Here is a 144,179-nt window from a genome sequence, read left to right as displayed (position 1 = left end):
GACAGAGAGAGAGAGAGGCAGACACAGGCAGAGGGAGAAACAGGCTCCATGCAGGGAGCCTGATGTGGGACTTGATCCCGGGTCTGCAGGATCAGGCCCTGGACTGAAGGTGGCACTAAACCACTGAGCCACCCGGGCTGCCCCAAAATCATGAGTTTTAACTAAAATCAAGACATTTAACTAACTGAGCCAATCAGGTGCCTCATTCAGCCTTTAAAACGAAAGAAATCCTATCATATTCTAGATGGAAGAACCTTGTAGACATTATGCTAAGTGAAGTAAACCAGTCAAAAAAAAAAAAAACCAACAACAACAACAACAACACTGTATGATTCTACTTATATGAGGTATCTAGAGTAATGAAATTCATAGAAACATAAAGTAGAATGCAGTTACCAGGGAATGGAGAGAGGGAGAAAATGGGAGTTAAGTACAGTTTCAGACTTGTAAAAAGAAAAGTTCTGAGTATGCCTGGGTGGCTCAGTGGTTGAGTGTCTGCTTTTGGCCCAGGGCATGATCCCAAGGTCCTGGAATAGAGTCCCACATCAGGCTCACCTCACCCCAGGAAGCCTGCTTCTCCCTCTGCCTATGTCTCAGTCTCTGTGTGCCTCTCATGAATAAATAAAATCTTAAAAAATAAAAAAAAAAGATGAAAAGTTCTGGTAATCTGTTTACAACCATATGTACTTAACACTACTGAACTACACACTTAAAAATAGTTAAGGTAGATTTTATGTTATGTAGTTTTTATCACAATAAAAAAAAGGTAAGAGAACAACTTAAAAATAACCAAATTAGGAAAAAAGTACAAAAGACTAGAAATTAGAATTTCCAAATCCCTTTCGCTTTTTTAAGTTTATTTATTTGAGAGAGACAAACACAGCAAAAGAGCACACAAACGGAGAAGCAGGATCCCTGCAGAGCAGGGAGCCAAACTCAGGGCTTGATCCCAGAAACCTGGGATCATGACCTGAGCCAAAGGCAGATGCCTAACCTACTGAGCCACCAAGGCACCTTCATCATAAGATGTAATAAGATAAATATTATAATGAACTAGGGGGAAAGGGAGAGTCCTACTTCTCTCCCTTAATAGCCTATGATCCTAGGGTCAGTCTTACTTTCCTCACTTCTAAATTAGAGAGTAATAATAATACTTTCACAGGACTGTTAAGAACATTAGATGAGACAGAAGCATGTGGGAAGTCTATAAATTCACATAAACAAAAGTATCACTCAAATAACAAATTCCTCAGAAAGTATTTTCAAACATAAGATGTTATACTTTAAAATACTAAGGAGGGCAGCCTGGGTGGCTCAGCGGTTTAGTGCCACCTGCAGCCCAGGGCTTGATCCTGGAGACCCGGGATGGAGTTCAGCATCAGGCTCCCTGCATGGAGCCTGCTTCTCCTCTGCCTGTGTCTCTGCCCCTCTCTCTGTGTCTCTCATAAATAAATAAATAAAATCATAAATAAAAAATAAATAGAATAAAATAAAATAAAATAAAATAAAATACTAAAGAAAAGGGCACTCTCTCACTCTCATTCTCTCTTGCTCTCACTCTTTCAAATAAATAAATAATACCTGTTTTAAAAAAAGGAAAAGACAAAAGAGGAAAAAAAGCTGTTGACTTTGACATCATAAAACTAGTAGTCAACAGTTTATCAAGAGGTCTATCTTATTTCTTAATTTTTCAATTTTAGACATTTTTGCTGTCTTACTACTAGAGAAGATTAAGATTTAGTTATTATACCAGACATGCTTCCACAACTTCTCTCTCACATACATGCTCCAATTTCTATCAGTTTGGAGTTAAATCAATATTCAGATTACATCAGTATGGCTATGTAAACATTTTTTTCAAGGTATCTTGTATACTCTAATTACATTTCCTTGCTTCTACTTCTTTAAATATTTTCTCATTATTTTCATATACCTGGTTTTCTTTGAAAATTGACCTCAAACTCCTGAAAAGCTCTTATAAAAGGCCTTCAAAAACAACTGACGGGATCCCTGGGTGGCTCAGCGGTTTGGCGCCTGCCTTTGGCCCAGGGCGCAATCCTGGAGTCCCAGGATCAGGTCCCACGTGGGGCTCCCAGCATGGAGCCTGCTTCTCCCTCCTCCTGTGTCTCTGCCTCTCTCTCTCACTCTCTCTCTCTCTCTCTCTCTCTCGGTCTATCATAAATAAATAAGTCTTAAAAAAAAAAAAAAAAAAAAAACTGACACCAGGGCTGCCTGGCTGGCTCAGTTGGTAGAGCATGTGACTCGATCTCAGGGTCCTGAGTTTGAGCCCCAGTTGTGGCATAGTTTATTTAAAATAAAACAAACAAACAAACAAAAAAAACAATTGATACTCATTTTCCCTTAGGGAGACATCCTTTTTGAAACAGCTAACCTTCTGCAGCAATTCAGACTGGTTTGTCTTGTCTAAGTTTGTTCACTTTGATACAAGGAATTCCTTTCACTCCTTTCCTGGGCTGAATCTCATTTATAACAGCCAAAATCCTTTTCTTTCTCGATTCTCTTTTAGAGAATCATTTCTATAAATTTCTAAAATAGGGTATATGGGGCAAAAAAATTAAGACTTTTCAATTCTAAAATTCTAATAACTGAATGATAGATTGTCTAAATATAAAATTCTAGAATGAAAATAATTGTTTCTTAAGGGTTTTTAAGGGGGGGGGGGTGCCTGGCTGGCTCAGCTGGTGGAGCATGCAACTCTTAATCCCACGGTGGTGAGTTTGAGCGCCATGTTAGGTATACAGATTACTTAAAAAAAAAAAAAAAAAGTTTTGAAGGAATCTTTGTTTCCTAGCAGAAGGTGTTGTTTTATGTTTTAAAAGATTTATTCATTTTAGAGAGAGAGAGGGCACACACAGAGAGGAGGATAGATGGAGAGATGGAGAGACAAGGAGAAAAGAATAACTGATCCCAGACTTCATGCCGAGTGTGGAGAACAACGTAGGGCTCAATCCCACAAACCCAAGATCATAACCTGAGTTGAAACCAAAAATTGGGGGGGGGGGGGGGGGAATCCCTGGGTGCATCAGCGGTTTAGTACCTGCCTTGGGCCCAGGGCATGATCCTGGAGTTCCAGGATTGAGTCCCACATTGGGTTCCCCGCAGGGGGCCTGCTTCTCCCTCTGCCTGTGTCTCTGCCTGCCTCTCTCCCTCTCTCCCTCTCTGTCTCTCATGAATAAATAAATAAAATCTTTAAAAAAAAAAAAAGTTGGACACCTGACCAACTGACTATGCCACCCAGCCGCCCCTAGGGTGTTGCTATATAGAATACTTCTCTATATGTGACCTGTTTTTTTCCTCCGTGGTAGTGTTTAATCCAGGTGTTCTCAAATTCCGAAATGATGTGCCATAGGAAGTCTTTTCTACCCATTCTTCTGGCATTCATTCGGAAGGCCTATTTTAACCTAGATATTTACATCATTTAATTCATATATTCCATATTTATCATTTATGTGACAATTTTCTCCCCTTGGTTTTCTCTTTTTGTTCAACTCACATTACTCGGGTGTTGTACCTATTGGATGATCCTCTACTTTTCTTATCTTTTCCCACATTTTCCCCTATCCCTTTGATTCATTCTATTCTAAAAGACACTTTTACTAGATTTTTAATATATGAATCAAAGTTTTAATTCCTTTTTACTCTGAATAATCCATTTTACAGTTTTTTATTCCTGTTTCACTGGTGTAGTACCTCCTGCCATCTATCTGTAAAATCACTTTAAATTTTCTTCTGTTTTCAGCACTGTCTCTCTTCTGAGTGTTTTTTGACTATTTGTTTTGGTCTCTCAAGTAGAGTGATCTAACTGCTGTTCAAGTGTGAGGCATCACACAAAATCAGAAGCTAAAGCTTCAAAATTGGTGAACTTCAGTGCAGGATGGCATTCTACTGAGGGGGAATTCACTAAATGTCAGTGCTTTATTTCATTTCCCTGGTGTTAAGTTTTCCCAAAGAAGAATGTTTCAACTTAAAAATGTATAAAGAAGGCAACAAGCATTCTGGGAGCAAAGAAAACAGGACTAGAGATCTTACCACTCAATATGTAAACTTTCATTCAATTTCCCTTTTTCATCAAGATCCTTCATCCTGTCCCAACTCCCACCAGCTGTGTCAAAACTTCTCTGGTTCCACCCTTTTCAAATAATAAACATTCAGGTTTTTGTTGGCTGAACTATATGGAGAAGTAAAATCTAGAGTCTACACTACTCCAGACTTCAACTAATCCTAAAATTTTTAGCTCCAAGCAGCACTCTCATCTTCAGAGACACTTGATAACCAAGATTCCTGAGCCCTTCTGGAGTTTTGTGGGAAGATCCCTCTTATTTCTTAGGAATTTCCCTCTCTGCAGGCACAGAATGAATGCAGAAAAATGAAAACCTAAGTTTACCAGTTAAATCAGTCCATCTCTTTCTTCCAAAAACGTTAATTCTCATGTTGATACTTCCTCTTGTCTTTTGTCCTTTAGGGTTTACACGATTTTGTTTTTATGTTATCTTATTTTTTTATTTTACTGAAATTAGGTTTAAAATTATGCTGAACCCCATTCATGCAGTATTTTTTAATAAATTTCTAACCAATATAATTTCCTCCTGTAATAATAGTCATTCAATAGATATTTAGTGAGCAACTTCCATGTGTCAGATACTACTGTTCTAAGCACTGGAAATTTAACTGGGAACAAAACAAAGTCCTGACTCTCAAAGAGCTGACATTTTAATTTAAGAATATAGACATTTCTTTAAAAAAAAAAAAAGTCTACAATATGTACATGATACTAAGTGCTAAGAACAAAAAAAAAAAAAAAAAAGGAAAGGATGATATAATAAGAAAGTCAAATTATACAAATATGTAGAGCAAGAAAATTCCAGGCAGCAGAAAAAGCACATTCTGAGACAACAGCTTGTTTAGCATAGTCACAGAAACATAGATAAGCAAGAAGAGTACTACGGCTGGATTTACTTAAATATCCCTCAATCTGGTTTGAGTCCTCCCTAATATTTAGCTTTACTGAATACATCATCATCAACCTCATGTAATGCCCATTTTCATTTAGCGTAAAGCTTTAAATTAACATATTCTGACCTACCAATAACACTTGTAGAATTTTCTCATAAAGAAATACTGAGGAATCCAGAGGCAACCTATTGGAAGTATTAGACTAACAAAGCTGCTATACAACTGAGAAATACACAAAAAAGTGACATTTTTCTAGTTAGAAATAATTCTTTTTAAAGCCCATTTTAGAGAATTAATCATGAACAAGCATGTTCATTGCAGCATTTTTTCTAGGAAAATAACCACCTGTTGGTTCACTATCCAGCCCAGCCTCAACCACTCCCAATAAAAATACTAATTTCTCATAATGAGCTATTTGTCACAACCAGTTGTCAGTCTTAGATTTCTACGAAGCTTCCATTTCCTTCTTAAAATTCTTTACATTTCCAAGAAGTAAATCTATTATGATATCAACCACCGAATCCTCTCCACCTCATTTGTAATGTTGCCTTTCACCCCCCCCTCCCCCTGCCAAAGTATTATTTGCTTTGTATCTCTACTATAGAACTCCTGTAATGGCTAAAATACTTAATCATCACTGGTCCACCTCTTCCCTTGGTCACAATGGATAAAGTATCTCTGCCCCTAACAAAGATCATACCCTGAACTCATGATTTGATCATTTCTCCCACCCATCTTCTCTGGAATAGTGTCTCTTAAATTATCTTTACTCTCCCGTTATCAGTTTCTCTCAGTGTCTTAAATCACTTCCACTAGCATTGTCATATAAATGGTTTTCTTCTATTTAAAAATTTATAACATATATACTACAATTTAGCTTAAATGCAAGCAAAGAACGGGTAATCAGTCATAAACTATGTTAAGGGTTTGGATTTTGTTCTAAGGACAAAGGCAATGAAGTTGAATTGAAACTTGTTATTTCTACTTCTGTAGCCTCCATTTACTCTTCAATTCGGTTTCTTCATCACTCTCTAAAATTTGCCAAGGTCACAATCTTCTTGTTTATAAGTCCAATTGAACATTTCCTAATTCATCTTTCTGATTTACTCTTTAAATAGCATCCAACAGTAATGACTTTTTACTTGAAAGGTTCTCTTTTCTTGCCTTCCCTGACATATTTCACCTAGCTTTCCTCCTACCATTCTGAATAATTTTTTTATATTTTATATTTATTTTTAATTTAAATTCAATTAAGAATTTCTTTTTCTTCTCAACAATCTTGTAAGAATTGGTAGCACCCGAGATTTTGTCCTCAGCTCTCTCCTTTTTTCAATCAACACTCTCCTTGGGCTAATAGTGTTCTTCCACTTGATATATTTTCTTCACTTGACTTCCAAGTCACATCATCACCTCTCCTACTTCACAATCACTCTTCTTCGTGAGTGAAGAGGCATGAGAGCTAGCCTACTGAGGCATCTGATCTTTCTTTCAAGGTCATCTACCCTTCTCTATCTCCATTAACTCCCAATCTCACATGGTTTTAAATATTAATTATATGCTAAGTCCCAAATTCTATCTCCAGCCCTCTTCAAGATCCATATATCCCACTGCTACTTTTATCATCTGCACATAGAGACAACTCAAATTACAAATTGTCCCTAAGTGAACTTCTGATATCTCCCCAAAAACGTGCTCCATCCACTGCCTTCCATGTCTGCTGAAAGGAAATCCCTCCTTTCAGATGCTCAGCCCAAAAATCTTGGGAGTCACCCCTGACTCTTCTTTCTCTTACAAACAACCACTCTGTTATGGAATCTTTCATATAGATTCAGCATACCACTCCTTATAATTATCATTCAAACCACTCATCTCTCATCTAGACTATTACAGTCTTCTATAACCTTCTATAGGTCTCACGCTTCTCCCCTTTGGTTGCACCCTACCCCTACTGCCCTGTCCCCAGTCCATTCTTAGCACAGCAGATACCACTCTTTCTAAAACATAAAAAAGACTATGTCATTCCACTGTTCCATCTCACAGAGTAAGAGTCAATGTCCTTGCAATAGGCCATGGCCCCTCTCCTACTATATATACCTTTTGACCTCATCTTTTTTTACTTTACCCTCACTCAGCCCCAACCACGCTGACATCTTGTCTTCTCTAAAACAGACCATACTCTCTAGCCTCAGAGCCTTTAAACTGGTTGTTTCCTCCACCCAGGGTGATCCTCTCCCAGATCTCCTCCTTTGTTGTTATGTCACCTCTTGGGGAGTCTGACTCTTGATTTGGGCTCAGGTCATAATCTCAGCCTGGTGTCAGGCTCTGTACTCAGTGGGCAGTCTGCTTGAGATTCTCTCTCTCCCCCTCCCCACCCCTACTCCCACTTGTACCCTTTCTCTCAAATAAATAAATAAATCTAGAAAGAAACAAATTAACTCACCTTCTCAATAAGACCTACCTGGGCAATCCTATTTAAAATTGTCACTTGCTCCCATCCCCAGCACACATGATCCCTTTTCCCATATTTGATCCCCTTTACCTTCATTTTTTTTTCTTTTATCCATGATATTGTACTCTAACATAATAATTTACTTATTTAGTATACCCTAACATAGGAATCAACTACCCCCTTTCTATTCACAGTACTACTGCTATAGTTTAAGTAATCATTATCTCCCCACTAGACCAGTATTTTTTCAACCTGCAGACTGCTTCAGACCAGCTTTCTCTCCTTTTTTGCATGTGAAAAATAAAACAGAATTGTTATCAGAGTACTTCACACACACAGTAAGGTACATTCTTTTGTGACATTTGCTGTGATTATACACACACACACACACACACACACACAAATTCAATTATTGCATCCTAAGTTGCCTGGCATACTGAAGACATTACTTGTGAAAGAATGAATGAAAGCATGTCATCATATACTGCTATCATTTCAATTACTAGCTATTTGGGATAATACTGAGACACTATTGACTGAACAAGTATTTTGTTGAATGTCAGCCATTTTTAAGAATGGGAAAAAGAAAACTGACAAGATTAAATAATCTGTCCACGGTTACATGGTAAGGAACAGACACAGCATTCAAATCTCTTTTCTTTCTTTTTTTTTTTTATTTTAAAGATTTTATTTATTTATTCATAGAGAGAGAGAGAGAGAGGGCAGAGTCACAGGCAGAGGGAGAAGCAGGCTCCATGAAGGGAGGCCTGACGTGGGACTTGATCCCGGGTCTCCAGGATCACACCCCGGGCTGCAGGAGGCGCTAAACCGCTGCGCCGTGGTTGCCCTCTTTTTTTTTTTTTTTTTCCCCAAACCTCTTCTAACACCAAAACTCTCCCTGCTCTCTACTAATTTCTGCAGCCAACAAATTCTATTTTGGTTGAAGTTTGGTTTTGTTTTGTTTCCCAGTTCAGCTCCTTTCCACTTCAAGTCCTTAGTGTACCCAGTTTCTTCCATTTGGAATACTCTGCTACCCTTCTAGCTCATCCCCACTTAGAAACCTCAACCTAGCTAAAGCCTACTCATTCTTCTGTATGAAGTTTAAACATTACTTCTTGAAAAGTATTCCCATACACTCCATATTAGTTACATTCCTTCCATGATGCTTCCACAGCATTCTTTTTCTCCAAAGAAGAAATTACATTTGTGATGTAATAACCTTCTGTAATAACCTTCTTTACTTGTTTGATATCATCACTTTGTAATCTTAACTACAAGTTTCCTGAGAGTAAGGACCAGATCTACCAATACACAGGGATACAGCACACCCAGAGGCCTAATACTACACACTCAATTCACTGAATAATAGATGCTATTATAGTCCTTAGTTCCCCCAAACTAAATACTAACATATCATTTTCATAACCAAATAAGAAATGGTATAATAAAGTACTTGAGCTTTAGAGTCAGACAGAAGTGAATTAAACATCTGGCCCAGAAACTAATTAGGGAACACTGAGCAAAACAGTTAACCTCTCTAAGCCTCATTCACAAAATAATCACAAATACCTTGCCATAAAGGTTGACTTCTTTTCATTCACACTGCTATTACTACAGTTTTTTTAAAGATTTTATTTATTTATTCATAAAAGACACACAGAGAGAGGCAGAGACACAGGCAGAGGGAGAAGCAGTCTCCCCACAGGGAGCCCCATGTGGGACTTGATCCCAGAATCACACCCTGGGCCGAAGGCAGGTGCTCAGCCGCTAAGCCACCCCAGCGTCCTGCTATTACTACAATTTAGGTTATTTACCATCTCCGCTCTTTAAAAAAAAAAAAAAAAGTTCATTTATTTATTTAAACAATCTCTACACCATACACGGGGCTCTAACTCACAACCTGGAGATCAAGAGCCGCATGTTTTACTTACTCAGTCAGCCAGGCACCCCTATTTTATAATACCTCTTGAGTAATGTTTTTCAAATTTCAGACTGCTACAAATCAGCTTCTCTTCTTTTTAATGGAAAAATATAGAATTGAAAACAATATATCAAGGGATCCCTGGGTGGCGCAGCGGTTTGGCGCCTGCCTTTGGCCCAGGGCGCGATCCTGGAGATCCGGGATCGAATCCCACGTCAGGCTCCCGGTGCATGGAGCCTGCTTCTCCCTCTGCCTGTGTCTCTGTCTCTCTCTCTCTCACTGTGTGCCTATCATGAATAAATAAAAATTAAAAAAAAAAAAAAAAAAAGAAAACAATATATCAAAGTTCATGCATGCAAAAGGGCTTACCGTTGAAATATATACAGAATACAACTGCTGTTTATTGGGTTGCAAAATTTACATGTACAACCTATTATGGGTCCTAGTCAAAAAATTTAAAAACATTGCTACACTACTGCTACGGATGTATTAATATTGGTGTAATATTAAATTCAGCAGAACAGAGGTAGTGCCTTTGTTCACTACTGTGTTCCTAGAACCTAAAACAGTGTCTAGTATGTAAGAGCACATTAAATCTGTTGAAAAAGTGAGTGACAAATCTGGTCCCCACTTAACTTTTCAAACATACTAATCCTATAGTATTCCTCCTCATTGCAGTTTACAGAGCCCAATATAATTTTCATGTCTGAACCCTGGCTTACTCTATTCTCTTAGACTAACAAAACTTTCCTCCTTTTCTCAACTCACAAATCAATCAATGCCTTTTTACTATATTTCACTTTTTTTTTACATTTCATTTTCTTATAAAATCATATTAGAGGGCTAAAGTCCACAAGAATGAAATATGATGAAGTGACTATGTAGTACACTAAAAAATACAATGCTATATCACATTCAACTTTTAGTTCAGTTACAGCATACTTTAAACATTTCACTAACAATTTAGCATGCCACCTTAAAATTTAAAAGGTCTTTTGGAGGCTCACTTAACCAACACTTAACTAAAAGTGGGAAGTCTAATTAAATACCTTCCCTTTTAACTCTCTATAGGTACCCAAAACCATACTATACACTCTTTTGATAAACGGAGCAACACAAAAAAATCTAAAGTCATCACTAAGGACTAAAAAGTCAGCAATCTGAGTATTGCAAATCAACTAGCTTCACAATCTGCAAGTTACTCTGTCCCTCCTCCACAGATAAGCCAATATGAAGACACAAGTTGGTAAGAAGAGACTATCATAACCACCGGTTTTGGCAACTGTTTTCAGAGGCTAAGTAGAATGTTCACAGATTGACCTTTTTCAATTTTCCACATATTAGACACCGAGTATGTTCCAGAAACTCAACTTTATATACATATATTTACATAAATATCTGCATCACCTCCAAGTCTTTGGGGGGAAAAAAAATCACCACTTGACTGGAACTAGTACTTTCTTTCTCCATTGAATATTTTTCACACACACACACCTTATGTTTTATGCAGATTACTTATTAACATACTACAAAAAGTTCCATTCTTTCTCTTTATTTTTTTAAGATTTAAAAATAATCTCTAGGGATCCCTGGGTGGCGCAGCGGTTTGGCGCCTGCCTTTGGCCCAGGGCGCGATCCTGGAGATCCGGGATCGAATCCCACGTCAGGCTCCCGGTACATGGAGCCTGCTTCTCCCTCTGCCTGTGTCTCTGCCTCTCTCTCTCTCTCTCTCTCTCTGTGACTATCATAAATAAATAAAAATGTAAAAATAAATAAATAAATAAATAAAAAATAAAAAATAAAAGCTACGTAGCAGAAAATGAATTAAAAATAAATAAATAAATAAATAAAAAATAAAAATAATCTCTAGGGCAGCCCGGGTGGCTCAGCGGTTTAGCGCCGCCTGCAGCCCAGGGCGTGATCCTGGAGACCCTGGATGGAGTCCCACGTCGGGCTCTCCGTATGATGCCTGCTTCTCCCTCTGCCTGTGTCTCTGCCTCTCTCTCTCTGTCTCTATGAATAAATAAATAAAATAAAAATCTAAAAAAAAAATTAAATAAAATAAAAATAATCTCTACAGCTAATGTGGGGCTCAAACTCATAACCCAGAGATCAAAAGTCACGTGCTCTCTTGATTAATCCTGCCAGGCGCCTCTGTTCTTTCTCTTTAAGACGCGTGTGCACACACACCTTTTATCATTTGATTTATAAAATTCTTTTTCTTACTCAACTATAGGTAAGCAAATAAAAATATTACCAAATACTCTGACACTAAAAAAAATTGTGCTTTCTAATTCTCACTTCAAATATCTCACACCACTTACTAACTACCTATCTTTGCTCAACCCCTAATTATTCCAGAGTTCACAATCCAGGAACTAGAGTTCTTTAGCAGAACTCCTTTCGTTCACGTTATCCCTACCAGAAGCTGAACAGTAGAAAGTTCCAACTTTTGCAACTCTAGAATAAGGTGATAAATGGGACAGAGAAAGGAGGGGGGGGGGGGGCTTGTTTTTTTTTTAATCCAGTTAAGCTCTCAGAGAAACCAAAATACTTAGGTTCCCCAACATGAGCTTCATACTTCCCTGTATAAAATTTGCTTTAAGCTTCCAACCTTTCCAGCTGTAAAAAACAAAAAAAAAAAGTTTAAAGTATTTCTTTTTTTTTTTTTTTTGAGATTTATTTTTATTTATGATAGACAGAGAGAGAGAGAGAGACACAGGCAGAGGGAGAAGCAGGCTCCATGCAGGGAGCCCGACGCGGGACTCGATCCCGGGACCCCAGGATTGTGCCCCGGGCCAAAGGCAGGCGCAAAACCGCTGAGCCACCCAGGGATCCCAAGTTTAAAGTATTTCTGAACAGACTGGATCAGTTGCCAAATAACCTAAAGTCCTTCAAGGGAAGGCAACATAAACATCCAACTAAAAAGTAACAATATAATCCGCATAAAACCATACGGTATTACATGATCATCCATAACGCATGAAGAGCAGTACTACTTATTAAAGATGTGATTTCAGAGCGAGACAAACGCCAGTGTTGGCCTCTGATTGAAAACAGGCTCCTTTTAAGAGATCCTACCGGGACCTTTAATGTCTGTTTTTCTCGATTCTATCCTACGCTGCCAAAAGCCCTGGGCGACGCTGGCGGTGCTGTGACTCAGGGTCGCAACAGCGCGGCTGGGGCGGTCGGAACGCGGAACGCGCCACTACAAGGCGCCTCCAAGCTCTTACGAACAGAATCTGAATTCTCGCAGTCGTCTGCCGGCTACTATGGGGCCCCCTCCACTTCCAGTCGTCCCAGCACGCGGCCTTCCGGCTCCTGGCGAAGCTAGGGCTTCCCACGTAACCCCAACGCGCTCCCGAAGCCCAGGTGGAGGCCCACAGACACCCGCCCTTTATAAGGCGCACCCGTCAGAGAAACGTTTGGTCTAACTAAGAAAGGAAGCCTCGCCCTGCTCCACCCAACAGGTGGGAAGGAGAAAGGAAGGGACAGCTGGAAGCCGAGACCAGGCCAGGCCAGGCCTCAAGCGGGGCGGGGGCGGGGGCGGGAGCCGGAGGCCGCAACCCCAGCGCGGCCCGAAATCCGGCAGGCCCCTTCCTGCCCCGCAAACCACCCCCTCCAGCCAGTTCCAAGACGCCCGCCCCAGCCCACCTGACGACGGATGCCACTCAATGCCATGAGCCGCAGTCTGGGCCAACCGAGCCGAAGATGGCACTTCCCCCGTCTCCGTCCCGCAGCAGCCGCCACCAGCACCACGACCGCCTCGTCGGGAGCGCTTCGCGCATGCGCCGCTGGCCCGGGCGGCGAAGGAGTCACGTGGTGGCGCTGCGCTCGGGCCTCGCCCTCCGCGGGATCCTGGGCCCCGGCCCCGCCCCCGGCCCCGCCCTCGGCCCCGCCCCCGGCCCCGCCCTCGGCCCCGCCCCGGGCCCGCGGTGCCGCTGCCCGCCGTTTGCTCCGCTCCGCGGCGACTTTCTAAGCGAAAAGACAAGTGTTTAGGGCCTCTTACATCCTCGATCTTAACCGTAGACGGCGCCTCACCCCCCTCAGAGAAAACTATCGTGGTCTTATGGAGCAAACCGAAGGTTTTCCCAACGACTGCCCAGGTCTTACCCCTCCACCTGAACATGAGCAAAAATTCATCCTTAAATCTCCATTCTTCGGGATGATACAGATCTTGGGTCCTCCCAGGTTTCCTCAAGAGGAAACATCAAAAACAAACAAAAGAGAGGAAACCGTAGTGGAAACAAATGAGGGGCTTGGGGACGTGATCATTTAAAGAATATATAGGGACGCCCCGGTGGCTCAGCGGTTTAGCGCCTGCCTTCTTCAGCCCAGGGCGTGACCCTGGAGACCCGGGATCGAGTCCCCTGTCCCGCCCCCTGTGCTCTCTCTGTGTCTCTCATGAATAAATAAAATCTTTAAAAATAAATAAAAGAATATATAAAATGAGTGAAGGCTTCTTGCATTGACAGACTTAGCCATCCTCTTCAGTTACATTCCCATCTTCATTTTTTTTTTTAAGATTTTATTTATTTGTTCATGAGAGACACACAGACAGAGGCAGAGACACAGGCAGAGGGAGAAAGTAGACTCCCTGTGGGGATCCTGATGTGGGACTCCATCCCAGGACCCTAGGATCATCACGACCTGATCCAAAGGCAGACACACTCAACCACTGAGCCACCCAGGCGGCCTACTTACCGTCTTTTCTAAACTTACAGCAGAATCAGATTTCAGCATATTGTGGAGGCCAATTATAATGTCAAACCTGTACAGTGGGATTTATGTAGGAAGACAGTTGAAACTTTACAAATTTATGTTGACAAAAATATGAAGAATACATGAGAAATTTCATTGAGTGCTAGACTGAGGAGGAAATGATTTTAGGTTAGACTATATATATGCAATATGTATATTTGTAATATTACATATTAACATATACATATATATGTATGTATAAATTCAATATGCTAGCTTAAATAGCCAGGAATGGTACTGTTTGTTCTATAGGAGTGTTAGCATGAACTACTGATGAACAACTTTCCACTCATCTATAACTATGTATCCTAGGAGTGCCAGGTACACTCCCTTCACCAAGATTTAAGAAACACACCGGTGAAGGGACAGCATCTTTGGAAAGTACTACAACTTATGATGGTTCAACTTAATTTTTCGACTTCAAAGTGGTACAAGAGTGATTAAGCACACACAGCCACTCAATCATGAGGGTAAACAACCAACCTAAAACCATTCTGTACCCATACACCCATTCTGTTTTTTCATTTTCAGTATGGTATTCAATAAATTTCATGATATATTTAACACTTTATTATAAAACAGGCTTTGTGTTAGATGATTTTCCCCAGCTATAGGCTGGTGTAAGTTTCCTGAGCATGTTAAAGTTAGTCTAGGCTAAGCTATGATGTTTGATAGGTTAGGTGTATTAAACACATTTCCAACTTACATTTTCAACTCACAATGGATTTATTAGGACATATCCCCATCATAAGTCAAGGAAGATTATATAGTGGTTATTCTCTGTGGCTAGAGGATGCTAGAGTAGTCTTCTGTTGATATAGGTGCCATGATTTCAATGGTGATACAAAGGTTCCTAGATGGCAGAGAACTCAATTATTAGTGGCAAAGAAGTATGATAAGGATAATAGGGAGCAGAGCTTTGTGGTAATTGAATGGTCTGACCAGTAGGGACATTTAGCAATATCTAATTGATCAAAACAGATGATTAAAATACTAAGGTCTTGGTTGTTTTATAATTTTAAAAACCCTCTAGTGAGGAGAGTCACAGGGCAGCCCTGGTGGTCCAATGGTTTAGTGCTGCCTTCAGCCCAGGGCTTGATCCTGGAGACCTGAGATTGAGTCCCGCGTCAGGCTCCCTGTGTGGAGCCTGCTTCTCCCTCTGCCTGTGTCTCTGCCTCTCTCTCTCTCTCTCTGTCTGTCTCTCATGAATAAATAAAAATAAAATATATATAAAAAAAGTGTCACAACTTTCACCCCTTGAAATAAGAGAAGGGTGGGGCGCCTGGGTGGCTTAGATTTAGGTGATTCTCTCCCCTCAGCTCAGGTCATGGTCCCAGGGTCCGAGGATGGAGCCCCCCATTTAGCTGACTCTGTTCAGTGGAGAGCCAGCTTCTCCCTCTGCCCTCCCCCCACTCCCTGCTGCTTCTCCTTCTGCCCTACCCCCTTTACTGTGCTTGTGCTACCTCAAATAAGTAAATAAAATCTAAAAAAAAAAAAAAAGAAAAGAAAAAAGAAAAGGGCAAGTAATCTTTTTTTTTTACATGTTCCATATTGTGTATTATTTCTTTTTTTTTTATTTATTTTTTATTGGTGTTCAATTTACTAACATACAGAATAACCCCCAGTGCCCGTCACCCATTCACCCCCACCCCCCGCCCTCCTCCCCTTCCACCACCCCTAGTTCGTTTCCCAGAGTTAGCAGTCTTTACGTTCTGTCTCCCTTTCTGATATTTCCCACACATTTCTTCTCCCTTCCCTTATATTCCCTTTCACTATTATTTATATTCCCCAAATGAATGAGAACATATAATGTTTGTCCTTCACCGACTGACTTACTTCACTCAGCATAATACCCTCCAGTTCCATCCACGTTGAAGCAAATGGTGGGTATTTGTCATTTCTAATGGCTGAGTAATATTCCATTGTATACATAAACCACATCTTCTTTATCCATTCATCTTTCGTTGGACACCGAGGCTCCTTCCACAGTTTGGCTATCGTGGCCATTGATGCTATAAACATCGGGGTGCAGGTGTCCCGGCGTTTCACTGCATCTGTATCTTTGGGGTAAATCCCCAACGGTGCAATTGCTGGGTCGTAGGGCAGGTATATTTTTAACTCTTTGAGGAACCTCCACACAGTTTTCCAGAGTGGCTGCACCAGTTCACATTCCCACCAACAGTGTAAGAGGGTTCCCTTTTCTCCACATCCTCTCCAACATTTGTTGTTTCCTGCCTTGTTAATTTGCCCCATTCTCACCGGTGTGAGGTGGTATCTCATTGTGGTTTTGATTTGTATTTCCCTGATGGCAAGTGATGCAGAGCATTTTCTCATATGCATGTTGCCCATGTCTATGTCTTCCTCTGTGAGATTTCTCTTCATGTCTTTTGCCCATTTCATGATTGGATTGTTTGTTTCTTTGGTGTTGAGTTTAATAAGTTCTTTATAGATCTTGGAAACTAGCCCTTTATCTGATATGTCATTTGCAAATATCTTCTCCCATTCTGTAGGTTGTCTTTGAGTTTTGTTGACTGTATCCTTTGCTGTGCAAAAGCTTCTTATCTTGATGAAGTCCCAATAGTTCATTTTTGCTTTTGTTTCTTTTGCCTTCGTGGATGTATCTTGCAAGAAGTTACTGTGGCCGAGTTCAAAAAGGGTGTTGCCTGTGTTCTCCTCTAGGATTTTGATGGAATCTTGTCTCACATTTAGATCTTTCATCCATTTTGAGTTTATCTTTGTGTATGGTGCAAGAGAGTGGTCGAGTTTCATTCTTCTGCATGTGGATGTCCAATTTTCCCAGCACCATTTATTGAAGAGACTGTCTTTCTTCCAATGGATAGTCTTTCCTCCTTTATCGAATATCAGTTGCCCATAAAGTTCAGGGTCCACTTCTGGATTCTCTATTCTGTTCCACTGATCTATGTGTCTGTTTTTGTGCCAGTACCACACTGTCTTGATGACCACAGCTTTGTAGTACAACCTGAAATCTGGCATTGTGATGCCCCCAGATATGGTTTTCTTTTTTAAAATTCCCCTGGCTATTCGGGGTCTTTTCTGATTCCACACAAATCTTAAAATAATTTGTTCTAACTCTCTGAAGAAAGTCCATGGTATTTTGATAGGGATTGCATTAAACGTGTATATTGCCCTGGGTAACATTGACATTTTCACAATATTAATTCTGCCAATCCATGAGCATGGAATATTTTTCCATCTCTTTGTGTCTTCCTCAATTTCTTTCAGAAGTGTCCTATAGTTTTGAGGGTATAGATCCTTTACATCTTTGGTTAGGTTTATTCCTAGGTATCTTATGCTTTTGGGTGCAATTGTAAATGGGATTGACTCCTTAATTTCTCTTTCTTCAGTCTCATTGTTAGTGTATAGAAATGCCACTGATTTCTGGGCATTGATTTTGTATCCTGCCACGCTACCAAATTGCTGTATGAGTTCTAGCAATCTTGGGGTGGAGACTTTTGGGTTTTCTATGTAGAGTATCATGTCATCGGCAAAGAGGGAGAGTTTGACTTCTTCTTTGCCAATTTGAATGCCTTTAATGTCTTTTTGTTGTCTGATTGCTGAGGCTAGGACTTCCAGTACTATGTTGAACAGCAGTGGTGAGAGTGGACATCCCTGTCTTGTTCCTGATCTTAGGGGAAAGGCTCCCAGTGCTTCCTCATTGAGAATGATATTTGCTGTGTGCTTTTCATAGATGGCTTTTAAGATGTCGAGGAATGTTCCCTCTATCCCTACACTCTGAAGAGTTTTAATCAGAAATGGATGCTGTATTTTGTCAAATGCTTTCTCTGCATCTAATGAGAGGATCATATGGTTCTTGGTTTGTCTCTCGCTGATATGATGAATCACATTGGTTGTTTTACGGGTGTTGAACCAGCCTTGTGCCCCAGGGATAAATCCTACTTGGTCATGGTGAATAATTTTCTTAATGTATTGTTGGATCCTATTGGCCAGTATCTTGTTGAGAATTTTTGCATCCATGTTCATCAGGGATATTGGTCTGTAATTCTCCTTTTTGGTGGGGTCTTTGTCTGGTTTTGGAATTAAGGTGATGCTGGCCTCATAGAACGAATTTGGAAGTACTCCATCTCTTTCTATCTTTCCAAACAGCTTTAGGAGAATAGGTATGGTTTCTTCTTTAAACGTTTGATACAATTCCCCTGGGAAGCCATCTGGCCCTGGACTCTTGTGTCTTGGGAGGTTTTTGATGACTGCTTTAATTTCCTCCCTGGTTACTGGCCTGTTAAGGTTTTCTATTTCTTCCTGTTCCAGATTTGGTAGTTTGTGGCTTTCCAGGAATGCGTCCATTTCTTCTAGATTGCCTAATTTATTGCCGTATAGCTGTTCATAATATGTTTTTAAAATCGTTTGTATTTCCTTGGTGTTGGTAGTGATCTCTCCTTTCTCATTCATGATTTTATGAATTTGAGTCTTCTCTCTCTTCTTTTTAATAAGGCTGGCTAATGGTTTATCTATCTTATTAATTCTTTCAAAGAACCAACTCCTGGTTCTGTTGATCTGTTCCACAGTTCTTCTGGTCTCGATTTCGTTGAGTTCTGCTCGAATCTTTATTAACTCCCTTCTTCTCTTGGGTGTAGGATCTATTTGCTGTTTTTTCTCTAGCTCCTTTATGTGTAAGGTTAGCTTTTGTATTTGAGTTCTTTCCAGTTTTTGAATGGATGCTTGTATTGCGATGTATTTCCCCCTTAGGACTGCTTTTGCTGCATCCCAAAGATTTTGAACGGTTGTATCTTCATTCTCATTAGTTTCCATGAATCTTTTTAATTCTTCCTTAATTTGCTGGTTGACCCTTTCATCTTTTAGCAGGATGGTCCTTAACCTCCACGTGTTTGAGGTCCTTCCAAACTTCTTGTTGTGATTTAGTTCTAATTTCAAGGCATTATGGTCTGAGAATATGCAGGGGACGATCCCAATCTTTTGGTATCGGTTCAGACCCGATTTGTGACCCAATATGTGGTCTATTCTGGAGAAAGTTCCATGTGCACTTGAGAAGAATGTGTATTCAGTTGAGTTTGGATGTAAAGTTCTGTAGATATCTGTGAAATCCATCTGGTCCAGTGTATCATTTAAAGCTCTCGTTTCTTTGGAGATGTTGTGCTTAGAAAACCTATCGAGTATAGAAAGAGCTAGATTGAAGTCACCAAGTATAAGTGTATTATTATCTAAGTATTTCTTCACTTTGGTTAATAATTGATTTATATATTTGGCAGCTCCCACATTCGGGGCATATATATTGAGGATTGTTAAGTCCTCTTGTTGAATAGATCCTTTAAGTACGAGATAGTGTCCCTCTTCATCTCTCACTACAGTCTTTGGGGTAAATTTTAGTTTATCTGATATAAGGATGGCTACCCCTGCTTTCTTTTGAGGACCATTCGAATGGTAAATGGTCCTCCAACCTTTTATTTTCAGGCTGTAGGTGTCCTTCTGTCTAAAATGAGTCTCTTGTAGACAGCAAATAGATGGGTCCTGCTTTTTTATCCAGTCTGAAACCCTGCGCCTTTTGATGGGGTCATTAAGCCCGTTCACGTTCAGAGTTACTATTGAGAGATATGAGTTTAGTGTCATCATGATATCTATTCAGTCCTTGTTTTTGTGGAATGTTCCACTGAACTTCTTCTTAAAGGGGAATTTTAAGGGTCCCCCTTAAAATTTCTTGCAGAGCTGGTTTGGAGGTCACATATTCTTTTAGTTGTTGCCTGTCTTGGAAGCTCTTTATCTCTCCTTCCATTTTGAATGAGAGCCTTGCTGGATATATTATTCTTGGTTGCATGTTCTTCTCATTTAGGACCCTGAATATATCCTGCCAGCCCTTTCTGGCCTGCCAGGTCTCTGTGGAGAGGTCTGCTGTTACCCTAATACTCCTCCCCATAAAAGTCAGGGATTTCTTGTCTCTTGCTGCTTTAAGGATCTTCTCTTTATCTTTGGAATTTGCAAGCTTCACTATTAAATGTCGAGGTGTTGAACGGTTTTTATTGATTTAGAGGGGGGTCTCTCTATTTCCTGGATCTGAATGCCTATTTCCCTTCCCAGATTAGGAAAGTTTTCAGCTAGAATTTGTTCAAATACATATTCTGGCCCTCTGTCCCTTTCAGCACCCTCGGGAACACCAATTAAACGTAGGTTTTTCTTCCTCAGGCTGTCGTTTATTTCCCTTATTCTATCTTCATGGTCTTTTAATTGTTTGTCTCTTTTTTCCTCAGTTTCCCTCTTTGCTATCAACTTGTCTTCTATGTCACTCACTCGTTCTTCCACCTCGTTCACCCTCGTCGTTAGGACTTCTAGTTTGGATTGCATCTCATTCAATTGATTTTTAATTTCTGCCTGATTAGCTCTAAATTCTGCAGTCATGAAGTCTCTTGAGTCCTTTATGCTTTTTTCTAGAGCCACCAGTAGCTGTATAATAGTGCTTCTGAATTGGCTTTCTGACATTGAATTGTAATCCAGATTTTGTAACTCTGTGGGAGAGAGGACTGTTTCTGATTCTTTCTTTTGAGGTGAGGTTTTCCTTCTAGTCATTTTGCTCAGTGCAGAGTGGCCAAAAGCAAGTTGTATTGGGAAAAAGAGAAAAAGAGAGGAGAGAAAGAAGGAAAGAAAAGAGAAAGAGAAAAAAAGGGAAGAAAAAAAAAACACGAAAAAAAAAAGAAGAAAAAGAAAGGAGAAAAAAAGGGGGTGGGGAAGGAAACAAATCAAAAAGCAAACAAAACAAAACAAAACAAAAACAAAACAAAACAAACAAACAAACAAACAAACAAAAAGAACCACGGGGGAGTATCTTCTGATTCTGTGTACTTTAAGTCCCTTGGCTTCTCCTGGAAGTTGTCAGTCTAGCTGGTGTTCTGGGGGAGGGGCCTGCTGTGCTGATTTTCAGGTGTTAGCAGTTGGGGGAGCTGCTGTGCCCCTGCCTGGTGCAGGGCTCGGTGGGGGTTGTTTACCCCGTGAGGCCGCAGGAGGAACAGCCCCAGTGGCGGGGCAGCTCTGGAAACCTGGATTCAGCTCCGGCAGGAACTCCGTCTGCAGGGCCTGGAGGCTCCGGGCGGGGCCGCTGATCTGCTCAGCTCGGGCAGGAGCGTCCTCGCTGTCCTGGGCCCTCCCGGCCTCTGCCTGTCCCGGGGGAGGCGGGATCCTGGGCTGTGTCCCGGCGCCCTGTGCTCCGGGGCCTGGGCTGTTGGATTCGCGCTCCCGCCCCGCAGCCCCCTCCGCGGAGCCGCCGCCCGAGCCCCTCTGAGCTGCTCCTGGAACCGCGCAGCCCCCTCCGCACGGAGCCTCTTCCTCTGCCCGAGCCCCTCCGAGCTGCTCCCGCCCCGCAGCCCCCTCCGCGGAGCCGCCCCCGAGCCCCCCGAGCTGCTCCGGGTCCCGCCGTGCGCTGCAGCCCTTAGGGAGCTCGGCGCACTCTCCCGGGCGCAGGTGTCTGTTAGTGTCCCCGGGAGCCCGAGGGCATCCCCGCCCTCCTGGGTCCTGCTCCACCTCCCCGCGAGCCCCTCTCCGCCCGGGAAGGTCGGTGCAGCTCCTGCTCCTCCGGGACGGGGCTCTCCTGTCCTGGGGACACTCGCCCCGGCCTCAGCCCGGCTCCTCGCGGGCCCCTCCCCCTTGGAGGCCTTTTGTTTCTTTCTTTCTTTTTTCCCGTCTTCTCTTCATAGAAGCCGGAACTCTTCTCACTGTTGCATTCCAGCTGGTCTCTCTTTAAATCTCAGGCCGAATTCATAGATTTTCAGGATAATTTGAAGGTTTTCTAGGTAATTTGGTGGAGACAGGTGATTTGGAGACCCTACTCTTCCACCATCTTGCTTCCTCCCCAAGGGCAAGTAATCTTTAAGAATTCTACAGTAATATTGTTTTGAAAAACCCTCCTATTCCCTTAAAGAGATCTATGGCTACTTATCAAGGTAATTTCATACAGGGGAAAAACATGAGCTTTTCAGAATTTACTGAACACTGGATCTGAACTAGTATCAGTTCCCAGGGGTATAAAGTGCTATTGTGGTTCATCAGACAAAATGGGGGCTTACAGAATATGGTAGATCCTGTAGGTTGAGTCAGTCATATTTATTCTCACTATAATCTCATTATCTTCCTCTACTACTGAGACTAAGAAAAAAAATGAAATACTCAGTTCCCTAGTTTCCCTTGAATCCAAGAATAGTCAATGAGATGTACCTAGAAGTACATAAAAAGGGCCTCCTTTCCTAAATAAAAAAGCAGAACCTCTGGAGAAAATCACCAGTGGTATAAACTTCATTAATATTTGACCCTTCTATCCTCCAAACCTAAGTGTGTCAGCAATTCAGTTGATCCTCTTTCAGATCAATTTTTTTAGTTCTCACTGCTTCTACTATAGTTTAGATCTTTACTATCTAGAGTCTGGCTCTGGGCGGATCTCTACACTCCTTCCTATTGAAACTTGATATAATTTTATAATCTTTTTCAACACATTGCACAGGCTGATATTGTCATTAGACTGGAACATTTGATAAAATCCATTAGTCCCTTTGGGTCAGAGTTTTATTTTTTAAAGATTTATTTATTTATTCAGAGAGAGCGAGAGAGGGGCAGGGACAGGCAGAGGGAGAAGCAGGCTCCGTGCAGGAAGCCCGACATGGGATTCGATCCTAGGACCTTGGTGATCACGCTGAGCCAAGGTTAGATGCTCAACCACTGAGTCACCCAGGCATCCCCCACCAGATTATTCTATCTTCATTTTACATAATGTTGTCCCATTACATGTATTTTTAAAAAAAGATATTTATTTGTAGCACGTGCATGAGTGGGGGTTGGGGGGTGCAGAGAGGAGAGAGAATCTCAAGCAGGCTCCACATCTTGTTTGATCTTAGCACCCTGAGATGATGATGGAAGTCAAAACCAAGAGTTGGATGCTTAACCAACTGAGCTACCCAAGCACTTATATTACATGTATTTTTTAATTGACTACTTTGCTTAAATCTGTAAATCACTTTAATGCCTAAATTTAAGCCTATGTTTATCCATTGTTCTGCCCAGAGTTTAACTGTGAAGTGAGAATTTAGGTTCTCTTTTACAGTACATGCTATGACACCACAAATCAATAATATAGTGCTTAATTGATTTTGCCTGTTTGACATATTCAATCCTCTAACTAGCAATGAAGTAAGTAGCTTAACTTATCCTAGCACTAAAGATTTGTGCTTGTTTTTTTTTTTTTTTTCATTTGCTCTTGGGAATAAATTACCTTTGTAGAAAATTTGAGATTTACAAATGTTTTCGTATACATAATCCCATTTTAATTTTGGATCCCACAGTAACTCAGAACATACGTAACGTTTGGTAAGTAATAATAAAATTAGGTTCCAGTGACACCTAGGTGGTTCAGTGGTTGAGTGTCTGCCTTCGGCTCCAGGTGTCATCCCAGAGTCTCCTGTTGGGAGTCCCACATCGGGCTCCCCATGGGCAGCCTGCTTCTCCCTCTGCCTATGTCTCTGCCTCTCTTTCTCTGTGTCTGTCATGAATAAATAAAAATCTTAAAAATAAACAAACGAGGTTCCAAATCAATGCTTTCTAAATCAGTGTTAAGCTCTTTATAGTAACTTGCTTCCCTTTGTCATCTCCTTTCTAGTTATTTTCACTTCCCTTAGTACTAATATTCATTCTTTTTTTGCCATATTCTTTCTCACATTACCTTTTCTTCAGATTCTCTTCAGACTTTCACTTATTGTAATTTAAATTATATTACATAAGCAATACATGTTGCTCATTTCTGAAAAAATAGAAACTGCCTAATAGTAAACTAAAAAAATTAACTTCTTTACTCATAGTTTACTATAGTTTAACATGTTGTTAGAGGTATATAATTCCAGTTCTATTTTCTGTGTGCATATATGTTAGAGAAACTGTATTTATTTTGAGGTCAGGCTTTTTTTTTTTTTTTGACACACTATGGATATTGTCCTGTGATTATTTAACATTTTCAACGACTATATGATATAGATTCCACTGGTTATTTATGCCATTTAAATTTTTTTAGTTTTTAGTTGCACTGATGATGGGGATAAACTTTTTTATTATTATTGCTTGTACAAAGAATTCCTTCATTCCAATTTATTCAGTCTTTCGGCTCCTTTAGTTCTTTCAATCAGTGATCAGTCCCCCAAATTCTTTGTTGACTTCTGGATTGATAACAATTCTTGATAACAGAGTGCTAGATTTCTGAGTGTTCAATATCAATAAGTTACTAAAATAGAGGAAATCTTTAAGGCTTGGGACTCTGTTACACAATGAGTATTTTCTATGTAAAGTCCTCATATTAGTAGTAGTGATTATATTTATTGTATTTTTATTTTTAAGATTTTATTGATTTTTTTTTTTTTGAGAGAGAGAAAGATTGTGCACGTATGAGCAGGGGGGAGGGGCTGAGGGAGAGGAAAAAGGAGACTTCCTGCTGAGCAGGGAAGCCCAACACAGGGCTCAATCCCAGGACCCTGCTATCATGACCTGAGAAGAAGGCCTACCTGACTGAGCCACCCAGGCGCCCCTTTACTGTACTTTTTCAATGGAAAATTCGTAGTATACATATTTTTTGTAAAAGGGATAATTAAGCTTATACATAAAGTAATGGTCTTTTGCCTTTGAAATTTAAAATTTACCTTCAATATATCCAACAATCAATCAATGCGAATTTAGTAGGCACATTTACAATGACACAAGGACAATGGTCAAAATTAACAATACTTGGAATCTGTGACTATTGTTTCAATGGTGTATACCACTGAGAGCTAAAGCAAAATTTAATGATGATTTCAGATTTACAACTGACATCAAGAGTCTAAACCAGGTGCTGACAAACTATGCCAGAGATCTATTTTTGTTTGATTTGAACTAAGAATGTTTTTTACATTTTTAAAGGGCTTTAAAAAAAATAAAAACAAAAAACAAAAAAAATATATTACAATCTCCTTGCCAAAAATATTTACTTTTTGGTCCTTTACAGAAGGTTTGTCAACTTCAGACCTAAACTATAGAAACATAAAATACACTTAGAAGAAAAGATAAAGCATTTTTAAAAAGCATATATGTAACTATGAATATATATATAACAATACCTACAAACAGAAAAGGTAACCAAGTCTTTACTTTCCATGGTAACCAAGTCTTTACTTTCCATTCAGCTTAGCTTCGAATTGTTGTAAAACCCCTTTTATTCCCTCAGCAGTCATGGAGTAATACAAAGAATCACAATTTAAAAGGCAGCCAAATACATTAGAAAACCAGTCAATGACATAAGAAGTAAAAAAGAACAAGGATAGTTCACAATTGTAATAAAGTGATCACCGAGTAATCTACGACAGAAGCACAGAATTTTAGAACAAGAGAGAACCTTAAAAATCACCTAATCCAGCCCTCACATTTTAGAAATGAGAAAACTGGACCTAGACCTGGCAAGTGACTTGACCAAGGTCACACGGATCATTTCCTCTAAAGCTGGAATTATAACCCAGGTCTATTGTTAGGTCAATAGAAATAGGTCAGTATTATTATCAATTATACCAAGTGAAAGTAATAAGTCAATATTAAAATATATATTTTTTAATTTTAACATATCTGGAAGGTGGAAAAATAGGACACCTCTCACACATCTACAGAAATAAATCCTTTTATTTTTATAACATCCTTTTCTTTTTCAGATGCATACAGTACTTATAGCCCAAGAATTCTGAGAAAAGCTATAGAAGACCTGGCACTATTTTTGAGAATTACACAACTGGGCAGCAAAATAACACCTTTATAAATGTTGGGACATATAGAAATAAAATTTAGTGTTTGCACACAAAAATAGGGAAGTTACATTCAACACGTTTTCTTTAACGTGCATTTAAAATGTTTTAAGTGTTTTCTAAAACTTTGGTCATCATGCTTCATTATAACTTGTTAAATTTCACAATTATGTAGATGATTTAACCCAAATGGTAAGCAAATATATCACATTAACACAGCAGCAAAAGCAAGCTAATACTGCACAATCATATTAGCGAACTGATTTTAGAAATACATGTTTTTCACAAATAGCACACAAAAGTTAGTTTGTATTAACATAGTTCAATGACTTTTCTTTCACTTCATTAAATAAGGCTGAGTAATGAGACATAGCAGAACATGATTACATAATAAAAAGTATATTTTTAATTACAAATCTAATTGTACATACGGGGCAATGAATTGTGATTTCTATAGAATAGTGCAAATGAGCAGGACTTTCCTCAAAAATAATATAATTGGATTCATTCTATGTGCCTCAGATTTCATGAATATTAGGGTTATATTAATTACTTTAGGTTTTTACGTGATGGGTGCAAATGGTAGGGTTGATAGAAGGCAGATGTGTACTCACTGGCTGCAAATACAAATAACCATTGCCTTAATTTACTAGATGAAGTGCAGGCACTGAAAATGTAACTTTAAAAAAGTTCCATTTGTCATTATGTAAACAATTTTCTTCATATTATATTTCAAAGATGCATAATTCATTTCATACCGTCATATCAAGCAATTCTTCTAAACTCTTTTTGATATGTGGTGGTTGAGATGCAGCCTGATTTAATAGATTCTGGCCCATTTGTGCAAAAAGTGCTTTTGATAATTTAGCTGTGGCTGTTCGTATATTTCCTCCAGCTCCAGGCAAAGAGCCACTATTTGTCATGTTCCCTAAGAGATGCCATAAAACAACCAACACTTTCTGTTCGGTGGCATGGGGCTTCCTTTGATAAAGTTCCATAACAATATCTGAAATGTAAAAATAAATAGTGATGTTTAAAAAAAATTCAAGTTTTGTTAATTAAAAAGGATACAAAATATACTAAACTTCTTCTCTATACCATTTGTTCTAAAATGTCAGGCATTTTAAAGAAAAGTAAGGTCAGAAACTTTCCTTCTAAAAATTGGTATCTTTAAATATTAGAATTTCATATATGTCAACTTAATTCAGGCAAAAGTAGTAAGGACAGGAATTAGATCCAAAACTCATCTCATGTAGTTACATAAAATAAAAACATATATATATATTTTTAACTCACTGATCTTTTATAAAACACATCATTTGAAATAGTTTTCTAAGAGCACTAAACTGATTTTAATGTCTTTTTATTTTTCCTGTATTATTTCTACTGACAAGAAGACGAAATAAATACTGGAAAAAAAAGGTTAAAAACTTTTATAAAAGTTTTTTTTTGTTAAGTCTTAAAAGTTTCTCATATGGATCATTATGCAATTTATTTCTACACTGTGAGTAATGATACTGAATTTGGTAGTTATCCCAAAATTAAATTGAAATGCCTATCAGCTTATCCTTAGTTAATAAAATTTCTTTAGAAATAGCAATTAAAAAATACTTACCAGCAAGCTTTTCAGTCATATCCTGTTTTGCTTTTCCATTTAAAAACTGAGCTTTTGTGCAAAATGGCTGTAGAAGCAAGTAATTGTCTAAAAAAAAAAGAATACAGATATATAAAGAATTATGAGATCTTAGTTTCCATTACATAGCACTGAAAGGAAAATATATTCATGCAAAGATTTTAAATTTATGCAATCGCTACCTAATATCATCTATAAAACCTTAATAAAATAATATAGCAAATATATAAAAATATCTCACAGAGTATTAAAAGAGATATCATATGGTATAAAAAAGCAAAAGAATTGCCCATCTTCCAGGCATCTTATTCCAAAAAATATTACATAGGTTTATCAAAAACAAACAAAAAGGGCAGCCCCGGTGGCGCAGCGGTTTAGCGCCGCCTGCAGCCCACGGTGTGATCCTGGAGACCCGGGATCAAGTCCCACATCAGGCTCCTTGCATGGAGCCTGCTTCTCCCTCTGCCTCTCTCTCTCTCTCTCTCTCTCTCTGTGTTTCTCATGAATAAATAAACAAATAAATCTTTAAAAACAAACAAAAAAAAGCCCCCAAAAAACAGAAAAAAAGGGTTTTCTGGGAGTAGTTTTTATCTTTACTGATTTTTTCAAAGTTTTGATTTTGTAATAATCATAGATTCACAGGAAATTGCAAAGATAGTACAAAAAAGGTCCTGTGTATCTTTCACCAAAGGTTACATCTTATATGGTTATAGTACACATCAAACAAGGAATCTGACATCAATACAATACATGTACAAAGTTCTAAGCTGCATCATTCACCTTCTTTATTAATTTTTTTTTTTTTTTAGAGTAAGGTCTACACACAATGTGGGGCTTGAACTCATGACCCTGAGATCAAAAGTCACATGCTCTAACAAATGAGCCAGCTAGATGCCCCTACATGTGTATGGTTCTGTCATTTTATCACATGTGTAGATTTGTGTAATGATCACTGCAATTAACATACAGAACTATTCTATCCCATAAAGATCTCTCTAGTGTTCTCTTTATTGTCATATCCAATCCCTGCTTCCACCCCTAAACCCTGATAGCCACTAATCTGAGATAATATTTTGAGATGGAATCCTACGCATGTGACCTTTTGGGACTGTCTTTTTTCACTGAGTATAATGCCCTTTAGATTCATCCAAATTGTTGTGTGAATCCATCATACTACTTTATTATTTAAATACTTTTCTATGGTGTGGATGCATCACAAATTTTTTCACTATTAACCCACTGAATTACATTTAAGTTGTCTGCTATTTTTGGCTATTGCAAATAAAGCTGTTATGAATAGTGTATAGATTTTTGGATGAAAGTGAGTTTTCATTTCTCTGGAATAAATGCCTAAGGATGCAACTGATGGGTTATATGATAAGTGTAGTTTAGCTTTTCTATGAAATTGCCAAACTCTTTTCTAGAGTGGCTACACCATTTTATTTACATTCTCACTAGCAATGTAGCAGATATTTAGTTTCTCTGAAATCTTGTTAGCATTTGGTGTTATCCCGCTTTTTAATTTTAGCTGTCCTAATACTGTTATAAACTGAATGTCTGTGTCCTCCAAAATCCATATGTTGAAACCCAATCCCCAATGTTACGGTATTTGGAGGTGAGAGGCCTTTGGGAGGTGATTAGGTAATGAAGGTGGAACCCTCATGAATGGGATTGGTGCTCTTATTAAAGATGCCCCAGAAAGCTTCCATGTCCCTTCCATCGTGTGAAGACAAAAACAGAAGATGGGGCCATCTAGGAACCAGGAAGTAGGCCCTCACCAGACACTAAAACCATTGGCATCTTGACCTCAAACTTTCCTGCCTCAGAACTGTGAGAAGTAAATGTTTGTTTTCACACCATCCAGTCTGTAGTAGTTTGTTATAGCAGTCAGCAGACTAACATACTTGTGTAGTGATCATGATCTTAACTTGCATTTTATATTTCCCTAATGACTCAGGATGTTGAACAGCTTTTCATGTATCTATTCACCACCCATATATTCTCTTCAGTGAAATGTTTCTTCATGTCCTTTGTCCATTTTCTAACTGGATTGTTTGTTTTAATGTTCCATTTTGAGAGTTTTTTATATACTATGAGTTCTTCCCAGATATGTGGTATGCAAATACTTTCTTCCAATCAGTAGTTTGTCTCTTTATGTACTTACTAGGGTCTTTTGCAGAGCAAACATTTTTAATTTTGCTGAGGTCTAATTTGTCACCTTTTATGGATCATGCTTTTACTGTCATCCATCATGTGTCATGCTAACAACTCTTCACCAAGCCCTCAGGTCCTAAGGATTTCTGCCTATGTTATCCTTAAAAGTTCTACAGTTAAGTTTTACATTTAAATCTGATCCATTTAAAGTGAATTTTGCATCAGATGTGAGACTGAGGTAGACAAAAGGAACTAAAAAGTCAAAAACAAGGGGAGATAAAGTCAATTTAATAGTAAAGCATTTTATCTCTAAAAATAATTTAAAATACTACTGAGACTATTACAACATTAAATGACAAAATATTGACTATCTATGATTTCAACATTATAAAAAAATATCACATGTAAAATCAGAAAATACAAAATTCAAAATAATTTGAGTGCCAAAGTAAAGATTTCTTACCTACATGCTGACTCAGTGCCTGAATAACATTTGTGGCAGCAGCATAGATGCCTGGATTCTTAGAATTCAGATTGTTATCTACTATTGCTGGAATTAGCATGTTGATTATAGGAGATAAGTTATCTCTAAGCAAAGGAATCATTTTGTGCATTGTTTCTAGAGCCACCAGATTTACTTTACTATTGGAATCATGAAGTCGAGATTTAAAAGCATCAAAGATCTGAAAGTAAATTGGTAAATTAAAGTGAAGTAATGTTTATAATCATTTAAATTCTTTTTGGCATTCTTTAGTATTTATCCTGTTAATATACTGTTAAAAACATACACACAACATTTTATTTAACCTGAACTTAGATAATAGGAATTTTATAAAATAAAAAAATATATAAATATGTACATTTTAATATAATTTTACATACAAAATTAATAATATATAACAAATATAAAAGTTTGGATGCTAAATTTAAGTCTCAAAACTACTTATAGGAAAGAGACAAGTCTTCAAAAATCACCCAAAAAGACATACTAATAAATTAAGGTTGAGAAATTTGGCTTAGTAGGAAGATGACTGGCTTACTGTAAATGTGACAAAAATGCTATTTTTTGGAAGGTACAAAGTTAGCCAACTCTAAGAACTCAAGAAAAGTTTCTATTTTTATCCCTATTCATAACAAAATTAGACATGTAAGTTTTACCACAGAGAGCTGATTTAGTTTCAGTTTAAGTGAGTGTCTTATGAGAATTTTATATGCAATTTCAGAGTTAAATTTTTATTATTACCTATTAATACCTGACTACTTTATTTTTTTTTTAAGATTTTATTTATTTATTCATGAGAGACACAGAGGGAGAGAGAGAGAGAGGCAGAGACACAAGGCAGAGGGAGAAGCAGGCTCCATGCAGAGAGTCTGACGTGGGACCCAATCCCGAGTCTCTCCAGGATCATACCCTGGGCTGAAGGCGGCGCTAAACCACTGAGCCACCTGGGCTGCCCTTAATACCTGATTACTTTAACAATTATTCTTTGCTCTTTAGAATTCTTAACTTTCATAAGCTTAAGGTATCTTAAGGGAATGGTAAGCAAATATTTATAAGCTTAAGGTATATTAAGGGAATGGTAAGCAAATATTTAGTCACATCAAGTGAGTGAAGAGCTAATCTGTGAGGCTAAGATATATACATATACATCTTTCACATAATATATATAAATAAAATTTTTCATGGTACAAATAGGCTTCCCAAAAGATTTATATTTACTCAACAGATATCAGAATATGTAACTTTCTGGTGCCCATGGCATGATAATATGGTATTTTTCTTCTGAAAATTAAGACACAGCACTACTGGAATTAGTAGTAATGGGGGATGCCTGGGTAGCTCAGTGGTTGAGCATCTACCTTCTCAGGGCGTGATCCTGGGGTTCTGGAATGGAGTCCCACATTGGGCTCCCTGTGAGAAGTCTGCTTCTCCCTCTATGTCTCTGCCTCTCTCATGAATAAATAAATAAAATCTTTAAAAAAAAAAAAAAGAGTAGTTATGGTACTTTGGCCAAGTTTAATGAACATAAATACAAATTTAAAATGGAATTTAGTTAATAAATTACTAATGGAACTAACTGAACTAACTCTGAAGAAGCATAAATCATCTACACTCATTTATTACTACCCCTTTTCTATTTCTTGGTATCTTCCTAAAGGGTTGGTATATAATGTATACAAGATTTCTAATCTTGGGACGCCTGGGTGGTTCAGTGGTTGCGCGTCTGCCTTCAGCTCAGGCCGTGATCCTCGGGTCCCGCATTGGGCTTCCTGAATGGAGGCTACTTCTTCCTTTGCCTGTGTCTCTGCCTCTCTCTGTTTCTCTCTCTGTGGCTCTCAGGCATAAATAAATAAAATCTTAAAAACAAACAACCCTCCCCCCCATGATTTCTAATCTACACATAAAAACTTTAATATCTATTCTTAAATAATATGAGAGCTCTTAAATGCCCTGGTTCTTAAAATATTTATTGATTCACTCAACATATAGTCACTGAATGTCAGGTCCCAAGAGCTCTGAGAATACAGAGCTTTCAAGAAGTTACCACCTAGTGGGAGAATTTAGATAAATAAGCAGCTATTTTCTTATTTTTCCCCAATTACTTTGAATTGGTCTAGAATGTTTTTAATACAGCAAAACCTAAGCAATCCATTCTTCTCACTAAGTTTAACATTTTAAAATAATATATGTAAGGTACTAAGATTTAGGGCAATTTTTTATACAAATGAGCTGTTAGCCACATATTGAGAATGAAAATTAATTTTTATAGTTCATTACCTTCACAATGTTTCCAACAACAAGCTCTTGATTGTTTTCAGTATCTGATAAAAGCTGCTTAATCCCATTAATACGATCACGGAAGTCTTTTGCATTTAATAAACTGGTTATGACTTTAATATATTCAGCACTTTCTAAGGAATTGCGGGGAACTGATTTTCTGGTGATGTCACGGACTTCAGTTACTTCTCTAAAGTCAAAGAAAGGTAAATTTAATTTCATTATTAAATTCCAATAAGAAATATAAACATAATGAACAGTTCTTAATACACATTTATTTTTCAATAATTCACAAAGTGATCTAACCGTTAGCCAAATAGCTGTGTTGGTGGCCCCTAAAATCTCCTGAGTTTCGTGATTTACTAGAAGGACTCATAGGATTCAGCACGTAGTTCTTACTCACAGCTAAGATTTATTACAACAGAAGGATACAAAGCAAAATCAGGAAGGGGAAAAAGTGCAAGGGTCAAAGTCTGGCTAAAACTAGATATAAGCTTCCAGGGGTCCTTTCCCAGTGGAGTCATACAGAACAAACTTAATTACTCCAGCAGCAACCCATGACAACACATGGGAAATGTTGTCTACCAATGAACCTTATTAGAGACTCACTGCTCAGGGTTTTTACTGGGCGTTGGTCATGGTTGGTCCTCTGCCTAGGATATACTGAAATTTCAGGCTCCCAGAAGCAAAGCTGGTCTTCCAGCATAAAACATATTGTTTACTCAAATTATTGTGGTACAGTAAACTACTCTTACTAGTTAAAGAACAGTGGCAATCCTCCTTAAATCCTAGTTCCTGGATGCCAACCAAGGGCTAACATTGTAAGTAGGACTTTCTAAAAATAGTAGTCTCAGGCTTGCTATGTTAACTCAAAATATCCATTTGATTTTGCATGAGAAAACTAGAATCTTGACACTAGCAGGATTTGCTATTCCAATGACTTACTATTACTAGTATATGTTTTTTATTGCTATAAAGGGGTGACTCAATACAGCAGAGGAATGATACCTTTGAAACTAAAGTGTCACGCAAATTGACAGATCTTAAAGACAATGGTAAGAATTGCCAGTTACCATTTTTCTGACTACTATTATTAAAAATGGCACTAAAGTTGTCTTAAGAGCAGTGATTAACGAATGATGCAGTATCATCCTAAAAGTAGGCACAGGATGGTGATCTAGAATGCAGATCTTATATGTATTTACTCATTATTTTTAATTTCCTTAAATAAATTGATCCAGGGATGCCTGGGTGGTTCAGCAGTTGAGCGTCTGCCTTCAGCTCAGGGCATAGTCCCAGAGTTCTGGGATCAAGTCCCACATTGGGCTCCCTGTGAGGAGCCTGCTTCTCCCTCTGTCTATGTCTCTGCCTTCTCTCTGTGTCTCTCATAAATAGATAAATAAAATCTTTTAAAAAATGATGTGAGATTAATTTGTGAAATGATTAATTCTATACAATGATAAAAATAGAGGATTAAATTAATATTTAAACTGAGAAGTATGATACATAAAAGGTAAATAAATTAAAAGAGTAAAACAAGAACACCTCAAGAAGCCTTTTAATTACTGAAACTTGTGTTCAAAGATGTCCTTTTGATATTTTAAAACAAAATGGACTTGATAGTAAAATAACAGTGATTATATCTTAGAGGGAAAAGATACAGTAAGAGCGAAATGGAGGCAGGTACTCACTAGGTATTAATATCAATAAAATTTATTAAAAGAGAGTATGCATTAAAAATGATCATGGAGCACAGATGCAAAAAACACCAAAATATTAACTGAATCAGCAATACATTAAAAGGATCATACAGAATGACCAAGGGGTATTTATTCCAGGGATGCAAGAATGGTTCAACATCTCCAAGTCAATTAATGTGATCCATCATATTAGCAAAATGAAGGATGAAAATCATATGATCATCTCAACAGATGCAGATAAAGCATTTGACAAAATTCAATAGCCATCAACAAACTGGATACAGATGGAACATACCTGAACATAATAAAGACAAGTATGACAAGCCCAGAGCTAACATCATACTCAACGATGAAAAGCTGAAAGCCTTTTCTCTGATAACAGGAATAAGATAAGGATACCCACTCTCTACACTCTTATTCAACACAATACAGGATGTCTTAACTAGAGTAATTATGCAGGGAAAAAAAAATAGAAGTCTCCAAATTGGAAAGAAAGAGGTAAAATTGACTCTATACACAGATGACATGATATTATGCAGTCGACCCTTAAACAACATGGATTTGCACTATGCAGGTCCACTTACATGTGGATTTTTTACAGTAGAGTGCTGTAAATACATTTTTTCTTCCTTATGATTTTTATTAACATTTTCTTTTCTCTAGCTTACTTTACTATAAGGGTATAGTATATAAAATATTCAAAACGTGTTAATCAACTGTTTATTGTTTATCAAGTAAAGGCTTCTGGTCAACAGTAGGCTATTAGTAGTTAATTTGGGGGGAAGTCAAAAATTATATGTGGATTTTCAACAGCATGATGGTTGATGCCCTTAACCCCTGCATTGTCCAAGAGTCAACCATATATAGAAAACCCCAAAGACTCTACCAAATAAACTAAGAAACCAGTCAATCAATTCAGAAAGTTTCAGGATACAAAATCAATATACAAAAATCAGTGGCATTTCTACATACTAACAACAAACTTCTGAAAAACATATTAAGAAACAACTGCATTTTTTTCTTAATATGTTTTTCAGAAGTTTGTTGTTAGTATGTAGAAATGCCACTGATTTTTGTATATTGATTTTGTATCCTGAAACTTTCTGAATAGGACAAACATTATATGTTCTCATTCATTTGGGGAATATAAATAATAGTGAAAGGGAATATAAGGGAAGAGAGAAGAAATGTGTGGGAAATATCAGAAAGGGAGACAGAACGTAAAGACTGCTAACTCTGGGAAACGAACTAGGGGTGGTAGAAGGGGAGGAGGGCGGGGGGTGGGAGTGAATGGGTGACGGGCACTGGGGGTTATTCTGTATGTTAGTAAATTGAACACCAATAAAAAATAAATTAAAAAAAAAAAAAAAGAAAAGAAACAACTGCATTTAAAATCCATAAAAAAGAGGGATCCCTGGATGGCTCAGCGGTTTAGCGCCTGCCTTTGGCCCAGGGCACGATCCTGGAGTCCCAGGATTGAGTCCCACGTCGGGCTCCTAGCATGGAGCCTGCTTCTCCCTCTGCCTGTGTCTCTGCCTCTCTCTCTCTACGTCTATCATGAATAAATAAATAAAATCTTTAAATGTTTAAAAATAAATAAATAAAATCCATCAAAAAGAGATGCATGGATGGCTCAGTGGTTGAGTATCTGCCTTCTGCTCAGGGCTTGATCCTGGAGCCCCAGGATTAAGTCCCATATCAAGCTCCCTGCATGGAGCCTGCTTCTCCCTCTGCCTATGTCTCTGCTTCTTTCTTTCTCTGTGTCTCTCATGAATAAATAAATCAAATCTTTAAAAAAATAAATAAATATAATGTAAGAATCTTACAGCAGTATACTCCTCTTTCATCTTTTAAGCTATTTTTAGAATATTTTATTTACTTATTTTAGAGAGTGTGAGCATGGGGAGGAGCAGAGGGAGAGAGACAAGCAGACTCCGCACTGAGAGTGGAGCCCAATGCAGGGCTTGATCTCAACCCTGAGATCATGATCTGTGCCAAAATAAAGAACCAGATACTTAAACAACTGAGACACCCAGGCATCCCCTTAAGATAATTTTGTCATGTATTTTACTTCTTATATGTATTATAATCCCCACAATATGTTATTGTTTAATGGCTTTTAAAAAAATATTCTATTTATTTATTTATTTATTTATTTATTTATTTATTTATTTGGGAGAGAGAGAATGCATGTAAGTTGGGGGGAGAGGCAGAGGATATTCTAAGGAGACTTTGTGCTGAGCACAGAGCCTGACACGGGGCTCAATCTCACAACCCTGAGATCATGACCTGAGCCAAAATCATGATGGTCAACCAACGGAGCCACCCAGGCACCCCATAATGATTTTTAATAGGCATATAAGGTATATAACATAATGATTGGATTTATTTATATATTGCAAAATGATTACCACAGTAGTTAATATCCATCACCTCACAGAGTTATAATTTTTCTTATAATGAGAACTTTAAAGTTTTACACTCTTAGCAACTTTCAAATATACACTACTGTATTATCAACTATAGTTACCATGTTGTAAATTACATACCCAGAACTTATTTATTTTATAACTGTAAATTTGTACCTTCTGACTACCTTCATGCATTTGCCCACCTCTAGCCCCCTGGCTCAGGCAACCACCAGTCCGTTCTCTGTACCTTTGAGTTTGTTTTCTTTAGATTCTACATAAAAGTGAGATTAGAGTTTTTGTCTTTGTCTCACTTATTTCATTCAAGGTCCATTCGTATTGTCACAGATGGCATATTATTATTCTTTTAGTGACTGAAAAATATTCTATCATGTATATATACACATTCATCTGTCATGGGCACTTAGGTTATTTACATGTCTCAGGTATTATAAATAATGCTGCTAGAAACATGGGGATTTGAATGTAAGACCATAAAACTTGTAGAATAAAACATAGGTGGTAAGCTCATTGACAATGGTCTCAGAAATAATCTTTTGGATATGACAACAAAAGCAAAAATAAAAAGTGGGATCATATTCTTCTGCACAGAAGAATCCATCAACAAAATGACGAGATAACCTACAGAATGAGAGGAAACATTTCCATATCATATACCTGGAAAGTGAAAGAGGTTAATACCCAAAATATATAAAGACCTGATACAACTTAATAGCAAAGCAAACAAACCAACCAGAAAACAAAAAAAACCTACAAAAAAGCCGAAACGGGGACGCCTGGGTGTCTCAGTGGTTGAGCGTCTGCCTTCAGCTCAGGGTGTGATCCTGGAGTCCCGGGACTGGGTCCCATATCAGGCGTCCCACTTACATTATATTTAAACTGATTTAATATTATTTGAAAGTAGACTATGAGAAGGTAAAGATGTATATAAAGTATGTTTATTACATAGCCCAAAACAATCACTTAAAAAACAGAAACGGAAACAATGAGATACATAGAATACGACAAAAAACAATCACACACACACACACACACACACACACACACACACACCCCTCAATCAATCAATTCAAAAGAAGGCAGCACAAGAGACTCATTTTAGACATAAAGACACCTGCAGATTGAACGTGAGGGGACAAACATTTATCATGCAATTGGACATCAAAAGAAAGCCCGAGTAGCAATATTTAGACAAACTAGATTTTAAACTGAAGATTGTGACAAGAGATGAAGAAGGCATTATTTCATAATAAAGGGGTCTATCCAACTAGAGCTAACAATTGTAAATATTTATGCCCCCAACTTGGGAAGATGCAAACATACAAAACAATTCATAACAAAGATAAAGGAATGCATTGATAAGAATACAATAATTGTAGGGGGCTTTAATATCCCACTTGTAGCAATGAACAGATCACCTAAACAAAAAATAAACAAGGAAACAATGGTTTTGAATGACAGACTGGACCAGAAGGACTTAACAGAAACATTTAGAACATTTCAATCCTAAAGCAGCAGAATATATATTCTTTTCAAGTGCACACAGGGCATTCTCCAGAACATACTAGGTCATAAATGAGGCCCAAACAAGAACAAAAAGACTTAAGATTATACCATGCATATTTTCCTACCACAATGCTAGGAAACTTGAGGTCAGGGACGCCTGGGTGGCTCAGTGGTTAACCATCCACCTTTGGCTCAGCATCTGATCCTGGAGTCCCAGGATCGAGTCCCATGTCAGGTTCCCTGCATGGAGCCTGCTCCTCCCTCTGCCTATGTCTCTGCCTCTCTCTCTTTCTCTGTATGTCTCTCATGAATAAATAAAATCTTAAAAAAAAAAAAAAACAACCTGAGGTCAATAACAAGAAAAAAATTGGAAAGACTAAAATACATGGAGGTTAAACCACATGCTACTAAACAAAGAATGGGTCACAAGGAAATCAAAGAAGAAATTAAAAAAAAAATACATGGCAACATATAAAAATGAAAACATGAAGGTTCAAAACCTTTGGGATACAGCAAAGGGGGTTCTAAGAGGGCAGCCTGGGTGGATTAGCAGTTTAGTGCTGCCTTCAGCCCAGGGAGTGATCCTGGAGACCCAGGATCGAGTCCCACATCGGGCTCCCTGCATGAAGCCTGCTTCTCCCTCTGCCTGTGTCTCTGCCTCTCTCTCTCTCTCTCTTTCTGTGTGTGTGTGTGTGTGTGTGTGTCTCTCTCATGAAAAAATAAATAAAATCTTAAAAAAGGGGGGGCCCTAAGAGTGAGGTATATAACAATACAGGCCTACTTCAAGAAGCAAGAAATATCTCAAATAAACAACCTAACCTTAAATCTAAAGGAGCTATAGAAAGAACAACAAAGCCTAAAACTAGCAGAAGGCAAATAATAAACATCAGAGCAGAAACAATAAGAGAAACTAAAAAAAGAGTTTCTAAAATAAAACTAAAAACACATCAATGAAAGCAGCAGTGGTTCTTGTAAAAAAACTAATACAATTGATAAACCCCTAGTCAGAATTAATAAAAAGAAAAGAGAAAAGACGCAAATAAATAAAACCATGAATGAAAGAGGAACGATCACAACCAACAGAGAAGAAATACAATTATAAGAGAATATTATAAGCAATTATATGCCAACAAATTAGGCAATCTGGAAGACATGGATGCATTCCTAGAAACATGTAAACTACCAAAACTGAAATGAGAAGAAACAGAAAATTTGAAGAAACCCATAACCAGCAAAGAAATTGAATCAGTTATCAAAAATCTCCCAAGATATAAAAGTTAGGACCAGGTGGCTTCACAAGGGAATTCTATAAAACATTAACAAAGAGTTAATACCTATTCTTCTCAAAAGCTTCCAAATTCATTCTATGAAGCCAGCAATATCCAGATTCTAAAACCAGACAAAGACTGCACTAAAAAAGAGAACTACAGGTCAATATTCTGATGAACGTGAATGCAAAAGTTTCAATTTGCTGGTATTTTGTTGAGAATTAACAGTACATTAAAAGAATCATTCACTGTGATCAAGTGGGATTTATTTCTGGGCTGCAGTGGTGGTTCAATATTCACAAATCAGTCAACATGATACACCACATTAATAAAAGAAAAGAATCACATGATCCTTTCAATAGATGCAGAAAAGTGATTTGACCAAGTATAGCAACCATTTATGATAAAAACTCTCAAGAAAGTAGGTTTGGAGGGAACATACCTCAACATAATAAAGGCCATAATGAAAAATCCAAAGCTAAAATCATCCTCAATGGGGAAGAATTCAGAACTTTTCTTCTGCGGTCTGGAACAAGACAGGGATGTTCACTCTCACTTAAATAACATAGTACTGGAAGTCTTAGCCTCAGCAAGCAGAAAATAAAAAGAAATAAAAGGCATCTGAATAGGCAAGGAAGAAGTCACACTTTCACTATTTGCAGATGACATGATACTTCAAAAATCTATCAAGAAGTTGCCAACTGACAGATTAATGAATGACAGGATACAAAAATCAATGTACAGAAATATGTTGCATTTCTATACACCCATAATGAAGCAGCAGAAAGAGAAATTAAGAAAACAATCCCATTTACAATTATATCCAAAACTATAAGATAGTTAGGAATAAATCTAACCAAAGAGGTAAAAGATCTGTACTCTAAAAACTATAACACATTTGAGCAAGAAATTAAAGATGACACAAAGAAAAATATTCCATGCTCATGGGCTAGAAGAGCAAAGATTAATAAAATTATCTTTTTGGTTATCACCCAAAGCAATGTACACATTTAATGCAAATGCTACCAAAATACCAACAGCATTTTTCACGGAGCTAGATCAAACAACCCTTTAATTTGTATGGAACCACCGAAGATCCTGAATAGTCAAAGCAACCTTGAAAAAAGCAAAGCAAAGCTGGAGGCATCATGATTCCAGACTTTAAGTTATATTACAAAGCTGTAGTGATCAAGACAGTATGGTACTGGCACAAAAGTCAAAACACAGATCAACAGAACAGAATAGAAAACCCAGAACTGGGAACACCTGGGTGGCTCAGTGGCTGATCCCAGATTCCTGGGATCGAGTTCCACATCAGGCTTTTTGCATGGAACCTGCTTCTCCCTCTGCCTATGTCTCTGCTTCTCTCTCTGTATCTCTCATGAATAAATAAATGAAATTAAAAAAAAAAAAAAAAAAGAAAACCCAGAATTGACCCCACAACTATATGGTCAACTAATCTTTGACAAAGCCGGAAAGAATATTCCATGGAAAAAAGATGTTCTTTTCAATAACTGGTGTTGGGAAAACTGGGCAGCAACATGCAAAAGAATGAAACTGGACCACTTTCTTACCCCATACAAAAACATAAACTCAAAATGGAGGAAAGACCTAAATATGAGACAGGAAACCATCAAAATCCTAGAGGAGAACACAGGAAGTAACCTTTTTGACATTGGCTGTAGCAACTTCTTATTAGATATGTCTCCTAAGGCAAGGGAAACAAAAGCAAAAAAAAGCTATTGGGACTTTATAAAAAAAAATCAACAAAACTAAAGGCATTCTATGGAATGGGAGAGGATATTTGTAAATAAATGACATACCATATATGTCACATGATAAATGTACAGACACATGAAAAGATCACTCATCATCAGGGAAATATAAATCAAAACTACAATGAGATATCACTTAGCACTAGTCAGAATGGCTAAAATGAACAACACTGGTTGGTGGCACCATAGGTGATTGGTTAAATTGGTTAAATTCTTCTTTTAATGTTTGGATTTTCTAAAGTTGGATTTTCTAAATTTTTTTCACTAGTCATAATTATGTACTACTTTTATAATCAAAGGGAAAAAGTAAAGGCTATAAATTAAAATCAAATTAATCAGAATTATCCAACACAGGTCTAATATTGACAAGTTCAACAGCACAAAAGCTTTAATAATGGTTAGTGCATATAAAAGCCAGTTGCTGTGAGAATATAATTGCTTTATTAAATATAATTACCTCACACTTTCTAAGTCCTTACCATCTTTTAAAACTCCATTAAGTTTTGACAAAACCCCTGGGATTGTTCATAAAAACATCCAAATGAGACTACTATCACTGGGGAGTAATTTTTCTAATGATGTGGAATATCAAATGACCCTACCTTTCAGCTGAATTAAAAGCATCTCTAGAAATAGATGATGACCTTGTATTTCCAACAGTGCCAGTATGAGATCGTCTTCCTTTCGCTGAAGGAGTATCTAGTGGTATCTCTCCCAAGCCCTTTAAAAGTAATATAAAGAAAGGCAGTGTAATAAAACTCTTAAAACTAGTAAAGTGAAATAATTTATACTATGTAATTTTCATAGAAGACATTATTGATCTTTTTATAAATGAATACATTTTAATAATCAGCTATGCTTATGCTTTAATGGGTATCAATATATAAAATAAAAAAACACATAAAATACCTTCTAATTAGTAAATAAAACAAATATGTGATCAACTAATAGGAAAGATATTGGCTGGGTAAAATTTTAAAATTTTAAAAATTAATATGCTATATTTTATAACTATTCTTCTTAAACCTCTCTATCTCATAAAAATAAAAAAATTCAGGTTAAAGAAATGATGTATCTAACGTTGTATAGTTGGCTAATTCTCAAATCCAAGTCTTGATTCAAACCCAAGTCTTGTAACTCCAATAAAGCACATTTATATTCTACTAAATATCAAACTTCTATTCAATAAACAGTGACACTATGAATGTGGATTGCAAGTTGTTCACTTGCAGTTGTTGAAATGCTACTGTAGCTATATTCTGAATGGTTAATAGAGAAATAATCAAAGAAGTTATTACTTCTACCTTTAGCTTCCTGGTACTTGCTTTTAAAGATGTTTACAAAATAAACTTTTTCCACATACCTTTTGCCGTAAGCTTTTAACAGATTCCTTAATATATGGCAAATCTTTGGATGGAACATATTTTTCAAGCATTTTATCAAAGTTTGGATGACACATCATAAGGAAAAGCATCTTCCGACCATAGTACCTATGGATATTTGAGAAATACGCAAATAATTTCATATATCTTAAGCTCAATTTCTGTCCTTAGATGCAATTTTTTTTTTAATAGAAAAAAACCTGTTAATATCGTCATCCCTATCTTAAATAAGCCACTGAAATGTAGTTATACTAACTGGAGTACAGCATTCTCCTGTCCCTCACTTTTAAAACTACTAAGCTCCAAATCTTCAAATCTCTTTTTGGAGAACCAAAAGTTTGAATTCTACTTTTCAGGTACTGTGGTCCATATCAGGGCTGATATTTGGCAGAACTGTGAGTTAGGAGAAGTTTGTCTTTGTCCTGGGCTCTCCGCTCAGTGAGCTTTTGCTGCTCACCTATTGGTCAGAGGTGTTCTGACCTAAGTTAACCTTCCCAAGGTCTGTATTTTTTATATTTCTTATCCTCTTTCCTTTTTCCCGCTGCCAAAACTTACCTGGGTTCCAATTCTTTAAAAACCTATTCTTTGCTACCAAAAACACACCCAAAGTTAGTTGAAAAATCATGGATGATACATAATGAATGTGTAACGCTCTCCAAACTAAGTTTTTTGTTATGGTATATAAACTTTACTTTTTTTTTAAATTTTATTTATTTATTCATGAGAGACACACAGAGAGAGAGAGGGGCAGAGACACAGGCAGAGAAAGAAGCAGGCTCCATGCAGGGAGCCCAACATGGGATTCGATCCCAGGACTCCAGGATCACGCCCTGGGCTGAAGGCAGGCGCCAAACCACTGAGCCACCCAGGGATCCTGGTATACAAACTTTAAAATAATTTTTTAAATAATTCTTTTTAGGATAAAACCTTATGCCAAGATATCGTTCTGATGGTAGAACCACAGATCTATCATAGAAGTGCATATTGGAGATATTTTTGGATAGAGAAGTCTTATAGTACCTTGTAATCATACCATATTACAATTCTTCAAAGAGGCTTGGTCCTAAAATTAATTACAGTTATGCTTTTTTCTGCAACTTGGAATATATGGGACTAGAAGAACCAGAGAAGGCAAGGGGGTTGGGTGGGGAATACAAAATAATCTCAGGAATATGTGTTATCAACCAGGCCTCTTCGATTGTAATCAAATTACAGAAAGGGAAGTAGTATCAGAAAATAAAAATTACTGTTCTCGCCTCAGAATCAGAATAAGGTTCACACCTTGATAAGCAGTTCCTAATCAGTTATAGTTTCAAAGATGATTATAACTTTTAGCCCAGAACATTAAGGACTATAGGTCCATCATAGGCCCCATGATAAGAGATTGGCTAAAACAAACAAACAAGCAATAGGGACACTAAATGTGAGAAATAGTAAGACTGGACAGTTGTAGCCATTCTATAATTTTAAAACTTCAAATAAGAAACCAAGAAATGACAAAATGGATTAGAAGAACTACCATGTCATTAAGGAAAAGTTACACATAACAACTATTAATTGTTTTGAACTTTACTGTGGTATACACAACTTCCAAAATGGCTCCCCAAAGATATCCTACTCTAATTTCTACAATTTGTAAACATGAGATATAACTTCTAGGATTGTGTTATGTTATACGATATAGTTGACTCTAAGTTATGGAGATTTCCTGGGTGGACATAATTTAATCAAATAGGCCCTTAAAAGCACAAAGCTTACTATGGCTGGTAGCAGAAGAGGAAATCAGAGATCTTCTAAGCACAAGGGGTAGGTATTCAACATACTATTGCTGGCTTGAAGATGGAGGGGGCTACACAAGAAGGAATTTGCGTGGCCTTAAGGAGCTGAGTGAGGACCGTGGTTAACAACCAGCAAAGAAACAGAGACCTAAGTCCTTTAACTACAAAGAACTGAATTTGGCGAACAACTAAAATGAGTTTGGAGGCAGATTCTTCTACAGAGCCTCTAGGTAAGAGCTCAGCATTATCATTATCTTGATTTCAGCCCTGGAGACTTCAAGCAGAAAAAGCAGTTGAGCCATGCAAGACTTGTACCTTAAAGAACAGTAAGGTAAAAAAAAGTCTGAGTTGCCTTAAACCACCATGTTTGTGGTAATTTGTTACACAGCGATAGAACATGAATACACATTGACTTTATTAGTTTCTGGAATCATGATTTCCATAAGCTTAACTCCAATTACCTAATCATGGATACTTTTGTCTTAAAATGTTAATAATTTGTTATCCTTTACTTTAGTCTCTGAACTCAGGACCCACCCTCCTCCCTTTAATCTATCTTCAAATGTAACTGCCATACATTTTTAGGTTTCATATTAGACATTATCAATCACCTAGTCCCACCTATCTAATTTTACATATGAGGAAACCTAGCCTAACAGACTAAGTAATTTGCTTAAGGATAAAAAGTGACTGGGGTTATGAATTGAACCTAGGCTCTTGACTATATCCAAAATTTCTGTCACCAATACAGCTAGGGGTACCTTGCCCAGTCAGTCAGTAGAGCATATGACTCTTGCTCTTGGAGTTGTAAGTTCAAGCCCACATTGGGCATAGAGTTTACTTAAGAAAAAAAACATGTTATCAATACAGCTAATGTACCATCCACATCTTAATTATTTTGTTATTTTTCTCTGACTGTTCTTGACCTTCATAAAATTATTCTTCAAGTACAGCAATCAGAGATTTTTTTTAAGATTTTATTTATTCATGAGAGACAGAGAGAGAGGCAGAGACATAGACAGAGAGAGAAGCTGACTCCTCACAGGGAGCCCAGTGAGAGGGACTCAATCCCCAGAACCAGGATCATGCCCTGAGCTGAAGGCAGATGCTCAACCACTGAGCTATCCAGGCATCTCCAGCAATCAGAAATGTATGGGATTTTCTAAGAGCAGCCATCTCATGTCTCAGGAGACAATACATTATCCATTTTGCTTTTTGCTGTCTTTTCCATGTGTACCTATTTCCTTGATTTCACCTAATTCCTTGGAAAATCTATCATTTCCCGTAAATGCCCATAAGGAAGTTCTTCTGCCACTTTTCTGACCACTCCTATAGTCTTGTGTCGTTTTCCTGCAGTTCATCCCTGTGACATGGCATCTCACTACCCAGAAGTATGTAGTGTCATCTGTAAATCTGGAGAATTCACTGTGCACTCCCTCAACATCATTTATGAACTGGTTAAATAAGTCTATCCCCCAGCACCAATCCTTGGGGACCTCACTTGAATATTTATTTATTATTTATTTATTTATTTATTTATTTATTTATTTATTTATTTATTTATTTATATTTTAAATATTTTTATTTATTTATTCATGAGAGACACACAGAGAGAGGCAGAGACATAGGAAGAGGGAGAAGCAGGCTTCATGCAGAGAGTCTGACGTGGGACTCGATCCCGGGATTCTGGGATCATGCCCAGAGCCAAAGGCAGATGGCTCAACCACTGAGCCACCCAGGTGTCCCCTCACTGTCCATTTAGAAAAAATGTTTATTCTTTTTTAATCCTTGCTGCCTACTTTTAAGCCCTTACCTAACAGACTCAGCAAATATTATTAGCAGCTATTCACCTGGTTTCTTGTGAACTGTCCTGAGCAAACCTGGCAGCAGCTGGTAATATGCGGTCAGCCATATCCTTTGTTCCAGATAAAATACGCTCTGGTTCCATATATTCTACTACATCTGATAAGTGTTGGGCTGTACATCTTCTTACTGCGATGTGTAAATGGCTACAAGGAAACATGATCAATTGAAACAAAGCTAATGTATGAACTACTTACCAAAGATTTAAATTTAAATGATTAAACTACACTTAACCCTCAACAATCATCTTTGAAAGCTAAAATGACAAATTACATTAGTCACCACTCCTCAAGAAGTTAAAAACACAACAAAACTCATAATAACTGACATTTATTTAGTTCCAGATCTATGAATATAAATAAAATTATTGGAATAACAATATTATTATTTACATGCTCTGTATCTAATATGATGTTTATTACATAGGAATTGGTTGTTTTTTGACTGAAATAATACTAAAGTCTTATTGCCTGTGTTTTTCCTATATCCTAAAGTGCAAACAACTGCATTTCTAGTTTAAGGATATGTCAAGATTATTTTGAACATTACCTTTGTCCTCCATTGATAAGAGAAACAACTGCACGTGCAGGAGTTACATTACTGACCATAGCTCTCAGTGCTTTGTCAACATCTTCTCTTATAAATGTATTTGATTCTCCAGCCTTGTGCAACAGAACTTTTACTGTAGTATCTAATTCTTGATCCATGCTTTTTTTCAGGTAAGTGAAAAGATCACTTAAACAGACCACAGCAGCACGAGAAACTCCAGAGCGTAAATTTTTCACCTAAAAAAAATTTCCAAAATGTACATTTTGCTGATATTCTGAAAGAAAATCAGTAATAATGACTTTGAAACCAAATTTACTATTAAATAACATGTTTTAATACATATTTTCTTATGTCCTAAAAATAAATATTTAATAAAAATTTTTAAATGTTGCAAAGTGAGGTATAATCTACTTTTTTGCTTTTAAATAAAATTTACCCTCAACATGGGGCTTGAACTCATGACCCTGAGATCAAGAGTTGCATGCTCTACTGACTGAGTCTGCCAGGAGCCCCAAACCTGAGCTACTTTTAACTATATATAAGCCTACTCGTATCATTTAGTACAGAGGGATTTTGTTTTGTTTTGTTTTTGAGAGAGAGCGGGGTTGGAGCAAGGTACAGTGAGGGGCAAAAGGAGAGAAAGAGAATCTTAAGCAAGCTCAATGCTCAGTGCAGTGCCCCATGTGGGGCTTGATCTCATGACCCTGAGATCACAATCTGAGAAAAAATCAAGAGTCAGATGCTCAACCACCTGAGCCACCCAGGCATCCCAGAGGTACTTTTTAAAGGTCAAATAAATGTGGCATATTTATCCTTTGTTATCCAAACAATACTTAATTCAGCTTAAGAATAAGTTTACCTCTTGAACTACTGCGAAATTTGTTTCATGTAACTTTGTATTCAGTATTTCAGAATGATAAGCAGCTAAGCATCTAATAAAATTCAGTCCTTCAATTTTCTTCTCCCTATGGGAAAAAGAAATAAATGACAAAAATCACTTATTAAATGGGGCCCAACTGGAATAGGATCTCAGATGTCTTCTTTTGTGTGTATAAAAAACTGCCAATGAGGAACTCTTGTTTTTCTCATACCATTTAGGAATTTCAAATAAAAAATATGTAAAATCTTGTTTGCTCAAATAGTTATCTTTCATGATTCACCAGATTTTAAGAGTTAAAATCACCATTAACAGTCAAACTAAGTTAATGCTTTGTAAATAAAAAGGAATACTTCCTCCCTAGTGATATGAATGTCATATTCTTTCTAGAGAACAGAAGAGAAAGGAATGACAAGAGGTGAGTGAAGCAGTAAAACAAAAATGGAAGGAGAAAAGTAACTACCTTATTGGCAAATATATAATCCAACAGCAGAAACCACCAACAGATGGTTCTGTAATTTGTATTTTTCTTTCATTATCTGCCCTAATAAGGCAGATGAAGAGTAGGTGGATACTAACAAGACAGTGGGATTCAAGTGGGATGGATTCAAGTAGGATTTAGATAGAACATTTCTAATGTGATGATTTTCATCTTGTAGGTTTGAAAAACGTGAGCCAAAACGAGTTCCATTAGTAATATTGTTATATTTCCTTAGGTAATATTGATGGCAGCCATTTTTATAAGCATTCAAATTCCCTGAATGACTTATGGAAAACTCAGAGAAAGGACAAGACCTAAGAATCCAAGGTAGCAAGAGTAAAGCTATTTAATAGCTGTCTGATTCAAAATTCTTATTTTTTATATAAGCATAAAATAGTTTACAATTATAGAAACAACCTAGTTCTATACAACAAGTAACAGAAAGTACAGTTAAGAGATGGAGGCAGGAAAAGAAATTAAGAAAAAGTGGTGAAAATTTTTCCAAATTTGATCCAAACTACAAAAACCCCCACAACATGGGATATCATAATCAAATTGCTATGAGAGGTATTAAAATACAAGGTCAGGGAGCAATATTAAAATTAGAGCAGTATAAGAGGATAGAGAGGGGCAGCCCCGGTGGCTCAGTGGTTTGGCGCCTGACTTCGGCCCGGGGCATGATCCTGGAGACCTGGGATCAGGTCCCATGTCAGGCTCCCTGCATGGAGCCTGCTTCTCCCTCTGCCTGTGTCTCTGCCTCTGTCTCTCTCTCTCTCTTTCTCTGTGTCTGTCATGAATAAATAAATAAAATCTTAAAAAGAAAAAAAAAGAGGATAGAGAAAAGAACACTAATTTAGTTAAAGTCATGAGAGAAGACTTTTCTGAGGAGGTGACGTTTGGCAGATACCCACATGAAGTGAGAGAGAAGGCACTGGTAGAAGGTTCAAAGAATTAAATACAAAGATCTTGAGGCATAAATGAGCTTAGGTATTCAGGAAATAGCCAGTTGTCTAGAGTAGATAAGTAAAGCAGAGCATAGTAGGGGATGAGTCTACAGAGAGGCAATGGACAGAAAATGAAGGGCTTTGTAAGCTATAGAAAACAGTTAATATATTTTTTTCTAGTGTTCTAGGGGGACCCTAACATGTTTTAACAGTATCAGTCTGGCTGTTGTTATGAGGCAAGCAATAATAAAAGTATGCCAACCAGTGATGACACTACTACAGCCAGGTGTGACTTGGATTACAGGATCAGCAGCCAAGGTATGTTCTGAAAATAAAAGAATTGATGGAATGTGAAGAAATGAGAAAGTCAACACTGACTTGGTATGAACAACCAAATGTTCATGGCAGAGCTATTAACTAAGATGATGAACACCGAGGGAAAAGAAGATTTGGGATTAGGACAAGAGGAAATAAAAACTTGTTTTAAAGATTTTTACATCTAGCCCATTTGGGATCACATAAATTATTACAGTGTTTATCTTTTCATATAGTTAGCTGATAAAAAGCTTTCATCTGCACCCTGCATACTCATGATAACGGTAATAAAAGTCGAATTGAGACCGTTTTCATCCATAACTGGAACTCAAATCTTGATCAACCGATACCAAATCTCACATAGCCCAGTCACATTTATAAAATGAAGGTTAACCAGTCTATTCACTGCATGGGATTAGTAGAATCAAACATTTTGAAAGTCTGTCCTTGAAGGACTAAGAAAAGTATGTTCTAATCTTTACATGAGGACTCTACATTCTTTAACTCCCATTACCATGTAATGGCAGTTATATTTGCAGTTCCCATACTAAAGACCCGAGAATTTATCCCTAAAAGCATGAGCTTAAAATATAAGATTGTCATATTAAATTTTTTGTTGACATTAGTCCCAGCAAAGGCTCTGGAAAAAAGAAACAAAAGCGCTGGCTGTCAATGTCTTCTATTTATCTAAATGTGGATTCCTAAGGAAACTCGACTCTCCATTAAAGGTATTTTTAATGAATTGGGCCAACTTGTAAAATGTATGCCACATTTAAAATCAGATATACCTTCCTATATTAGTGTTTGCTCCTTTACCCAAGTCAAATAGACTTGAGGGAAGAAGACACTTAAAACTTTGTATTTCAGTATGAGTTATCTGATTTGAATTTTCTTTACAAAACCCGAACTCATTAGAGTCATGTTTATCTGCTTAGCAGTTTAGGGAACAATTTGGCAATTATTTGGTTCTTTGAGATTATTCTCTCTTTTTTTTTTTTTAAGATTTTATTTATTTATTCATGAGAGACAGAGACAGGCAGAGGGAGAAGCAGGCTCCATGCAGGAAGCCCAATGTGGGACTTGATCCCGGGATCCTAGGATCACACCCTGGGCTGAAGTCAAGTGCCAAACCACTGAGCCACCCAGAGATCCCAGATTATTATTGTTCTCTTAAAGTGCCAGTGTTTTGTTTTGTTTTTTAATTTTATTTATTTATTCACGAGAGACAGAGAGAGAGAGAGAGAGAGAGAGAGGCAGAGACACAGGCAGAAGGAGAAGCAGGCTCCCTGCAGGGAGCCCGATGCGGGACTCGATCCTGGGACTCCAGGACCACGCCCTGGGTCAAAAGCAGGCACCAAACCGCTGAGCCATCCAGGGATTCCCCCAATGTGCCAGTGTTTTAAAATAGCATTCCTATAATTTTACACAATTATGTGATAGAGTGCTGTTTTGTTATATAATTTTGACTTGGATTCTTTCCATTTGCATGTTTATGTAATTTCAGGAAAAATACTGAATATCTGAGTCCTGGATGATACTACTAAACTAATAATTGTAGAGGTTTTAAAAACAAAGATTTTTACATTTATATTCATAAGATACTTTTTATTTCAGTCTGTTGCTCTGTCTTTGTATGGTTTTGGTATTAGGGTGATAGTGGCCTCAAAGAAGAAGATGGGGAGTACTCTAGCCTCTTCGGTGTTCTAAGAAGTTTGTGTAGAATTGATTTCTTCTTTAAATGTTTGGTATAATTCACTAGTAAAATCATCTGATCCTGGAGTTTTCTTTGTGGAAAAGTTTTATTTCATTTTATTTTTAAAAATATTTTATTTATTTATTCATGAGAGACAGAGAGAGAGGCAGAAACATAGGTAGAGGGAGAAGCAGGCTCCCCGTGGGGAACCTGATGCAGGACTCAATCCCTGAACCCTGATCGCGCCCTGAGCTGAAGGCAGACACTCAACCACTGAGCCACATAGGCATCCAGTGGAAAAGTTTTATTTATTTTTTATTATTTTTTATTATTTTTATTTATTTATGATAGTCACACAGAGAGAGAGAGAGAGGCAGAGACACAGGCAGAGGGAGAAGCAGGCTCCATGCACTGGGAGCCCGACGTGGGACTCGATCCCGGGTCTCCAGGATCGCGCCCTGGGCCAAAGGCAGGCGCTAAACCACTGCGCCACCCAGGGATCCCAGTGGAAAAGTTTTAAACCCAATTTCAATGTCCTTAATACATAATGGACTACACAGGTTTGCTACTTTTTTTTTTTTTTTTAGTAAGTTTTAGTAGTTTGTATCCTTCAAAGAATTTGTCCATTTAATTAAGTTGTTAAACTAATGGACATAAAGCTATTTATCATATTCCTTTATTATTTGTTTAAGGGCTATATAATTAGTAATAATGTTCATTCTCTTATTCCTGACGTGTAACCGTTTTTTTTTTTTTTGCTTGATTATAGGTTTATAACTTAATCTCCAAGAACCTGCTTTTGCTTTCACTGATTTCCTCTACTGTTTATTTTCTATTTTCTTGAGTTCTCGTGCAATCTTTATTATTCCTTTTATTTTGGGCTTCATTTGCTCTTCTGTTTCTAGGTTAAGGTGAAAGCTGAAGTCATTGATATAAAATGTTTCTTCTTCTGTAATACGGGTGTTATGGTACTATAAATTTCCCTGTAATTTAGCTGCATCTCATAATTCTTAGTATGTTTTATTTTTAATTTCATTAAATTCAAAATACTCTGGGGGTGCCTGAGTGGCTCAAGTTGGTTGAGCATCCAACACTTGATCTTGGCTCAGGTCTTGATTTTAGTCAGGGTCATGATTTCAAGCCCTGTGTGGGGCTCTAAAGCTGGGCATGGAGCCTACTTAAAAAAAAAAAAAAAAAAAAAAAAAAAAAAAGAACAGTTACAAAATACTTCCTAATTTCCCCCTTTTAAAAAAAAAAAGAAAAAGAAAAATTTTATTTATTTATTCACGAGAGACTCAGAGAAAGAGAGGCAGAGACACAGGTAGAGGGAGAAGCAGGCTCCATGCAGGGAGACCAATGTGGGACTCAATCCCGGGTCTCCAGGATCATGCCCAGGGCTGACGGCAGCACAAACCGCTGGGCCACCGGGGTTGCCCTAACTTCCCTTTTGATTGCTTTCTTAGATCCATGCTTGCTTCTAAGTGTGCTAATTTCAAAACATTTAGAGATTTTCCAGGTATCTATTCCTAATTTCTAATTTAATTCCACTGTAGTTGAAGAACAAAATGTGCATAATCTGAATCCTTTTAAATTACTTATTTTATGTTCCAAAATATCATTCTTGGTAAATGTTCCTTGCGGACTTGAAAAGAATGTAAATTCTGTTGTTTTAAGTGGAGCATTCTCTAAATGCCATTAGGTCAAGCTAGCCAATCATGTCATTCAAGTCTTCTATATCCTCACTGATTTCTTTCTTCTAGTTCTATCAATTAATAAGAGAAGGTTGTTGAAGTTCCAACCATAATTAAGAAATTTATTTCTTCTGGCAGTTCTACCAGTTTCTGCTTAATGTACTAATAAAATTCTGTTATATGATAAATAAAATAAGTATCACTTGATGAATTAACCTTTTTATCATTATCATTATAAAGTAATCCTTTTTATTCTCAATGTGAAATACAGAATTCTAAGATGGCACCCATGATTCCTGCCCCCTGATATATACCACCCGATAATACCCTCCCGCCTTGAGTGTGAATATAAGGGGATATTATTTCCCTCAATCGTGTTATATTATATGGCAAAAGGGATTTTGCAAGTTGTCTGACAGCTGTTTCTCTGTCCATGTCTTTCCTGTAGCTTCTTTAACACATGGAAGAGAATTATTACTATAGCTATAATGTCCTTGCTGACTAATTCTAGCATCTGTATCATTTTTGGATTGGTTTCAATAGTTGGCTTTTTTTCCTTCTCAGTATGGGTTGTATTTCCCAGCTGCTTTGCATGCCTGGTAATTTTTTTTTAAAGATTTTTAATTTATTTATTCACGAGACACACACACACACACAGAGAGAGAGAGAGAGAGAGAAAGAGAGGCAGAGACACAGGCAGAGGGAGAAGTAGGCTCCATGCAGGGAGCCCGACATGGGACTCGATCCCAGGTCTCCAGGATCACGCCCTGGGCCGAAGGTGGTGCTAAACTACTGAGCCACCGGGGCTGCCCATGCCTGGTAATTTTTTATTGGGTATCAGTCACATAGTATTTCACCTGAGATAGTTTTGTATTCCTAAATCATTTTAGAGCTTTGTTCTGGGATGGAATAAGGTTATTTGATAAATTTGATCCTTTTAGGCCTTGCTTTTATGCTTTGTTAATAAACAGGGCCAAACCAGCCTTTAGCCTACGGTTTATTTTTCCACACTAAGAAGCAAAACTCTTCTGAGTTTTCTGCTCGATGCCCTGTGAATTATGAAGTTTTCCACTGTGCTGATGGGAATAAAAAGTATTCAGGGATTGTTCCCTGTAATAACTCCATTCTAGCTCTAACTTCGGGTAATTTATGTACATTTATGCCCTGACTAGCATTCAGCTAATATTTGAGAAGAATCCTCTGAAGGTCTTCAGAGTTTTTTGTGAAGCTTCATCCTCTCTAGCACTCTGCCTTGCAAACTCTAGTTACCTTGGAACCCTCCTAAACTCTCAGCTCCATTTTCAACTCTGTGGTATTTACACAGTTTTCCTTTCTTTGAGCTATGACCTGGAAACTCTGCAGAAAGTAAGTCAGGGCAATTGTAGAGTTCACCTTGTTTGTTTCCTGTCTCTCAAGGATCACTATTTTTCATTGTCTAGTGAAGAATATTTTGAAAACCACCGTTTCATATATTTTATACAAATTCCTTTAGTTCTTTCAGATATGTAGACAAATCTTATGCCTGTTAACTCACCTTGGCAGGAACTGGGAAATCAAGAGTTCTATTTTGGATATGTTAAACTTAAAATGTCTATAAGCATCAAAGTGAAACTGTCAAGTAGGCAGATGGATTATAAGCTTAGAGCTCAAGAAGATACCCAGTATCCAGACATACATTCAGCTGAATGTAATCATTTAGGAAAAGGGTTGGCAAACTCTGACTCACAGATCAGATCTGGTTCCATCAGATTTTCTTGTAAGCAAAGTTTTGGAACATAGCTATATCAAACCAACAAAAGGAATAAGAACATACTAAAACAAGAAAAGAACCAATAGACTCTGATTTTTCCAAGGTGAAATCACAAAAAGTGTGTCGATTGTGTCAAATGTTGCTAAAAGGCTAAGATGGCTGCTAATAAGTAACCAGTATAGATTTAGCAAGATGATCACTTTCATAGTTTTATTGATGGAGTGTCATGGTGGGGAGACATGTGTTTAAGAGAGAATTAAACGTTGAGAAGAGAATATGAGAAAAAAGTAGACAATGAGCCAGCCTTTTGGAGGACTTGACTAAAAAAAGGGGAATAAAAGAAACATGAAGATGTGCAGTTTAGGGTGGTTTTATAAAAAATAAGAGATATTATAGCACATTTTAATGTTGAGGAATATAGTCTAGTAGAAATAAAAGTGAGGATATGGAGGATGGGGATGCAGAGAGATACTGGAGGAGAAGGGAAGGAAATGGGACAAGTGCAGCCAGTATACACTCCAACTGGGCTGGGTTGAGTGGCTGCTGCAGCTATGCTAGTAACAGATAAGTATTTCCAGGGTTGTTACATGATGTATTTCACAAAGAGACACTTGGAGAAATAGTGAGATTTGTATTCTAGTACCAAAAAGTTAATGTAATCCATAATAAAGCTAAACTATGTCCTTATGGTATATAAATTATAACTGGTAGTAATACAGTGCTATTAGGATCAGAGTTCAGTTATATTAATATGTTGAAACAAACAGACTGTCTAAGAACTATAATAATCATTTCTAAGACTATTTTAATAGGAAATGTTTCAAAGTTTTCAATAAAAAATTTTCAGAAAACTTCTGGAACTCAGCCTAGTTTTAAGGTAAGTATGATGAACTTACCAATCTTCATCAGCTAAAAGCCTAAGGGCTTCTGTCAGCGCTATTTCTGGTTTGGAAAAAGGCCGTAGTTCCGATGTATCCATTATTTCTGGACTATGAGTGACATAAGACATCCTTTCTTTATACTGTGGAACAGCTCCAGGAGAGGCTTCACCTAAAACAAAAAAACCATATTAAATAAAGCATCAGAGAACTCTGATACAAAGGATATTCTGACCAGATTCCATGAATATTTCTTACGGAAACTAAAATTATCAATTTAATCTTTAACAAAAATGTAATACCCTATTTAAAACTTTACTTTTTATATACAAAATTATTAAATTATATCAAATACAAATATATAAGTGGTTTTTCACAGTCATGAGTCATATAATAAAAGTCTAGTTTTAAGTGATCCCTGGGTGGCAGCGGTTTGGCGCCTGCCTTTGGCCCAGGGCGTGCGATCCTGGAGACCCGGGATCGAATCCCACGTCGGGCTCCCAGTGCATGGAGCCTGCTTCTCCCTCTGCCTATGTCTCTGCCTCTCTCTCTCTCTCTCTCTGTGTGACTATCATAAATTAAAAAAAAAAAAAAAAGTCTAGCTTTAAGAGCCAAAAATCAGTAAGAAGTATTATGGTCCCATTTTAAAAAAACATGTGGATGTACACTCGTTTTACTATACAACTGACAGCTGAAAATGAAACTTCATAGCACCCGTATAAAAAATTTTTTTTAAGATTTTATTAATGAGAGAGAGAGAGAGAAAGAGAGAGAGAGAGAGAGTTCCAGCAGAGGCAGAGGAACAGAGGGAGAGGGACAAGCAAGACTCCACACTGATGATGGAGCCTGCCAGGGGGACTAGATCTCAGGATCCAAAGATCATGACCTGAGCTGACCAAGAGTCAGATGTTTAACCCACTGCGCCACCCAGAAGCCCCAGGGTAAAGAATTCTAGCTGAATTCCAAAAATACCAATTTTTTTTTGTGACCAGTGTTAAATTAATGGTCTATTACAAATCCTAAGACCAGGTGTGGTAATAAGAATGATATTTTTTCCATATCAAACATTTATAAACTATTTTCCAAATGTAAGGCATTGTCTTACACAGTAAGAAAACAAATCATTGTCATTGAGTGCTTAGGGTAATGCCCTCGGGGCACCAAACAATGTAAGACACCTGCAGTAGAGGTGTTAGGAAAAGATCAAAAAGATCACATAAAATGTGAATTGTCATTTTTTAAAAAAGATTTATGTATTTATTTGAAAGAGAGAGAGCACACCATGTGCAAGTGGGAAGTTGGGGAGAGGGAGGGGAAAAGAAAAGGATCTCAAGGATCTCAAATTCAGAGCAGAGCCCAATGTGAGGCTTGATCCCACAACCCTAAAATCATGACCTGAGGTGAAATCAAGAGTAGGACCTTAACCGACTGAGCCACCCAGGCACTCTTGTATTGGCTTTTGTAAATGGGTAAAAATTTATTATTTTTTCATGTTAAGAGATATTTTTTAAAAAGGTAATATCAGGCACTAGAAAATGACTATCATAAACATATTTATCAATTTGTACTATTTGCTACTATCTGCACTTCTCTTCCTACTGTTAACAGTACTAGCCAGTATTTTTAGGGTCTAGGTAAGAAGTTTGGTGGGTTTTCTCCCCCAAGATTTTATGACATTAATAAATAGTGAAATTATTTAAGAATGTTAGCAAATAGACTTAAACTTCACAAATGCCTACATTTAACTGGTTTTTTAAGGATATGTTTAACCAGTAATTTTACAGGTCAATATCTGTCATCAGTCATACTTAACGATTATTAGTTTTGAGAATACATAATTTTTTAAAGAAATATTTTATTTATTTATTCATGAGAGACAGAGAGAAAGAGAGAGAGGCAGAGACACAGGCAGAGGGAGAAGCAGGCTCCATGCCAGAAGCCCGATGTGGGATTTTATCCCAGGATTCCAAGATTACACCCTGAGCCAAAGGCGGATGCTCAACCACTGAGCCACCCAGGCGTCCCGAGAATACAGAATTTTAACAAGTTTTCTAAACTTCTTGCATTACAAAAGAAATACAAACTAGGATAAATCAGACAGTCATCTAGTTCAAATCTCTTTTACATTTATCTTTGAGAGCTATTAAGTATGTTGTCCAAGATCACATTTATATATTTATTTTTTTCTAGATTTTTGGGTTTTTTTTGTTGATACCTAGACTTCAGACCCAACATAAATTTTAAAATGTTTATGATAGTTCAGTTTACTCTTCAGTAACATTAAATAATAAACAAAAATAATAAGCAATAATTCTTAATGTTTATTATAGTTCATGTGATTTTTTTATTTCAATCTCTGATTTTTCCAAGTTGCCACTATACCTAAGACCTATTTAATATTTTTAAAAATAGCACTGAAAACATGGAAGTCACTCTTCGACAGGTACAGAGAACCCAGTAAGTACAGAACAGTAGGTTGAATAAGTGATAAATACAATGCTTTTTTTAAAATCACGATCTAATATAAATCAACTTCACGATTTCTTTTAACCTCAGCTATAAAATAGGATACCACTCCCTAGTGAAAAAGGGCTATTTGTAGGGAGTACAGAGGAGAGTTTTGAGATAATCTGGATGTTTGAGATAATTTGGATATTTATAGAGGCAGAATATTGAGGCCTATTTCCAGGTTACAAAGTTCATTAAAAGGCAGGCCTGATAATTATGAAGCCAGGTCTGTGTACTGACTCCTACTAGTTTAGTGCTCTTTTCATCACAAATGCAATTAACCATATGGTTCTCTTCAGCTTAACCAGCATTTGTGACAGTATTCTTTATATTTAAATAATTTACTTACCTGAATCTGAAAATACTAAAGATGGTGACTTTTTTAAATAAGTCCCCCCTTTCAATGGAGGCCTGAGGACAATATTTTCTAAAGGGGAACTCTCATTTTTGATATTCCCACCTCATCTCCAAAAATACTTAAGTCTAACAGGGAGAAAAACAATCAATCAACTTCCTTTTTATGAGAAATAGTATTTATTATAATAGAAGATACTTGGTCTTGCAAATTTCAGTGCTATAGTTCAACATATTGCATTATTAGCCTTCAGTTAAAGCACAGGTACACGATCTTTAGAATATTATCAGTTAAAAAACACACCAAAAGTTAAATTACACTTACTTTCGGATGTCATTTTCTCAGTTCCTGTATGTTTCATTCGCTCCCAGGAATTCTGTTCCTTCTTTTCACAATCTTTAATGTCAAAAAGTTCTTTTTCCTCTTTTCTCTTTTGTCTCATCTTGTCATAAGTAGATTTTGAAATAGAAATTTTAATCTGAATGAAAAAGTTGAAATATCTGAAAGTATTCAGGGAGTTTGACATTTAAAATAACTATATCTCAGAAAACTTTATATAAAGTGTCTACATACAAAAAAATAAACTATACATTTTTTAGCCCTTATTTCAGGAATTCCAAAATTGAATTACATAGCACTAATATCGTAACTAAATTTGCACTTGAGGATACCAGTCTGTTAGTCCTAGAGTGTCCTAGAAGATTGTTGAATATGTACATACATACATATATATATAAAGTACATGTATAGTATAAAATACACTAGATATTTTATACCAGAATGAGAATGTATTTGCTGGAAAGATGAATAATCCATTACTTAAATGATTAAGGATCAGAAATTTCAATTATCCTGAGATTTTAAAAATTTTAATCAAAACACCTTCACCCCAAATCTGATGAACATAGGCTTCAGTTTATCCTAATAATCAGCAAATAACCTTACATCTTTTTCATTCTCAATATCAATACATGATGGAATACTTTGCTGGACTGCTCTTCCATAAATTCCTGATGGCGGTTCAATGCTTTGTTTAATTGAAAATGTATCTCCATTTTCCACAGAAGGTATTAGTGATTGGCTGCAGGCCGCTGGTGCTGAATTTGGACTTCCAAATACACCTGAAATTAACCAACCATCAAATTGCCATTAAGTATTTATGTGATGTCACTTTGATAACAAAGTTAAACACAAGGCTCTTGACTTTAAGAAATAAGTAATATAGTTAGCAAGAAACATGTTAAATAAAAAATATAAAAACAAATACCCTAACAGGACAATCGCATAGGAGGTATCACTGGCCATTTCACAATATTAAATGAGAACTACATATTGTAATAATTAGTTCACATGAAGGAAAGGTTGGTATGAGCTGGGTGTTTAAAATGATTTCAAGGAACAAGGATTTGAGCTGGGATTGGAAGACACAATGGATTTGGACAGGTAAGTGAAAAAGGAGGGGACATCCTATGAGATGGGAATGCTTACAAGCAGAGCTGAACAAGTATAAAGCATGTATGTGAAGTAAATAACTTAGTTTGGTTGGGTACAAGGCAAACAGAGGAATAACAGAAACTAAGTTTGCAAGGATGGGTTGAAGCCAATCTGAGAAGGGTCTCAAATTAAATTCATGAGACTCTACCAAACAATTAGGAAAGCTTTCCAAGCATTTCATTCTATTCCACTGTATTTACCAAAAATAAGATGTGTATCTTCAATGTTTATCATCACATTTTAGTTTTTTTATTAAAAATGAAACTAATTGAGATGTGGTAATTAATGATGGGGAAAACTTTCACAATGTATGTGGATATCAAATAATCATTTTAAATGCTTACAATTTTATTTGTCAATTATACTTAAAGTTTAAAAGAAAAAAGTTTTATTTGCAAATATATTGTTCCAAAGGTCCCCTAGCCCTCCAAAATATATATAACAAGTGTTAATTTTGACTTGTCTAGGCTCTATGGAAAATAATAAAATTATATCAATTACTAAGCTGATAAATGATAAATAAGGGCTATTATTTGAACTTAAAATATGATAAAACTGTCTTAGCTATCCTAAAAATATCTTAGAAGTACCTAGACTGAAGCTGTCACATAATACATTGCTCTGAAAATTACTAACATCAATTTACTGTTAGGTTAGGAGACAGAAATGTAAAATTAAGTACTCCTAATTTTTTCACTATAATGACTTTTTAAAAAGAAAGTTCTAATAAAAAAAGTTCTAATCAACACTTGAATCACACCTTTCTCTGTTTTTAATGATATCCTTTGCTTATGTGCGGAGAACACATATGATTAACAAGCTAAATAACTTGGAAATACCTTTTCCAACAACAACTACTGAGTCTTCTGGGAAGGTATTTGTGGATGTGAAGTCAAAACTGGGAATTTGCTGTAAATTTGATGATGACCCTGTAAATGCTAAAAAAAAACAAACAAAAAAAAAACCCAACATTTAAAAATTGTTATTATATAGTATTTTAGGAGGTTGGAACATGTCCTTTAAAACAGAGATTTTATTTCATACACAAATTTTACAATTTATTTGTTCACACTTATTTAGTAATTCAATAAATATTTGAAATTAGAATACTTCGTATGGACTAGGCAGTAGAGAAAAAAGAAATCTTTCCCCTAAGGAGTTTACACATGCCAGAGTTAAGAATGAAAAACGTACATAATAATCACAGAATGATAACTGAGCAACAAAAGGGTAACCATAACCATGAAGGAAAGCCTCTGACTTCTGAAAACAGACCAAGTCAATCTCACAGCAATCTGTACTTTTCTAGTAAAAAGTACAGATTAACTTTCACCTCAGTTTGTGATTACTTATTTAATTATTCTACTACTAGACTGTAAGCTCTATGGAGATAGGGCCCATTTCTGGTTTTGATTATCATTCTTTTCCAGAGCCTCTTAGTAGGGCATATAGTATGTATTCAATAAATATGTTAGATGAATGTTACAAGAAAAAAAAAAAAGCAAAATATAATTGAATTAGGGTCAACAAATAGAAACCTCAGGTAGCCTCAATGGTGGTCAGTGACAAAGGAAAGCCTATCTAAGCAAATGGAACAATTTGCTCAACATTCATCCGCAAACATAAAGTGTATACATAGTCTGTCAAGAGATGACTGAATAGGGATCGCTGGGTGGTGCAGCGGTTTGGCGCCTGCCTTTGGCCCAGGGCGCGCGATCCTGGAGACCCGGAATCGAATCCCATATCAGGCTCCCGGTGCATGGAGCCTGCTTCTCCCTCTGCCTATGTCTCTGCCTCTCTCTCTCTCTCTCTCTCTCTCTCTCTCTCTATGTGACTATCATAAATAAATAAATAAATTAAAAAAAAAAGAGATGACTGAATTAGACAAACCTCATGAGGAAATATATAAAGAACATGTAATCTTTAAGTAGTTTAATTTCATTTATCACAGAAGCTGATATAACTAGTCATTTTTAATGTTACTTCTACTTTTTACACTTTATTTTCTTGTAAACAAAGAAAATCTGAAAGAATGTTGCTCATTGAGTCTCAATTCTAAAATACAAAGAAAAACTAAGCTTAAAAGACTCTTGACGTATAAAGTACTTTTATATAACTTTTTTGTTACTTCTATCTCATTCATCCAAATAGAGAAAAAGAGAATATTAATTTATAACACCTAGTTTGCTAACACTCCAAGCAACCATCACTAATCATTTCTCAAGTCATTAACTAGGGCTCTACATTTGTATGTAGAAAATGGGCAGGTTCAAAGGAACATCCAGCAGAGGAGTGGAATGGGAAGAAGTGGTTCTGAAAGCTAATCAATCCTTTTTTTTTTTTTTTAAAGATTTTATTTATTTATTCATTAGAGAGAGAGAGAGAGAGAGAGAGAGGCAGAGACACAGGCAGAGGGAGAAGCAGGCTCCATGCAGGAGCCCAATGTAAGACTCAATCCTGGGACTCCAGGACCACGCCCTGGGCCAAAGGCAGGCACTAAACTGCTGAGCCACCCAGGGATCCCCAAGCTAATCAATCCTAAAACTGTCTGGGGTTTCTTGCAAAATGAATCCATTCACATATACCATCCATTGTTGATATTTCTTTCAGAAGTTGTTTTATTCCCTTCAGCACTGCACTCAAAATTCATTTTAACCTGATTATTCAAGGATGCAATGTTTGAATGACTGTATCCAAGGCTACATTGTTAGTTTGGGTTGGCTCATCACCATTTCATGCATTTAACATGTGACAACAGACACCATTACATGCAAAGCCTAACAGGAATATAAAGATGACCATATCTTTACTTCTAATTTATACTATTATACTATTAATACTTTTAATTTATATTATTTATACTATTATTTGAATTTAAACTATGACAAAACTGTCTTAGCTATCCTAAAAATATCTTAGAAGTACCTAAACTGCAGCTGTTACATAATATATCTCTCTAAAAATTAGTAACATTAATTTACTGTAGGTTAGAAGACAGAAATGTAAAATTAAGTATTTTAGGCCAGTTAAGTGGGGAAAGCTTTCTGAAGAAATGGATTTCAAGCCAGTATCCAAAAGCCCACATGATGTGAACCATTAAGATTGGAAACTGTATTTAGGCCAACCGCACATGCTAACTAAGAAAACTTCTAGTATTAAGAATGCCAGAAAAAAAAAAAAAAAAAAAAGAATGCCAGAGCACGGTGAATGAAAAGAGGAGTGAAAGAAAGTTAAGCTGAGGCAAGATTACTAAAGGTTTTAAAAATTATGCCACAGAGCACAAAATTTATTCTGTGGGAATTGGGAACTACTCAAGTAGTTCCATATTGAGTATGGAGATGGTAACCATATTTCAAAAAGCTAATTCTGGAAGGGTATGCAGTATGGAGTAAAAAATGGATAAAATAAGAAGGAAGATATCTTAACAGAAGGCTATTGCAATTAACCAGGAAAGAAGTAATGAAGGCGCAGATTAAACAGAACTGGCAGGATGGGTCATTGCCTGAACTTGGAAAGTAAGGAGAAGTAGACAAAGATGATTCTAAAGTTGTAAGTCCCCATAACTGGGAAAATGGTAATGCTACTAATAAAAATGAAAACAAAGGAAGAAGAGCAGGCCTGGAAAGGAAGGTAAGTTTGGTTTTTAAACATGTTCATTCTTATTGACCATACAGATATAGTAGGCATTTGGTTTAGAATTGGAAGTGTGAGTGTGAAGCAATTTTCTGGAGTAGAAATAACTGCTGGTCAAAAGATATAAATATTACTATGGTTCAAAAAAAAGGGTACACTAGTAGTGAATGAACATATTTAGCAATTATTTCAAAATAATTTTTAAAAAAAGAAAATTAAGGGGATCCCTGGGTGGCTCAGTGGTTTAGTGCCTGCCTTCGGCCCAGGGTGTGATCCTGGTGTCCCAGGATCAAGTCCCTTGTCGGGCTCCCTGCATGGAGCCTGCTTCTCCCTCTGCCTATGTCTCTGCTTCTCTCTCTCTCTCTCTCTCTCTCTCTCATGAATAAATAAAATCTTTAAAAAAAAAAGAAAATTAAAAAATTATGTTAGGGTATGAGTTATACCCTCTTTACATGAGAAATAAAATACATATATAAATAGGAAAAGAACTTTGTCATTCTCTTTTGTAAAAACAATAAGAGAAGAAACCTTCCACAAAGAACAGATACTAAATTATATCATGGATGAAACTTTAAAATTTTACAAAAAAAAAAAAAAAAGAAAGAAAGAAAGAAAATCATCCCAGCAACTTCCCTTTACTCAATTTATTTCCACAAAAAATACATGTGTCCTAAAATGTCTGACTGCCTACACACATATATATAACTTCAGATGATCAGAAATAATAAAGTTGACCTATTACACTCACAATTGCTACAAATAAGAAAATGACAGTTCCTTACAGTTACTAGATTAAATACTTAAATACAGTGACTTCTAATTACACTGTTTAGATATTTATACCCTTTAAAATAACTTCCTCTTTTAAAAATGTAAGGATAAGTTTTAAAAATGTAGCTATAATAGGATCTCTGAAAAAATGGACACAGCAGTCACAGAAGAGTTAATTGCTACACTAAATTTAAAGAAAAAGAAAAAGAATGTAAATTATTAATAATGGTTAGTGATAATAAAGAAGCCTTCCCAGGTTCTACCACAGGAAAACTATAGTTGTGTTTCCACAGTTTTATTCCATGGTTACAATCTAAGTAGGCATTTGGGCTTTATTTATTTATTATTATTATTTTTTTAATTTTTATTTATTTATGATAGTCACAGAGAGAGAGAGAGAGAGAGAGAGAGAGAGGCAGAGACACAGGCAGAGGGAGAAGCAGGCTCCATGCACCGGGAGCCCGACGTGGGATTCGATCCCGGGTCTCCAGGATCGCGCCCTGGGCCAAAGACAGGCGCCAAACTGCTGTGCCACCCAGGGATCCCCTGGGCTTTATTTATTTACATGATTTTCCTGCCCCATTTTAGTGGTAAAATGTCTTGTAAAACGTGTGTGTGTATAATCTGAGGAGGTAGAGGTCAGAAGAAATTCCCTAGTTTTAATCTTTCAGGTAATCACCCCCTGCTTTGGCTTTTCAGGCCAGTCCATTAACCAATACATGAACCTGTATGTTCTATTTGGCAAAATTATTGAAGCAATGACACATCAGCAGAAGGGTAAGAAAAATCTCAAAACTGAGAAATCTCAGTTTATTGGCATGCTTAGTGAGATACTCTGAGACATTTAATTCAGGATTTAGAGACATTCAATCTTAAAAATTAACCTGTGAAATTTACTAACCTTTTGTATGTTTATAGTATCTTGGGTGTTCCTTATTTTGTATTTTGAAAACACTAGGTGAAATGTCATGGGACCTATCATCTTCAAAATCACCACATCCAAACCCATAGTTCATACGTTGACCAATAATGCTTACATTGGATGTTGTAATCCCTATAAAATAAAATACATTAAAATATTTATGTATGTATGTAAATATTTGAAAAATGATTCAGGTAATATTACAGATAGTTGCATATCTCCCTTCTAAAGCTACCTTGCCTTATAAACTTTTAAAGAGGTCAGTGACATAATATTAGAAATTATAACATTATAGTAATTTAAAGTTTTATTTTAAATTTTGTTATACCTTTTACTAGCAGTTAAGAACATTTTTATTATTAGCTATATCTAAAACATTTTATAAAACAGGCTTTAAAATTACAATGAAATACAAAATTCAGTGTTTGGAAGAGATAATCAAATATAAATATATTTAAAATGATAGGCATTTAATGTTTAAATGACATATGAAACTTTAGAGCAAAAAGAAAAATTTATAAATCTAGAATTTTTAAACTCTATCCTGAGAGATATTCCATTTCTCTATTTCCTCCCACTCTTGTGTAATGGGTCTATAATGGTCTAGCTGGTGAAGGAGTATACTATACAATGACTGAGGTCAGAATCTAGAATCATGCCTCCTGGCTTTAAATTATAGCATTGCCACTTAAACTGCTGAGAGAACCTGGGCAAGACACTTAATTTTATTTGTAAAATGGGGATGATATATTACCTCTTTCAGAATCACTGTGAGGATTAAGTGAAAAAAATACATGTAAAGGCCTAGCATAGTATCTAGCATACTGTAAATACCCATGTAAATGTTATATTCCTAACTAAAAATAAAAGAAACCAGGGCACGTGAGTGGTTTAATCAGTTAAGCATCCAACTCCTGATTTTGGCTCAGGTCATGATCTCAGGGTGTTGAGACTGAGCCCTGCATCAGGCTCCATAATCAGCAGGAATGTGCTTGAGATTCTTTCTCTCTCTCTGCCCCCCTGCCCATCGCCCAAAATAAATAAATAAATCTTTAAAAAAAAAAATTAAAACCCTAACATGAGCTTCCTTTTAACAACATAATAAATTTTAATCTTCGTTTGAATGTTTTAACTGACTACCCTATACCAATACTTTGAAGCTATTAAAACCACAAAATATCTACCTACTAAATGGAAAATCCTACATGATATACATTTAAGTCATCATCTATTTACATATATATAGCTCCTACAAATAGTATTACTTAATAATGACAAAATGCAATTTGTTCTTAATATTATTGTAGTTTTTTTTTTTTTTTAATAAAAATAGGATCGTTGGGAGAAGGGGTGGCTGGTGGCAGCTGGGCAACAGAGGATTGTAGAGTAAAAGGCACTGAGTCAGTTCAAAGAGGGTCAAAAAATACCTAGTGTTAAATGATAGAGAGCTTCTGGGAGTAACATATCTATACACTCTTTTTAGTTTTGATAGTTAATTCGTAAAGGTAGCTTCATAAAGATACTGGCTTCAGGGATCCATCGGTGGTGCAGAGGTTTAGCACCTGCCTTTGGCCCAGCGCGCGATCCTGGAGACCTGGGATCGAATCTCACGTCGGGCTCCCGGTACATGGAGCCTGCTTCTCCCTCTGCCTGTGTCCCTGCTTCTCTCTCTCTCTCTCATTCTCTGTGTGTGACTATCATAAATAAATAAAAATTAAAAAAAAAAAAGATACTGGCTTTGGGTGCAAATGCTTTCTGTTAATAATTGGTATTATTAATCCGATGCTACAGGAAAGAAGTTTAGATAACATAATTCAGGAGATTTACCTATATAAATTACCTATAGCACATTTATTTGTGTTCTATACTAGGTAGTGGTGGATTAGATGTGGAAATATTATTGGAAATGATGATATAAAGACAAATTCAATTTACAGTTTTTACATAACTATTTTTTATTTTGTTTTCATATAGTCTTTATTCTAAGCATTTTTATGATTTGCCAATTAAATGATAAATTTGTAGGAATCATATGCTTACTGAAAACAAAACCCTATCCCACAAAAACAGAAAATGTAAACCCAAGTTTATAAAATCGTAAACCATTAGCAAATTTACATTTTGAGGGCATAATTAAATTTAACCAAAAAATAAATAAATAAATAAATTTAACCAAGAATATCTCATAGTGAACTCAACAGTAAGTTTCCAAAACTTGATCTTAGAAATATTTATTTGTTAAAAACACAGATTTCTAATTCTGAAGATCGATTCATTAGTTGTGAGTTCCCAGAATCTGTGTTATAAGTATCCCTGGTGATTCCTAGGACTAGCCAAGTTTGAGTAATACTAAATATTAGACAAGTTTGGCAAACACTAAATACTATATATAGAAGTATGTACTAGCTTAAGAACTTTTTCACACTTCACTAAAACAAGTGACTTACTAGGACAGGGCAAAACTCAAATCTAAGTTTTCTAAATCTATTCTTTTCTAATTCCAAAGATATTCTTCCAATAAAAGGCTCCACTTTTGTAAACAAGACACAGCCTACCATAACTTATATATTTATAAAGTTATTAATAATTTACTATAATAATCAGGCTTTAAAAAGGATTAAAGAATAAGTTTATATGTTATATGTCTTCTCCTGTAAGAGAATACCAAATGTTCACTATGCATTAGGTGCTTATACTTATATGTTTATTACTCCTTCTCACAGTTTACATTACCAAATGAGGGAACTGAGTTTCAAAGCAGTTAAATAACTTGCTCAGCTCATGAATATGGCCAAACTGGGATTCTAGCTGGGGTCTTTCAGACTCCAAAGCACATATACACTGTCTTCCTGTGCCTAGATTAACTAACTCTTTGTGGAACAATAGGTTTGTGGAAGCCAATATATTAGGCACGCATGATTGAATGAAACATTCATGATTATGAAGGCACTTGGTAGGTAATAAGAGGTAAATAATCTCTGGGAATCTGAGAGTCGAAAATAGTAAAATAATGGTAATATCACTATAAAGATGTCAGTGCAAAATATAATGATATCACAAAAGAGATAATAATCAATTTTGTTTGTGAATGGGAAAGGTTTCCAGAGAAAGCAACTGAACTGTTTTTACAGCTTAATCAAGTGTGTGTGGATTCCAGATTTCACCCAGAAGAAATGATAGGTGCAAGTGCAAAAAGAGAGGAAACGGTACTTTAATGGTCTGATTTAACTGGAATACAAAAATGCAAAGAAGGAACTAAAATTTGAGGCTGGAGAGGTAGACAAGGACAGATCAAAGAAGAATGTCCTAAAAAAAAAAAAAAAAAAAAGAAGAAGAATGTCCTAAGAATTATTAAGGCTGGACAACACAGTCTGACTTGCATTGTGGGGAATGGATTATAGAGAATGAAACTGAAGCTGGAGAAAAATCTTAGGAAGCTAGGAAGGTAAGAAACGAGTAAAAGTGATAGTGGAGACTAAAAAGAGGAGATGAAATTAAGACATACTTAGGAGCAAGAAATTTAAAAATCTTAATAGACAATTAAATACATACATATATATATTTTAGAGAGGAAATTATAATGTAAGGTAGAGTAGCCTTAAAGTCATTAGGACTTTTATACTGAGATCATGTGAAAATAAATTCCAATTTGTTATATAATTCACTCATAATCCAATATAGTTTTACCAATCATAAGGAAGAATCACAGACAGTTCCCATCCTAAATAGATCAGAATCCAAATATTTTCCAATAACTAAGTCTATTCTTTTTTACATTTTTAAAATTTAAATTCAATTTGCCAACATATAGTATAACACCCAGTGCTCATCCCATCAAGTGCCTTCCTCAGTGCCTATCACCCAGTTACCCCATCCATCCCCCCACCCATAACTAAATCTATTTTCTGAAAAATTCTATATGTTAGAGACTGCCAAGTTAGTTCACAAAATTCTTAACAAGATACAAATGAACTTAACTACTAGTTAAGTGTTGTTTTTAAAACAAATTGTCTTTTGTGATGCCTAGTGGCTTCCAAACTATGCTGCATATTAGAATCATCCTGAGGGTTTTCAAAACTCTGGCAGCCAGGTCACATTCCATATCAAAAACCAAAATGTCCAGATGGAAAAGCCAGGGATAGGTACACCTATGGGCTTAAAGGGGGATCCATTATTTAGGTAAATATTTTTACTTCCAAGAACAATACAATACTTATTCTTGCTTTTTGGCCTTTTAAGGAGTTGAAGAGATGATTAGTCTTAACTGGTAACTACAAAAATTCTACATCTGAAATGTATTTTTTTTTTTTACCATTTTTGATATTATTTAAAAATCATACTGTTTATAAATCACATTTTAAAAAGTTATAAAATACCTGCAATGAGGCTTTGGTCTATTTCAGAGTTTTTATTCTTTGCAGAAGAAAGTCTTGTTGGACAAGGTTTTTTTCCAAATGTTGGAAATATATCTGACCTAGAATGAAACAAAGTAATTTTAATAAGCATTTAAGGCCTAAAGCTAATTCAACATTCTTATATAGTAAGGCAGGAGCATTATGAAAAACTATAGCTAAAAATATTTATTGGTATTCCTAGTTCACTTTTTGAACTCTCAACCATTTAACATATAAGCAATTCTTTATTATTCATGAGAGGATTGCCAAAGCCAGGGAAGATTCTCCAACTTGTACTTTATAATCTTTTGTTGGGTCCAAAAAAAAAAAAAAAAAAAAAAACTGATCCAAAGAAAGTTCATTCTGAAACTAAAGCAAATGATTCCTATGTATTATCTACTATACTATCTTTCCTTATAGGTAATAATGCAAAAAAAGAGACTTGACTACACTACATATTAGAGATAAGCAACAAGTAGGTTGATTAGCAAATGCCACTTTCTTCCTGGATTATTATTTTAAACTTTTCTGACATTATAAAGACCAACAGGCTTTTTTCTTTTTTTTTTTTTTCCACAAAGAAAGCAACTGAAGAATGTTAAATCTGAATGTAAAGAAACTTTTAAATGAATTAAGTGTTGTAATATCAAAAAGACAGTGATGGATATTACAAAGAGATTTTACAAAGGAGTATATTTATTAGTAGTTGGGTAAGCATATTTGTTAATTGGCCTAGTGAGAAGTCAGTGCTAAATATTTTTAAAGAATAATTTCTCAGGGATCCCTTGGGTGACTCAGCGGTTTAGCGCCGGCCTTCGGCCCAGGGCATGATCCTGGAGTCCCGGGATCGAGTCCCACATCAGGCTCCCTGCATGGAGCCTGCTTCTCCCTCTGCCTGTGTCTCTGCCTCTCTCTCTGTGTCTCTCATGAATAAATTAAATCTTAAAAAAAAAAAAAAAAGAATTATTTCTCTAGAATTGATGACAGGTTTTTAAATTTACATTCATACTATGTATCTGACTTGAATGAAAGAAAATACTTTAATCTCTAGAAAAGTGGTTCCCAAGAGTTTTTCCTTTCCAACCCACTTAAAGATGAAAGCTCCACATGAGGTAGTAATAGCTTTCTTTGCCATGATTTGTAAGGCAAGACGCAAGCTGGATAAGAATAACTGTTTTAAATCTATTAAATTTAATGTGGAAATATGAAATTCATTAAAGGTAATTTGGTCCAGAAATGAGGGTATATTGAACTCTTTCTTACAGAGTTCAGTATCTAAGGGAATAATTCCATGAGACAACATAGGGAATAGCAAATTCTAAATATTATAGTATAAAATGAACTTTTCTACCCAGCTATGTTCCAAATTATTTATAGGACCTTACAGCTATAGGAATATTTAACATAAAATTTCACATTCATAGAAGATAAAGGAAGGACTTTAGGTCTAAAAGATAAATAGCTATTTCAAATGTCTGGTAACTAAACATAAATGTAGTCACTTCACTAGCCCATGTAGCTGTTCCAAATTAATTTTGTAAATATACTGCATTATTTTACCCAGGTAATTACAACAAAGTAATTTCCAGTAAGAAAACTTTCCAACTGTAAAATAAGCTGCTACTTAAGTTAAAAATGTAGAGATTGGTTCAGGATAAAATCAAAGGAAAATAAAGTTAAAAAGACGGACAACAACAACAAAATAAAAATAAGACTAGACTGACAACAACAAATATAAACAAGGATGTGAAACAACTGGAACTCTCATACTTTGCTAGTGAGAGTATAAAATTGCACAAGTATTCTGGAAAACTGTTCAGCAGTTATTTAAAAAGATAAATTCTATGACCTAGCAATTCTACTCTTAGGTTTTTGTCCAAAATAAAGGAAGATATTCCCCAAAATCCTAGAATAGAGTTACAGAAATTCTCAGAAATCAAGGTGGGATCACTTTTTAAGACTTAGAGGTCACTGAGGTAATCTGGAAAAGTTTGGTGAACTGCTATACTAAATATTCTTTGTCAGTTGTGGGGCAGTCAAGACTCTAATTTAAGAACTGCAATAAAGAGGCTTCTGGGAAAGCTGCAAAAGCTACGGCATGGAATCCTAACCTTCTACTAGAAAATGTAACAACAAAATGTAAGAAATAGCGAGGTAATAGCTGGGTAGAGTTTATCTAACCAATTACAGGAAATTGGTGCTGAGTTTTCAATGAAAGCAGTAATATCAGGTATAGGTTTACTGCAAAAGATTGAATGATCTTTTGATCATTGAATCAAATGATGATTTGATTTGAATCAAATGATGATCCAGAACAGAGCTAAAGAACTCAGAATATTGGGCAGTCCTGGTGGCGCAGCGATTTAGTGCCGCCTGCAGCCCAGGGCCTGATCCTGGAGACCCTGGATTGAGTCCCACGTCAGGCTCTCTGCATGGAGCCTGCTTCTTTCTCCCTCTGCCTCTCTCTCTGCCTGTGTCTCTGCCTCTCTCTCTCTCTCTCTGTGTGTCTCTATGAATAAATAAATAAAATATTTTAAAAAAAAGAACTCAGAATATTAGGGTAAATCTTAGGCAGGAGAACAACTAGGGCTTGGGGAATATGGGCTTATATTATTGTAGGAGCTCTAAGTTGCACTAAAGGTTGTGTTCTCTCTCTCCACCTGACCCAAGCAAAAGCCATGCAAGACAGTATCTGTAAATTTTTCCACTGTCTTTTAAATGTACTTCAACATCTTAAAACCTAGAATATACATAGTTTTAAAGTTTTTTCAAATATGATATTAGGGGTCAGACTACAAATTAAAGATTGGCATTCATTTAACATGTCAAAAAATAAAATACATTATTCTCTTCCCCTGGGGAGTTGTAGACAGAGAAGAAGTCAATGATTCTTGGCTGTAAACTCCACTTTCACTGTAAGAGCTGATGTTTGGAGAGGAAGATCGAGATGGTGAGTCCATAATCAAGTCGAGCTTAATTGCTGAATCAGGGCTTTCAAGATCAGAAGTACTGCCACTCAGTTTTGCTCTTTTCTTAGCTGCACTATTACGAAGGGACCTAAGAGAGCTCTGCATCTAAGAAAAAAATAAAAACAATTAACTTTACAAGACATTTATGTGAGTAAAAGTTATCCTTAGATTTTAAATTCCATTCACTATACCTAGCTAGCCATTCTCCAATCTGGTACTAACAAGATGGATATTAACATATTTGTACAGAGTAAAGATACATATTTTATAAACAACCAATTTATAAACAAGACCGTAAGCGCCTTTAAGAGGAAGGATCTTAAGCTATTATTCACCATGGTATTTCTAGCACTGAGAACAATGACTAATATAATAAAATTTAATTAGTAAAGGACTCATTGAATCAGATGGTAGACATCAGAGTTGAAGTCAGTGAGGTCTCGCTAATCTTAGGGCATTGGTGTATGGATGTGGCCATTTAAAAATTCTGTGAAAAGTAATCAGCTTTATAAAATTTGAAGTTTATATCAAGTTTGTCATTGTTAGAGTTCTGAGAACAACAGATGACTGTATATGACTTATGAAGCCAAGTATTTCTAGAAATGTAGAGTAGAAATTGCCATTGCAAACAAATATATTAAAGTCGGGAATGGAACCTTGAATGAATTAAGGAACCCTGTGCCACCTGGATGGCTCAGTGGTTGAGCCTTTGTCTCAGGTTGTGATCCTGGGGTCCTGGGATTGAGTCCTACGTGGGGCTCCCTGCAGGGAGCCTACTTCTCCCTCTGGCTATGTGTCTGCCTCTCTGTCTCTCATGAATAAATACATAAAATCTTAAAAAAAATATTAAGGAACCCAGAAATACATAAACTGTATTTCACTTACATTTTGATTATAACAATTATAGTGGTTGATTCAACTATATGGTCACTTCCCTAGTAAATCCCTGGAAGGTTGAATATTTAAAAATAGTACTATCCTCCTATATTTACCAATAATTATATAAAAGAAATTACCCTTTCAATTATTCACTAAAGAAAAAGGGTTATTTTTAAGATATCATACAAATAACGCAAAAATACATAGCATCAGATGAAATTTATGAGTTATGAAGGAAAATGTCTCTTCTAGAATTTTCTTCCCTTTAAATGAATTCTCTTCCTAGTACCAGTGGAATAAAACTAGGAGTGGAGGGGAAAGGAAAGATTTTACACGCAGTCAGAAGTGGGAATGACTAATTAATTCATTAAGAACCAATTTTGGTACACCAGCTTAATGTTAAAGAAATGTCCTTAAAATGAATATGCATTAATATTAATTTTATTAAGCAAACTATCAGTATATGATGCTTACATCTTAAAAACAGGCAAAAATAAAACCACAAAATATCATTGAGTGTTTCAGTTTACATATTTAATGTAAAACACTTTTTTAAACCTGACATCAGGCAGACTAATATGATAAAAAGAAAGCATCTATGGAAATAGTGCATATAGTAGTAGTAACATAGTAACCATATTCCTTCTCTGACATAATTAGTATGTACAGAGTTGTCATATTGGCAATGGATTTTTATAGTATAAATGAAGTGACTGAGAATTCAAAGATGAGTATATAGTATTTCAGTTTCATAAAGATAAACTTGTACGTATACAAAACAGACATACTCAGGAATGTTCAGCATTGTTTCCAATAGCAAAGAATTAGGAATAAGCCAAAATAAATTATGGTTATAAAATAAATATAAAAAAAATAAATAAAATAAAATAAAATATCAAAATATTAATATATTAAAAGTACAAAAACACATAAAACACAAGTTAATGGTGACAGTGGTTGCTTCCAGTGGAGAAGGGGGGAGTAACTAGATTGGGAAGGAACTATGTTAGGTTTCATTTATTTAAAAATAGAAAACAGGGCAGCCCAGGTGGCTCAGCGGTTTAGCTCCGCCTTTGGCCCAGGGCATGATCCTGGAAACCCAGGATCGAGTCCCATGTCGGGCTCCTTGCATGGAGCCTGCTTCTTCCTCTGCCTGTTTCTCTGCACCTCTCTCTCTCTCTGTGTGTGTGACTATCATAAATAAATAAAAAAATTAAAAAAATAAAATAAAAATAAAAAGAGGAAACAAATATGCAAATTGTTCATTTGGGAGGAATTAGTGTATGAATATATTGCTGTATTACTCATACTTTTAACTTAAAAAGAAATAGTATCTGCATAGAAGAAATACTGAAAGGAAACGCATTAGATTGTTTTGTTTTGTTTTTTATTTATGACAGTCACACAGAGAGAGAGAGAGAGAGAGAGAGAGAGGCAGAGACACAGGCAGAGGGAGAAGCAGGCTCCATGCACCAGGAGCCCGATGTGGGATTCGATCCCGGGTCTCCAGGATCGCGCCCTGAGCCAAAGGCAGGCGCCAAACCGCTGCGCCACCCAGGGATCCCACATTAGATTGTTAATGGCAAATTATTCTGGGTAGTGGGATTTGGTATGATTAGTTTTCTTCCTAATACTTCACTATAGTTTCTGCATTTTCTATAAGGATCATGCAATATTTTTATTAAAAAACATGTTATGGAATTAAAAAGTACTTGATTTTTCCTTAAATAGAAGCTATTGTATTATTGAAAATTACAAGCATTGAAAAATTATTAAAAATTATTATTTGGCTCTAACCTCTTCTTGATCCAAATCTTTATCTTTGATATCTAATTCTGAAAGATCAATCGTAAGACTATCTTTTTCACCCTTCCAAAAATCATCAGGCTCTTTCTTTTTGGGTCCAACTGTGCTTAAGTCAGCTTTATCAGGCAAAAGGTTGATTCCTCTTGGTATGGGAGGGACAGGTTTGGTTCCATTTAGGCCTCGTCGGGAAGATGGTGATCTCACCAAGGCAGGTGTAAGCTGAACTGGAGAAAGTTTTTCTTGAGAATTTTCTCCTGCGTGAAAAAAAATATATTTTACTTACTTTTTTTTTAATTTCAGGGAAGTGGGAGTTATAATTATAAGTGTTTGGAATACAGTGTTTTTAAATTAAAAAAATATCTTTTATTAGACTGCTATTTAAAATGAGATCAAAGTATCAGTGTCACCTAGCAAATAAAACAAAAATGAGTCATCAGAAATTCATATTAAATAAAAATACTATATAAGAAGTTAAATTTCTATTTTTATAGACATTATCATAACCAGTATTTGTATGGTAAAGTCCACAAGTAAGCCAGAAGGACTATTCTCCTGGCTTCATTTAATTATGTAAGCAACATGTGAATGAGTATTATATGCAAAGTAGTAATGCTGGGCACACGGGAGAACAAACTGAATAAACTCTCAGCTTTCAATACAATATTTGATCTTGTAGGAAAGACAAACATAGGAAGAAATTAATGGAGGAAATGAAGGTTTAGTGCTAAGAAAAAGGGATATAACTGACTAACCATGCAACAAATGACCTTATGGTAATGTTATAAACTGGACACCAGTGTTACTGCGTAGTTTAAAGGTGGAACATTTCATCTCAGAGGATGGGGATAAGAAAGTATGTGGAATACAAGGGCTGCTTTTAATAGACTTTTTATTTTGAGATTGATCTGTCTTGAATAAATTTAAATGCTAATTTCAATATTTTGGAGAGGGCTCTTGGTAAGAAAAGAATATTTTAGTTAATAATAGAAAACTCTTTAAAATAAATTTAACATACACTAAAATTCAAATTCAAAAAAAATGTAGAATAAATGGATACTAAACATTAATTATAATAATTATATGAATGACATTTTATATTTCTAAAGCTAAAATTGTTACTTAGGCTCTCAGGCTGTTCACATTCATGTTCATTACAAAGCATTATTAGTTGCCTAATTCTGAAAAAGGATTTTGAAGTATAAAATTAAGAAAAGAAAAGAAATAACAACTTCATTTGCATTTTGTATTACATGTTTGATCTTTTTAACATACTATTATTTTCCTAGATGCTTATTAATTCAGAGAAATAAAATGCAGTTTACTAGCTTTCAAAGATCAAACAACCTAACTCCAAAGCAATAATTCAAAAACACAAATAAATTTCAATAAAGTATTAATTTTTACCATCAGTTCTACCTGGAGGGTCCGATGATTTTTGGCTGACAAGCTTTTTCTGGGGACTTGGCTTTGGTAGTCCTTCAAAGCTTTTAAGAGGCCAGGAATTAGAGAAGTTAACGGAATTATCCTGAGACTTCTTTGGAGATACAGTAAGAGATGTGTGCTTTGGACTAGTTCGAGGTGATGAGAGAGGATAGGATGGAAGGATGAAGCCTCCTGGACTTGGATTTAGACCAGAGTGTGATGAAGTACGTTCTGTTTGGCCACCAAATGTCTGCTGTGTCTTAGGGGCAAAATTGAGGCTTGCATACACTGTAAAAAACCAGAAGAGAATATGTTATTTATGTATATACACCTAAGAGTTTAAATTGTTTTTGTTTTTTTAAAAGATTTTATTTATTTACTCACGAGAGACAGAGAAAGAGACAGAGACATAGGCAAAGAGAGAAGCAGGCTTCTCTTGGGGAGCCCGATGTGGGACCCGATACCAGGACTCTGGGATCATGACCTGAGCCACAGGCAGATGCTCAACCATTGAGCCACCCAGGTGCCCCCGTTTTTGCTTTTTATGTTCAGGTTTTTATCCCATCTGGTGTTTATTTCTCCTTGTGTAGTATAAGGTAAAGATCCAATTTAACTTTTTCTGTATAGATAGTATAATTTTCCCAGTGCCGTGTTTTAATTTTATTTTTTAAAATATTTTATTTATTTATTCATGAGAGACACAGAAAGAGGCAGAAACATAGGCAGAGGGAGAAGAAGGTTCCCTGCAGGAAGCCTGATACGGGCCTCGATCCTAGGACCCTGGGATTATGACCTGAGCTAAAGGACCCTGGGATCATGACCTGAGCTAAAGGCAGATGCTCAACCACTAAGCTACCCAGGCATCCCCCAGTGCCATGTTTTAAACTGTCCTTTTATCTATAAAGCTCCCCCCAACACATACACGTGTGTATGTATACACACACACTTAGGGGCTTCTTATTGGTTCATAGTCTATTTTGTCTATCCCCACACTAGTATTACAATGTTTTATTTATCATGATTCTATCCAACAGGATTGGGTGTCCTTCGTTTTTTTAATCTTCTTTAACTTATTTTGGCAATTCTTGGCCTTCTATTCTTTTATATGTATTTCAGGGTCAGCCTGCCAGGTCCTATACAAGATCCTGGTTGGGTTTTTTATTGTAATGACACTGAATTTAAGATCAATCTAGGAATAACTGCCATTTTGCTGATAGTTAGCCTCCCTGTTTAAAAATGTGGGATCTCCTTTAGTTTATTTAGGTCTTTTTTAAAGTCTCTCAGAAATATATTTTAGTTTTCATAATAAAAGGTATGTAAATATTGTTAGATTTCCATATACTTATAGATTTTTGTTGATATTGTAATTTTTCTTAAAAATTATATTTTCTGAAAGTTCCTAGTGTCTAGTAACTTTATTAACCTTATATTCTGGCTTTATATTGGGCTACCTTGCTAAATTGTTTAATATTTTAACAGTTTTCTATATATCCTTTCAGATTTTCTTTGTAGATAATCTAGTAATTTTAATAATATAATTATGGGAGCTAATGCTTATTGAACACTTTACTCTGTTCCAAATGGTATTCAAACACTTCATGTATATTAACTAATTTTTTTAGAAAAGTGTATTTTTATTTATTTTTTAAAGATTTTATTTATTCATTAGAGAGAGTAAAAGAGAGAGAGAGCACATGTGTGCACACACATACAGGGGAGGGGCAGAAGGAGAGGGACAAGTAGACTTCCCACTGAGCAGGGAGACAGACCTGGGGCTGGATCTCAGGTCCCAAAATCACGACCTGAGCTGACAGCAGATGCTCAACTACCTGAGTCACCCAGGCACCCTGTGTATTAACTAATGTAATCCTCACGACAACCTTGCGGGTACTATTCTTATCTTATCAACCTTGTGGGTACTATTCTTATCTTATAGATTTAAAGAAAAAATGTAACTGGGATAAGTAAATTACCAAAATCACATACTAGGAAATCATAAAGCTGGGATACAGACCCAGGCACTGTGGCTTCCAAGTCCTCTTAATTACCATATTGTATCACATTTTATTTGAAAGTAATGATAATTTTTGTTTCTTCCTCTACAAATTTTATACTTTTAAGTTTGAGCTAGGCTCTCCCTAGATAGAGAATACAATGATTCCCAAATTTTTAGCATGGATTTTCCTTTGTATCCAGATCTAATAACAAAATGCCACTCAATATCTTCATTAAAGAGACAGTTGTCCCAAACTAACATTTTCAAAACAAAACTCTTGATTTCACGGTCAAATCTACTCTTCTCCTAAATTTCCTCTTCTTGGTAAAGGGCAGCTCTATTCCTCAAATTGCTCAGGCCAATAATATTGGACTAATCCTTGATTCTTCTCACAAACTTCACATCTAGTCCATTAATAAATCTTCCTGGTCCTACATTAGCAACACAAGGTGATTACTGAGTCTGAAAACTTCAGTGAATACATAATAAATGGCTTATTCATATTATATTAGCATACATTATAAACTTAACTATGTTTCCAAACTTTATGGCCACCTTGTATATCAGAACCCACCTAATTCTCATCACTTTCATTGCTTCCTTACTAAGGCAAACCATACCATCTCTTATCTTTACAACTGCCATATCCTAACTAGTTTGCTTTGTACCCTGCCTCCATTGCTACTGAACTTATTCTCTATATAGCAACTCTGATCTTTTAAAAAAATAGTCAAACCATGCTATTTTTTTCTCTCTCCAAAACCTCTCATATCTTCCCTTCCCACTCAGGATAAACTCCCAAATACTATATCCTGCAAGGCCCCATGTTATCTTTGAATATTACTCTCCTCATTCCACTGACCTTGCTACTGGCCCAATAAGCCAATATGGTCCTACTTCAGAGCATTTGTACTTTGTTCTCTCTTTCTGGAATGCTCTTTCTCCAGGTATCCATGTAACACACACCCTCACTTCATTTGGGTTTCTGCTTAAACATTTTCAGTCCAAAGAAACTTTCCTTATCACCTTCTGTCCCCTGCCTTATTTTTCTTCACAACAGTCATTTTTTTTCTTCTTATTCCTTTGTTTTGTCCTCTACTAGATTTTGATCTTTAGATTCTAGAACAGTGCCTGCTTCCCAATTAGTACTAGAGGGATGGATTAATAACTAAATGTTCAAAAGCAATGGTAACAGGGAACATTTTTATCTTACTCTTGACTTTAAAGTGAATTCCAGGGGCACCTGGGTGGCTCAGTGGTTGAGTGTCTGCCTTTGGCTCAGGTGGTAACCCTGGGGTCCTGGGATCAAGTCCCACATCAGGCTCCCCCCAGGAAGCCTGCTTCTCCCTCTGCCTATGTCTCTGCCTCTCTCTGTGTGTTTCTCATGAATAAGCAGAATCTTAAATAAAAATTAATAAAAAAGCTAAGGTTTAAAAAAATTAAGTGAATTCTAATATTTTAACACTAAATCTAGTTGCTATAGGTATTAACAGATATTAATCCGGTTAAGAAAGTTATTTATAGTTTTGCTATGAATTTGTAATCATGCAGATGTTGAATTTTAACCGCATCCTGACACATTTATATGGTTTTCTTCCTTTCTGTGATAGCGTCAAAAATACAGGTGCTGAATCACTATATTGTAAACCTGGAACTAATACTACACTGTGTGTTAATGAACTGGAATTTAAATAAAAACTTTTAAAAATTGGAAAAAAAATAAACCAAAAACCCCCCAGCATTCTAATAAATAAAACCATCTATGTTATTTATTTATTTATTTTTTAAAAAGATTATATTTATGTGTCATGAGAGACACAGAAAGAGGCAGAAACACAGGCAGAGGGAGAAGCAGGCTCCATGCAGGGAGCCTGACGTGGGACTCGATCCCGGGTCTCCAGGATCAGGCCCTGGGCTGAAGGCAGCGCTAAACCACTGAGCCAACCACGCTGCCCCATCTATGTTATTCAAATGTTAAGTTCTATCCACTGACATTTATGGTAACTACTGATATATTTGGCTTTAATTCTACCACCTTATTTTGTGCTTTCTATTTATTGTGTGTTTTATTACTTTTTCTTGATTTTTCTTGATTTTTAAAAAATTATTCCTCAACTAATACAAAAGTCTATTCATAACCATTTATGGTTCCCTTAATTTTTCTTTAATATTTTCTTTAATATTTTATTATTTTAATTTTAAGATTTTCAACAACAAAAGGCCTAACTTATATACACTAAAAAAATTTTCTTCTGAAGACTTAAAGAACTACATATAATTATATATCATTTATTTTTAATTCATATACAACATGGTTAGGACTTTTATTTCTACCTAAATCTTATTTGGGTGGGAAAGGGCACTATAGGGGATTTAAGTCACAAGTTGACATGCAGAATGAAAACTTTCAAGTTCCTGATTTGAACTGCAATGCTCTATTAAAAGATTCTGATGCTTCCATGTCAGTGTATCATTATATATTCCTTTTATTAAGAGATTTAAAAATATTTCTTACAAAGAACTCAAATATCAAATCTTTTTATGCACATAAATAGAACCAATAGAATGCCAAAAAATATACTAACATTTTCAATGTTTGGTGTGAATCACTGCAACATTTAAAACTGGCATGGGGGATCCCTGGGTGGCGCAGCGGTTTGGCGCCTGCCTTTAGCCCAGGGCGCGATCCTGGAGACCCAGGATCGAATCCCACGTCGGGCTCCCGGTGCATGGAGCCTGCTTCTCCCTCTGCCTGTGTCTCTGCCTCTCTCTCTCTCTCTCTCTGTGACTATCAGAAATAATTAAAAATTAAAAAAAAAAAAAAAAAGATTTAAAACTGGCATGGAAGCTTCTGGATGGTTTGGTATCTGGCATCTATACCCAGGTCTCCACAAAAATCCCACGGAGAATATTAGTTGACATGGTAGTGGTCCTAATAGATTTTTAATCTACAACCTATTATTAAGTTAAATGCTGACTTTGGAAGAATATGATATCCCTTTAATAGCCGGTCTTATAGGTGTTTGGAGAGGTTACAGAAAAGCCAGAGCCTCTGTGAAGTTCTGAGAGTGAGTTCTCAGTCCACTGAGCGTGGAGGTAGTTATCAAAGGTAATGTAATCATTTGGGGATATCCTAAAAAGGATGAGATTAAGCAACAGAGAGAATCCTTGCTGCTTCTACTAATAGATAATCCCAAGTCTATCTAGTCAAAATTCAGGAAATATCTGTATCATTAAGTAAGATGAAGTGTTTTATGGGGAGTAACACCATAAAGAAAAACTTTATGTAGTCATGTGACCCTCTGTGATGAGTGGAGGACTAAAATATAAGTGCTATATTAATTAAATCTTCCTTATCGATTTCAAATGAGCATTACTTTTCATTAACAAAGATGGGATACATCCCTATTATTCCAAAAACTTTAGTAAAGGATATGCAACAAAAATTAAAATACCGCTAGAAATATTTCATTTGAGCTGAGTGAAGTAAGTCAGTCGGAGAAGAACAAACATTATATGTTCTCATTCATTTGGGGAATATAAATAATAGTGAAAGGGAATATAAGGGAAGGGAGAAGAAATGTGTGGGAAATATCAGAAAGGGAGACAGAACGTAAAGACTGCTAACTCTGGGAAACGAACTAGGGGTGGTAGAAGGGGAGGAGGGCGGGGGGTGGGAGTGAATGGGTGACGGCACTGGGGGTTATTCTGTATGTTAGTAAATTGAACACCAATAAAAAATAAATTAAAAAAAATTAAAAAAAATTAAAAAAAAAGAAATATTTCATTTGATCTACCTCTAAATAATAACTGATAAAGCTATTAATTAACATAGACATTAAAGAATTCCCTTCAGGGCAGCCCCGGTGGCTCAGCGGTTTAGCGCCGCCTTCAGCCTAGGGCATGATCCTGGAGACCTGGGATCGAGTCCCATGTCGGGCTCCCTGCATGGAGCCTGTTTCTCCCTCTGCCTGTGTCTCTGCCTCTCTCTCTCTCTGTGTCTCTCATGAATGAATGAATAAATAAAATTAAAAAAAAAAAAAAGAATTCCCTTCAAATCCAAAATTCATATAACTGTCAGCCAGCCTGAAGCCCTTCCTTACGATCTATATCTTAGAGACATATAAGATATCTGAAATGATAGCTAGTCAGGAAGTTATGGTTCCTTACAGGAAATTTAATAAATTCTAAGCAGCCTTAAAAGTTATAACTGCAAAAAAAAAAAAAAAAAAAGTTATAACTGCTAGGGTGCCTGGGTAGCTCAGCTGGTTAAGCATCTGACTCTTTATTTTGGCTCAGGTTGAAAAAGTAGTTTTGTTTTTAGATGGAGGCCCTCATGCCTCCATGCTTAAGATTCTCTCTCTCCATCCCCTGAAATTTATACAGGCACACACTCTCTCTCTCTCTCTCTCAAAAAAAGTTAAAACTGTTATAGAAAATAATTGTCTTTTGCTAACACAGTACTTCTTCATGAATAATGTTTTTAATCAGTTGGTATTAAAATGCTCATCTCCACCATGAGTTTCTATGGGCAGCCTGGGTGGCTCAGCGGCTTAGCACTGCCTTCAGCCCAGGGCATGATCCTGGAGACCCGGGATCGAGTCCCATGTCAGGCTCCTTGCATGGAGCCTGCTTCTCCCTCTGTCTGTGTCTCTGCCTCTATCCCTCTCTCTGTGTCTCTCATGAATAAATAAATAAAATCTTTAAAGAAATAAAATAAACTCTCTAATTTTCACCAGTCATATTTACATTATTATTATTTTTAAAAGATTTTATTTATTCATGAGAGACACAGAGAGGCAAAGACATAGGCAGAGGGAGAAGCAGGCTCCATGCAGGGAGCCTAATGTGGGACTTGATCCTGGGATTCTAGGATCGCGCCCTGAGCCAAAGGCAGAAGCTCAACCACTGAGCCATCCAGTGTCCCTACATTAAGATTATTAAATCTAACATTTTAGGGGAAATTATTTTTTAAAAATTATTAAAATTATTAAAAATACAACATCAGGAAGCCTGGGTGGCTCAGTGGTTGAGCATCTGCCTTCAGCTCAGGGCGTGATCCTGCGTCTGGGGATCGAGTCCCACATCAGGCTCCCTGTGAGGAGCCTGCTTTTCTCTCTGCCTTATGTCTCTGCCTCTCTCTCTCTCTCTCTGTCTCATGAATAAATAAAATCTTAAAAAAAGAAAAAAATACATCGTTTTCTTTTTTGCAATGAATAAATTTCACAAAATAACATGCAAACAACATTTGGAAATCCCACATAATATTCATAAATCATTTATATTCAAATAAAGTTGAAATTTAAACCTTTATCTTGATGATTGTTAGTTGTCCCAAGGTACTGTAAGTCAGAATCCACACTTCCAGTTTTCCCAAATATCTGTGAAAATCCAAGTTGTCCATATTTGCCAGAAACATTTGTCTGATGAGTCCCAGTACTGCCTTTGGAAGGAAGAGAAAAACATAAAAGTAAATGTTAACTTTATTTCATAAATACATCTAATTTCAGAAATATTGATTTCATTTGTATAGGAATAACTATAGGAATAAATTATACAGTGAACTAGGCAGGCAAGAAAGGGATAGTTTTGCTATTGGCATATCTGATTAGTATCAGGGGTTCAAGAACAGAAGAGAGACCAGAAAAGTACAAAAAAAGGTATATTGAAAAATATACACAAAAAACTTTCTTTCTACATGTTTCCTCCTCTTACCAGGGAACATTTCCCCAGATCTGGCTTTTTTTCTCCCCTCCCAACCGAAGTTTGTATTTAAATTCCAGTTAGTTAAAATACAGTATAATATTAGTTTCAGGTATAGAATTTAGTGGTTCGTCACTTATATACAGTACATGGTACAGATCCCAACAAGTGTCCTCCTTAATATCCATCACCTATTTATTTATTTTAAAGATTTTATTTTATTTATTTGAGAGAGAGAGAGAGAGAGAGAGAGATCACAAGCAGGGGTAAAGGCAGAAGGAGAAGCAGACTCTCCGCTGAGCAGGGAACCTGATGCAGGGCTCAATCCCAGGTGCTACCCCAGGATCATGACCTTTGCCAAAGGCAGACACTTAACAGACTGAGCCACCCAGGTACCTCTATACCACATCTTTTTTTTTTTTTTTTTTTTTTTTAATACCACACCTCTTTATCAATTCATTAGTCAATGGACATTTGGGCTCTTTCCTTAATTTGGCTATTGGTGATAATGCTGCTATAAACATCGGGTGCATGTGTCCTCTGAATCAGTATTTTTATACCTTTGGGTAAATACCTAGCTGTGCAATTACTGGATCATAGGGTAGTTCTATTATAAACTTTCTGCCATAACCCCAGTACCTAGCAAAGTATCTGACATAGAGGAGACACTCAATAAATGTGGATTGTTGATTAAGTAAATATTACCTTACATTACTACTTAAAGGGTTTCAGTGAGAAGCCCTTCCAGGGTCTTAGGAAACAATTATATCAGCGTCCATTCTTACCAGATTTTTTTTTTTTTTTTTTTTTGAGATCAAGTGAGAAAAGAGCATGCACAAGGGAGTAGGGGAGGTGGGGGAGACGGAGAGAGAGAGAGAGAGAGAATTCCAAGCAAGCTCCATACTCTGCTGGAGCCCAACACAGGGCTAGATCTCCCAACGCTGAAATCATGACCTGAGCAGAATCAAGAGTGGGCCACTCAATCAATTTAAGCCACCCAGGCCCCCCATTCTTACCAGATCTTTAGCAAATAAACTGTCTACTAGATTATAAATCCTTTGAGCTCTTAAATGAATTATTAAGTTTAGCAAGCTTTAACTTAGTTTCTAACATGTCCATTACCAGCATCTTTTACTTACCAGCAGTACATACAGGAAGAGAATCTGGGTTATAATCCCGGCTATTCTGAAATAAGTTTCTTGACACTCTTTTTCTGCTAAAACATAAATCATCATTGACTGGCATTCCTTGAGAGGGCTTTAATTTTGGAGATGGGATGAAATCATATGCTGAAAACTGTAAGAGAATAATAAATTAGCAAATTTGTGTTACATCTACTTGGTAATAAATATGACAGGATAATTTAGACCTAATTGTGAAATTCAGATTAAAAGAAAAATATTAAATTTATCAAGTATACAATGATATAAATAAACATCCACATATATTATGGTACACTAACAGTATTTTTCATTCCATGATAGAAATTCTATAATTTTGCTTCTTTTTATTACTTTGCCCCAAACTTTTTCTGTACCTACCTTCCTAAAGTACACATCTGGCAGCTAGGAAGGAAAGAATGTAAATGACAGAATTAAAAAACAACTTGAATAGAGCAAAGGATATTTCTGATTTAGCAGTATAGACTATCACACTAGGCCAACCTTGAGCATTACACAGTAAATGCCAACTAAAGGTCATTGAACCAGTAAGCACCCCACTCTACTAGTCTTACTGTGGCAAATTTAGTATCCATATTCTATAGCCAAAATAAAAATGTATACATGGTAACCCATGTCACAGTTCCCTTAGGAGATTTTCTTATAATAGATCTTTTAGTTAAAACCAAGTGTCTGATCCTTTTATATGTCTAGAATTTTACAGCATCCAATTTTTTTTTCACATGCCCCTTTTGATCCTTAAGGTATAAAACTGCCAGGATAGAATTTTGAAGTTAAAGAACAATCATAGTTAAAGAACTAAATGAGAGATGATTCAAGTGTTCAGAATTCTTCACCAATGATGACCTCAATTGTTCTGGATCACTTCACATTCAATATGGCTATAGCATATTTTAAAAACTGAGTGAACAGGGGTGCCTGGCAGGCCCAGTCAGAAGAGCATGTGACTCTTGACCTTGGGGTTGTGAGTTTGAGCCCCATTTTGGGTGTAGAAATTACTTAAAAATAAATAATCTTAAAAACTAAAAAAAAAACATTTTTGAGTGAATAGAAATTATATTTATTATCTGTATATTTATTTGGAGCTTATACACAATCAAATCTAGACAAGTGGTAAACTATAAGCTTTTTCAGTATGCTTCTTTGCAAACTTTGCCAAGTATCAAGTAACAATGAAAAACAATAAAATTAAAAAATATGTCTATTTGAAAACTTATTAGCTACTTGACTCTTACAAGATATGAACTACTAAATCCTCAGAGAACTTGTTACACTTCAACAAATTCTGTGAAAAACCAATTAACATCTTCAAAATTTAACCCAGAAAATACCAAAGAAAAATAAATAATGCTCCAAATGAAAAAAGGACTTTACTTTCTCAAAGTATTTCTAGGACTGATTATACAGTAGTTTGTATTAAATAGAATAAAAATTAACCAATCACAAGAACTTTTGATTAGCTACATTAAAAGAAGACATATTAACCCAGTTAAAATAGTGAGTAATCCAGAATTAATTCTATACTATGGAATACATTTTTTTAAAATTTTTATTTATTTACGATAGTCACAGAGAGAGAGAGAGGCAGAGACACAGGCAGAGGGAGAAGCAGGCTCCATGCACCAGGGAACCCGACGTGGGATTCGATCCGGGGTCTCCAGGATCGCGCCCTGGGCCAAAGGCAGGCGCCAAACCGCTGCACCACCCAGGGATCCCGTTTTTTTTTTTTTAAGGTAGGCTCCACATGCCCAGCATGGAGCCCAACACAGGTCAGGGCTCTAAGATCAAGACCTGAGCTGAGATCAAGTCAGACACTTAACAGACTAGACTGAGCCACCCAGGCACCCCTGGAATACATTTTATTTTAGATTTTCTGTCATTAATTTCTGCTTAAAGGACAGAACATTAGTGTGTATGCCAGATACATATAACAACTAGTGATGGTGTTGGGGATGGGAAGGGGGGGGCAGTGGTAGTGACAGAGAATGTATGTAAGTGGGGAATTTTCAAAAATGTAGAAGTCGGTCATGGATTAATAAATTTTGCTACAGAAAAATCTACAAATATTTGAGGAACCTGGGAGGCTCTGTTGGTTAAGCATCTGACTCTTGATTTCAGCTCAAGTCATGAACTCAGGGTCATGAAACTGAGCTTCACGTTGGGCTCCACAGTGGACGTGGAGCCTGCTTAAGATTCTCTCTTCCTCTACCCCTGCTCTGCCCCCACTTGCTCACTCTAAAAAAAAAAAAAAAAAAAAAAAAAAAAAAAGAAAGTTTATTCTGATTGCTAAAGGCTCCTTCTGAAACATCTTTGTGTTTATTCAAATCACTTTTTATGTACACTTGAAGAAAATATAACTGCTACTAGATATGATTACTTCCCACTCAACATTACCATTAAAGTATTTCTCATGTTGTTAAACCCTCTTATAGGAGCTATAAACTTTAATTACAAAAGTAGTAAACAGCTTATTGTAAAAAAATATAGAAGTAAATAAGATATAAAATCAAATTATTCTTTGGTACCTCCTTCATAAGCTTTCTATTGATGAACTCTGTCTCTTTCTATATATAAACATATTTCAATAAGCTATTTTTATCCATTTATTTTAGACAGTGTTTTTAAAAAATAAAAATAGATCACATAATACTCTGGCACACAGTAAGTGCTCATCATGTTGTAGACATCATTCTGTGTTAATCCATATATATCTGCTGATTCTAATAGTTGGCCAGTATTTCATATCATTATTGGACTCATAGTTCCTGACATTTTGTCACAACTTTTCACTATTATAATCTTGTAGCGAACATTATTATGCACATATTATTGTACATTTTTGTTTTTTATTTATTTTTTAAAGATTTTATTTATTTATTCACAAGAGACACAAAGAGAGAGGCAGAGACATAGAGAGAGGGAGAAGCAGACTCCCCACAGGGAGCCCAATGCGGACTCAATCCCAAGACCCCAGATCACGCTTTGAGCTTAAAGCAGATGTTTGACGAGTGAGCCACCCAGGCGTCCCTCTTGTGCATTTTTAAAGGCTATCTAATATTTCATCGACTAGTTATGCCATTCTCCTATTTGCTTCCAAATCTTTTTTTTTTTTTTTTTTTTAATGATTAGGAAGAAATTTCAATGAGGGAAATGGTGCATATCTGGCTTAAAGTAGCAGTGCTAACTGAAGGTGACTGGCAGACCTTAGAAATGTTGTCATATATGTTATATAGCTAAAATATCTTTTTAAAACAACTAAAATGGTTTCTTTAATATCCTCAGGCTTCCTACACAAAAGCAGAATAACTTTTTGTAGCTGTCAGCTAACCAGTTTACCCACAAAATATGCAAGCAAGATTATTTCTAGTTTTTCCTTAATTTAGCCAATGATTTGATTCTCCTACATGTAAGAACACAAACTGCACTGCAAAATAACAAACTAAGTATTTCTGACTCCTTGGTTTGACGTTTATTTCTGGAGATTTCACTAATATGCTGTCTTTACAGGTCCTAAAAGAGAATCAAACACATGGCCTGAAAGCATACCTTTTCTGAGACTTAGGCCCTTGAGTCCTCAGCTAACCTTTCCTCCTATAACTGACTGAGCAACATGGCTCTTGCATGGTAAATCTGATTCTTGGTAAAGCCTCATTCTGGTTCTGACTTTAAAAGAACAAATGGATAACCGTTGCTACACATGGCAGCAGGGCAGAAGTGGGTTTTGATTTCATGATCTATTATGTGATTTCTGCTGGATGACAGTATCCTGGGCACGTGACAGCTAAAAGGGAATCTACAATATCCTTTCCTTATTGGTGTGTTCTGTTTATGTTCATTTTTAAAGGTAGTGATGTTAGCTCCTTTACTCTCATAACCAGAACTCTCTTTCCCCATGTAAACCTTTCATGTTTACTTAGAATGGGCCCAATATCCACCTGTCAATAAAATCTGTCTACAAAAATCAAATTCCCATACCAAAGATGAAAGGAAGCAAAACCTATAATATTCAATGATCAACTTCTTCCTTCAATTTCTCTAAATAACTGAGTAAGTGTAAATTAAATATTACTTTAAAACTCTGAAGCTAAAGGATAGTAAAGAAATTATACAATAGGAACCCTCAGAGAAATCACGGTTTCCAAAAGCCAAACAAAACAATATTTAATAGTTTTCCAAACCTCAAAGTTTATCCTTTTTATTTTTTTTATTTTTTTTTATTTTTTATTTTTTATTTTTTTTTAAATTTTTTATTGGTGTTCAATTTACTAACATACAGAATAACCCCCAGTGCCCGTCACCCATTCACGCCCACCCCCCGCCCTCCTCCCCTTCTACCACCCCTAGTTCGTTTCCCAGAGTTAGCAGTCTTTACGTTCTGTCTCCCTTTCTGATATTTCCCACACATTTCTTCTCCCTTCCCTTATATTCCCTTTCACTATTATTTATATTCCCCAAATGAATGAGAACATATAATGTTTGTCCTTCTCCAACTGACTTACTTCACTCAGCAGTTTATCCTTTTTAAAAACTAAGAAAATTCAATGCCATTACTGTACAAGATATGGGCACTGGGAAAAAAATAAAGAATGTCTCTCCAAATTCTTGAGAATCACAATTCTCAGTCTATTAGTTATCTACTGCTATATAATGTGTTATCCCAAAGTATTGTAGCTTAAAACAATGAATATTTATTATCTTTTTTTCTGTGGATCATGAATTTACAAGTGGCTTAACTGAATGGTTCATATACCTTGGACACTGCAATCAAGATATTGGCTAGGCTGTTGTCAATGGAAGGCTTGACTAAGTGAAGGATCCTTGAACTTCACTCAGTGGCTCCTGGCAGAAGGCCTTAGTTCTTTGCTACCTGGGTCTCTCCAGGGCTGCTCATGATGGGGCAGTTGGCTTCCTCCAGAGCAAGCAATCCAAGAAAGACAGCAACAAAGATGGAAGCTACAGTGCCTTTTTATGACCTAGTTTCTAAAGTCACACACCATTATTTCTACTTTATTTGGTAGAATTGAGTCATTAAGTCCAGACACGTGCAAGTAGAGGAGAATTGGTTTGCAACTCTTCAAGAAAAGAATCTCAACAAATTTGTGGTAGTTATATTTATTTATTTTTATTTAAATCCAATTAATTAACATATAATGTATTATTGGTTTCAGAGATAGAGCTCAGTGATTCATCAGTCTTTTTTTTTTTAATTTTTATTTATTTATGATAGTCACACAGAGATAGAGAGAGAGGCAGAGACATAGGCAGAGGGAGAAGCAGGCCCCATGCACCGGGAGCCCGACGTGGGATTCGATCCCGGGTCTCCAGGATCGCGCCCTGGGCCAAAGGCAGGCGCTAAACCCCTGCGCCACCCAGGGATCCCCTGATTCATCAGTCTTATATAATACTTGGTGCTCATTACACCAAGTGTCCTCCTTAATGTTATCACCCAATTACTCCATCTCCCTGCCCCCAGCGACCCTCACTTTGTTTCCTATGATTTAAGAGTCTCTTTTGGTTTGTCTCCCTCTCTGATTTCATCTTGTTTTATTTTTTCCTCTCTTCCCCTATGGTAGTTATTTTTTTAAAAAAACAATCAATAATGATGAATCTAACAGTGATTAAGTATTTTTTTGTTTCTTTACCTGGTCAACATTAATAGACTGGCACCTGCTTCTATCTTAAATTTTGCTGCTCTATCATAATTAGATCTACTAAGTTATTCGGAAGGTAAAATTTTTCCATTTTATGAATATAAAATATTTTTTAGCAAACAGATTGGTATATCATTTCTTTCTATAGATCCTATTAATCTATCAGAATAAAATCGTGTTGTTTCAGTCAACATACTAAAATCTTTTAAGAGGGTAAGTGCTTATGTCACATTAAACTAAATAAGCCAAAAGACTTCTAAGATTTCTTTACTTCTTATGACTGTTTATTTAAGGAAAACAACAGTCTTGGCAAAAGCTGTACATTCAAGAGAAAACACAGACTAGCTGTGAGATTAGTTAACAACCTTGGTTAATGAAGAAAAACAATGTTCTTTTTTTTTTTGAAAAAAAATTGTTCTTAAACATACTTTAAAGTTTTAATATCCAGTATATAACTATACAGGAAAGGTTCATATAAAAAAACCCTTTCAAAAATAGCACTTTGGACAAATAAAACTAATTTAAAAACAGTTATTTGTCTTTGCCCATATTTTATCACCATATAGAATAATATTGCACAAACAATTATATCAATTGCACAAACAATGATATAATTGTGCCAACTTGAATTTATCTTCTCAGGAAAAGTCTAATAATATCAGTATGATATAATCACACAAACTTGAACTTATCTTCTCAGGAAAAGCCTAACTAACTCAAATGTCTTAAATTTCCTCCACTGGCTCCACAGGTTAGATATGTTAATATCACTCCTTTTCAAAATAAAAATTGTAAAATCATGAGTTCAATTAAGTTTTATAATAGGTATCTTTATTAAAAGGGATCAATTCCTATAACGCCACAAATCCTATAAATGATTAATATGCTAGCCTGTGTTGTAATTTTCAAACCCTTAGTTAACTTTAAGATTTTAAGTATAATATTTATAGATCCTGAACTTAAAATTAAGATAAAAATGCAAATCAGAGATCACCAAATATATTTTTAATTTACCCTTGTCTTTTACATATTATTAACTATCAAAGAAACAGGTTAAAGGATATGTAAATAACCTTCAGATATGTTAAATACATGTTTTTATTGCCATTTAAATCACTGTAAAAGGATATGAAATATGTACTCATATAATGAAACATAATTCTTGGTTATATGACTCTTGTTTTTTCTGCATCTATGAGGAAAGAAAGTTGGTTTCTTTGAGAAAGGTTGCATTTAATATATACAGCTGATATGGCCCTAGGTAAAAATGTTACAGGGAAATAAAAATATGTATACAAGGTATGGATATGTGCTGTCCATTTATCAAGGGCATTGGGGGTTTTTTTGTTGTTTTTAAGATTTTATTTTTTCAGGAGAGACACAGAGAGAGAGGCAGAGACATTGGGCTCCTTGAGGAGCTCAATGTGGGACTTGATCCTAGGACCAAGCCACAGACAGACACTCAACCACTGAGCCACTCAGGTGTCCCTATCAAGGGCACTATTATAGCCTTTTTCAAGATGGGAAAATATATATAAGTATACATTGTTTTATTTAATATGTTTTTAAGGTTTATTTTTAAAATTTTATTTTAAAATTATTTTAAAGTTTTTAACTAGATCATCTACAGTGAGAACCCCATCTAGGGTTTTGGGTTGTTAAGGATTTTGACAAGCATTAAACTTAAAAAATTTTCAAATTCTTTCTTTCTCTCTCTCTTTTCTTTTTTTCTTAAAGATTATTTATTTATTTGAGAAAGAGGGCAAGAGCACAAGCATCTGGAGGAGCAGAGGGAGAGAGAGAAGCAAATTTCCTGCTGAGCAGGGAGCTGGGGAGGGCTGGATCCCAGGACCCTGGGATCATGACCTGAGCCGAAGGCAGATGCTTAACTGATTGAGCAATCCAGGCACCCCTCAAATTCTTTAGACATCTAGTAAAATTAAAAAAAGAAAATCAGGGATGTCTGGCTGGCTCTATCAGTAGAGTGTGTAACACTTGATCTTGGGGTCATGAGTGCAAAAATTACTTTAAAAAAATTTTTTTTAAAAGGAAAAGAGAAATCAGTGATGACGACTACTTACTGAAATCTAACATTACAATCTAACATCTGTACTGATATTGGATACTGTTTTCAGGGCTGTTCATGATTTTGACATGCTTAAACTAAGAGGTTTTTCTTTGAGATATTCCAATCATTTTAAAAAGAAAAATAAAAAACAACTTATTAGGGGCAGCCCGGGTGGCTCAGTGGTTTGGCGCCGCCTTCAGTCCAGGGCATGATCCTGGAGACCTGGGATCGAGTCCCACGTCAGGCTCCCTGCATGGAGCCTGCTTCTCCCTCTGCCTCTGTACTCTGCCTCTCTCTCTCTCTGTCTTTCATGAATAAATAACTAAAATCTTTAAAAAAAAAAAAAAAAACTTATTAGAAACAATCAAGCCTCCAAGAAAAATCTCAATTTTTAAGATTAATTCACAATAAATGCATTAGTGCAGCTTAATAATTTTCACCTTTAAATTTGCAACATATTAACTTTTGTTTTAAAATATTTTATTTATTTAGAAGGTGAGTGAATATGGAGGGAAAGGTACAGGGAGAGGGAGAATCTCAAGCAAATTTCCCTCTGAGTACAGACCCCAATTCAGAGCTCAATCCCAGGACCCGGTTATCATTACCTGAGTCGAAATCAAGATTTGGACACTTAACTGAATGAGCCACCTAGGCACCCCTGTCATAATAAGTATTCTAAAACTTTCCCACATTCTTCAGACCCTTGACCCTTTATTTTTCATTTTCAGCTTGCCTCTTAAGTTTACCAGAATATGGAAGCTTAATATTACTTAAGCCTGGCTCTCAATATGTGGTTCACAAATAAGAGCATCAAAAATACCTAACAGCTTATTAGACATGTGATCTCAGATCCCATTCTAGACAAACTGAATCAGAATCTATTTTAACAAGATCCTAAGTCAACTCACATGCACATTAAAGTTTCATAAGCAACGTTCTAGAGCCACATCTTCCTTCCTTTTGACTTAAAAATAAAACACATCCTTCTTGTTATCTCAAAATTTTTCTATATCCTGTCACCTTCTTTTTGTTTTTCCTGCAGTTCCAAAGGAAAAGACTCCCTCCTCTTTCTACAGCTAAGCTCCTTATGTATCCCTGTGTTCTTGACACATTCAGTCCTTATTTAGAAATTAATTCCTTGCCTTTCTCTCCCAAATATGCTTACAGGGACCAAATCTTATGTATTTTGCATATCTAACATCTATTGCAGTATAATACACAGAGTAAGCATTTTGAATTCATAGGAGACTCCTTTTTCTGCCTCTCTCAAATCAAGTGTTTCCTATTCAAATATAAACCAGTAATAACTCATCCTGCTATATCTTGCTTGGTCTTTTCTTTCACTGTCAAATCCTTAGAAGTTTTCTCACTGAACAGATTATTTATTGATACTAAGTGTGGACAGAGCACTATGATTAGTACAGTTGCGAAAACCAAAACCAAAAGAAACAGTCCTTATCATCCTAGTGCTTACCATCACTGAGGAGAAAGAGGGCAGGGCTCACATGTGTTAAATAACAAAAGAGGAAAAAATGCTAGGCAGTGCTTTAAAGAGTAGGCTATAAGCTCATACTTGGCTTTACACATAGTGGAAGATCAAAACAATGAATAAATGCTTACTGCCTGTATTTCCTTATCAATTCACCTCATAAACTTTTAAATTTGGTTTCTAAACATTCTTCTAAAATCACTTTTCCATGTCCCAATGATCTTCCAATAACCAAATCTTCCATTCTGAAAAAGCTACAGACCTAGTAAATACGTATGCATGAAACAAGTATACTCCTTATTTTTCAGTCTATGTTACTGACTACTTAGACACTCACTACATTGTTAGGAAAAATAGAGCTAATATGGCAGCCAGCTAGTAAGCCTGATTACTGACCCTACTAATCCATTAAAACACTCACAAAAACAAAAAAGGAGATGCAAAGTTAGAATATCACAGGAACCTGGTTATCAGTGATTTGATTTGTCAGGTAATCGTCAGGTAATCGGAGAATCAAAGTAATCATCTAAATGGTGGAAATACAAAATCCTAGAGGAGAACACAGGCAACATCCTTTTTGAACTTGGCCACAGTAACTTCTTGCAAGATACATCCATGAAGGTAAGGGAAACAAAAGCAAAAATGAACTACTGGGACTTCATCAAGATAAAAAGCTTCTGCACAGCAAAAGAAAAAGTCAACAAAACTAAAAGACAACCTACAAAATGGGAGAAGATATTCACAAATGACCTATCAGATAAAGGGCTAGTATCCAAGATCTATAAAGAACTTATTAAACTCAACAGCAAAGAAACAAACAATCCAATCATGAAATGGGCAAAAGACATGAACAGAAATTTCACCAAAGAAGACAGACATGGCCAACAAGCACATGAGAAAATGCTCCACATCACTTGCCATCAGGGAAAGACAAATGAAAACCACAATGAGATACCACCTCACACCAGTGAAAATGGTAAAAATGAACAAGACAGGAAACACAAATGTTGGAGAGGATGTGGAGAAAGGGGAAGCCTCTTGCACTGTTGGTGGGAATGTGAAGTGGTACAGCCACTCTGGAAAACTGTGTGGAGGTTCCTCAGAGTTAAAAATAGAGCTACCCTACGACCCAGCGATTGCACTGCTGGGGATTTACCCCAAAGATACAGATGCAGTGAAAGACTGAGACACTTGCACCCCGATGTTTCTAGCAGCAATGTCCACAATAGCCAAACTGTGGAAGGAGCTTTGGTGTCCATCGAAAGATGAATGGATAAAGAAGATGTGGCATATATATATACAATGGAGTACTACTTAGCCATTAGAAACGATGAATACCCAACATTTGATTCAATGTGGATGGAACTGGAAGGTATTATGCTGAGTGAAGTAAAGTCAATCGGAGAAGGACAAACATTATATGGTTTCAGTCATACGGGGAATATAAAAAATCGTGAAAGGGATTAAAGGGGAAAGGAGAGAAAATGAGTGGGAAATATCAGAGAGGGTGACAGAGCATGAGAGACTCCTAACTCTGGGAAACAAACAAGGGGTAGAGGAAGGGTAGGTGGGCGGGGGGATGGGGTGACTGGGTGACAGGCACTCAAGGGGGCACTTGACGGGATGAGCACTGGATGTTATACTATATGTTGGCAAATCGAACTCCAATAAAAAAATATACAAAATAATAAATAAATGGCGGAAAAAAAAACAGAATTTAAAAATCTAAAATATTCTAAGTCTAAAAAATTTAAATATTCAAAAGTAAGAGAGTAGTTAAATAGACTATGATATTATATGATCTAATATTAAACAGGTACTAACAATCTTTCTACAGATTATTGGATGTTAAAGAAAAAAATGTTCATGGTAAAGTGAATAAATGAAAGGGGGAACCTCTGTGTATGGGCAACAAAACACTCAGAGCATCCCTCTCTCAGTAGTGGGATTACTGAAAAATCTAAATTTCTTCTTTGTCTTTTTTTATATTTTCCAAATTTTCTATAATGAGTACATATAACTTTTTTATAATCAGAAAAATTAAGATGAAATTCAGAAAGAAAAAATTAAGAGGAAAGTGCCTTCAAAAATCATTTTACAAGTAACAGCCTGACTACGTAAGAACAAGTCCTGTTTCAGTCCTTAACTTCTCCTGCATTAAATGGTACAGATGTACTTCCTGAAACTTACTGCTCCTTTAAAACTTTTGAAGTTTAAAAGTTCGTTTTTTCTTTATTCTTTTCCAACACTTAGGAACCTGTCTCTGCCTTGTTTGGTTCTATTTCCTATTGCTATTCTCTAAATGGGACTGCATGCCAAGAATGAGTCCTAAGCACATTGCTCTTGTTCTATATGCCCTTTTCTGGAGAGCCCATTCATTCTCAGTCTAAGCAATTACTTTTCAGAGCATTACTTCCAAGATCTACATCTCTAGTTCTTTCCTTGCCTGTTGAATAGTATACTTCAAATTCAACTGGAATATTCTATCTTCTTCCACCTAAAGTTCATTTTCCCCCAAATTAATTTCCTTGTTTGGGGCCTTCCTATGTGTATTCATTTGTGTATTCCTATGTGTATTCATGGATTATACATCGGTTATCTTATTTAAATCTTAGTTACCTCTCTCTCTCTTTTTTTAATTTTATTTGACAGACAGAAAGAGAGAGAGAGAGAGCGAGCACAAGCAGAGGGAGTAGCAGAGGGAGAGGGAGAGATGTGGGTCTCAATCCCAGAATCCTGGGATCATAACCTGAGTTGAAGACAGACGCTTAACAGACTGAGTTACCCAGGCATCCCATTAGTTATTGCTCTTTCTCTCTCTCTCCTCCAATATTTTGCCACTAAATGTTTTGAAATATCTCTAACGTCCATTATTTTCTTTCTAGTCTAATCCTGATACCCTACTAATCCTCATAAATCTCAACACCTCACACCAAGTAGTCTGGTAAGTATAAATCTAATTAATCTTCTAAGTCTCCAGTCTCTGGCTTTTTTTTATTTTTTTTTTTATTTTTTTTTCTGGCTTTTTTTTTAAAAAGAAACAAAACACAACACAACCTATACATTGCTGCTGTTGTGATGAATTTTCCTAAAACACACTGCTTAAAAAAAAAAAAAGTAAAACATGGACAAAAATAAAAACAAAAAAAACACAACTCTTTAGTATCAAACAACTGTCAAAATTACAAGCTAAATTCTTTGGTCTGATATTCAACAGTCTCCAGTGTAGCTCCTGCTTCCCTTTTGTAAACTTATTTCCTAACACTACACTACAAAAATCATCTTTCTAAGCAAACTAGTCTATCTTCAAAATGAGCTCCAGGAATATGTAATGTAAACATTCATGAATCTTTCTAGAAGCATTGCTGTTTAATGTCACTAACCAATACTATATGTGGACAAGACAGAAATAGCAGATTAACAGTAGATAGGAGATGTTAAAGCGGCAGAACTTGGGCAAGAGCCAGCACAAATGAGACCAGGGGCTGACTATGACATTCTGGAAAAAGCAAATTCAGTAGTTGCTGGGAGGGAGAAAAGGAGGGATTAAGATGCAGAACACAGATTTTCAGGGTAGTGAAACTATTCTGTGCGATACTACTGGACATGGACTATGGACTTTGGGTGATAATGATATGCCAATATACATCAACTGCAATAAATGTACCACTGTGGTGACAGTCCAGGAGGTTGTGCATAGGTTGGAGCACAGAGAATAAGGGAAATCTCTGTACTCTCTCTTCAATTTAGCTGCGATCCTAAAACTGCTCTAAAAAAATGTTTATTAAAATATATACATACTGGGTAGCTCAGTTGGTTAAGCATCTGCCTTCAGCTCAGGTAGTAATTCTGTCCTGGCCTCCTTGCTCAGGATTTTATTTTTAAAATTGGATATTTTGGAACTGGAAGGAACAAGAGAATATTTAGTTCACCTCCATCCATCTGAGGTCTGCTGCAAAAAGTACAAACTCCATAAAAATGATCTCTGTATTTTTGTTTCTGACTACATTTCTAGTATTATCTTCTGCTACCTCTCAACAGTTTCAGCTGTGCAGAAACTCACCATTTCTTACTCATTTGCGAAGTCCTTTCATAACTCAGCATCTCAACATATATTCCCTCCATTTATGAGGAGGAAATGGAAATTTTAAATATTTTTTTAATTTTTATTTATTTATGATAGTCACACAGAGAGAGAGAGAGAGAGAGGCAGAGACACAGGCAGAGGGAGAAGCAGGCTCCATGCACCAGGAGCCCAACGTGGGATTCGATCCCAGGTCTCCAGGATCGCGCCCTGGGCCAAAGGCAGGCGCTAAACCGCTGCGCCACCCAGGGATCCCAGGAAATGGAAATTTATAAGGACACATCCACACAGAGCAAACTCTTTACATCTTTTATCACACAGTTTAAATAATCATAATCACCCAGGAAACAATTAATTTAAGAAGAATTTGAACATAAAACTCTGTGGGATAATTCTAAGCAGAAAAAGAACCGCAAAGAAATCTTGACCTTTAGTAAGTGGTTAGTTGTTATGTTATTGGTGTAGTAATTATTTTTTTGTATTGTATGATACAGCATACGGATAAATATGACTGACACTAGGAACCAGGGTTTTACTGTGGGAGAAGGGTCTAAATATGGGCTAAAGGAAGAAAAGGAAAAACCCTGTAGTGCTGGATTTGAAGTGGAAGTATTAATATGATTTGGAAAAAAAAAGGTACTCCCTGGTTTTGTCCACTGAAAGGACCAATCCACATAAACAATAGCAGTGAGTACATTTATACTTAAACTTTGGTTTTTAAATTCTACTCTTTTTTTTTTTTAAAGATTTTATTTATTCATTTGAGACACAGACATACAGAGAGAGAAAAGGCATGAGCAGAGGAAGAGGCAGAGGGAGTAGCAGACTCCCTGTTGAGCCAGGAGCCCATTGTGGGGCTCTATCCTAGGACTCCGAAGCAGATGCTTACCCATCTGAGCTACACAAAGGGCCCCTAAATTCTACTTTTAACTAAAAAAGTAGTTCTAGAGCTCTTGAAAAAAATGGTTGATTCCAGCTCTAACACATGAAACGTACAAGGTAAGCCTGGGCATCCTGTATGTTTAAGTAACCAAAGTGTTCAAAGACTGAGTCACAGCGAGGGACATAAGAGTTGGCCACAGGTCAACTTTGAGCCCATTTTAGCATCAAAAGGAATACTGACATACTTAACACATAGAACAAAAAAAGAATGCCAGATAATATAGAATATAAGAATAAAAAAATTATCCTTTCTTTGTAGCCCTTGATGTAATAAATGATACAGGTAAGGATCATTACTGGACGCCAACAACAGTGGCTGAAAGGTTGTTGGGTTATTCATAGGGTCTCAAAGTATCATCCTACAGATCATGTGCTAATTACAAAGAGGAAGATAAACCTTACAATAGTGATCTGGTTATCACTACCTTAACCAAGTGGTAAAATTTAGCTCACCAGTAGCGGGACAACTCGACATTATATGTCTCCTGATGTGATGTCATGTGAAGTTCACATCTTCCATGTAATATTTTTGCTAAAATTGTTTATCTTGAATGTAATCATAAAGAAACAATCAGATAAATTAAGAAATGTAGAAAATTCTACAAAACTACCCCTAACTCTTTAAATAAATCAATGTCGTGAAGAAAACAAAGAAACAAATAGGCATATTGTTCTAGATAAGAGACATATTAACCACATGAACCTTGATTGGAACCTGGATGATAAAAATAACACACTATAAAACATTTTTTATGGGACAACTGGAGAAACTTAAATACAGACTATATATTAGATATTACTGAACTACTATTGATTTTCTGAGGTATGATAATACGATAAAGGAAAATCCCATTCTTTGAAGTTACATGTGGAATATTTAGGAAGGAAATATCAAGATATCTGCACTTGCTTTCAAATAGTTCAGCAAATATGAAGCATATATGGGGCAAGAAAACATCTGGTAATATATAGAAAAAGGAGATGGATATTCCTTGTACAATTCTTTTCTCTAAAGATTTGGAATTTTCCAAATAAAAACTTGGGGAGAGGGACGCATGGGTGGTTCAGTGATTGAGCATCTGCTTTTGGCTCAAGTTATGATACCGGAGTCTTGGGATCGAGTCTCACATCAGGCTCCCCACAGGGAGCCTGCTTCTCCCTATGCCTGTGTCCTTGCCTCTCTCTCTGTGTCTCTCATGAATAAATAAATAAAATCTTAAAATAAAAAAATAACTTTGGGGGAAAAAAAACAGTTCTCATGTCACCTCTTCTTGGAAGGCTTTTAAACTTTCCTAGTGAAATTATTTTTTCTCTTTTCAGTATTCCCACAGGATTCTTTATATTTCTACTTTAGCACTTAACAAATTTGAAACTGCCTGTTTACAAGTCTGCCCTTTTCCCCAAACTTCATGGAACCAACCTCATCTTTATTACTAGAATTCAACTCTATCTGACATGTACTAACCATTTAGTGTTTTGTTGCATGGATGAGATAACCAATATACCAAATTGACAGGACAAAACTGAAATCCAGGCATTGTTACTATCATATTGTTACTCAAATTCAATGAAATCCATTAGGCAGTAAGCCTATTAAACGTTCCTACGTGATTTGTAACACTAGAATAGGTATCTACAGCACCATTTAAACCAAATTAAAAACAAAACATAAGCCTAAAACAGTCTCACCCTTAAGTCATTAGAGGCCTATTTTCATTTTAAATTCTTTCTAGTCTCAACTCAAGGCAATTAGAAAAGATGCATACCTGTTCTATATCCTTAGAATTGGAGGTCTGATTTTCTCCCATGACTCCAGGCTGCTCATTTTCCCATGGCAATTTATTTTTTCCTTTTCCTGCACTTAATACCCTTCGGGTACAGATAGTTGGACTGTAAGATCCATAAATTTGCATGTTGTCCCGCGTGTTGTCACCACAGTGACAGTGTGCACTCTGAGTTCTGTTACCAGCCAAAAGCCAGTCTGTATCTGCTCCATGTGCCAGATGGCTTGACCTACCCTGGGCAGATGATGGCATAAGAATTGCATATTCCACAAATCCCTGTTCTGTTAACCTGGGGAGGGTTTTCCTAGCCAGTCTGGCCTGCACAGCATTCATCACTCCATCTCCATTATCCTGCAGTTCAACAGTATCCACAGCTTTGAAAAGGATGCTGGTTTTACCTGAGCCCATTGACGATGCCAACACAGCAAAGGCTTCAAGAGCTGCTTGGCGTACCCTGCGTTTGCTATCCACAAGAGCTGGGGCAAGACTAAAAGACAGTTTGGGTAAGTCAAAATCCTCGCTGGGATAGGTCAGTAGAGAGCAGATGCAAATGTTCACTACCTCCTCTCTCACTCTGGAATGCTTATGTTTGAGATGTTCCAGGAGTAAACAAAGCACCTGTTGAGGACCTACTTCCTTCATTAGCTTGAGGAAGATTTTCATGTATTCTTGTTTGATTACCAACTTGTTGTCTGCCAGCACTTTGACAGAAGCTGCTATAACTGGTCCTAAGAACTGTTGTACCTGCTCTCCAAGGCGAATAACCAGTAAATGCAGGACCTGGAGTGTGCCATGAACCACTTTAAAGTTGGAATCATCTAACAAATTATACAGCAAGCTAATGAAACCGACAAGACTGGAATGAGGGGTGGAGCTAGGGTTAAATCTTCCCATCACCTGTTTTAATTCCTCAACGGCCTGAGTCCGGTTCTTATAGTCTTCCTGATCTAACAGTCTTGAATGCAGCTCTTGAGGAATAATCCCAAATTTAAGATTGCTGTTAGAAAGAGTCACTGCACCGGGGACAGGATCTTCAGGAAATCCAGAGGCTTCCAGTTCCAAATAATAAGGAACCTGACTTCCAAACTGGGACTCTAGGCGGCGATTGTAGTGTCTCCTCAGGGCAGATGGCAGGCGAGAGATGTAGGACTGAAATCTCTCTTGGCCAAGTCGTTCTCCAATTTGCTGCAGTGCAGAGAAAGCAGTCTCAGATTCTTCTTCTATCTCCTGTTCTCCAAGCTTTCTGGCTAGGGCTATTATTACCTCGGTAAGATCTAGACTGAGCAACAAATCCTCAGGAGTAAGCAAGATCGGGAACAGCAGTGCTGTGGCAGCTCGAAGCCGGGCATCCGTACTTTCTAGTCCTTGTTGTATAAGTGTTCTCAGCACCTGTCCAGAACTACGTTTCAGACATATATGGAGGATCTGCAGCGCATCTTTCCGTAGGGCTGGCTTCTCTTCCCGTAAGGAGACAACTAGTTGAGGCAGAAGTGCTAAACTAAAGGCCTCTTCCAGCTGGCCTGCCTCCCCCTGACCCCGGAGAACGTCCAAGAGGAGTTGCAAGCAGAGTCGCTTCTCATCACTACCTCCTTCCAAAAGCACTCGGCCCAGGGCCCGATACAACGCTTCCTTCCGTCGGGGAAAGCCGAGTCGACCGCCCCGCCGCGGCAAAGCAGCCTGCAAAGCCTGGAAGGCCTCGGAAGGATCTGGCGCGGTCCGGAGGAGTTGGAGAAGCCGAGTCTCCTCTTCGTCTCCCGCAGACAAACCACCTCCAGACCCAGACCAACTACTTGTGATCGCCTCCGCGGGCATTAAGAAGGTCGAGGCCAGAGGCGAAGGTGTCGGCGGGCAGGAAGCGTGGTCTCCGGCAGCTCCACGGCAATAGTTTTTCTCGCCTCTCATGGCGCCCCCACCTCGACTATCATCAGTCTCTGGGGCGGAAGAACGACTGCAGCTCTGGAGGCGATACGCACAGAGGGCTGGAAGTTGCGGCAGCAGGAGGGGCGCAGAGGGCACAACCGCCATGGAGGGTCGTCAGGTGGCAGAGACTAGAGGAAACCATCATCTCTGAAGGGCTCGGTGGAGCCCAGCCTTCCAGTTCCTCTCCAAGCCCCAAGCTGCAGAGGAGGAAAAGAAAGAGCTTCAGTTAGCTGCCAAGCCACCCCCGAGTCTGGGAGGCTGCCTTCGGCAAAATGGCCCCTGCCTGAGCCCCAGACCCCACAGCAGCCACCGGGCGTAACCAGGGCCACCACGTGACCAAACCGATGGCTTCCATGGTGATATAGCCAGCGCGGAACTCTTGACCCGGAAATCAACCTGCCGTGATGAATGCTGGGTCATGTAGTCCACATCAGGTGTTACGACTAGACAGCGGTCTCCTGGAAAAGGAAGTGAGAACGTTACGAAAGTAGCAGACGTATCTAGAGCGGAGCAGGCCAAGAAGGGTGAAGGCATGAAGCGGAAGTGACGTTTCCGCTCCAAGCGGAAGATCCCCGCCCCACCCGAAAGAATTGGGGTTTGACTGGAGAGAAGTGAGGATCCTGCCCCGACTTCGGTGGTCCACGACTCCTCCTCCTGTCTTTGACGGCGTGATTCCTGGGACTCAGGTATTTTCCATTTGCTGTCTTCTTGCGGTGTAGGCTTTTTGGTAGAGTTTTGCCGGCGTGACGCTGGTGCTGCAGTAAAAGGTAGAGAAATGACGGGAGCAAGCAGGGAGAGAGGCGACATCTTCTTGTGCACGGCTTGTTACCCTTGTAAATGCGTTGCTTTCTACAACCCTGAGTTAAGTGCGATTCTTTTCTCCTGCGGTTCCCGTACCCTGACAGGAAATTCGGACTAGGGCCAAGCTCATAGCTCCCGTACTTTTTTTTTTTTTTTTTTTCTTCAAATTCTGGTCTTTAGGGCCCTTGCACCCTCTTGCGCCCCCCCCCCCCCGCCCTCCTTACCCTCCGGTCGTGGAAGGTTAATGATTTTCTTACATCTTTCCTTACTTTTACCACTCAAAATTTTCTTTGAAAACGTAATCTGTCCCCCCCCCTCCCCCCAGTATCTCATCACCTCTCCCTTAAACGTTCTCAAAGTCTCCTAATGCAGTTCCTCTCTGAGACTTACTCCTTCCCTCCTCCTGCGTCCTCTGCCACCCCAACCTCCCTGCAGGATCCTTGCGCGTCTCTGCAGCCTCTCAGTCTCCTGGAAACCGAGATTGCAAAGACAATTTCAGTTGCGGTTGAAGTTCTTGGCATCATGGTCCTAGAAGTCCGCTCGGTAGATTTAGGGCTAATAATAGCCATTTCATTGTTTTAGGCGATGTGTGAATTGGTGAGCGTTCTCTCCTTTTTGTAAATGAAACTTAAGCGGACACAATTGAAGAGCAGGAGTGTGTGGTATGAGGCTGAATTCTTTGGAGTGTGGAAGAGTTTTTTTTTTTTTTTTTTTTAGAAGGGATAACACAGTAAATTACTTTAGAATTACCCCCTGAGAAAAGGCTGAGTTATCATTTGAAGTCTCAAATTTATGCAGTTTAAATACAAGCGAAGTCTTAGGATAATTGAATTACATATGCCAAACCACTTTATAATGTTGCTAGATAATGCAAGTTCAAACATTTCTGTTTTTTTTTTGTCTTAAAGCAAAATTTGAATATCATAGGTTTCTTTTTTTTGTCTTTTGGGAATAGAGTAAATGTAAATGAGGTTTGTGTAAACATCCTTATGTTTTGGTTTCGGTTTTCGGTTATTTTGACTTTAATCATTTTGGTGTTTAAATGAATCTGCCTAATTTGGTTTAAGTATATTTCAGTAGATCAAACCCCACCCCCAGCCCCGTGCCTTTTTGTCCTTTTCTTTCTTTTCTTTTTTTTTTTTTTTAAATGTTAGGGAGAAGGTAAGGGCTGGGGATTGAAAACAAGAGATTGTAGCAGTAGCGGTAAGAAGGAATGTCCGTCTGGTTCTCATATTTCCAGTGTAAGCAGCTCCTATCTATACTTTACTTATATATGCTCAGCCTTCAGGAACCCAGTTCAAACTAAACTAAGTAAGAGAATGATGTACACATTAGAATGTACATATTAGAATGCCAGTTTATGTTGGAATAAAAGATAACCCTTTCCAACAATCAGAATTTTCAGGTTGAAAAATCCTGGGCACTCTTTCCTGATTGAAGAACTTGGGAAGTGGCAGTTGTGTGGTAATCATGAAATCAAAGAAAAGGAACTTGAAAAGTCTTGAATGATATGTCATCATCATAGTTAATGGTAGAAGCTTAAGAATTACTCCTTTTCTCCAGAGAATACTTTTCAAGGGTTGTGGATCCTTAAACCAACCAGTTATGATGTCCTTTCTCTTAGAACAAAGGAAAATGAGTCTTCATTTTGACCCCTTTTCTCAGGACTCTGTAGATCACTATGTTATAGATTGCAATTTATTTTGTATCTATTACATTTAATTTCTTTGATAAAGACTTGTTAGATGGATTAGCCTCCATGGTGGGTATTCAGGAAGTGAGACCTTATCAGCATCGTGTATCTTACTAATTATCTTTTAAGATTATTTTGTGGAAGATAAATCTCATTCATTAATGTATATTTTATTTATTTTACAAAGCACATTTTTTAAAAATCTTATTCATGAATTCCAGGAATCCAGGGAATTGTAGGAATTGTGCATTGACTAGAAAAACCTTTTATATTTAGCCATAAATAGAGATAGGATAAAAAATTTAAAATCAAATTTAAGAATAGTACAATACCCTATGTGTTTAATAGTATACCTTTGAAAGTTGAAAGGCTGTAATACATTGAAGATACCGATTTTAGGTAAAACAAATTAAAATATCTATATTTTATTTAAAGTTTAGTTAAATTAATGGATTATAGGAATATTTGTGATATATTAATTTTTGAGCTGGATTTAAGCAAGTAAACACAGTTGCCTTAACAGCATCTTTTATTTGAACAGTTAGAGAGATAAGCTATCAGTTGGTTGAATAAACCACAATAGTTTTTTCCATCTTTTTACTCAAATTTTACAGACATCCAGGAATATTGGAAATCAGTGTGAATTCTGTAAACTCTTAAGAGTTTTGTATGTTTGAGAAGTTACTATGAAGAAATGCTATGCAAAGGAAAGTGTTATTAACAGATTGTGATAAGACTACCATTTATTGATTGTTTGCTGTGTGTCATACAGGGTGGTAAGTACCTAATGAATATTGACTCATTTCATTTTCACAATTTTTTGAAGTTAAATCTGTGTTTGTGCTGTGGCACATGTTATGGTGTATCAGAGATAACATTTTCATTTATTTAGGTTTGTTTCAAAGCCATTGTGCATTTCTGACTGAGTCAAAACTATAATTTTAAACAAAAATCCAATTTTCATTGCATTTCTGGTACTAATCTATATAAGTTATACGATTTCACTTTCATTGCAACTGGTTTTTCAGTGCACAGATTAATTATGTAACTTACAGCTTTTGCTGGATGTAGAAGAGGCTTTAAGGACTTTCTTTTGTATTATTTCTGACTTCATTATATAATGATTTATATTAGAGCAGGCTTCTAATTTTACTTTTGTTTTTCCAGACATAATGAAAGTCAATCTTAGAGAACAAGAAAATATGCCAACTTGTTCATAGGGTCACTAATAAAATAGTTGCCATCATTATTTGAATTCTTCTATAAGGAGAGTTTAGCTGTGGGGAAACAATGTAAGAACTGATCTGATAAAATATTCTCATTTTTCATAAATCACGCTTTTTACAGCAAAGTATATGTGTGTTTGGATTTTTTTTTAACAATTCTTATTTCTCATCACCATTTATTTGCTCTCGTCGTAGCAGATAATTGCCTCCCAACTGACTTCAGTACCACTGTTTTGTAGCTTAGGTGTCAATTAAGTAGCTACCAAACTCATAGCTTGACCTTCATTAGCTTTGTTTCAGAACCTAAAATTATGAAGCTGCTATAGACTATGGAAAGTTTGATTTTATCTTACGTTGTCTTTGTATTGTGTATAATTATGTAACAAGAATGCTGCCATTATATAAATAACAGAAGGGAATGATCCATAGATCCCTCTATATTTCATTTTAAAACCCTGCTGTACTTTTGTATCTAATCTACATAGTATGTGTGTATATTTTATATATGTGTGTATTTGTATGTGATCTATCCTTTTTAAGTTTCTGTCCTGCACTTTTTCAGATTCTTGTTTAAGTTAAAAATTTAATAACGTTAAGAAATTATGAGTTTATAAGTGAGACTTTATAATATAGTCATGAAGAACCCTGGAGACCGCATGCTCAGATTTAAATCTTGCCTGAGCCTAATTTCTCTGTGCCTCAGATTACTTGTGTAAAATAGGAATAGTAACAACAGTATTTATCTCATGCTGTTATTCTGAGAATGACAGTAGTTAATACATGTAAAAAGCTTAGAACGGTAACAGGCACATTTTAAGTCAAAGGTCTTCCAGTAGCTCTTTATAGAACAATTTAATTTTCTCAAGAGTGGCAACAATTGTAAATTGGTTCACTAAATATTTTGAGCAGGCCTACATTGTTCAGTATTGAAATTTTTTTAACGTAATGTATAGAGAATATTGTTCTAAGATTAAGGAAACATTATTATAGTCCTAGTAGTGTCTCTTACTACTTGTGTAATCTTTATGAATTCATTTAAACTCTCTGAACTTCAGATTCTTCATCTCTAAGTCTTAGGGCACGTTTAGCGCCCTATACATACATTCTTTTTCTTCTGTGCAAAATTTCAAAAACATGCAAAAATAGAATACTACCATAAGCCCTCATGTACACCCAGCCTCAGCAGTTAGCAGCTCATGACATCATCTACATCTCCAGTTACTCATCCCATATTATTTTTTTTAATATTTATTTAGAGAGAGGGTTCGTGCACACATGAGTGAGGGAAAGAGAGAATCTCAAGCAGACTCCTCACTGACCATGGAGCCTAACATGGGGCTAGATCTCAAACCCTGAGATCATGTCCTGAGCCAAAATCAAGACTTGGATGCTTAACTGACTAAACCACCCAAGCACCCCTCATTTCATATTACTTTAAGCAAATCTCTAATATATTTTTTCTATAAATATTTTAGTATGTACAAGATAAAAACTCTTAAAAACATAACTACAGTTATCATTTTTCAGCAACTAAGGTAACAGTGATTAATTAATATAATCAGTATTCCAGTTAGCATAAAAATTTCTAGCTGTCTCCTTAATGTATGTGTCTGGGTATATGTGCACCTGTCTGCATGCATGCACACACACCTATACAGTTCCCAAGTTGTATTTGTTTTATATGTCTTACAAGTTTATTTTGATCTGTAGATTCATTTTCTTTTAATTTCTTTCAGTTTATTTGTGGAAGCATCTAGGTTATTCTAAAAGTTTATCTCAGGATGTTTTTGCTGATTGCTTCCTTCTGTTACAGTTTAACATGCTTTGTCTGTTCTCTGTATTTCTTGTAAATTAATAGTTGGATCTAGACTTTTGACCGTATGTTTGATTTTGGTGTGTGTGTGGGGAGGGGTTGGGGAGTTCAAGAATATCCATAGATAATTTTATGGTCTTCTATCAGAAGGTCCTGATGTCTGGTTGTCTCAGTTTTTGTGATATTAGCAGCCCTTCATAATCACTGCTTTTGATCAATACTTAGATTTATTCATTAAGATTATGAAATGGTGACACTCTGTCATCCCTTCTTTACTTACTAACTGGAGTACTTTTATGAAAGAAACTTCCCCTCATGTGTTCAGTAACCCAGTGGTACAGTTAGTATCAGAAAGATGTGATAAATATTCGATTCTTTCCCTTTATATACTAGGCTTCTTTCTTTTTTTTTTTTTTCTTTGTTATTTAGTGTCCTCCAGTGGTGATAAATTAGTGTCATAATTGTATTATAATTATGGACTCATGGATTTAAGCATATCTGATATGTTTTAGTCAATTGCAGTTATTGATATTAACTTTGTCCCATCTTTGACTAATAATAGCCTATTCAGTTTCTCCTGTTTTTTATAACCTTAGTTGTCATTGATAGCTTTTTTGCTACCTACTATGTAAAGATTCCAATTTACCTTGATATTTTCTTGCCCAGGCCTTGAATCAGCCATTTATACAAGGAGTTCTAATTCCTTGGTGGGAAATGGTATTTAGGGACCACATCTAGGTGATAGGAATGCTCCTTGCTACTGGGTTGGTCAGTTTCTTTTCAGTAAATAGAGCTAGGAAATAATAATTAACTTTTTCCTTAAAATAATGTATATATTTTATACATTTGTATATCTCATATGTATCTTATATACATAAAATATATATTAGTACATATAATTAATGTTTCTGTATATAGATTTGTTCTTATACTTTTTATTCAAAATCTGAGTACAAAGTTTGTATTATTTAATATCTTAGTCTTATATCTTCATCTCTTTTCTCCCCTACTGAGAATTACAGATCACAGTGACCCTAGGGATGATGATATTAGAAATGCCATGTAATTATGCAAGGCACACATAAAAGTTTCAGAATACAAATAACACTTTCAACCGACAATGTGATTACTGAAAATTGGGTCACTAAGGTAGATAAATATTGGATTCTTTTGCTTCCTTTTATTTTCAAGTTTCTTATGGATTGTGTTTTTTAAGATTTGACTTTTGTTTTATAATTACGTAAAATACTTTACTGATTCCACAGGCAAATCTATAAAGTGGGATATATTCGGAAATGTCTAGCTTCTATATCTCCTCTACTCTGTACCCTCCCTCGCTCCTGTAGATAACTTTTTTAAGGATATTTAATATTGCCTTTGTTCTTTAAGATAAGTAAATCTGTATACTTGTAACCTCCCCTTAGATAAATGATGATGTACGATACACATATTTCTAATCCTTGCTTGGATCAGGGAGATCACTCTAGAGCTGTACGTACAGAGATTCCTTATTCTTTTTCCACAGCTGCATACCACTCCATTGTATGCGGTCATCATAGTTTTTTTCAACCATTCTTTTGTTGGTGGATGTTAGAGTTGTTTTAAAATTTGTGGTCAGTTACATCTTAGTCTCTCAAGCATGAAAATAAGCATAAAGAATTACTATTTTGCTTTTATAAATACACTTACAATTACTAGCTCTTTGCAGTTGTCATTATATATTTTTGCCCTTGTATTTTTTGGGTAAATTCTTAGAAGTCAGATTGCTGGGTCAAAGAGTAAATGCAAATGTAATTTTGCTAGATTTTCCAAATTTACCTCCAGAGGTCTTTTATCATTAAACATTTGCACAGCAGTGTGTGAGAGTGCCTATTTCTCACAGTCATACCAACAGAGTATATATTGCCAAGGAAGAATTATTAACTTGTTTTACTCTATTTCATCATAGATGAATTTGAATGATTTTTCATATAGTTATGAAGTATTTGCATTTTTAAACCAACTGTTCCATTTCTTTAGCCTATTTTTACTATAGGGCTAGAGTATTTTAGAAATGTTATAAATAGGGATGCCTAGGTAGCTCAGTGGTTGAGGGTCTGCCTTTGGCTCAAGTTGTGATGCTGGGGTCCTGGGATCAAGTCCTGTGTCAGGCTCCCTGCAGGGGGCCTGCTTCTCCCACTGCCTATGTCTCTGCCTCTCTCTGTGTGTCTCTCATGAAAAATAAAATCAAGAAAGAAAGAAAGAGAGAAAGAGAGAAAAGAAAGAAGGAAGGAAGGAAGGAAGGAAAGAAAGAAAAGAAAGAGAGAGAGAAAGAAAGAGAAAAAGAAAGAAAAGAAAAGAAAAGAAAAGAAAGAAAGAAAAAGAAAGAAAGAGAAAAGAAAGAAAAAGAAAGGAAGGAAGGAAGGAAGAAAGAAAAGAAAGGAAGAAAGAAAGGAAGGAAGGAAGAAAGGAAGGAAGGAAGAAAGAAAAGAAAGAAAGGTTATTAATAGAGGTGCCTGGGTGGCTCAGGTTAATTGTCTATCTTCAGCTCAGGTCATGATCCCAGGATCCTAGGATTGAGACACACATTGGGTTACCTGCTCAGCAGGGGATCTGCTTCTGCCCCTCTTCTCTGCGTGCATTTTTCTCTTTCTCTCTCTCTGTGTCTCAAATAAATAAATAAATCTTTAAAAAAGAAATGTTATACTCTAATATATTTTTTACATATGTTGCAAATATTTTTCTCAATCTCCTATTTCTTTTTGGCTTATGATTTCCTTAGCTAGTCAAAGTACTGTAGCTAGTTGAAGCTTTGTAATGTAATCAAGTTGATCTGTCTTTTCACTTGTTACTTCTGGGTTTTGTATAGTAGTTAGGAAATTATTTCTAATCTTGGTTACAGAGGAATTCACCCTATTTCATTGTAATAGTTGTATGATTTCATTTTTTACATTTATACCTCTGGTCCATTAGGAATTTGTACTGGTGTAGATAGATTTGTGGAAGAGGTCTAATTTTTATAGTTTTTATAAGGTTATTCAGTTATTCTACATATTACTTAAAAGCCCTGTTTTCCTCATTGATTTGAGATAGTACCTTTATCATAAGCTAAATTTGCATATGCTAAAATGTTCTTTTTCTGTATTTTAATTCTTCTCCATTGGTCTGTTTCTCTAAACCAAAGATTTTATTTAATCCACAACAAATTTTACAAATGACATAGTTCAAGTCAAGAATAAGTAATTTGCCCAAAGTATACAGCTATTAAGTATCAAATGTAGACTTGAACTCAGATCTCTCTGGTTTTGAAATTCAAACTTTTGTTCACTGTTCTTTCCTGTTTTCCTTGATACTTGCTTTTCCTTCTGTACAGGGTTGTTATTGAGATGAAATGGTCAATATAAACCATCAAAGGTGAAGTTTTAAAAATTAGAAGTTAATGCTTCTGTGAGTTATTGTTAGCCATTTAGAGGTAAATAGCTGAGAACCAAATATAGTCATTGTTGTAATTTATAATTTTGAAGAAGTTATAGTATGACGTAGAATAAGTTTTTAGCAGTTACACTTGTGCTGGCAATATTTTAACTGGTTCTCAAACATTAGCATGCATATCACTTTGCCTGGAGGGCTTAAAACCCATATTGCTGCCCCTTCATACCTATGTGGTTTCTAGTTTCTTAGATATGTGGTTGGGCTCAAGAATTTGCATCCCTAGCAGGTCCCAGGTAATGCTGATGCTGGCAGTACAAGGATCATATTTTAAGCACTGTTGTTTTAAAGCTTCTAAAAAGATTTAAAGTTTTGTGAATTTCTCTTAAGTCAGATTTCTACAGAGAGGAAAGGGTTCAAATTAAAAATTTTAAGAGTGATGTTATGACAGACCTCTGGTGTAATTCATTTTAAGTTCCCTATTTTTACCTTGCCCTTTTAAAGTTTTTAGTTTGAGTTGTTTTGGTTAACCATTAAAAGTATTATTTATTTACTTATACTTTATTTTCAGTATTTTTTAAAGGGAGTGAACATCATGTTATTTGTATCCTGTACAGTGATGTGCAGAAGTATGTATGGGTGTTCTTTTACAATGTCTTCATTGGTACCCTTTCTTTGAGTGGTTTTTAAAACTTTGATCATTTTTATTATTTGAAGGGATACTAAGAAAGTAGAATAAAGGAGAAATACTATAGAGGGTATAAGTGTAGGAAAACAGCTTCATCATGACCTTCAGTGTAACCTTGTATATGTCCACATAGACAAAAGCTTAGATCCTGGGGCCACAGCTTATTCTGAGTGTTGGAACACCTTGTGATTCTCCTGAAACACAGGAAGTTGAGAGGCATTTAAGGAGATGCTACAGAGCCATCTCCCCTTGACTCTTAATAATCCCTGAGAGTCTATCATGAGACAACTTCCTTTCAGTTCCCTGATTATGATATGTGGGTCTTTCATGTCCCCCTACCCCAAAGAATAGACCTGCAGAATATAATAGTGCCTACCTGCAGTCTAGTTTGTGTTCTTCACAACTTGTGTTGCCATCATCCAGCCCCTTTTGTTTTGGTGTCGTCCTTTTTGGTGTGTGGGACAGAGACTCAGGAAGCTTAGTCTTTGGCTTACTCTTCTTTTCATTGTAATTAAACTCTTGAAATTTAAAAGTGGGTTGTATCTTTTTTGGCCAAATTAGTCAGGCTTTGGTTATGTTAGTTCACTTGATAGTAAGTAAGCTTTGTTTCTTTTTTAGCCATGAAAGGAAGTCACATGCTGGCAAAAATTCAGCCTTTTTAAGGATGATAATAATAATAGTAATAGTCTCTAACAGTTATTGAGTTCTTATGTGTACTGTTTTGTCTGTGTTTTACAGATGAGAAAACTGAGAATTTAAGATCACTGTCCCAAGGTCATATAGCTAGTAAATAGTAAAGACAATGTTATTACCTTAGGACCTTCATTCCTGGGCCCAGTCTCCTCAAATCATACAGTTCTGCGTATGTGGATATTTGTGATATATACATATGCACAAACACGTACATATATGTGTGTGTGTATTTTTATAAGTCAGTATTGTATCATGCTTTCATATCATATGTTAATGGTAATTTGTCAGTCTTGAATACACAAAAATTAGTTTTATATAAGGATCTGTCACTATATGATTTTTTTTTTTTTAAGATTTTATTTATTTGTTCATGAGAGAGAGAGAGAGAGAGAGAGAGAGGCAGAGACACAGGCAGAGGGAGAAGCAGGCTCCATGCAGGGAGCCCGACATGGGACTCCCATCCCGGGTCTCCAGAATCAGGCCCTGGGCCAAAGGTGGCACTAAACCACTGAGCCACCCGGGCTGCCCTGTATGATCCCTATTTACATGAAAACGAATGTAGTCAGTAACTCATTAACTTGTTTTAAAAATCAACAACTCGAGGCCCCTGGGTGGCTCAGTGGCTGAGCATCTGCCTTTGGCTCAGGTCTTGATCCCAGGGCTGGGATCAAGTTCCGCATCAGGCTCCCTGCAAGTAGCCTGCTTCTCCCTCTGCCTATGTCTGTGCCTCTCTCTCTGTTTCTCTCATGAATAAATAAATAAAATCTTTAAAAAAAAAAAAAAAAGAAAAAGAAGCAATTCTGCGGTACTCTGTGGGGCACAGGATATCAGTAGTACAGGGTGGATTTCTTACCTAGTAGTGAAAGATGGTGCAACATAGAAAGCAGAATACCTCTTAAGTTGACAACCTGAGAAATTCACTAGTAATACAATAACTTATTGGTAAATAAAGTAATATTTATCAAGAGCTTGCTTAGTGATAAACACTATTCTAAGCACTTTATATGTATAAATGTATTTAATTCTCAAAACAGCCCTATGTTCTATGATTATTATTGTTGTTGTTGATGATAACTTTTAGGTTTTTCACATGATAACCATCAGATTTCCTTCTCTTCAGACTCAACATCCTCAGTTCCATTACCCATAAGACATGTTTAAATTTCTTCTTTTCATCATGTGTCATACTTTGTTTAGCTTCCTTGTAAAGGTTGGTACCCAAGATCTGTACTCCAGATGTGGTGTGACATTTGCAGAGCAAAGTGAGAATATCTTCTTTAGTTCTGCATGTTACAGTTCTATTATTGCAACTTAAACCTACATAAGCTTAGTATACTAAAATAATACTGAAATAAAAATCCCTGAGTCCTTTAAACACATCCTACAGATGACTCTTTTCTCTCTTAAGCTATACTTACGTAGTTGTTTTGGAATCCACTATGAAATCTTAACATTTATCCCTTTTAAATTTTTCTTGTTAGTTATCAGGTCTTTTTGAACCCTTGATTTGTTAACCAATGATTTTCCTGTCTTTGGAAGCTTCATGTCATCTGTAGAGCTGAAGGGCATGCCCAAGATTTTGGCTTTATAGCATACTCTAGAAGCCTTCCTCCAAGGAGACCTCATTCCATTAAGTAGTATGCTCTGGTATTGCTAATTTAGCTAACTGAACTAGTTTATATTTTTTTAGTTTTACTGTCAAAATCATGAAAATCATTGTAAAATTCTTTACAAACATCAAGTTTATTTTCTTGATCTCCAAGTCTTTTAAATACATCAAAAAAGAAACAAGATTAGTCTGTGACATGTGTTATTATTAGTTCATCCATCCTAGTCTTAGAGGTCACTGTATCCTCTTCTAAGTATTCACAAATCAAACCTTTAATAATTTATTTTATTTTTTAAAGATTTATTTATTTATTCACGAGAGACACAGAGAGAGAGTCAGAGATACAGGCAGAGGGAGAAGCAGGCTTCCCGCAGAGAACCTGATATGGGACTCCATCCCAGGATCACACTCTGAGCCAAAGGCAGATGCTCAATCATCGAGCCATCCAGGCATCCTAATAATTTATTTTAAAATGTTATCTGAAATTAACATTAACCTTACCAGAATGTTTGTAGAGTTTACTGTGTTGTTTTTGAAAACAGTCTCCAGTCTTGTGGCCCTGGCAGTGATTCAGGGAGTTCATTTGCAGATTCTTTTTAAATATTTTGCAACATTTTTTAGTCTGGGAGAGATGTGAGCTTATAAAGTAGCTAGGTGTCTTTTTTTTTTTTTTTTTTTTAAAGACTATTTTTTTTTTTAGAGCAGTTTTAGGTTCACAGCAAAATCAAAAGGAAGGTACAGAGATTTCCCATAGATACCTTGCCCGAACACATGCATACTTTCCTCCATTACCAACCTCTCCACTGGAGTGGTACATTGTATTACCTACCTACGTTGACACATCATTATCACCCAAAGTCCATAATTTACCTTAGGGTCACTCTTGGTGTTGCACATTCATGGATTTGGACAAATGTATAATGACACGTATCTACCATTACAATATCATACAGAGTAATTTCACTATGTGCTTCACCTGTTCATTCCTCCCTTTCCTCTAACCCCTAGTAACCATTGATCTTTTTATTGTCTCCACAGTTTTGCCTTTTCCAGAATGTCATATAATTGGAATCATGCAGCATGTAGCCTTTTCAGTTTGGCTTCTTTCGCTTGGCAATATTCATTGAAGTTTCTCCATGTTTGGGATGCCTGGGTGGCTCAGTGGTTGAGCGTCTGCCTCAGCTCAGGGTGTGATCCCAGGATCCAGGATTGAGTCTCACGTTGGGCTCCCTGTGAGGAGCCTGCTTCCCCCTCTGCCTATGTCTCTGCGCCTCTCTCTCTTTTTCTCTCTCTGTCTCTGTCTCTATGAATAAATAAATAAATCTTTAAAAAAAAAAAAAGAAAAGTTTTCTCCATGTTTTTTCATGGCTTGCTTGATATGAAGCATTTAGTTTTATAAGAAACCATCAAAGTGTCTTCTAAAGTAGCTGTACCATTTTGCATTCCTACAAGCTATAATGAGAGTTCTATTGCCACATATTCTCTCCAGGATTTGGTGTCCTCAGTGTTGTAGATTTTGACCATTCTAATAAGTGTGAAGTAATATTTCATTCTTATTTTAATATGCAGTTCTCTAATAACATATGATCTTGAACATCTTTTCGTATGCTTTCTTGCCATCTGTGTATCTTGTCTGATGAGATGTCTGATAAGGTTATTTTTGAATTAGGTTTATTTTTAAATTGTTGAATTTTAAGAGTTCTGTTTTTGAATAATAGTTCTTTTTTTAAAAATATTTAAATTTAATGTAGTTAACATATACTGTATTATTGGTTTCAGGGGTAGAATTTAATGATTCATCAGTCACATGTAATACCCACTACTCATTATATCAAGTGCCCTCCTTAATGCCCATCAGCCAGTTACCCCTTCCCCCCAACCAGTTTCCCTCCAGCAACTCTGTTTCCTAGTAGAGTTCAGTGTCTCTTATGGTTTGCCTCCCTCTCTACTTACATCTAATTTTATTTTTTCTTCCCTTCCCCATGTTCATCTGTTTTGTTTCTTTAATTCCACATATAAGTGGAATCATATGTCTTTCTCTGACTGACTTATTTCGCTTAGTATAAGTTACATCCACATTGTTGCAGATGGCAAGATTTCATTTTTTTGATGGCTGAGTAATATCACACTGTGTGTGTGTGTGTGTGTGTATGCACATATATATACATCTTCTGTATCCATTGAATAGCAGTTCTTTATCAGATATGTCTTTTGAAAATATTTTCTCCCAATGTATGTTTTGTCTTCTTGTTCTCTTGACATTGTCTTTTTCAGAGCAGAAGTTTTTTTATTTTAGTGACACCCAGATTATCAATTATTTCTTTAATGGATGGAACCTTGGTGTCATATCTAAAAAATCATGGTCATACCCATGGTTATCTAGATTCTTCTCCTATGTTATCTTCCAGGTGTTCTATAGGTTTGTATTTTACATTTAGGTTTATGATACATTTGGGTTAATTTTTCTTAAAGGATGTAAGTTCTGTGTCTAGATTTATTTTTTAACATGTGAATATTCAGTTCTAACATTTTTTTGTTGGAGAGACAATCTTTTCTCCATTGTATTTTCCTTTCTGCTTTGATAAAGATCAGATGACTATGTGATTTTTTTTTTAAGATTTTGGTTATTTGAGAGAGAGTGTGTGTGCACACGAGAGCACAAACAGGAGCAACAGAAGGAGAGGGAGAAGCAGGCTCCCTGTGGGGAGCCCAATGCAGGACTCCATCCCAGGACCCTAGGATCACTCCCTGAACTGAAGGCAGACGCCCAACCACTGAGCCACCCAGATGCCTCTATTTATGTGGTTCTATATCTGGGCTCCCTATTCTGTTTCATTAGTCTATTTATTCTTTCAGTAGTGCTACCTTGTCTTGATTACTATAGCTTATAAGAATTCTTAAAATTAGGTAATGTTAGTTCTTCAACTTTGTTCTTTTTTTCAATATTGAATTAGCAATATGCATCTTTTACCTCCCTGTATCAACTTTAGAATCAGTTTACCATAGCCATAAAATAACTTGCTGAAAAAAAAATTTTTTTAAAGATTTATTTATTTATTCATGAGAGACAGAGAGAGGCAGGGGCACAGACAGAGGGAGAAGCAGGCTCCATGCAGGGAGCGTAATGCAGGACTCGATCCCAGGACTCGAGGATCACACCCTGGGCCAAAGGCAGATGCTAAACAGCTGAGCCACCCAGGGATCCCCAACTTGCTGAAATTTTTATTCAGATTGTGCTGAATTATATAGTTCCAAGTCAGGAAGAACTGACATCTTGATAATATTGAGTCTTCCTATCCATGAACATGGAATCTCTTCATTTATTTAGTTCTTTGATTTCTTTCAATAGAATTTTATAGTTTCTCTCATATAGTCTTGTGTACATTTTGTTAGATTTGTAACTGTTTCATTTTCTTAGGTGTTAATGTCAATGGTAATAGATTTTTAATTTCAAATTTCACTTGTTCATTGCTGGTATATAGGAAAGTGATTGACTTTTGTATATTAACTTCGTATCTTGCTACCTTACTGTAATTGCTTATTAGTTCCAGGGATGTTTCTGTTGATTGTTTCAGATTTTCTACACAGTCATGTCTCCTGCCAACAAAGACAGTTTTATTTTTTCCTTTCTAATCAGTTTACCTTTGTATTCCCTTTTCTTGTATCATTAGATATAGCTCCGTTTTCAATCCCTTCTCTTACTTCCTGTATCCATTCACCTTTCCTGTTTATTCTGAACTTTTCAGTCTGATTTGTTAAATCAGACAAATGAGAATTGAGAGTTGAGAGTCTCAGACAGTGGAAGAGTTGTTTATGTTATACAAAGCAGCACATATAATTAATTGCATGTAAAGGAGTTGAGTACTTAAATGTTTACAGGGTTACCCATGAAGTTAATTTTGACCCAGCCTTTTGAGAATTTGAATTGAATGAAAAGAAGATACGAGGAGAAAGGTTATAGACAAAAATCTGGCTTATGGTAAGAAAATATTTGCATAGAGCTATAATAATTACATAAACTTTATTGGAGTGAAAGAGTATTGTAGAAAGGGTGAGAATTAGTGGAACTGAGGATATGGGAAGAGGCAACTTAATAAAATGACACTTAAGTGCTGTATTCACGGCACTTAAAGTTGTGTAGAACTTTACATGTTCTTGGCAGAGTCGCAGTCCAAAAGTCCATTGTCAAGAGACTTTTGTGGTTTAGGGCATTCCGCATAATCTTTGGGCCTCTATTTCTTAGTATCTATAATATAGGAATTGAATTATATAATTGCTAAAAGCCCTGTCTAGTATTTAGCATAAAGTATTTGAAAACCAACAAACAGGCCAATAAATAACAAACTTCGTTTATTTTGTGCTGTTTGAAAAAAGAATCATACTGGCAAGATTATTTTGAAATAATTGTTCATGCTTTTTGTTTTTCTGCAGATGGACCACACATCCCCGACCTACATGCTTGCTAACTTAACCCACTTACATTCTGAACAGCTTCTGCAGGGCTTGAATCTTCTTCGTCAACATCACGAACTCTGTGACATCGTTCTTCGAGTCGGTGATGTTAAAATCCATGCTCACAAAGTGGTACTTGCCAGCATCAGCCCATATTTCAAAGCTATGTTTACTGGAAACCTTTCTGAAAAAGAGAACAGTGAGGTTGAGTTTCAGTGCATCGATGAAACTGCTCTCCAGGCCATTGTAGAGTATGCCTATACAGGGACTGTTTTTATTTCACAGGACACAGTTGAATCTCTCCTTCCAGCAGCAAACCTGCTCCAGATAAAGCTTGTCTTGAAAGAATGTTGCGCGTTTCTTGAAAGCCAGCTTGATCCTGGTAATTGTATTGGAATTTCTCGTTTTGCAGAGACATATGGTTGTCATGACCTTTATTTGGCAGCTACTAAATACATATGCCAGAATTTTGAAGCTGTGTGCCAGACTGAAGAGTTTTTTGAGCTTACACATGCTGATTTGGACGAAATTGTTTCCAATGACTGTTTGAATGTAGCTACTGAAGAGACTGTTTTTTATGCGCTTGAGTCTTGGATCAAGTATGACGTACAAGAACGTCAGAAATACTTAGCGCAGCTACTTAACAGTGTGAGATTACCATTGCTGAGTGTTAAGTTTCTCACTAGACTATATGAAGCAAATCATCTTATTCGTGATGATCGCACTTGTAAACATCTTTTGAATGAAGCCCTAAAGTACCACTTTATGCCTGAACATAGACTCTCTCATCAGACGGTCCTGATGACACGACCTCGCTGTGCCCCCAAAGTACTTTGTGCAGTAGGAGGAAAATCTGGACTATTTGCCTGTTTGGATAGGTAAATCGAAGGCTTTCTTAAAGGATTTATGCTAAAAGATTTTATATTTTTTAAGTGTGCTAATTTTCTCTATTTTTTAAATAGTTTGATTTTGCTATTTATTTGCTTCTTTCTGTTCTTTCTGAATCACATAATCTAATTGTTTTAATCACATTGTCATTGATTCCTTTCAGTACTCTGTTATTAACAACCTCCCCCCACCCCCCATGCACAAACTTCATGAATTTTGGTTACTTTTCTATTTTATGTCTTTTTTTTCTTTTAATTTGTGAAACTGCTTACATTATTATTTGACCAGGTCAGCAGAGATTTATTATTGCTAACTATAACAGAAGATGCTAGTAAGAAGGAGAGCTAGGAATCTTTGATGAGGGCAGCCTGGGGACAAGAATGAGTTTGAATGAATATCATCAAGGAATGGAATCATGAAAGAAATAAGAAAAAGTAGGATACTGAATAAAAATCATGGACCTACAAATTTATTTTCTTCAGTGTAAATATTTTTAATTACATTAGTAAAGAGTGCTTTCTTTTCTAATAATCTACAGTAGGAACTGTTGGACTTTTTCTATAAAGTAAATATTTTAGACTTGGTGGCCATATGGTCTCTTACATCTACTCAGCTCTGCATTGTAGTGTGAGAGCAGCCATAGACAATACATAAACAAATGAGATGACTGGGTTCCAACAAAACTTTATTTACAAAAGTCCCTGGTGGGCTGAATTTGACCCTTAGTCATAGTTTGCCAGTCCCTGATTTGGAGCACTATACAGGTAACTTTCATACATTGAAAATAAAGCTGGATGTTACCTTTCCTTTATTCTTGAATGGGAATGCTCTGTGAAAACATTCATGTTTGATAAGTTTATTTAAATTGTGATTTCTTTCTGGCCATTTCCAAAAATTTAGTAGATTTTTCTCCCTCCAATGGTAGGAAACTATTGATGTCTTAGCAGTGTCAACTGATATATCTGTATCTTTTAGAAAGTCTCAGTTGATTTTTAATTGTCTAAATTAAATTAACTGCAAAGTCTAAAGTTAGTATCATTGAGATTGGACTATAGGTAGAATATTAGTTATGGTCACTACAAAAATTGTTGACTCTTATTTTTAAGGGCATTAATTATTGGTATAAAGTAAAAAATATTAGTAAAATGTCATGACAAAAAATTCCAAACGTGAATTTACATGGTAAAAATTCTTCACCAGTTGCCTCTTGGTCTCTCAAGTATTAAAGATGATATACATAAATTATTAAAAAGTTATAAGAACTGTTCATATGTTTATAACCAATAATTTTTTATCATATATCTTTTTTTTTTTTTTTAAAGAAAGAAACCTTTTTTTGAAGTAGGTTCTATGCCCAGTGTGGAGCCCAACGTGAGTCTTGAGCTCATAACTGAGATCAAGATCTGAGCTGAGATCGAGTCAGATGCTTAACTGCCTGAGCCACTAGGACCCCAGAAAAAAAAAGTTTAATGTCTTTGGACAGAGCCATTTATTGCAGTATTATTTACAACTATGGAAAAATTGGAATCAGTGTAAAAAAGTCTATTTAATTCTACAAAAAAATGTTAAACATATGCGTTCATCAGATACCATGCTGGATAATTGATCTTTAACATGTTTATAATTTACCTAAGGAGACAGATATTTAAGTAGATAATTATAATATGTAATGTTAATGCAATGATAAAGATAATACCATGAAAGTATGAAGGAAAGGCATTTATCCCATTTGGGGGGGTTAGGGAAGATATTGTGGAGAAGTTAATGTCAAAAAAAAAAAAGAAGAAGAAGAAGAAAGAAGAAGAAAGAAGAAGAAGAAGAAGAAGTAGTAGTAGTAGTAGTAGTAGTAGTAGTAGTAGTAGTAGTAGTAGTTAATGTCCAAAGTGAAGTGTTGAAGGCTAATAAGCAAGACCTAAGCAAAAGGTCACAGGACACGCACAAAGACACAGTGGAATGATACAATATAGGATAGGAGGTGCAGGAGACTAAAAGCTGTTTGGTATTCTAGAGTATAAAGTTTAAAGATTGGGGCCCCTGGCTGACTCATTTGGTGGAGCATGCAACTCTTATTCTCAGGGTTATAAGTTCAAGCCCCACATTGGGTATAGAAATTACTTACAAATAAAATCTTGGTGGGGGGGGCTGGAAAACCAAATTAAAAATAAAGTTCAAAGATCTAAACAGTAAGGGGTAGACAGTAGTCAGTATGGGCCTAGTCAAAGAAGTATTGTGTGCCATGGTAAAGAAGGTTTTTCTTATGTGGATCAAAAAACAATTATAAGGAGGGTAGTGAAATTATCAGATTCACATATTAGATCATTCTTTGCTGCCTTATGGAGAAATATTAAAGAGCCAGAATTAGTATCTAAGTCATTAGTAAGTGGCTATCATAAAAGTATAGGCAAGAGATTATGAGGTCCAAAGTGCAAATAGCAAAGATAGGAAAGGGGGCATCAATTTTAAGAAATGTTTTAAGAGAGCAAATTGACAGGATTTAGTGAATGGATATGGGAGGATAATGAGAGGGAAGAATCAAAAATACGTTAGATTTCATGGTTAGATATTGGATGAATGGTTATATACCAAGAGAGAGAATATAGGAGGAGGAGCCATTTTAAAGGAGGGAAATAATGTGTTCAGTTTTGGACATACTGAGTTTAGAGTGCCAATTAAATATCCAGTGAAGGATGTCCTACTAGCTAGAAATTATTGCAAAGCTCACTGAAGAGATCAAAGCTAGGTATTTGGAAGTTACTGGTATATAATAGCATTTGGAGGTATAAATTAAAACCATGAAGTCTTCTGGACTTCTTGACTGCTTAAATGTCCCTTCTTTCTACCCATTGAGAACATATAGAAAGGAAAAAAGATTGGTTCATAAATGGACCTCTGGGGAATGTTAATATTCAAGATGAAGGCCTCAAGAACAGTCTTAGAGGTAGGAGAATCAAGAGAGAAAGGTGTCATGAAAGCCAAACAATTTAAATGTGTCAAGAAGAAAGAAGTGTAATTAACAATGTAAAATGCTAAGGAAAGTTCCAGACAGATAAAGGTAGAAAAATGGCTCTTGTACTTGGCTATATGGAGATCATTAATGACTTTTGGTGGAGTAATTTCAGCAGAATTGTAGAAATGTTGTGAATATATTATAGCAGATTGAGATGTGTATAAAAATAAGGAAATAAACTGTGAAGACTTTTAAGAATCTTGGCTGAGATGAGGAAAGAAGTAAGGCAAAATGATAGAATCGGGAAGTTTTTGTTTATTTTGTTTTTGAAGAGAAAGAGACATGAATATGTTTATTATCAGATGCCAGTGAAGAGTGGTAAGGTAAAGGTACAGGACAGAGGATTGGTCACTGATAAAGCAAGATTTTAGAGGCAATAGGAAGGGGTTGGTATCAAAAGCAAAGATAGAAGGTTTTAAATATGAGGAAGAGGGACTCTTTATGCCCCCAAACCAGAATATGAGGATAGGTTTACTGGAGGGGGGAGGGATGGAAGAAGGAGTTTAAGATAGATACTGTCTAATAGCCTCAGTTTTTCCCTTTAACTAGGAAAGGAGGGACACCTGCCAAAAAGAGGAAAGTAGAGATTGGGTAGTTGGCTTAAGGAATCTCAAGAAGCTCTGAGTTTTGTTTCTATTACACATAGGGAGTCATAAGGATGACAGTACATTAGAAGTGATTTTGAATAACTGTCCAAATACATTAAATGTTACATGGACTTTTAACCACACCACTCATGACACTACTCACCTCAGTGCTCTAAGTTATAGGTCATATTCCAAGAAAGAAGCTCTCGTTACAACTAATTATCCCTTTGCCCTCAAAAACCATAAGGACTAATACCTTTATATCTTATATCTCTGTTTACCTAAATCATCTACAAAAATCCATCCTCATAGCTGAACTCTTATTATCATTGAGAAGTTTTTTCTCATACCAATCAATTGTCCAGTTCTCCAACACTAACTGCATGTCTAATAATTCTGACACTATCCAGAGTTACATGATACCCCACTGCTTAGAGTCTTAGTCCCAGAAGACTGTCCCCATTAGAGAAGCTGGCCACAAATAGGGTGCCCAGGCTGCCCACATTTCTGTCTGGAGGACAGAACACTCCCCACTTCAAGTTTGCTAGAATGACTCTTAGAACTTAAGGAAAGTGCTGTACTTACCAGTTTATTACAAAGGATATAACTGAGGAACAACGAAATGTAAGAGACACATAAAGCAGGATGTGGGGAGGAGAGGGAAGGACAGAGCTTCCATGCCCTTTCTGGGCATGCCACCCCCTCCTCCCCCAGCATCCCAGTGTGTCATCAGCCTAGAAGCCCTCCAAACCCCATTGTTTAGGGAGTTTTATGGAGATTTCCTTATGAGGGTTTGATTGAAAATCATTGACTTTGGTGATTGAGCTCAGCCTCCAGACTGTTAATTACACAGTTGATACCTCTGGCTTCCAGCCCCCTGCTGAAGCTATCTATAGAGGTGGCCACTGGCAGTCACCTCAGTAGCATAAACTCAGGCATGGTTGAAAAGGGCTCATTATAGGGCAGCCCCGGTGGCGCAGTGGTTTAGCGCCGCCTGCAGCCCAGGGCTTGATCCTGGAGACCTTGGATCAAGTCCCACTTCGGGCTCTCTGTATGATGCCTGCTTCTCCCTCTGCCTGTGTCTCTGCCTCTCTCTCTGTCTCTATGAATAAATAAATAAAATCTTTAAAAAAAAAAAAAAAGAAAAGGGCTCATTATAAATAACAAAAGGCATTCCTATTACTCAGGAAATTGCAAGAAGTTTAGGAGCTCTGTGCTAGGAACCTGGGACATAACCTGAATATATTAGTTTTATTGCACCATTATTGTATGGTCCTGTATGTCATTGAATTTAACCTAATTACCAGGCCTTTTTTTTATTTATTATTGTCTATTTTTAAAGATTTTATTTATTTATTCATGAGAGACAGAGAGAGAGAGAGAGGAACAGACATAGGCAGAGGGAGAAGCAGGCTCCATGCAGGGAGCCTGACATGGGACTCGATCCGGGTCTCCAGGATCACACCTTGGGCTGAAGGCGGCGCTAAATCGCTGAGCCACCAGGGCTGCCCCAGGCCTTTTTTTTTTTTACTCCTCAAATCTGCCTGCCATATCCTAGAGAATTCATATTCAGTCATAAGAAAAATCCCCTTTATTTTCAACTTCTTGTTCTAATGAAAGATGACTGATGCTTAAGGATACTGTTTTTGCCGAAGCCTCTCCAAACTGTTTTGTTTTATTTCCCCATATCTCATGTATCACAGGTCCTAAAGGTTGGGTAAGTGTTTTCTTTGTTTCTCATATCCACTTCCAAAATTTTTTCATCTCCCCCCTCAAAAATTTCAAATCATTCCAAGCATTTGCCATCAGGCTATATCATTTGATACCCCTTCTTGTTGCCAACATCTATCTCTTTAGTAACTTCATTTATTGAAAATTTTTGTAGCTGGCTTACTATCTTTTTCATCATTCTGTATAAACAGTCATTTTTGCGGATTTCAACATTGCCGTAGTATGACACACAGTTATCCATCAACTTTGGCTCTTTCCTTAGTCTCACTTCTAACAGTCTTTTCTGCCTTACCATAGGCACCTGTTCTCATGATTATACTTCAACTTTGTCATTACTCGTGTCTTCAGACTTTGAAAATCTTGGTTTCATACCTTCCATTCTCTGACTACCATTCCTTTCTTGCCAGCTTATTTATTTCAGTACATCCACTGCAATCATTCTTTATTCCCTTCAAGACTTTTAATCCATTGGCCTTATTTTTTTTTTAATTTTTATTTATTTATGATAGTCACACAGAGAGAGAGAGAGAGAGGCAGAGACACAGGCAGAGGGAGAAGCAGGCTCCATGCACCGGGAGCCCGACATGGGAATCGATCCAGGGTCTCCGGGATTGGGCCCTGGGCCAAAGGCAGGCGCCAAACTGCTGCGCCACCCAGGGATCCCTCCACTGGCCTTATTATCAGAAAACTTACTGCTCACTAATCACTACATGTCCTCACCTTCACTCCTTACCTAGCTTAGATTCCAGAAACATCACTGTTAACATTCCTTTGAATACGCTCGGGGCTCTCTTGCCCTTCTTCCATCATACTCCTCTAGTTAGGATCTGTTCTCCACTTGTGCCATGGCTGTACCTGAGCAGCAGTATGAGGCTAGAGAAACACACATATCCGTCTTAAGTGGTCTCACTTAGGGCTCTGAGCACTGGAAGCAATCCCTTTACTTTCCCTAAGCAGTGTACTCTTACTTCCTGGAGGACTGTTTTATACCTCTTTTCCCCATTAAAATAAAATGTCCAAACCCCCACAACCCTCACCTTCCAACTCTCAGCTGATGACTTTTGTCTCTAACTCTACTATCATAGAAACAGAAGAGAACTATCTCATCTTCTCATCTCCAAATCCACCTAGTTATTTCTATCTAAGACCAATTCCTCCATTTCTTTGCTTACTGGCTTCTATTCCCTCTCCACTACACAAGGACTCTGCTCTTGGCATTGATCCCATCTCTCTCTTACGTTACCTTCTCCCTCTGTACTACATCATTGCCATCAGCATGCAAACATATTCTGGTTTAAGCTCCCAGGTTCAACCAATCTTCCATGGACACCATGGTCTTCCTCTGCTTATCCTTATATCTGCTTCATCTGTTTTACTCTTTATAGTAAGGTCCTTTAAAAGTCAATATCCACTGTTTTCACTTCATCTTCCATTCTCTCTTGACCCACTCTAGTCAAGATTTGTCCCCACTACCTCACTGAAACTGCTCTCATTAAGGTAAAATAATTCCTTAATGTATCATTCTCATTGGAGCAAATTCATTTTTAAAACTAGCAATATAACAAAACTGTATAGAGGCATTCAATAACTATTGAATGAATAAATATTCTTTGATCATTCTGGATAGAGAATTTATATTTTTATGCTATTGCACTTTTGAGTTTGGAGACATGGAAATGAAACATGTATACTTGAAAGAGACTGTATATAATTTGCATGCAAGGTATAAAGAATAGAAATCCAAGGACGTATCAACCAGTTTATGAAATAGACAACAATACCTTTAAATTCCTTTGTGTCCCTCCTTGATGCATCTCCTTTCCTCCCCAAGAAGTAACCACGATTTTGAATTTTCTATATGTTATTTATTTTCATTACAGTTTTGCCACATATTTCTGTGCCCCAATACAGCATTGTTTCACACCTTTTTAATATAAATACAGTAATGTTATACATACTCTTTAGAGATGTGTTTTCTTCCTGAACAATAAGTTTATGAAATACATCTGTGAGATTGTATGAAGCAGTAGGTCGCTTAGTTTCATTGGTGTATGATATTACAATATATGGGTTTAATGCAATATTTTTTTTCTACAATGAACATGTTAATTATAAGAGTTACTTAAAGTGTTGCACACATACAGAAGAGTGCACAAATCCCAAGTGTACAGCTCAGTGAATTATCACAGAGTGCATGTTACAAACCAGTTCAAGAAATAGCATGGGACCAACACCCAGAAACCACTCTGGACTTCCCTTCCTGCCCTCCCCAAAGGTAACCACTATCCTCATTTCTAATCTCTGGATTAGAAATGTTTTTGAACTTGGTATAAATGAAACTATGCAGACTATATTCTTTTGAGTTGGGCTTGTTTCCCTTGGCATTATATGTGTAAGATTCATTCCTGTTAAAAAGGAAGAAAAAGATTAATTCCTGTTACATGTAGCTGTAATTTATTTTCATATTCTCTGATATGCCATAATTTATTTATCTATTTTTTATGGTTAATGAAAATTTGAACTGTTTCCAGTTTTTGACTGTTAACAAATAATGCTGCTGTGAGCATCATACATATACATCTGTGCATTTCTCTTGGGTACATATCTAGGAATGGAATTGCTCAGTCATAAGATGGATATACCACATCTTATTTATTCATTCTCCTTTCAATGGGTGATTTTTGCTGTGCTGCTGTAAACGTTTCTGTATGTATGTCTTGATGCAAAAACTGACTATAACAGGTATTCAATAGTGTAGATACACATGAACAAAATTGCTATGTCAGAACATTTGTATATATTCAATTTACCATATAATGTAAAATTGTTTTCCAGCATAGGTTGTATCAGTTTATGCTCCCACCAACAGAGTATGCATTCCTTGCTCACATTCTTGCCAAGAGTTATGATTATCTGACCTTAAATTTTTGCCAGTCTGGAAAGTGTCATAATTTGCTGTGGTTTTGATTTGCATGTCCCTGGTTACTAAAGAGATTAAATATTTTAATTTGGTTTTGGGTCATTTTGATTTTTAAAATTTAATTTTTTCTGCTTATTCTTTAGTGTGGAGATGTACTTTCCTCAGAATGACTCTTGGATTGGTTTGGCACCCCTAAACATTCCTCGCTATGAATTTGGAATATGTGTTTTAGACCAAAAAGTGTATGTTATAGGTGGTATTGAAACTAACGTGCGTCCTGGCATCACTATCAGAAAACATGAAAATTCAGTAGAATGCTGGAATCCTGATACAAATACCTGGACTTCTCTTGAGAGAATGAATGAGAGCCGAAGTACTCTTGGAGTGGTAGTACTTGCAGGAGAACTTTATGCTTTAGGTGGTTATGATGGACAATCTTATTTACAATCTGTAGAGAAGTATATTCCTAAAATAAGAAAATGGCAACCTGTGGCACCAATGACTACAACAAGAAGCTGTTTTGCTGCAGCCGTGTTGGATGGAATGATATATGCCATTGGTGGGTATGGTCCTGCCCACATGAACAGGTATTTAACTTAATGAAGTTGTATATGCTTGTAGATTTTTAAAGTCTCATTAACAATGATTCATACACAACTTGTATGTATGAATGAACTTCCCTTTTTAATTTTTAAAGTAATATTGTTAGGCATTTAAGAAATTTAATCTGCTCTATGAGTCTAATTGTTTTACATGAGGATTTAATGCAAACTTAAAAATCAAATCCCTCTTACAAATTTTTAAATACACTCATTTAATGTAATTGGATTAGATTTTAATTCAGAGATTCAAAATAAAATGAAGTTAGTGTTAGGTTTTGGGTGGTGAATATATATAAATATGTATATGTCTGTGTACAAATGGTCTGTTACTGCATTGCTTAGCAGACTAAAAAATGAAAAATGTAATTCCTGTATGCTTATATATTATGCAACGTAAACGTTAAGCCTTATTTAAATATTCATTTTTGGATTCTTATTCTATAATCATGTGTGTATCATTGTGTACCTGAGTTCTGCTGGTGTCTGAATTTGAGATTTCTGTATTTTGTAGTATTCTCTTAATAAAAGAGAAAAAATATATGAGAAAAATAAAAGCATAAAGTGATTTGCTTATATGGAAAAATAATTACAATTCTGAGCTTCTTTTGAAAGTTGCTGTTCCAAAGATTTTCTCTGATAATGACTAGAGTGATGTGTGTATTATTGATTGTGAACATTTAATGGAAGAGTATATTGTGGTTTGTTAACTGAGAAAGCAAGGGCACGACAGCATTGCATCTATGAATTTTTATTTCTCTGTAAGCCAAAGTATTCCTATTTTTTATTGCTCCCTTCGTTGAAGGAAGAGTATTTGGGGCATAGACGTGCATTTTTATTTGAAAATGTGCTGGCAGAAATTTATAAGAAAAAAGGTTGAGTATTTCCATTGGGAGATCATGCTCTTGAAGTTTAAATTCTTACTATAACTTATCAACTCTTTTTGTCCAGTAATTGGATTCTGATGGCTTTTATCCCAGTATCCTTTCAGAAATGTTTATAGTTTAGTATATGTTCTAGTCTATAGTCTAGTCTTAGTCTTGAACTCCAGAATTATGCTACTGACTCTCAAATGCTTCAGGCTTTTTTTGAGAAGTTAGGTTGGGACCATAACAAGCTCAACAAGCCTGCCTTTGTGCCCACTCAGGGCAATATAGAGATTTAAAGGCCTTCTGATATTTTCTAGGGAAACTTTTTAGGACATTCTGATTTGATTTAGATATCAATAATACAGCCTGGAAATGCCAAGAGTTCCCTGGAATGCAGACTTGACTTAAATCCCTGAATTCTCCTAAATCACTGAGATTATTGTGATTTAGTCAGTTTGTGTTATGAAATCTTTAGTGTTTGCAGTAAACCATCATGACTTCTATAAAACAAAAAATTACTCTCCTTTTTTTCATCTTCCCTTTTCCTTAGCCATGTAGATGATCTTTAGTGTCTTTAGAAAACACGTTTAATTTGTGATTTTCAAAGTCCTTTGGGAATATGCATACTCATTTGACTGTATTCTTACATGAATTCTCTGAGGTTAGATTATCCCCCTTTTTGCAGGCGAGAGGAAAGGGGTTATCCAGGATTACATATACCCAAAGTGTCAGGGCTAAGTTCATTTGCTCTAAGTGTATAGCGTTAGTACCTGAATCCAGGTGTCCTGACTCCAGAAGCACTATGTCCTTAATAGACCTTGCCCCTAGTATGATATAATGGAATAGCACATGGGTATTATTGTCCTGGTTCACAAGGTAAGCTTTTATCCCTCCAATTTTATCAGCAAAATGTAAACCTCTGGAACAAACTACTCTTGCTTTACAGCTGTCTGTTAGAACTTCTAAAACTATGGTAGGTTTTAATTTTACTTTGGTAGGAAGAATGGCACAAAGAATATGCAAATTAATTCTTTCTTTTGTGAATATTTGCAGTGTGGAGCGTTATGATCCAAGTAAGGACTCCTGGGAGATGGTTGCATCTATGGCAGATAAAAGGATTCACTTTGGTGTGGGTGTCATGCTAGGCTTTATTTTTGTGGTGGGTGGACATAATGGTGTCTCACATTTGTCAAGCATTGAAAGATATGACCCTCATCAAAATCAGTGGACTGTGTGTAGACCAATGAAAGAACCCAGAACAGGTAATAATAACTAACTAATATCTAAACATAGAGGATATTTCTTATATTGATGTTCTTAGAATAAAAGTTGGAATATAATAGTATTACTTGTCCAGCAAAAAGACCTTTTTTGTGCTAAATTGAGAGACAACTAGTCAACAAAACTACATCGATTTCTTTACTGTTCTTTTAATAGGCCAGTGTGCATATTATTTCTTAAAGTTGGCAGAAAACATTTTTAGAAATGGTGCGAATAGAATGTCTCTTATAGAAGCTCTTCTGTCCATATAACAAATGTCATCTTTTTATATGTTACACACATAGACACACACACACACACACACACACAGAATCTTTGGATTGTTCTGTTTTATTACTGTACATCAGCAGTCCGTATGTTCACTTTCAAATGTTCTCACCTACACAGGGGGTTGGGAGATCTAGAAAGGGTTGGATTTCAGGTTCCCAGAGAAAAACAAAAACATCTTTGAGAATTGGAAGAGATTACCTTTTAACCCAAACTCAAATCACATTATTTTAAGGGGAAATCTTTTAAGTTGCTGATGGAAATGCTTTAGGGATATTTCTTGCATAAGAAATGACAAAATGCATAAAATGACAAAAATGTGAAAAAACGTGGGATAGTCTTGTTCTCTTCAGAATTGTGTATAACAGTATATGTAGTAGAATTTTTTTTTAATATTTTATTTTATTATTCATGAGAGACACACAGAGAGAGGCAGACACAGGCAGAGGGAGAAGCAGGCTCCATGCAGGGAGCCCGATATGGGACTCAATCCTGGGACTGAGATCGTGCCCCAGTCAAAGGCAGATGCTCAACCACTGAGCTACCCAGGTGTCCCTATATAGTAGAATTTTTAAAGCAGAAGTTATATAGTTCAAGATATGTTTCAGATATTTCAACATATTCAAAAACCTGGTAAAAATGATTTGTTGGAAAGTTTGTAAATATAAATTGAAAAAGCATATAAAAAGACATATACTACATTCATTGTATTTTCCTGTGGGGGTGGAGAGGTAAAGGAGGACTTCAACTCTTTCATGTCAAGGGATTTTTTTTTCAACTGCTTTTTTTTCAACTGCTTTCATGTCAAGGGATTTTTTTTTTCCAGTAAGTACCTATGGCGATATTGCTTGTATAATTAACCATAGAGTATTGAAACATATTTTAAGAAAACATTAAAACACAAATTTATTTTTAGTGAGAAGTCTACTTAATTCATGGTTAACATGTTTTTTCCCTATTTTTACCCATTTTTCCTAGGGGTTGGTGCTGCAGTAATTGATAACTACCTTTATGTAGTTGGTGGTCACTCAGGGTCTTCCTATCTGAATACCGTGCAGAAATATGACCCTATCTCAGATACGTGGCTGGATTCAGCTGGCATGATATACTGTCGCTGCAACTTTGGATTAACTGCACTTTGACAAGTGTGGACTGGTGGAAGTAGTGTGGTAATGAACCTTGTGCCGCATGAAAGGATGCTCAATTTTCTGAAATCCAAAAGCTACATTACTTTTCTTTTTAACTTGAAATGGCATGAAGACTCAAAGTTCTGTTGGGTACTTTGAACTGGCAAGTAGCTTTGGTTGCTCTTGATTACACAGTGAATCAATAATCAAAAAAAAAAAAAAAAAAAGGAAAAATCTTGCCAATTTAATTGTGCACTTTTCCCCCCTAATACTGGGATAGAGTAGTTTTATGTTCAAAAGTATACATGTGGAGAAAATCTTGCTGCTTTAAAAAAAAATTTTAGCTCTCTTTCTTCCTTAATATATGCACCATGATTTACTAGGATGAGAGATGCTGATGTTGGAGTGTATTGAATGACTAGACAGAGTGCTGATACTGCCTGTTGGATATAAATTCATATGCTTCACATTTTAAACAAATAAAGGGCTGCTTTTTTGAGGGGGGTACTTTTAAGGGTTGTAAATTATATACCATAGTGAGTCACCTGGATACTCTTCCTACGAAATGGCTTTAGGGCTGGGGATGTAATAAGTTTGCAAAACAAATGCTTTTACTATTGTAATATTTGGGGGCTTATTTTAAGAAGTCAGATATTTACTGTTTATGCCTTTTTTTATATGGGCAGGTTAATGCGGGATGAATTTAGTTACCCACCTGTGCTATGCTGAGCATGGATAAAAAGTTAAGCATATCATTTTGAGTTTTATTTTTTTCATAGTACAGCAGGCTTCCTAGTGTTGATGTAAATATTTGACACATGTTTAGTACCACCCTTAGTACATACTGATTTTTTTTTTGCATATCCTTATAATATTTCAGTTTTTTAAGACCTTTGGTTGCTTTTTCAGAGTTCAGATATAAAAATGGTGCTAACCGTAGGATCTATAACAAGGCTATAATAATGTTCTTTTGGATGTTCAGTATGAGATATGCATGACATGTTTTGATAGTATTTTTTCGTTTTTACTGGCTTGGTTCATTTATGCTTATTAAAAATGTTAGCGATTATGCTAATGTTAACATCTAAAAATCGTCTAAATGGCCCATGTTATGCTTTTCATGGTTCCTGAGTAGTGATTTAAAGAAAGATGCACTTTTTAATCTTTCTTCTTGTACTAGATAGATGTCCTTTTTAAAAACAAATATATGCATTATATATAAAGCACCAGGCAGTTATGCATTACTTTGTACATTTCTTAGGTAATTGAATATTTTAAAGTTACTGAGGAAAACTGGAACTCAATGTTTACTTGAGTAATGGTTCTAAATTTGGTTCTATTTTGACTGAAGAAACGAGCAAGACTGTTTGCTATAGCCAGTGACAGCTTATTTAAAATAAGTGGTTATTAGCTCATTTTGTTTTAGCATGTTTTAGTAAATACTTGTTCGTCTTGAACATATTACTTTGGATTTTATTAGGATGTCGGTACTTGTATTTTGGTACTGTAGTTTTTTCTTTTCCTTGATTTGTTTTTTAACCTGCCTATTATCTCTTTATAGTCTCTGCAAAGCCAATGTAAATTTATTTCCTAAGAAAAAAATTCATACTGCATTCTTAAGTGCCATAATATTCCAAACTACTGTTAAGAAGCCATTTGTAATTATAAAACATAGGTTCATTCATTAACATATTTGTTATTTCTTGGAAACTGTTTATAGCCTGGCAATTTGCAGTTTTTCTTGTTCTTCCATAAACTGCCAATGTAGATTTAAATATATAGTACAAAACTATGTAAAGTCATCTTAATCATGTAAGTAGTATGCTTTATGACTATTTGCACAGATTATAAAACCTTGCAAGTGATTTTTAGTCTCTTCCAATTAAGAACTCAACAGGAGCTACTAATAAAATTGACAGGCTGAGTATTTTCTATGTTGCTTGTTTGAATAACATGATATATAGCAATAACTTTTTAATTGGTTTGAATAAACCTATTGAATAGAAACAAGGTGCACTATTGTGATTGGCCCAGACTTTATTTAAAGAAAAGCAATTTGAAGTACATATTTGAAGTACATATTCATTATATATTTAATTTTAATCTTCAACTCAATTTTTTTTGTTAATATCGAATGCATTCTATTAGTACTTTTTAAATCTCTCTCCCAAAGATAAAGGAATTTGAAAGACTATAGAAATTTATTTTAATTGTAAGCAGATCTATGCTATACATTTAAACAGTGTTTTACTCATATATCATCCCCACTATCAAATTGTTATAAAACATATAATCAACTTGGTAAATTAGACCAAAGGCATATATTGATCATGGTTTTGGAAAAATCTAAACTTTATCCTGCTAAAGACTAAATGTGAAACATCTTGGGCGATAGTGGAAACCATATGCCAGAGAATAAATTAGAAAAACCTTTAAAAAGAAGAGAAGAAACTCCAAACTTCAGAAATACTATTTTTGGGTTTACTAAATCTACGGTACTATTCCTAATAACCAGAGGTATTGTAACCTGACAACTGATAACTTTACAATAGACCTTCTCATACAGATTTGTGAGAAGTTTCATCATGAATATTTTGCTGACAAAATTTTGTATTTAAAGTCACATGTTTCTTATGTTAAAAACCATCAGAATGTTTGGTTATAAATTCCCACAATTACAGATATTAGAAATAATTTTATATACTCAGGCAAGGAGAAGAAAGCTATTTAAGATTGTCCAGAAATACTTTGGAAAAAAGGTGACAGTAGAAATACAAATTAATCTTATCACTTGGAAGATTCTTGCCTTCCATAATTATGAAGACTTCATCTGGTAGGAATGTTTGGCTATTTAATATTTGTTAAATATAGTAATAGAACTTAAGTGATTTTTAATGTAGCCCAAAGGATGTTTATGTAAGTTCTATAGGTTATTGCTAATATTGTTTTGAATATGAATGAATAATGAACTATAGGAAGTGGTATCTAATGATAGGAAAATGGCATTAGGTTTTAAAAAATTATTTTCATAGCTTGATAAATTATGGATCTGTGTGTATGTGATATTGTGCCAGATTCTGTCAGGGTTAGAAATATTATAAATAAGATATAAGTCTTCATTCAAAGACTAAAGTATGGTGAGGGAGACCTGTACCCAAATAACTATTATGATTAAGTGTGAATTTAATTCCTTATAGCCAATATCACCAGAAGTGATTAGAGACCTAATTTATGTGTAAACATTTGTGTCCTTTTGTGTCCAATTAGGTTTTATGGACATGAAAAAGAATTATAGAAAATTTAATGTTTATAGAACTCCAAAGTTCCTGGAATTGGATAATATATTTTCTATTAGAAAAACAAAATGATAGAAACTTTAAAAAATTATTCACTATATTATCAAGGCTCTGGCTAGCACTGAAGGAAATATATGTACATAAAATGTTGTGTTTGTTTTCAATTTTGGTGTTGGATTTCTGGTATTGTCACCTAAGTGCTCATTTTCAGGAAAATCAGATTCTACAGCAAATATACTGCTTAAAAGTTCAATAAACTTGTGATAACCTCTATAACCTCTGTAGTCTGAAAGTTAAGAAATTATAAGATGTCACATGTCAAGTTAACATCCAGTTCTACTTCTTAACCTTTTTTTTTTTCCTTTGTAAAACAGCACTTTAATTAGACATAATTTAATTAGATATATTCTGTGGCTGGATACATATTGGATTTTCACTTATAGTATATTGATTCAGTGTTGATACACATTTGAAAAGAGTGCAAAATACAGTTAAGTTTTAAATACTATAGGTTTACAAGTTTCTTACTGGTGTGAATATGGAGTCAATAAAAAATCCAGTTTACATCTCTGTAGAGAGAAAAATTGTTATCCATATGTCTTTTATATTATGCATACTTAACTAGAGATAATTTATTGTTAATTTTGTCAAGTTATCATGTGTAAGTCCCGTTTATTTTAAAATACTAAGCAAAAAGTTCCAAGTTTGCCTTAAAATACAAGTGAAATTAAAGAACTGGATGATAATGCCTCTATTTTTGCCTTATGAATTGTGCTGTATCATAAACCAGAGATGGTTTTGATTTTAACAGGATTCTGAAATTTTGTAGATGTAGAGTACAAAATATTTGTACTCTCTTGCAAAGAATGTGATCTTGTGGATTATGTTAATGTTTAAGTGTTTTTGTAATGTATTTTACCTCTGAATATGTATCTTTTTAGCATCAGGGTTTTATTTTTGTTTACATGGTAAAGTGGCATTTAACTTGTTGAAGGTTATATTCTTTTGTCTTTTATTTTAAAAGTTCTTTGTGTGTACTATTGTGGTGATGCTCTGTAATGACTATGGTTAAATTTCATTTAATGTGAAATGTTTAAAATAAATTTGAGAAACATGACTTTCTGTGTGTCAGTTGTTGTGAACTGACCCAAGCTGACTTTTATCATTCTCAACTCTTAGATGCTTTTTGGTAGGTAGGTGGTGGCCACAAGTGTCGAAGTGGGTGTGGGATAGCCAGTCTTTTACATCCTTATTACCAGGTTATAATGAAAACATCTGTTAGGCTAAATTCTGCCACACGTTCAGGCACTTTTTAAGGAAAACATTCTGTAGCAAAGCTGGCACAAAAGAGTTCAACTGGTAAGTTCAGTGCAGTCCCAGGTTTCTATCCTTTTATAATCTTTATTGCCTTGTAAGAGGGGTTAGTTGAGGCAGACAAGGCAGCATTCCAGAGGATTCTGTTATGTTTATGGCCAGCAGCAGATAACCAGCAGTCCTAAAAGAAAGGGTGTAAACAAGAGGTTAAGCCCCAGGTTGCATCTTTAAAGAGATTGTAAACTAGAGGCCTGCATGGATTCAGATAACCTGTGCATGCAAGGATTGGAAATGTATTTAGACAATCCATAGATCTTAAAACCCTAATTTCACCAATAAGAGCAATGTTTTGATTTCACATTAGTCTGTGAGCCACTATTCCCCAATAATGTCCCTGACCTTTAATATACTACTGAGTAAAATATTGGATGCTGATCAAATCATGGATAACAGAAGTGTTTGTAACTGCCTTGAGTATGAATTTCTTGGTTAAAATAACAGCTTACCATCCCTCAACTACATTCTTAACAAGGCAACTCCTAGAGTTTAAGTAGAAACTTAACAGATATATACTGAAGTATATTATAGAAGATGAAATATGCAAATATCCATTTTAAGAGTATTAAAATACTGAAATTAAGATTTCTTGACTGAGTGGAGATGCATTTGAAGTTCCGCTTGTGACTTCTAAGACATGTGCAGATAGCTTTCATGTTACTCAGAAGTCATTGTAAAATGTTCAGAGAAAGGGGAATCCTCTTAAGTGTTAGTGGGATTGCAAATTGGTGCAGCTACTCTGGAAAACAGTATGGAGGTTCCTCAAAAAGTTGAAAATAGAGTTACCCTCTGACCCAGCAGTTGCACTACTAGATATTTACCCCAAAGATACAAATGTAGTGATCTGGAGGGGCACCTGCACCCCAATGTTCATAGCAGCAATGTCCACAGTAGCCAAACTGAAAGACCCCACGTGTCCATCGACAGATGAATGGATAAAGAAGATGTGGTACATGTATATACACAATGAAATACTACTCAACCATCAAAAAAAAAAAAAAAAAAAGAAATCTTGCCATTTGCAACAACCTGGATGGAACTAGAGGGGATTACGCTAAGCGAAATAAGTCAATCAGAGAATGACAATTATATTATTTCACTTGTGTGGAATTCAGGAAACAAAATAGAACATAGGGGAAGAGAGGAAAAAATAAAATGACAAAACCAGAGAGGGAGACAAACCATAGGAAACTCTTAATCAGGAAACAAATTGAGGGTTGCTAGGGTGTTGGGGGGTGGGGGATGAGGTAACTGGGTGTTGAACATTAAGGAGGGCATGTCATATAATGAGCACTGGGTATTCTATAAGGTTGATGAATCACTAATCTCTACCTCTGAAACCAATAATACATGTTAATTGAATTTAATTTTTTTTAAAGTTAAATTATAAAAATATCTGTCAGCAGAGAGTTGTGTTGTTTTTTTTTAAATTTTTATTTATTTATGATAGTCACACAGAGAGAGAGAGAGGGGCAGAGACATAGGCAGAGAGAGAAGCAGGCTCCATGCACCGGGAGCCCGACGTGGGACTCGATCCTGGGTCTCCAGGATCACGCCCCGGGCCAAAGGCAGGCGCCAAACCGCTGCGCCACCCAGGGATCCCTGTCAGCAGAGTTGTTAGTATGTGTAGGATGTGATGGAAGGTGCAAAGGAGTAACAATCCATATTCTACAATCTGCTTGAGGGATAAAAAATACACCTAATTTTCCCCCTAAGGAGAGAGAATAAAAGAAAGAGTGCTACTGTGGCAGAGCTCTTAGCTGTGCCTCTTGTGTTCTTTCATAAAATTAGTAGATGGTTCTCTTATCTGGGGCCAGTGCAGTAATGAGGATAGAAGTTTCAACTTTAATTTGGATATGATAAGTGGATTATACAATATACTTTTTTTTTTTTTTTTAAGATTTTGTTTATTTATTCATGAGAGACACAGAGAGAAAGAGAGGCAGAGACACAGGCAAAAGGAGAAGCAGGCTCCATGCAGGGACCCCGGGACTCCAGGATCACGCCCTGGGGCAAAGGCAGGCGCTAAACCCCTGCACCACCCAGGGATCCCCTATACAATAGACTTATAACAGAAAGCAAACATTATTCCAATGAAGAGTCCAAACTCAGGAGGCTAGGCATAAAATTCAGCTCTGTGATAAGACAGTATTAGAATAGCTCAAGTGGGTTTTGATGTTTTCCAGGCCTTTTTTCATTTTTAATAGTAGTGGGACCTCCATGTGCCCAGCCCATCACCCAGCTTCGAAAATTAACCTTTTAGCAATTAATTTTGCTAATTAATATGTGCTACTCAGTTATTATTTCATCTATTCACCCTACCTTTTTTTTCTGAAATATTTTTAAAGAGAATCCCAGACATGCAATAAAATATTGACAGTAAATAATTGAGACTACATCTCTAAATAAGGACACTTAAATTTTTCATCCTATAAACCACATTGATAATAATCTCACTTAAAAATATAATACTTCTATAATACTTTGTACACATCTATGTTCAAATTTCCCTGATTGGGCAGCCCCGGTGGCTCAGCGGTTTAGTGCCGCCTTCAGTCTTGGATGTGATCCTGGAGACCCCGGATCAAGTCCCACGTCGGGCTCCCTGCATGGAGCCTGCTTCTCTCTCTGCCTGTGTCTCTGCCCCCTCCCCCCCCGTCATGAATAAATAAATGAAAATTCTTTAAAAAAAAAAACAAATTTCTCTGATTGCCCCAATTTTTTATCATCATTGTTATTTGATTGAGGCAGGATCTATATAAAGTTTGTACCTTGCATTTGATTGTTAGGCCTCTGAGTCCCTTTCAATCTCTACCATCACTGCACCCCTCCCCTTTTTCATGCCATGAGATCATTTGTTGAGTAGATTGTCCCACATTCTAGATTTGGCTACTTACGTTTTTGTGGTATTGCTTAGCTTATTGTCCTATTCTTCAAATTTTCTGATTGTTGGCTGTAGAGTCTTGATTAAATTCAAGTTCTTTCTTTCTTTCTTTCTTTCTTTCTTTCTTTCTTTCTTTCTTTCTTTCTTTCAGCAAGCGTGGTTGATGCTGTGTATTCTTCCTATTGCATTACAACTGGGGCACATTATGTCTGGTTATTCCACTTTTAATAATGCTAACATTTAATCATGGTTTGCATTTATGTCTTGTCAAGCTGACCCCTCCATTATCAAGTTCCCCAGCAAACTCTCATTTGATGGTTTTGGTAGCTATTAATGACTATTGCTGGATTTATTATTATATTGAGTTGCAAAGTAGTGATTTTCTAACTGCCATTTTTTTTTCTGCATTAGCTGGAATTCTATAAAAGAAAACATTTCCTTATCACTTATTTGGTTACCCTGATAAGATCCACTGGAAAGGCTGAGGAAGATGTTTGATTCATTCGCTTAATCTTTATTTTTTTTTTAAGATTTGATTTATTTATTCATGAGAGACATACAGAGAGAGAGGCAGAGACACAGACAGAGGGAGAAGCAGACTCCATGCAGGGAGCCCGATGTGGGACTCGATCCCTGGATCCCGGGATCACAACCTGAGCTGAAGGCAGACCCTCAACCCCTGAGCCACCCAGGCACCCCATTCGCTTAATCTTTAGAGTAATGAATTGATGCTCTAGAGACCTCCAAAGGTGATCAAGTATCATGAAGTCATGATATTTTTTAAATATTTGTTTTAATATGTGTATTCCAATTAATAGTCCCATCTTAGTCCAGTGAATATCTCCATTAAGTTCCATTGAAAATTTCCTTTTAAAAATTTTTACTAAAATTATTTTGACATGATTTAAAATCATGTCAAACTTACAGAGAAGTTGTAAGAATAATAAGTTGTAAGAACTCTTAAATACCTTTTCCGAAGTTCACCAATTTTTAAAAACATTTTGCCACGTGTCTTACTATCCTTTCTCTTATTTTTTTAACAATGCAAAAGTTATTTGCATACATTATGTCCTTTAATACTTTTTTAAAAAGATTTTATTTATAACGTGGGGCCTTTGGGAGGTTATTAGGATTAGATGAAGTCATGAAGTCATGAAGATGGAGCCCTCATGAATGGGATTAGTGCCCTTAACTAACAAGAGTCATGAAAGAACTTGCTTCCTCTCTCTATTCTGCCTTGTAAAGTTGCAATGAGAAGTGGACAGACTGTAAACCTGAAGATGGTATCATCGGAATTGACCATGGTCTTGAATTTCTGGCATCTGGTCTTGGACTTCTAACCTCCAGAACTGTGATAAATAAATTTCTGTTATTTATAAGCCAACCAGCCTATGGCATTTTTGTCATATAGCAGCTTGAACTAACTAAAGCAGGCAAAATCCAGTAAAATTACATTTCATCTACCCTTTGGCCGAGTGATTCCACTTCTAAAAGTCTATATCCATGGGATGCCTGGGTGGCTCAGTGGTTGAGTGTCTGCCTTCAGCTTAGGACATGATCCCGGGGTCCCAGGATATGAAGGAGGTAGGTTTCAGTAGTATATGAAAGTTGGAGAGACACAAACATTCAGTCCATAATATTTCTCAATTCTCCCAAGATGTTGCATTTTGAGTTCCCATCAACAATAGAGTATCTCATAGGCAGTTTTTATTAATTTACCTACTCAGGGCCTTATTAGAAGGTTACATTTGGCCTTAGGTTCCTTTTGGCTCAAATTTTATATAACATTAAAATACAATGAAAGAAAAGCCTATTTTTATGAAATATGAAAATCTTTAAATCTCTTATGGAGTAAGGTAGGGTTTAAATAAGGATGCACCAATCACTTCCGCCATCCTGATTAGGAAGAAAAAAAATTTTTTTTAAAGATTTTATTTATTCACGAGAGACACACAGAGAGAGGCAGAAACATAGGCAGAGTTGGAGAAGCAGGCTCCCTGTAGGGAGCCTGATGTGGGACTTGATCCTGGGACTCCATCCTGGGACTCCGGTATCACACCCTGAGCCAAAGGCAGACGTTCAACCCCTGAGCCATCCAGGCATCCCAGGAAGAAAATCTTTTAAAGAATATTCTTGTGTGTGTGGCCTGAGGAGAATTAATAGTTTGAGACTAACATGTTGCTGCCTACTGTGCTAAGGAGGCCAATTGGAATTTAAATAGGCAGGGGTCCTAGAATCTAGGAGCGTAGGTGGTTCCCAATGAATAGAGGACGATATCTCAAAAAGTTTTAGAGCCAAATGGTAGATAAACTGTTTTGGTCAATAAATGATGTTAAGCAGAAACAGCATGTGATATTTCATTTTTATTGTCTGGGAAAACTTAAGCAATTTACTTTCCTCCAACACTTCCTTTTTCCTCCAACATGTGTAGTTTTCCTTTTTTGCATTACAAACTAATGAATTAATATTGTTTTACTCTTTTAATATTATAATTTGTTCTGTGAGCTTAATTGGCACAGAAATACCAGCAATAGTTTTCAGCAACAAACTTGAAATATTCACAGAGGATTTAGTTCATTTTCTGCAGCAGCATTACTTACCCACTAGTTTCATTTCTTAATAAAATATTGAAACAGGAATCAATAATAATGGTGGATAACACTTTCATGGTGCTTACTATCTGCCAGGCACTAAGTTTTATACGTAATCATTAAATCCTCACCACAACCTTATGAGATATATTCTATTATCATCTGCATCTTACAGTTAGGAAACTGGACCAGTGGGGTCAAGTAATAGGTTCAAAGCCACATAACCAGAGTCCCAGTTTGAACCCAGGCAATTGGCTTCAGGGTCAAGGCATTTTTTTTTTTTAAAGATTTTATTTATTTATTCATGAGAGATACAAAAAGAGAGAGGCAGAGACCTAGGCAGAGGGAGAAGCAGGCTCCCCGCGGCCTTGATCCCAGGAGCCCAGGATGAGGACCTGAGCCAAAAGTTGACGCTCAACCACTGAGCCACCCAGGCACCTCAGGGTCAAGGCATTTGGCAGCCATATTCTTGCCTTTTCTTGACAGAATGAAAAATTAATAGTTGAGAACTGATAATAATAGAGATAATCCAGTGGTAATTGGTGATCACATGTGATTCACCTGAAACTCTGCAATTCCATGATTTTTTTCTTGGGTGAAAAATGTCAATTCTGAATCAGGTCTTCTGGCATTTCTGTAAGTTCTTAGGGGACAGAAATTCCTAATTCTTTTCAAAAGGAGAGGTCAAGAAAGTTGGAGAGGAGTCTAGAAACTATGAGGGTTGAGGAAATAGGTGAAGAAACCTAGGAGTCAATTTACAAATATTATTTTAGTTGGGGTGTTGCTGGCAGAAAGCATAACCAACCTCGTCAAAGATGTCTCCATTGTATGTTATCCCCAAGCTATAGTCTGTACCGTAGCATAAAACAGAAGGAAAACTGTAGTTGTTTCACCCAGATTATAAAGTAGGTTAATATCTTAAAGCCAAAAAGTTCAAACGTGGTTTTCTCTCGGTTTTTTGTTTGTTCCCTGCCCATTCCATAGTCGAGCTTCCGCCATCTGGTGTTCATATAGAAAACTGCAAGAATTGAGAATTTCCCATTCCTGTCCCTCCAGTTAACTCATTCACCAAGTATT

At 36.3% G+C, this 144,179-nt stretch overlaps 3 protein-coding genes and 1 long non-coding RNA gene across 22 annotated transcripts in view; 1 reads left to right on the top strand and 3 right to left on the bottom strand.

Annotated features, from left to right (window-relative positions):
* Positions 1-13,158, bottom strand: part of PRPF39 (pre-mRNA processing factor 39) — a 38,407-nt gene extending 25,249 nt beyond the window's left edge. For 2 of the 4 annotated variants that reach the window (XM_072838452.1, XM_072838453.1), the window contains exon 1: positions 12,999-13,139. The gene's annotated coding sequence lies outside the window, so the exon portion shown is untranslated. Of the gene's footprint in view, positions 1-12,998 lie in introns of all 4 variants that reach the window. The other 2 variants (XR_012036547.1, XM_072838451.1) reach the window with 2 other exon arrangements.
* A 12,590-nt stretch (positions 13,159-25,748) lies between these two features.
* Positions 25,749-103,713, bottom strand: TOGARAM1 (TOG array regulator of axonemal microtubules 1). 8 transcript variants are annotated; one of them, XM_072838429.1, is made up of 24 exons: positions 103,698-103,713; positions 101,364-103,498; positions 85,724-85,747; positions 85,322-85,478; positions 83,788-83,922; positions 76,466-76,771; positions 75,053-75,315; positions 72,249-72,481; positions 69,390-69,487; positions 64,993-65,145; positions 60,527-60,625; positions 59,139-59,314; positions 58,518-58,671; positions 55,349-55,502; positions 47,561-47,666; positions 46,702-46,937; positions 46,140-46,298; positions 42,493-42,619; positions 41,732-41,850; positions 39,797-39,880; positions 32,452-32,641; positions 30,136-30,355; positions 27,501-27,587; positions 25,749-26,891 (listed from the first exon to the last, which is right to left on the bottom strand). In XM_072838429.1, the coding sequence occupies exons 2-24, from the start codon at positions 103,404-103,406 to the stop codon at positions 26,638-26,640; spliced, it is 5,577 nt and encodes a 1,858-aa protein (XP_072694530.1). In that variant the 5' UTR covers positions 103,407-103,498; positions 103,698-103,713; the 3' UTR covers positions 25,749-26,637. The 8 variants fall into 8 exon arrangements, with proteins under 8 accessions (XP_072694530.1, XP_072694531.1, XP_072694535.1 ...); XM_072838430.1 differs by lacking the exon at positions 103,698-103,713 and having other exon boundaries at positions 76,478-76,771; positions 101,364-103,660; XM_072838434.1 differs by lacking the exons at positions 64,993-65,145; positions 103,698-103,713 and having other exon boundaries at positions 101,364-103,661.
* A 41-nt stretch (positions 103,714-103,754) lies between these two features.
* KLHL28 (kelch like family member 28) lies at positions 103,755-137,373 on the top strand. 9 transcript variants are annotated; one of them, XM_072838444.1, is made up of 7 exons: positions 103,755-103,987; positions 106,410-106,571; positions 119,112-119,211; positions 119,664-120,562; positions 128,961-129,404; positions 131,339-131,547; positions 132,812-137,373. In XM_072838444.1, the coding sequence occupies exons 3-7, from the start codon at positions 119,209-119,211 to the stop codon at positions 132,973-132,975; spliced, it is 1,719 nt and encodes a 572-aa protein (XP_072694545.1). In that variant the 5' UTR covers positions 103,755-103,987; positions 106,410-106,571; positions 119,112-119,208; the 3' UTR covers positions 132,976-137,373. The 9 variants fall into 9 exon arrangements, with proteins under 9 accessions (XP_072694545.1, XP_072694541.1, XP_072694539.1 ...); XM_072838440.1 differs by lacking the exon at positions 119,112-119,211 and adding an exon at positions 109,857-109,983; XM_072838438.1 differs by lacking the exon at positions 119,112-119,211 and adding an exon at positions 109,849-109,983.
* LOC140639893 (uncharacterized) lies at positions 135,328-140,816 on the bottom strand. The gene is made up of 2 exons (XR_012036545.1): positions 140,525-140,816; positions 135,328-137,751 (listed from the first exon to the last, which is right to left on the bottom strand). It is a non-coding gene; the product is annotated as an uncharacterized lncRNA (long non-coding RNA).
* Between the last annotated feature and the right edge of the window lie 3,363 nt (positions 140,817-144,179).

The sequence above is a fragment of the Canis lupus genome, chromosome 9 (genome assembly GCF_048164855.1).
Source record: "Canis lupus baileyi chromosome 9, mCanLup2.hap1, whole genome shotgun sequence".
Lineage (NCBI taxonomy): Eukaryota > Metazoa > Chordata > Mammalia > Carnivora > Canidae > Canis > Canis lupus.
Note: the sequence above shows the minus strand (reverse complement) of the source record. Positions and strands in the feature narration are given on the sequence as shown.

Excerpts from the sequence above, each read along its gene's own strand:
- KLHL28 (XM_072838440.1), top strand. The coding sequence starts at position 109,903 with ATGCAAGGCACACATAAAAGTTTCAGAATACAAATAACACTTTCAACC. Across the intron at positions 120,563-128,960 it reads CTATTTGCCTGTTTGGATAG|TGTGGAGATGTACTTTCCTC; the intron begins GTAAATCGAAGG and ends CTTATTCTTTAG. Across the intron at positions 131,548-132,811 it reads AATGAAAGAACCCAGAACAG|GGGTTGGTGCTGCAGTAATT; the intron begins GTAATAATAACT and ends CATTTTTCCTAG.
- TOGARAM1 (XM_072838429.1), bottom strand. The coding sequence starts at position 103,406 with ATGGCGGTTGTGCCCTCTGCGCCCCTCCTGCTGCCGCAACTTCCAGCC. Across the intron at positions 72,482-75,052 it reads AAGATTTGGATCAAGAAGAG|ATGCAGAGCTCTCTTAGGTC; the intron begins GTTAGAGCCAAA and ends TTTTTTTCTTAG. Across the intron at positions 26,892-27,500 it reads TATGACTGAAAAGCTTGCTG|ATATTGTTATGGAACTTTAT; the intron begins GTAAGTATTTTT and ends TTTACATTTCAG.